This window comes from Symphodus melops, assembly GCF_947650265.1.
Source record: "Symphodus melops genome assembly, chromosome: 16".
In the NCBI taxonomy this organism is placed as follows: domain Eukaryota; kingdom Metazoa; phylum Chordata; class Actinopteri; order Labriformes; family Labridae; genus Symphodus; species Symphodus melops.
This window is the reverse complement of record NC_136706.1, coordinates 5,052,322-5,163,043: the sequence shown is the minus strand read 5'-3', so window position 1 is coordinate 5,163,043 and position 110,722 is coordinate 5,052,322. Positions and strand designations below refer to the sequence as shown.

Here is a 110,722-nt window from a genome sequence, read left to right as displayed (position 1 = left end):
ATCCGGGGGTGTATGCAAACGTAGTCTTTTAACCTCTTCATACTCTCACAAATGGGATGGGAACGAGAGAATCACAGGGAATGAGCACCCTTCTGTCAGAGCTCCTCTCCCTCAGTCTTCCTCTCTCTTCACAGTGCAGCACTGCAGTGCCGCTCTGCACATGCCCAGACAGACTGGGAGAGAGCCACCGCAAGTTTGAGCTCACTAGAAATATTAACAGGCTGCATCACTGACACTTTGATGTACTCCTGCAAGCTGTGTTTATATCAGGAACAATACACATATTTAACAGAACTGAAGATGAGTTCATCAGTGACATTTTTGAAATGTTAATCGCATCAACGCTGGCACTTTTGATGTCACGAGAATCAAACCTGTGACTTTCGCTTGACAGGGCTTTCTTTGTCTCAAGGTCACTTTGCCTCCCACTGCTGAGTCGGGAAAAAACAGTGCAGTTTAGATTTACAGCACCTCACTCCTCTTCAGTCAATAATGTCAGTTTTTTTTCATTACAGCCATTTTCCATTTATTGTCCAAAATTTCAGGCCATCACTCTATTTAACTCTTTATACAGATTCCTATTACTGTATTTACACATACACACAATTCTGGCAATTTCCTGCATTTTTCAGGTTGAGCTGCATGTGTGAAAATGGCCAAATTTTACACCCTGACTTTACCCAGACACTTTCCCCCAGTCTCGGAGTAAAATTCTCAAAAAAAAAAGTGTCTTTGATTTCAAATTATGGCTGACAAATCATGGCTTGATTTGTTCTAATATTCAATTTTGTTGACCATGCAAAATACTATCATTAATTTCTGCCCTTTTTCAATGGTCAGAACAAAAGTAGACCAATGCTATACTGAGATGATAAAAAAAGGGATTCATAATTCACCAAAGGGTAAATCAATGGCTGAATAAACAGGAGAACTATCACCAAATGACCTTTAACTGTAAAAAGGCAAAACTCAACGATACACAGGGGTGTGTTACTTTGGCTGGAAAATTGAAGGAAAAACAAGTTGGATATGTATCCTTTTTTTTTTTTGGTAAGCATTTTATACTGCTTCTGCTGCATTAGACAGACGCTGGGGAGACCAAGTGAAGGAGAAATAGTCTGAAAATGGTCTCAAAGGATAGATTCACATTTTTCTAAGTGAGTCTTGGAACAGCTGTTACTGATTGGTGTAAACGTTCCTCCTCTCCATTCAGACCGTGAAAAGAACTTTCAACCATATAATAACTAAATAAGAAAAGGGGAAAAACATCATCGATAGCAACACAATTTGGACAACATTGCAACCTTAAACATGTGTCATTATATGTAAAATCTGTATAAAAATGTCCAAGGAAGATCAAACTCGTACATGCACATTTTTTGATGAACAGGTTATTTTTTTAAAATTAGCTGCCTTTGTCATTGCTTGTTACTTGTTCAAGGTTGTCCTCCACACAATGTGTTCATGATCAACAGCAACCTCTATGAGGAAAGCAAAGCACAACAAGAGGAGCACAGTTATCATCTTCCTGCTTCTCTGTTACGGCAGCAGTCTAATATAGAGTTTACTTCCTGTCATCTTAGTGCGAACGGTGCTCCAACACGCGTCACTCTGACTCTCTCCCTCTCTTTCATTCTGCTCTTGCACCAGCTGTTGAAAGGTTCACTGGTGAGTCACATAAGGTGTAAAGAGATGTGACGTTTGAGGAAGTCTTGTTTTAGAGCTGCTGCAAACATGCCCATACTTATGCAGAAGAGATCTGGCATAAGCAAATACTTACACAGGGATCGCTATGATAATGTTCTTTGTCTTTAGCCACACGAGCATCTGCACAGAACCCTCAAGTCGGAAATGGTTTTATAAATATGAAAATACTGTTTTGTGTATTCATATTTGTTAGAACAAGCTAAATTGTACAGATTCCCCGCCAAAACAATAAAAATCTGGTTAAGCCGATTTGAAGCACGTGCTTCATGTTGATTGCGACACAGAAAAAACATGACAATTATCTGTAAGATTGGAATTTTCCTTCAGTACAGAGCATGTTACTGCACGTGTCCCTTCACCAGAGCTGCGATCAATAAATATAACCTCAGTGCAGTGTCCTTGGGATGGCCACAATTCACTGCCCATCCCTGCCATTATGGCTCTCCTCCTCCACTGGATCTCTGGCTTCATTGTTACCGCCCATAAACACACACATGCACACCATCCACTGCATCCCATTCCCTCCTTGGATGAATAACAACAAAAATAAACTTCCACATCTGTCGTCTAAGACGGCTGTTTTAAAGGAAGGAGATTCTGTGACACGTGAAAGGATTCTTATCAGATCCAGATACCAGCATGCATTCAGTAGTTCAAATGATGTTGTACTGCTATGTTCCAGCAATATAACTTTTAAAAATTGTGTACATTTAGTGTAAGACCATGTTGACTGGTTATGACCCAAACCTTAACCCTAATGTAACTGCTTGCATATTCACATAATTTCGGATTGTTAGCTAAGCTAGCAATTTAGTCCGGTCCTGAATCTGACTGACAATATAGTAAACAGGGTCAACGGCTGAGTGCACGTTGCAACAATTAAACCATAATGATTCAGCAGACACTGTTAAGCTTATGTGATTTACAACCTGGCATACCAGTGAGCCATAACAGCAGAACTTGATCGCTGTTGGAATTTGTTCAATACATAAGGTATGAATAAAAGAATAATTATATTATCTCATTGCCCTTTATGACAAAGTGTGTCGTTGAATAGAAATGAGAGGAAAACATTTATTCAGATAATAATTAAGGGAGAAAGAGAAGTTTAGTGGACATTTGCCTGACCTTCTACAAAAGAAAAATCACAGCTCCTGTATCTTATTGTTGGTTTAATTTAAAAGGACACAGAAAATGTGCTGCATATTTTGTGAGATGCACTGAAATACAGCAAAGGGAGCAGATGGTTGGACTGTGGCAAGCCATGCGACAAAAATGAGAATAAGATTGGGTTCTTTCTCTCCCAGACGGACCCTTTGATTATGTGACATTTAACTAATCTAAAACGAAATGTTTAAAGAATTTTCCAAAATACTATCTACATGAAAAAAAAAATGCTTTTCATGTAAAAGTATATCCAGACAAAGGTATAGCTTGTCTCTTCTCTTCCACTCTTGTATCTCTAGCAGATTTCCTCACCTAGCACAGGTCAGGTAAATTGCTCATCACCATTTAAATTAGTTCTGAAGCATTAGGCAGAATTGGCCCTGGGTATCAGTTAATTTATTGCCCAGTTGAGGCAACATGCACCACTACACAGAGCCATATTGTTGAGCTTAAGGGTTATTAGCTTTCCCGTTTGTTTCTCTCCACTTTCAGAGTTTGCAGCAGTGAGTTCAGTTCAGGTAGCTTTAATAAGAACTGATCTTAGAGTTTGTTTCGATTTGTCTAGAAGTGTGTGAATGTGGGTCCAAGGTCGACCCATGTGTACAATTCGGTGTAGATTGAGGCTCAGCTTTCATTCATACCGTGATCACTTTTGGCAAGCTGTAAACACAAAGGTGAGGATATCGCCTCTGGAAGGGTTAGCTTGTCTGTCTTTATCCGTCTCACTTTTACTGAACCAGACACCCCCAGCAGGAAAACACTGTTGTGTCATCCTAATTGTGTGCAACAAGTTTGGTCTATGGTATTTTTATATATTCTGTATGCTTCTGGGTTATATGGTTTGACCAAGCCGCTGGGATGTTCAGTATGTTTTTGACTGGTTATTTCACATCATTGCTTTTATAACCTCCTATCTGGACTTCTGTGATGGAGTCCTGTCTGGGATAACCAGCAAAGCTATGGACAGGCTCCAATACTTTCAAAACTCTGTTGCTCAGAGTCCTCACTTGCACCAATCCCTGGCAGCACACATCACACCAACCCTCATCCACCTCCACTGGCTTCCAATTCAAATTCATAATCAAATACAAAATACTCCATGCCCAAGCGCCTCAGTACCTCTCCAACCTCCTACACCCACACACCCCATCCCACAAACATCTGGGCCTCAGACACTGGTCTGCTGTCCATACTACACCCCAGACTTTGCACTTATGGATACAGGACCTTCAGTGCCACAGGCGCCACCCTCTGGAACACGATCCCCCCCAGACCCCCACAATGCCCTATCTTTGGACTCATTTAAAAAACATCTCAAATATCACCTGGCCAGGATTTAAATGTTGTTAGGTTTTCTCGAATATGCCAGCATTAATCTGCTGGAAAAAGTAATTATTTTAATAAACTAATAAAAACACAATCATTAAAATACAGCATGTTGGGAAAGGTGGCTGTACAAATTTGTATGAGCACGACTAACTTTATTTCCCCAGTGTTCTAGTAATTTCTCTCCTTCTCTTGAAGTTGGTGAGGCGTCAACCTTTTTGTCTTCAAGCTCACAGATGTTTTTAAAGATGCTAGCCAACTGGTTTTGCTGCCACATGTATCACCAAAAAAAAAAAAAAGACTTCTGTTGACCATTTTAGACTTGTGTTGCTTTGCTTCGCTGCTTTATAGCTGAGGTACTTTACAACATTTAGTAAACATTAAACATTTCCTTTTGGGTGCCTTTTCACCTGTTTTCATGAAATATTTTTCAGAGAAATTTAAATAAAAGCACAAAGACATCACTGGGCTGCTTCATACAGAGCTTAAAATCTTTGCTGTAAGGATGGTGCTACTGGCAGCTTTCATCAATAACACTTACAAACCCCTGATAATATAATTACTGCCAACACACTATGACAGGTTTTCACTCAACAGCTACTGAATCAGACTATCCCTCATCAATCTTTTTTTGAAACGCTCCTCTCATTTGGTCAAACAAAAATCCTCTTCAGTCCTGCAGCATATCCATGCTACACTGTTTGACCGATCTGTCTGAGAGGCCAACGCCTGATGATATCAGCTAATTGTATTTCCTGTGACTTTGCCAAGGTGTCAATCACTCAGCCAGTAATAGCTCTCAAATATTTCTTCCATTGATTGATTTACTCATCAGAAATGTCAATAATTGGTCATGCATTTTAAATGTCAGAATGTTGGTGGCAACATTTGGGAGAAAAGCAAACAAGTCGAGCTGGCTGCGTAGGTGATGGCCACTGCTCAGAATGATTGCGGATCTCACGCTGTGGGTTTGAGTCCAGCTGTGTCTCAGTCTTGAGTCGATCACAGTCTGTACTAACGCTGTGTAGATTCAGGTGTTAAAAATTCCCAAGAACAAACTGCAGGCTGTTTGATATTTTGTTAGTCCAGAGTTAAAAGTTGAAATGAAGATGGGTTGAAGATGTACGTGCTCTACTTACACTGTCCCATTATATACACACAAAAACACACACACACACACACACACACACACACACACACACACACACGTACACACACACTTTTGCTGTGACTTCCAGATATGCTTCCCCCATCAGCCAGCTGCAGCAACAGCACTCTCACTCCTGTGGGACAAAACATTTCCCTCCTTGAGGACACCTAAGCTGTGACTTATCTCTGGCATCTACATACAGCGATAACACATGGATATTGTACTTTATAGCAATCTGACCATGATTAGTTATGACATGTGGCCCCGATGCTCCTTTACACACTGCGTCACAATAGATAAGTAATGGAATTACCCCATAAGGCCAACTTGCTTCGAAATCATGCTTCTAATCTTGCATCCTTGTTCCCCACAGAATTGACTGATTCACAGGCCTCCTGTTGTATCCTAATTGTTGTATAATTCAATCATCAAGTCCTGATGGAAACAACAATAGGAGCAGTATCTGAGGTTGAGAACTAGAGGGTTGTTGGTTTGAGTACCAGTAAGAAACACATTATGGAAAGGAGAACTTGTTACTTGAGAGGTGCCAGTTCCCTTCCTCATCACTGCTGGCGAAGCATCCACAACTGCCTTGGCACTCTGTTGTGTGCAGCCCCTCACTCTGACATCTTTATATTATTGCATGTCCATAGGATCCTGTTTATGCATGAGCATGTACAGTATATTCCTGGCCTCTGTGCGTGTAGCATGTTCAATAACGAATTGAAGAGATGAAGAGATGATCGGAGATGAATACAATATGTCTTCTTATTCTTCTTCATCTCAAATAGGCAGAATGTCAAAGGTTACCGGCTTCATTTCCTGTTACAATCCCACAGCCGCCCTTTTGTGGGTCAAAAACCTTCGGACGCCTAATCTTCATTTTAGCTGACTGACAGTTTTAAGTAGGACTTCATGGAATTTATGAAGTAAGTAAGTATGGGTGTCGAAAAATGATAATGAGAGTATAGACAAAATAAGATAAACTTCTTCAAAGTCCTCATGTGCTCCGTTTAGAGTAGATATTTTAATCGAAGTCACACTTGAGCACCAGTCTCTCAAACCAAAACATGCAGTACCATCAGCCCTCCCCTTCCTTTCATTTCCCTCAGTGTTCCATCTGATCGGGCCGTTTCTATGACTGATCGGATATGCAGCCCAAAGTCGATTTGGTCCTTATTCCTATGAGGTATTTTCCTTTAGACCTATATTATTTTCTTTGGTTTGGAAAGTCTGTGTGGGTGTCCTTGAACTGCACTCTTGCAATGAAACTCTATTCTACGACAATATCTACAATACCTGCTCCTACTGCTCTACAATTAAAGTTCACCATTGCGTTAACTTATGTTTACTGTATGCATTGTGATTGATGGATGTCTCTTATTACACATTTAAAAAGTGAACCAGCTCTGTAATATCTTGTTCTTAAACTTTTGATTTACTGTATATCTCTTCTCTTATGTTATTGACATATTCTAAATGTAATAAACGAGGGTTTGTGGACACCTCTGGTCAACTCAAGTATCTCAATATGAATGCTCAACTCACACTGCATACATTCATAGTTTATCCTTCTTCCACCACCATGGACAACACTGCCATGTCACTTTACACTCCAGCTGCTAATGTGCAAATGTGTTGTTTGTACCGTGCAGACAACAAAAGTAATCACTACCTTCAAACTGTGATGTGTGGTGATGCATCGTGCTCATGAGCAGACCGAGAGAGGCACACAGCATGACACATGCTTAAGTAACTGGCCGCTGACTTGATGTGCATAAACATCATTTCGAAATCATTTTCACACTCCACACATGGCTCTTCATGGATACTTGTATTGTGGAGCTCTGTGCAGTACAGGCTGTTTATCACTAAGTGTTTTCACTGCCTCTTTACAGAATGAGCACCTTTGAAAGTACCAGTATTAACTAGGCAGCAAACATGCCTATAAATATACGAGTTTGCTGTTATGGCATCGACTATTAAACTCTTCTCACACTCCTGATATTGTTCGGAACACTTGAAGCCCTCAAGCCTCTTCAATAATGCATTAAAGAGTAACTTTCAGGTCAATGTGGGGAGGCGGCGGTGGTAAATACAGCATCAATATGGATAAGACTCATAGAGACGCAGGGCTGGATTCTTGGACTTTCTGCTCTGTCTCTCTCACCTCAGCCTTATGGTCATTTCTCTCTTTCTCTTTCAGACACACAGAAACAATTTCACACACACTCTACTGGAAGGGCATGATTGCATAACACTGACGCTCACAGCTGCTGGTTTATCATTTATTAATGCTTCTTTCAGAGGCATACTTTGCTGTGCTCTGTATAGGACAGTAATAATTTAGGTGATATGATGAGAAAAATGTGAGATGGGCCAGGAAATGGACCTAACAGAGTTTTTCTTTTTCTTTAGCAATGGGCTCATTTAACAATTCAAAGTCAGTCTTATAAAGCAAACCAGCCCCTCAAAGCAAAATACATAGATACTTAAAATTCAAACTAAACAAACACATGAAATATTGAATCAAAGGATACACTGCTGAGAAAATTCAATGTATGACTGGGAGATATGACAACAAAAAGGTTATCACAACAAAACTTTTCATTTTATTTTCCTTTCAGAATATAGAGAGGGCATCAGGATAAAAGAAATACAAGAGCATCAATACAAACAAAGATGTTCCCAATATGAGAACGTTTGCGCATTTTCCCAAGGGAGCTTGAGAAAAGCTTGATGAAACTGACCCCAGAGGAGAAATGGACAGAGAGCCAATGGAGGTTGTGAGCAGACGATGGGATACAAGGGAGACAGACGAGCACAGTTACAGAGGAGCACGAAAGGGAAGGAAAGGAGACAGAAAAAGCCGTTGATAGTCAGAGGAGACAGGCAGAAATCCGTCAGGGGGAGAGGAGGAGGAAAGGCGACACATGGACAAAAAACAGAGGAGAAAATGAAACAAGACCAAGTGAAGGATGAGAGGCTTCAGTGGCAGAGGTGATGATGGCGAGAAGGAGGCGTGTGCAGAGATGTCATCATCTGTATCTGTTCAACCATATATGTTTATATATATGTCTGTTTCAGTATCTTTACATAAACAAGATGTGGCTGTAACTTATACCTGAAGTTTTTTTTCCAGCTTTCTTGCTACAATCAGGCAATCATAGGGAGTGCAGATGGAAATTAACAATCTGGTACGAAGCATCTTTTCTTTTAAACTAATAAACTAAACATAAGAACACATATAATATTACAAATAACCATTACATTAAAGTAAGTCTTTTTTATCTGGCAATGACGTGTTGTGCCTTTAAAGTATCAAATTGATTTATTATAATAATTATGAAACATATTTATATCCCTGCATAGTGTTATTTAATCTGTTTCTCTCTTTTTCTTGAGTTTTTTTTTTAAGTTTCATTAACTGTCTGAACGCTAAGTCAAAATCCAATGAAACATATGATGGTTCAAGGCTTTTGTCTGCCAGTGCCTGCCTACAGTAGTTCCTCCTGTCCTCGCCTCCTTCCTACACTCATACTCATAGAGCTTTAGCTACATCCAGTTACTACTAGTCCAGTTTTCCTGAGTCAAAAAGACAAAGGCATACAGATCAAATTTAAGGATTAAGCTTAATTCTAATGTATAGTTTGGGGGGCTCTGAATAGCGCTGCCTGCCAGGCCCTGCTCATTTTCCTCACCATTATTTACAAAATACAAGTAAAGGTAGTCGTAACTGAGAAAGCCAATGAAAACCTGTGTGGTTATTTTCAGATACATACATACTTTTCTTTTTTTCTTTTTTTTTGATAGATTTTCTTCCACAACCTGCTACTAGATTTTTTTTTTTTGAGGCAATAGTAGAGAGAAGCAGTAAATCAACTGTTAAGAGATGAATGCATGAATGACTTTCATCAGGTCAGCTCTTTTCAACTGTTTATCAAAATCCCATTTGGCTTCTTAAGCTGACTTATGGCGTCGATGGACTAAGGGCACACACCGTCCTCATGGTATATGGATGACAGATGTTTGAACTACAGGCGTTTATGGTATACAACATTCAGCATATAGGGGAGGCTCAGTTAGGGTTGTTTTGTCTTCAATATGGTGGACATGGTTTTTCATTAATATAGAAGACGTGATCGTACATCAATAAAACAAAGGAAATATCATTATTTAATTCCAAAACAAAAATACACTCAAAACAGAGCATTTGAGAGCCAAAATGAAAACATTTGCTACAGAGAAAGTTTTTTAGGTGACTTTAAAATGCTGCTGTGCTCTGAGCTGTCAATGTTTTCTCTGAAATATTGCAGTATCATTACCAACTTGAATGTGGATTTAAGCTGTCAAATAGTGTGTAGTGTAAAATCTTTGCAGCTGCTCTGTATTCAGTCCCATCGCACCTGTGAAGCACCCACCTGACGATGCTTCTCAACCACTTACGGTTGATTTTCTCAAAATAGATCCTCATACCAGGATTCATTTACATGTATTCAAGTCAAGTCAAGTTTATAACGCAGTTCAGCAACAAAGCAATCCAAAGTGCTTTACCCACATCAATAAAACAGACGTTAAAAAAAAAAGATCACTACAAGAAAAACCATAAACAATCAAGAGAAGACAGTTAATGTTACTTAATTGGGTGATCATTGATGTACTGCTGAAATAATATGGATAAAAAGCATTACAAACACCATCACTTGACCAAAACACTGTCAGTGCTCTCCTGCTCTGCCGGAGGACACAAAAACAAAAGGAGCAAATATTCCTTCATCATACTGCTTCCCTGTGCTTTTTGCTTTTTTCATTCTGTCTGTTAAGATGACAAGAACAAACGGCAATCATTTTGTTCTGTGAGATGAGATGAGAGAGGATACTCTGCCGAGTGAGCCTCACATGAGCTAAAACAAGCTGCAGAAATCTGTGTGTGTGTGTGTGTGTGTGTGTGTGTGTGTGTGTGTGTGTTGCAGAAAATGAAAAACAGATGTCATTACAGGACTATGAGGACTTAAAAGTGTCAAGAGGATGAAAATGAAAATGAAGAATCTACTATTTAGTAACATTAATTCATTATTGGGTAGATGTGAGATGAGAATTTTTCTTTATTTCTGAAGGTGTTGGGCTATATGTAAAAAATGTTTGCAATTAATTCAAATGTTTAATGGATCCATCAAATAAAATACATCCTGACATTCTCTGTGGTTTGGTATTAGTATTACAACGTTTATTTGCATAACATCAATCAATAGGGAAACATTGTGAAGTTCAATCATTGGTAAGAAGTCTGATTAAGTCAGTTTATTGCACCGTCAGCTGAATAGCATCAAAGTAATTCCAGACTATCCTCCCTTTGAGGAATTAACACCCCCCTCCCCCCCTCCTCTCTGTTTAAAGATTACAGCTGTAAAGAAAATAAAGCCATTTCTGACATACGCCCAACCTTAAAGCTTTTTATATTTGTACTGTCATATATTCTCTTCATGTCTTACGGCAAAAAAGATTCCTCGTGTGGGACATGAACTGAGCTGAGAGTTTTACACCTGGTGTAGGATCCACTTTTTGAGAGAGAAAATCAAGAAAGGGACGAAGAAAGTGATTGTCATTGATTGAAGTGGTGTGCTCTGACATGTGCAGGGTTCAAACAAAGGTCAGTCTTCTGCAGAAGAACTTTAAAGCAAAACCAGACTGCAGTTTTTTTGTATGACTGGGATGATTTTATGAGGAAGACTGCCTATCCAAATTCTTAATATTGGGGCATAAAAAACCAAGCCACTAATGTAGTGCGACCCACTGGCTATTTGGGAGAATAACATCAATTTGTAAAGGCTTATGAAAAGGACGATTTTGACTTGCCTATTAATAATCCTTGATTTCCCCTTCATTGTGTTCAGGTCATCTGAGGTTTGGCCAGTGGTGTATGTCAAGTAACCCAACAGTTTCCCTCTCATCAATAAACCTCTGGGATGCTACATCAGAGTCACAAGCAAACACTGATCCAGAAATAGCTTTTCCTCCAATGTCAGGATGACAAAGAGAAACTTTCCACAGCAACATCAGAGCCCAGAATACATGCATACACACAGTACACACTCACACAACAGAGGCATAGATAGCTCACCTGGCTCTTTGTGATGCAAATCGATAGAATCAATATGACAAATGTACTGTAAAGGGGGGAAAATACAATGCTTTTTTCATCCCCACCCGCATTCATCCTCAACCACTGCTCTTATCGCCATTCCCAGCCATGAGCAGAGACCTGATTAATGGCTGCCACGTGTCAGATTCGTAAATTGTCAGGGCACGCTTGGGTGCATATGAATGGGCTGGGTGTGAAATAGAGGGCGCCACACAAAACCAAGGGCTCAGGGTCTCCACCTCTGAATCTACAGCAACTATTTCTGAGGATTTAGTTGCCTTCTAATTCAAAGAATGTCTAGCAAGTAAGCTGCCAGTTATAGAGAAAGGTTGGTTATGTATTTTTTTTTTAAATGAACATCATACTTAGCACCAATTTAAAACTAAAATAAAGGTTTGAATTTGTAAATTGAATGCGTTCATTGATTTTATTAATCCAGAGATACCATTTAAAGAGTGGGTGAAGCCTCTACAAAGTGCTAAGAATTGGTTGTTGAGTTCCATTCCCAAACTTTAAGTTTGGTACATTTGGAGCCAGAAATGATAACATGTCGACATGACGGTGAAGATGTAATGAAGCAAGCAGTTGACAAATGTTTTTTCACTGTTTCTCCTGTGGCTTATGCATTTGCTGGCTGATCAGGAAGATACAACAATGTTTCACACAAGAGTCTAGTAGCTGATTGAAGTTGTTCATATGTATGATTGAAAAAGCTAAGGGGGTTTGTAAAACGTATCAGCTGTTTGCTGGCTACCTGTGCAAAGCTCCACTTCTTATTCCCATGAACGGCTGGCCACAGGTAATCAAACTGTGTGAAAAACTAAACAAGCTTAAATTCCAGATATAAAAACAGACTTCATTACATTAATTTAAAACTTCCTTACAGGGCCCAGATGCAAAGTAACAGCATGATTTGGCAGAGCTTGCCTTCACTTTAATCCTCCATTGTTGCTGCTGCGGCTCAACCTACAGCCAAGTAAGTTCAGTTCAACTATTGTCAGCCGGCTTATATGCTAACAATTTCCGTGCTTGTATTGGTGTTCAGCGACTATGATGTTTACCACATTTAAAAAAAAAAGTGATTTAGACTTTACATCAAGCATGTGCTAATCAGCACCTATTTCATCCACCTATGGAAAAGTTGATTGAAGCTATCAAAATAACATGATGACAGCAAGCTGTGGAAACCCCTTTAGTTAAGAAATAGTGACCATCAGTAGCTTTATGCATTGTTGAATCCACCTCTGGGTTCAAATTGTGTAACCTTGCTGTTAGAGCTTGACTGCCCTCGTAACAACCACATGTCGGCCCCTCAGTGTGCCATTACCTCAGGCTGATCGTCAGCTTGAGGTTGCCTACTTTTTTACACCACATCTGTACATGTCCATATCCTCTGTGATGTAATACTTCCTCCTGATGACACACAGAGTAAACAATCTGATTATCACGTAGCTTCTGTTAGAGCATCGCGGGAATGTTCTGCAACATGAGGGAGTGGATTTTAAGGTCACACAGATGGCTTTTTTCCCCCCCTTTTCAGTGGACATATTCACATTTTTATATGCTTTATTTCACCCATAAAAGGATTTACTCTCCCCAGTGAGAGTCCACTCTTTTTCTGTTTAATATTCATGATTTTCACAAACATGACAAGATGCTTTTTGACGCCACAGTTTTCTGTGTCATTTCTCTTTTTGTCAAGATTGTAGTCTATTTAATTTTAGGAAGCATACAGGCAGAAAACGAATGAGTACATAAAAAGTCATAAGTATTGAGACTGTAAGACTTTAGCATCTCTTTGTTAAATTGAACTCATATATCCTTATTCGTATTGTGCCTTTCAAAATGTTGAATATTCAATAAGTGCATATATAATATTTTAATAATATAAAGCAGTTAATCTAGCTATTTCTAAAGCTTGAAATAAATAAAAGTAATGTTTATTGTCTTTTAAAAGTAGTTCAGTGTGTTTGATGGGAATCTGACGCAAATCTGAGAATCTAGGGCAAAAAAAGACAGATATCTAAGACAACTGTGCCGGCACACATTTAAAAAAAGAAAGAGAAAGACTTTACAAAGTCTCCATTGGTCAGACCTTAATGCCAGATTATATCGAGATTGCATGAAACATCTGTCATGCAAGGATCCGCGTAAACGGCACAATACGACTTTCAATGTCACAAAAAAAACAAAATTAATCTGTTGACCTTAGAAGTGGTACGTTTAAGATGCAGTGTTTGACATGCTACAATATAAGATATAACTTTATTGATCCCCAATGGGGAAATATGGGCGTCCAAAATAGTAACATAAATACAATTTGAAAAATAGTAGAACAGATTATTAATGTAGTGCTTTTGGAGGATTTGCTTCTCAAAGATGAAAGAAACTAAGATGAACAAAAAGACAGTTTCCCAAAGATGGATTGAACATTGCAAACAATATATTAAGGACACCACCTTTCATAAACCTTTGGGACAAATTATTTCCGTCTTGTTCTCATCTTTTAATTATCATTGACCTATAAATTGCCAGTTAAAGTTTGTGAGATCAGTGCATTCATAGGACTATTGTCTCACAGACAACAGTCAGTGCAGCATCACATGTGCCCCAAACATCCAATAATGTCATTATAACAAAGCACAAATAGTAGAGTTTCAAGTAAAAGCAGAACCAGGTGAGCTGGCATGATATAATTACATCCAATCCCTTTCATATTTTTATTGGATAAAAATAAATAAAATAAAGGCTTATGTGTCGTCCAACAGACGGTTAGGGCTTCCACTGCTTAGACGAAACAGGCTGCAGAGGTCACTCACTTCCCAATCCATCAAATTACTAAAACATGTTTTGTTGATCTCAATTTGCTGTGTGCCACGCTAGTTACCCTCTCTGCAGCTTTCCTTTATGGTGCATGGGGCGTCTGCCTGACTCGGCACTGCATGTGCCGTCCAAAAACACGCTAAACAGTCGTCTCACACCGCTGCCCTAATGTTACACAGCAGGCAAAAAGAGTAGGACAATCAAACTATCATCATTAATATGGTTATAGAAACAACAACAAAAAGTCAATTCATAAGGGATTTGTTTAATCTGGATGGGTTTAATGAAGGCAGGATTATTTACTGTTACGCAGGAGGCTTTGGTGTCACATGTCCACAGAGTCTAGGATAGGGAGAGCGCCCTGCACCACAGGGAAACCTCTTACATCCTTTTGCCCTCCAACTGACCAGATTATAGTTTACTTTAGTGATGAATAACTGAGTCTGAATGACCATGATTTCAGTCAGTACACATAGACTGACGTGTTTACTGCAGAATGCAATATTATTTAGACACTAAAATTGCCATGTTTTGAATTTCCATGTCCATATCTGGTAATATAATGGGAATACATCTGCATGGAAGTCACTCCTTTATATTCAAATTAAGGTCTGAGACTTTTTGTCAGTCATTTTTTTCAAAACCATTTGTATTATATGCAGTGTTTTATGCTGTTTCCAGCTGCCCTTGCATGTGAGATCTTCAGACAGGATTCAATTTATTCAACGCTCAAAAACCATGCAGAAGTCATTCCCTCAGATTGAATATAATCCCACCATATTACACTGTGAAAACAATTGTTGTTAGCAGTTCGCTGAAAAAAGAGGAGACTCATCCACGACTGACCTTAAGAACTGGCTGTTCCTTTCTTTTATAAACAGATGAGATCAAATAACGTCATGAACTGTGATGTGCTTATGTAACCACACATCATTTCCTTTCATTACATTAGAATTCAATAGTCACGCATGGTTGCATGCTTGGTAATAGATGGTAAACATCAGATTAGATGTGCTGCAGAGAAGTCGTTCTATTCCAGGCAATGAAAGCTTTATTAGTTATTGAGGATGCAAGCATGTGCCACTGTTAATGAAAAGTTAGCTGCATGTATCAATTATTTAAGTAATCAGGCTAACATTTCTAGAACTTGTTCTTCCTTTACATTTATGCTACCTAAACACGACTTCAATATAAAATGATAAACTTTGTTAAATAAATTGTTTTTTTTACTGTTCTATCAGTTTGACACTTGAAGTTTGTTTATATTGTATCAATGTATGAAATATATAAAGTCAGACTATGCCATGTAATAGATCATAGACGACCCAGCAGCAAATGGTGTTTTCAAAATGAGCCCTGCTTATAGCGGTGATTGTGACAGTGTCTGAATTAAGCACCTTTGAAAGGAATGTGCTAATTCAGGAGTCCAGTGTTATGCACAAAAGGCTGCAGTTATAAGGAGACACAAAAAAAGGAAGCGTAAAGATTGCTTCACCCCCCCACCCCCACCCCTCCGATTATACTTAACAAAGAGAAACATCATGAATAAACTAATATAACTGAACATACATGACCTCTGCATATTAAGGATTTTTTACATGGACTTCCTATTTCCCTCATTTGTTACAAACGGGGATTTACTTTTTCATCTCTCCCCCAGCTCGTCCCCTCCGGTTCGTTCCTCAACTTATCGCGTTTTTATTTGATATAAACTCCTGTATCTGCTCAGTGTTAGACTTATTCAGGTTCACTGAATTCACATTCTTGAACAATGCGAGTGGAGGTCTTGACCTTTTGGGAGGATGAGCAGGATATATTCCAGCTTCACTTTAACGTTGTCCTTCGGTATCAGTTGTTCACACTTTGTGCTGAACTTTCTACGAAAATATGAACCTGTCGTGTGCAGACAGATTGATGTGTGAAAGCAGGAGAGTAGCTCTGGTAAAGGGATATTGTATGTTGTCCTTGATGCAGTGACAAGATAATCTGGTGATGGAGAAGAGGACCCCTGCTGCACAAGTGTGAGGTCAAAGCTACCAGTCAATAAGAGGGAGGGAGTCAGATAATAGACGCAAGATATGGAGGGTCTCCAAGGTTTTTTATTCATCCACAGGGGAGTGTGTTGTGTGTTTGATGTCACATCAAATACAACACAAGACAAGAATCTTAGACTTGTTGAATTCATGGTGTTTATTACCCACAGTGACATTTTAAGCCTTTTTAGGAACCTGAGAGAAGAAAAAGGCTAAATCGCATTTGTGCATGCAAATAAAGATAAATGATTTTTGAAAAGGCTCAAATAACATTTTCAATAAATCCGATAACGCTTCCTACCCTCTGAATCTGATTCAATATCTCGCTCCCTACAGTTATTCAGCACTTTATACAACTCGTATCTCTGCACTGGGAGGTGCCGTTGGATTGAGGCATACCTGTCTGTGCCTTTTTAATCTTTTTAGTCCCCTCATGGATGCATACTAATGCTTGACTTTGTGCAGATGTTGACATGATTTTAATCTGGTTACCTATGACCTGTAGGTGGGCTTTTTGTGACACGTCCCTTTTAGCCTGTGTCCCTGTTTGTCAGCAGGATTATAGAAATATTACTGTAGTGTTTTTGTTACTAGGGGTTAAGCACAGGCAAAGGAAGAGTCAGTCACAAATTGGATTCAAATAGGATTAAACAAGCTGAAGTAACGGCCACATTTTAAGGCTAACGTGTAAATAATTGCAGATTAAACTCATGAACAATTGAAAATGTCTTCTTTTTCGGTGCACCGGGGATGTTGATGAACAAACCACGACTGATAAATCTTAGAAAATATTAAAACCATGATTTCAATCAGCAGTCCTACTGTCAACTTCTTCCATTTGAAAAAAATAAAAAAATAAATATGAATTTTCATATATTTAGCTTCCTTTTCAGCCACAGTTTGTTTTGAATGTGCATGAAGGACTGTCAGAGTCATCTGTTAATTCAAGTGTTCAAAGTGTTTTCACATACTGAAAAGTATTTGACAGCGTTTCCCTGTTTAACTTTGTATTGATTGTTTATGGAGTGACACTAGAAAAAAAATAAAAATAAATACTGCTGCTGCCGTTTTATCAGTAAGTGTTTGAGTGGAGTCAAGGCAGCATCAGTGATATGAAGGGCTTGAATAACAAAGAGTGAGGCCTCTAATTGAATAATACAGATTGAATTGACCTAATGTCAGTCTCATGCTGCAAGTTTGTCTTCGCTGAGGAGCGTGGGATATCGACAAAAATGAATATCTTTTTTTTTAAAGATATTTTAGATTTTGCAGATAGCAATCAAGGCATTATATTAAAACGTATATATTGCACACCCTACTTGACATAGCATCATCATACTTTTGCTGCTAACAGTGACTCTATTTTTGTGTTACACAGGTGCTCGGAGGGCTTTATGGTCAGGGACAAACAGAATATATGACTGTGTGTGTGTGGGTGTGTGTGTGTGTGTGTGTGTGTGTGTGTGTGTGTGTGTGTGTGTGTGTGTGAGCGAGGAAGAAGAAGAGAGTGTGTGAGATAACAGGAAGCTTGTAACCTCTTCCATGAGGTCAGCACAGACGTCCTGCAGTCATATCTGAGGTTAAATGCTATGTGAAGGCAAGGTGCTGTTGAAAGGTCAAAGTGACTCACAGCACATCTGGGTACCACACGCAAGAAACAAAAAAAAAAAAGAAAGAAGAAAGACAAAGAAAGCCAGCTATAGACTGTGGAAATGTCAATTGTCTTCAGCTTGAGCCCTGTGGGAGCGGAGAAGAGCTGCGGCACGCACGCATGCAACAGTTCATTTGAGCTTACCGAAAGGATCAATAGTTCAATCAACTGAATGTAAGTAATATACAAAAAACAAATAACCGATCATCAACTAATTACTTATCAATTTGTAGTTACTGAGCCCTTCTGAACAAAGGTTTGCATTGATTAGGGAAGTTTCCAACCTATTGTCCAAGTAATTAAGCTTTTTTTATTTTTCAGGAAAAGGAAACAGAGAAACGTATGTTTCTTCTATCCTGTTCAAATATCATGAAGTGAATCATTGAGCTGAGACTGAGCTGCCATTAAATAACAGCAGACAAAGATGAGTTGTCAAAACATAATTAATGATAGAAAAATCTAATTAATCAAATAGGTAAATACGCCAGTTTACTTTGTCTTCTGGTTTGTTTTCCTATTTGACTGATCGTCTTCTAAGCTCAGCACAAACGTCAGGATGATCAAGTAAAAATGTTTGCTCTGTCTGATTATAGCATCTTTATTATTGCAGCAATGTTTCATCTTTAGCCAGATATGAAACATCAAAAATCATCCATGTGCTGATTGGATGAAGGAGCTGGAGCTGAGCTCCTGGCTGGTCTGCAGGTATGGCCTCGTGCAACCAGTGGTAACAAGGACACGAGCAGAACACAAAACTAGAGATCGATTATCAAACTAGTAATCAATCAGGAAAGAAAAGGAAAGAGCAATTGTCTGTGGCCACCACTTTCAAAATCCTTCCCTTTATGAGTTGTTTTGCTTTGTTTCTGTATTGCACCTGTTGTCACTTTCATTTGCACCAAAGCAGGGGGAAATTATTCAAAATACACGTGCTTCCTAAATTTACATATTTAAATCCCTGAAGTTCATGTTACACTGTGCTGATTAATGTTGTGTTGATCAGTGTAGTAAGAAAAGCCTTTGTGTCCTTGACCTGCTAAAGTTCGACACTGAGGCTGTGCCAAACCAACCGCTGCTTGAGTTTATAATCATGTAAAGAGCTGAAGTACGTGCTGTCAGAGAGTATAGGCTGCATGCCCAGTGGTGCCAACACCTGTGTACCTTCATAGACCTCTGTAAGCATCTATTTATAAAAAAACAAGGCTAATCATCTTTTCTGGGCTGGATCCAAAGAACCAATACCCAAGTGCTATTTATGTTTGAGCGAGTGCCAGCTGCTGTAAGACGGCCAGAGCAAGGTGATCTGACGTACAGAGCCAAAGTGAAACTGGAGCGTCTGGGTTCTGTTCCTGACGTGAGGAAACATCATTCAATATCCCTTTGACATGTGTAGCATCACAGCAACACTCCCAAATGGTATTTTGTATTTCACAGCAGCTGCAGTGTGGACAGTCCCTCATTATAAAACAAAAGCCTTCCCTAAGAGCAAACTTCACATATTTAATCCTGATTGACTTTTGTGTTGTAGACATAAACTGTAAATCATTGTGGATGAAGCCTGAGTGAGGTCACCCATCAGTCACTGTGGGGGGCTTTGGAATATAGTCATGCTGTGTCGCTCACTGTTCGGACCGTCCAATAGGAAACAAGCTGATTTTGTCATTGAAGCTCGTTCAGGTTGCATGCTGTTAGGACAGGCTGTAAGATGTGGTACTACTTCATGAATTAAATAAAGGAGATTGTTTTATTTAAAATGCATGGTGTTGAAATCATTGAAATGTTGACAAGCTTGGTTCAAAGGGTTAAAAGGGTCATAAATCTGACCACAAATACAGGCAGGCTGGTGTGTGTGTGTGTGTATGTGTGTATATGTGTGTTTGTGATCTGTAGACAAATAGGGTGAGCAGACACAGACAGACAGACAAAGCAGGAGAGGAAGAGGCCAAACAGCATAGGACAGCTCTTGAATTCTAATCAGTCGCCTGTTTTCAGTCCCGCAAAGCTCTCAGCCAGTAGGCTGGGACATTGTGCATCTCATCAGTGCTTGCACAGATAATAAGTAAACACAAATACACACATTGACTGAGCAAAATTAATCTGACTTATGACAGTGGGGAAATATTGGATGGGAAAGAGCCTGCTGACTGTGGGACAGACAGAAAATGAGATGACCCCACTTAAATGGGTTCACGTTCTGGACTGTTGAAATCAAAGCTGCATACATTTGACTTAAACCCCCCAAATCTTATTTTGGATTACTGTGGTTGTGTCTCCTGTTAGGTGTGACCTTACATGAGCACCTTAGTGCAGTCACCCAGTTACTAAATGTCACAAATGTCTTGAGGATGATTGTCTGAAATGAAATGTGACCGAGGAAAGGAAGTCAAGCTGGCATTGATTGGACTGGCATGATGCATTGATCGACAGGGACAAAAAGGACACTTAATAAAGGGGCTGCCTTTATCTGCACTGCATTGTTTTAGACAAGAATAAAAGAAGAGCATTATGCAATATTTTGTTGTCACCTTAGATTAAATGGTGGGAAACTCTTTAAAAAACAAGAATAATATATCAAATAACCTCAAGTTTTTATCTTGTGATACACACTTTCTAACTTTCATTTAAGGGAAATTGTCTGAGCTGGAATGTGAAAGGTACAAATAGCATCGCCCATTGTTTTTAGAAATTGTGTTATGAAACCTCAAATGGTCTGTTGTCATCTTGGTTTTTTAATTGGTCCAAAACTTGCAAAAGACATACTTTGGGGAACAAGTTGGGACAGCAGAGTAGTAGACCAAATTCACAGCAACATCAGTTACAGAAGACTGTGATAGTTCCACTGTTGTAATGTTGTTATCCTTGTTTATCTGTGATGCTGCTGTGGCTTTCTGCAGCATGATTCATTTTCAGACTCCCACAGATCTGGTGTCATAGAGCACAGACGTGATTTTAAAACACAAAGGTACAACCAAACCTATTAAATCACTTGGTGTGCGGCAGAAGCTAATTAAGCCATTGATATATGGTGAAAATGTTGTAAGATAATTGATTTATATCATTTGATAAATGCGGATAAGGAAATAATGAACTTTCAAATCCATTATCTCTTATCGTGAAACTCTCCACAATCTTTGATTCCATCACTGGCTTTACATCTACCAACACTCCTCTATTGTCTTTACCATACACTGTAATATATTGTCCTTGGTACAACTTAACTTGCATGATTGTTGACCTCAGTGCAGCAGGATAAATAAAGTCTGTTCATATGCAATTTTAAATGATTGAATTTGTAGGACAACATTGTTCTAGAGGACAAGCAAATGTATTTGTAGGTCACGAGTATATCATGGTCAAACCAAGGTTAAACTGCATGTTCCTTCAGTTTAATAATTAAATAACAACAACACACAATTACTACACAGATGGGTATTTTGAAAGGACCTCTGCTTTACCTCACTGAATGTATTTTTGCTGTCGAATGATACAAAGGTCATGAAGTATTTATTGTAGGGCTGCCAGCATTAACAGGCTGATCGCCAGTTGATACTAACCTGTCAATCAGCAGTCCTACATACTACCAGATGCTAACCTGTAGAACAGGTCCGGCATTGCAAGTCAGAAGTAGCCTAGTATCTAAATTGGTTTATTGTTCAAAATCCACAATGCGAATCATAATGTAAATATTGCCTGTTGTCATGGTGATTCTGGTTTTAAGTGTGTCTGTATATTCAGGTTCGAGGGCATTTAGAAGTTCCAAAAACGGTGATCAGTTGGGGTGCCAACTAAAGTCGAAACGGTCACAGTTTTTAGTCTTGCTCTTGACTCTAGTATGCCCATTACACATGTGCATCACACCATGAGCTCCTAAATTGTTTCAGTTCACTTGCCACAAGTTTTACAGACCTTTTGCACTCCAGCTGTTGTGATTTCACCTCCTGTATTTACAGAACATTGTCCTCAAGACTGGCATTGTCACACATTCGTATTGATAATACAAATAATTAAAAAAAGATACTCATCCTAGGTTTTATTTTAAGGAGGCTTTGATTTTGGATGAGGTTTCTTTATTGTCACAGTTAATAATGTTGGCTGTGGTTCAATTTCCCATGTTTAAGTCTGCTAATCAGGCTGTTCATTCATCCTATTAAGTCTTGCTATCTCTGTAATTAAACAGAAGTTGAACAGTTTTACCAGCTGAATGGAAGATGAATGGATGGGCTTTGTTCCTGTAACTCCCAGAACAGTAACAGATTTAGAAAGGCCTGGCTTTAACCTACAGCAAATACATTACTGTCACACTATAGAGACAGTTATGTGTGGAACTGGTGTGTGATTGAAGGGACATGATTGACCAAAGTCTCTATGTCTCAAACTGTTTAAAAGGTAGACTCGATGTTAAAGGGACCAGTGGTCAGTAATTAATGAAAGACTGTTTTTTTTTATCTTCACACAGGCTTCAATAAGTTTTGAGTCACATCCAACAATAGATATTGAATTACATAAATTAAAAGACACATATTTATTAATATTCTTTATACAGGATACTCAAATTGTTGAGGAAGACAAAAAAACGTGGTTTAATTAGGACATGAGCATTTGCATTTTTGGGGCCGATATCTTTATTGGGGAGAAAAAAAATCAGATACCAATATGTCGGCTGATACTTCTATCTATGTTCAATCTGTAGAGATAGCTAGATATAGGTCAGGCTTGAAATAAATGTACTGCTACCAGTAATACATACTATTTCATTATTTTAATCTAAAAATAGAAAAAACAATAATTGTACAGTTTTGTCCTTGAAGTAAATGGGTATCAATATACTGTATTTTATGTGTTGTTTGTACAATGAATGTAAAGTTTCTCAGGTAACAAAGCTTCTTTAATGACGGCATAACAAACTCAATATCTTCAGTCACAACACACTACCACATCCTTAAAAAATGAATACCCCTGAATACAATTACTCACATTTAATGAGGCATTAAAGTCTAATTCAGGGCAGCGTCTCTGAGAATGGGAGAACCGTGGATCAGCTGAAGCGTGCGTCACCTCCATGTAACCCCTGTGAGTCTGGCTTTCAAAAGGTAACCGCAAACCACCTCTGCAATATGAGCTGTAAGTGCTCAACTTCTGGGAGGGAAAAAAAACAGCAACACAGCAGTGTAAAGAACTCAGAGCTGATGCTGTCGGAATCATAGGAAATGTTCCAATGTGCGTATTATTGACGATCTGAAGAGGATTGACGCTATTTGTTGTTTATGAATAATTTTGCCTGGTAAGTATTAGAATATTGGAAAAATGAGAAATGTCAAAGACAAATTCGACTTTCTTGTTCTGTCAAAATTAAACCTAAACATGGACAATCATGTACAGTTCACTTCATTTGCCCAAAGCTGGGTATCTGAATTTTTCTTTAAAAAAACAAAAACAAAAAAAACCAACTACAAAACATTTGTTCTATTGTCAGAAAAAAATGCCAATTAGTTAACTGTCTATCACATAATGTCGTTCCCAAATCCTACTTTTATTGAAAGTGGTTGCTTCTACTAGTTGGTGCATACAAACAATATAAAAGCAGCAGCTTTTATCACATAAAAATATAAATACAAAGACAAATCAGGTTACTATTGCAGCTGCATTGAACAACATTTTAGCTTCTATAGGAGCAACAGCCTTGCCTGCAGTTACTGCTATCAATAAAAGAGATCTTTTTTTTTTTTTTAATGATGACTTGGACTTCCTTGGTACCACATGGATGGATTTTTCACCCAGCCTGTATCAGCTGACAGACACTATTCCCGAACACGCTCTGCCCTCTTCATCACCGCTTCACCTCCCAAACCATTTCTCCAAAGGTCAACTCAACACACTTTCATAATAGAAACACACAAACTCACTTTAAGATGACAATATGTCGTTTATTTTCTATATTTTAAAGGTTTATTATTTACAAACAAAATAAACAAAAAAAAAATCAAAAAGATTTTTTGACAAACACTGTTTGTCTGCATATTGTTGTAAGAAAGTTTACATGTATCTTTCTTTCGTCTGTACCAAGTAACCAACTGAAAGTTCGTTTTGTCTAAGCCTTGGATAACATAAATGAGCTGAACAATGACGATGTGAGTGGGGTTAAAGAGGACCGAGCAGCTCCTAGTAGCTTCATTCCCCTCTCTCCACTACGCATATCATCAGTAAACATATGAAACTTGTGATCACTCAAACCAAATGAACATCTGGTTTGTCCACTCTGGGCATTATCCTCAGTTCTTTTTGCATCTCTTTTTTTTATTCTCAAACCAACAAAACAAACAAAAAAGAAATATACAAATATATGTGCTGGTTTGTTGAGTCGCTATACTGCTAATATGTAAGCTTGTAAGTTTGTGTTTTACACCATTAATGCCCATTCCGGTATGTCATTTGTGATTGGTAAAGTGAAAAAAGCACATAGTTGGGAAGCTCTCCCTCCAAAGGCATGTATCAAGAACAGCACAAACTAACAGTGCTGCTATCCATCTCAACTGTGTACTAGTTCCTATACACTATGGCATATTCACAATTAAGCGCTCTCAGTTGTAAATAGAACATCTCCCACCCTCATTAAGAACCTCATACAGGATCAGGGCAGCACAAACTCTCAGGGATGTTCACCATATTCACTATATATCCATTTTCTCCTTCATCACACTCAGCATGGGAAGCTAAAATACTGATGTAATGCTGCTCTATTGTATACCAGGTTTAATCAGTATTAATGTAGGATATCTGATAATTGCTTTCATTTCACCCATCAATGACCAAATCAATTAAAAACAAGAATTGATAATGAAAGATTTGGAAAGACATTAGGTCATATTTCAAGTAAAACAGCACATTTAACCTGTTTGCTACTCTCCAACAACAGATGACATTAGCATTCATGTACTAGCAAAGAACAAAACATGAGCCATGAAGTGGTTAAACCCAAGAAGTGCCAAAGATGATGACAGCGTTAAAATTGAACCTGGTCCACAGACTTGAAAGGCTATAGATTATGTACATGGGGCGCGATCTAACCGCCAGGCAACATACTTTTGCAATTTAGATGGTTTGATGGAGTTTTCCTGTAATTGATAAAGAGATAATAGCCCAGTGTTGGGTGACCTAGGACACTTTTTTTTTTTTTGCTGTGGTATTGAAACAGGTTTAAATATGCACAGATTTTTCCTATCCGCTTATTTTGTAGAAGTAAGAATTGTGGTATTAGGACAACTCTACTTTAGTCAAACTGTTGCAAATAATTAAGTGATGCTATCCTTGTTTGGCTGTGAATACCTTATCAGAATAAAATATTACTGACCCATGAGATACAGCTTACATTACCATTCATCAACTTCCTCGCTAATGTGATATTAGGCTCATTCCTAGCTAATGTTATGTGAGCTGGAATTAGGCTCCACTATTTTAACATGTAAGGAGACTGTAACATACCCCAACCGTAATATAAGCTAAACCGCATATATGCTATGATATATGCCCTCCTCTATATTTTTTGAGCATTTGAACAGCATACTTTTTACCTGTTGGTTATCATTAGAAATCAGTAAATGTTAGCATTTAACCACTTCATATCTAACTTTACATTTGCAAGCAAGTTTCTAACTAACATAAAAGTATCAATTATCGTGAATAGATGTTATTTCTAGACCACCACCAAGTGTTTTAAGATAGTGACTGGATGCTAACGTTGCAGCTAGGTTACAAATCATGCTGTTTTTGAAATATGGCTGTATTTTTAAATGGTCTTTTCAGTTGCTCATCCCTCAAGAAGTGTTGGAAGAACAATTTCCAGATACCCTAACTTTAAATGACCTGGAAGCTTGTATTATAACCTGGAATACAACAGTATTTATGGCATTATCACAACATTTGAGCTTCCCACTCTGAGCATGACATCAGAGGAAAACTTTGGGAATATGATCAATCTCTCCCTTACATACTCATTCAAAATCTAAGCTAGCTGCAAGAATCCACACCCTTTTTATTAGTAAATCAGAAAGTGCAATTTAAAACAAAGACAATGACTTAAAATGTTGCTTTGGCCAGTTTCCTTCCACACATCAATATTCAACCCAAACATCAGTCGCTATAGCTACAAAGAAAGGTATAAAGGTGCTCCGAATTTGTACAATGTCTCATCGAGCGTGATATGACTGCAAGTCTCAAGATTGCACTTTTGTTTTTTTAACTGTACACCACCTCATTAAATATTCTAGATAGCTTTACTGGCTGTATTAGAAAAAAAACCTGCCTCTAGGAGTTCACATTGTAAGTAAATATACCAATTGGATAAAGTGAGACATTTGGCCATCATCACTGCTTACTCCTCTCCTTTCTAAAACACTGAGACATAGAACACACAGAGTATAGTAAGAATGAATGCGCAGTTGTGTGCAGAAGTGTCCCCTGTACGCACCAAGCTCACACTCATAACAAAGGATGGAACATGGCTATAGTTTAGGCACAAATACTTAAGAAATGTCCATGTGAAGAGTCAATGCTTCTGTTCACGCACAGGTAACGTCTAGGCAGACAGACAATGAACAAAACAGAATCTAACATTACATTTAACGTCAACATTTTTGAGATAGTATCTTTTTAAGTATTTGTGACAGTGCATGCTTTCATGACATTGGTGGGTTGACTGCATTGGTACACTATCGACACAATCTGTAGCAAAGACTTATCTTTTTAAAACTGGAGCTCGAAAGGCTTAGACACTTTAAACTGACAGTACACTTGTTGCCATGACAACTATGACTCTATAGGAACAATTCTGCATTACTGACAGAAGTTTAAGTCCGCCTCGGAGGCCATAGACAATCTACTGTATGTGCTAGGATTTTTCCTTCAAGTTACAATGGCTGGCTTATTTCAGAGTCACCATCATTAGTTATTGTGAGATGAATATCTTCTGAACAGCTTTCTTTTATGATAGAGTCATTATAATGATAGAGTCATTATATTTAGGCTTTCCCAATACCCCCCCCCCCTTCCCAACAACAGTTTAGAGTACCTAAGCCGACATAATGGATTTACATGAGACAGAAACCTTAATGCAAACCAGCATTTCTTTTTCTGACACCCCAGGGTGTAAATGTCTGCACAACTGACGTCTTTGACCTCGAACATTTGTGTTGGAAAAAAATGTTGTGCCAGGATCTTCAGCTACAGTGATTGTGATAGGACCATGTACAGCACAATGTATTCATGAAGCAAACCCAACATTGAAATTGTAGTTCTAAAGTAAAAGGTGTCATGGTTAAAAGAAAACAAGATAATTTTTGTCCTTGAATGATGCATGACTAATGCGACAACAATTTCTTTTGATTTTTGGAAATGGAGAGAAAGACACATTTCTGTAAGATTGATTTGTATTGTAGATAAATACTGTACATGTTAACTTGATGTAAAATTAAAAACTACACCAGGACAAGGAGAAGTATATTATATTATATATATATATATAGAGAGAGAGAGATCCTTTAAAAGTCTTCCAATCAGGCATTTCTCAGCATCAAGTACAGCCAGCTATTGCATTAAGGTTTGTCCATCTCTTATGAAACATACTGTATGTATTTTGTTGCTTAACCTTTGTCGCATATAGATGATATCCAGGTTCCTGATAGAAGTAAGACATTGTTATGATAGAGAATGCACCACACAGTATCTGTAAATACTAGATCTACAAAACTATTTACAGCACACATATAGGTAATCTTTATGTCACAGTCTATTGCATAATGGTGATAATCTTTAGTTTATAAATATTATAAATATACACAGAAATTTAAGCAACATTACATAACATCTCAGCCATCTGAAATCAGAAATAGAAAACAATAGCATCCATCCATATCGGTCTCCACATGACACTCTGTTCAAAAAAACAAACAAAAAGGTAAGCAGCATTTCTATTATCTATTCCCTTTGGACCCATAACACTGTCATGGTTTGTATGTGAGCCGCTGTGGGGGCAGAGTGGCTCAGCAGACTGTATTTTCATTGCCAAGAGCAAAATAACACTTACAGTATCTGTGTTGAGTTCTGAAATGAGGATTCAGGAGATTCATTTTATGTGCATGTGCTTTTTGAGATTATTTTATCGTTTTGAGTCGCTTGCATTTATTATTCCACAGTGGTGCCTAAAGCTGCTTAATAGACAAGATAATTTTTCTCTTCCTTAATGGTAAAAAAAGGGAAAAGTCATTGTCAGAATCCACAACGCATTCCAGTTAAAAAAAAGCAAAAATAAAATAAAAATCCTCATACATCGTATATAATTCTTTATATTTCTCTGAAAGGAAGACTCGTGTTTTATACTACAGCTTTTAAATTGCCATTGCCAAATGTTCTAGTTTGATTTTACACACAGTCACATGCACACACCCATACATTCTCACATGCACACTCCCAAACACACAGCAGCATATATATCCACACACATATATAAATAAATGTGTGTATATATATCTTTATATATAGCGCAAAGAAAAGAGAGATGTATCTGTATAATATACATTCTTAAGTTGAGGGAGACAATGTGTCTAAAATATAATACAAGGGCTGTATGTACAGGATTTCTATGAGGTTATTTTAGAAGAAGATTGGAGAGAAACAAAAATGCAGAAGTTCCTCATTTTTATCTCTTTTGTTTGTATCTCCATTTTTAAAAATGAATTGAAAGATATATAGGTTTAAAAAATGAACCAGGGAAAAAAATGGGATCATAAATTAGATGCAAAACGCATCTTGTCTTGCTCAGTCTCCGTACTGCTCAGGACAGAATCTCTCCTAGATCCAGGGGATTCCCTGTGCTGGGTTGAGGATGATGTCGATGATACTGCCGCTGCTGCCGCCGCCGCCGCTGCAGCAGCGGCTGAGCGTACCGGAGGCAGTGCTCCCGACGACATCTGGCGGAATAGGTTGACCCGCTGGGGGACTGTGGTGCGGATGCCGCTCTGCAGACTCATACCTGGGATCGCTACCGCCGTGGGGGGCACAATGGAGACAAGAGAGTCTCCTGAGGCAGGGTGTGCTCGGGGCCCCAGAGATGTGTCATGTGGCAGTGATGGTTGGGAGGCTGATAAGTGTCTGACATCTCTGCTCAAGCTGCCTGACTGGAGAGCCTGTGTGCTCTTGTGGATGTCTCCACGCTGTGGTGATGGGACCTGTTGCTGTTGTTGCTGCTGCTGCTGCTGCTGAGGAGAAGCCTGCTGCTGCTGTGGTTGCTGTGTTGCTGATCCTGTGGCCACAGTTGACAGCGCAGCTTGCTGGGGAAGCTGCTGCTGTGTGGATAGAGACGGTTGGGGAATGGGCTGCTGGATGAGCGACAGCTGGGAGGCCGTGCGTGAGCCATACTGGAAGCTTCGGTTAGCCAAAGGGGTCTGCACTGGTGGACTACACATTGCAGCAGTGAAGGAGCAGGGCGACATGATGGCTCCCTGCTGCTGGAGCGGGGTCTGTGGATTGATGGAGGAAGAATGGGAAAGACTGGGCGCAGGGTAGACCCCTTGCGCTGCAGCAGCAGCAGCAGCGGCAGCGGCCGGCAGCATACGGGCAGCAGAAGCGTTAGCGATAGCTGAAGCGCTGAAGGTCATGGGCACTGAGGACTGCTGGAGCTGGTTAGTGCCGAAGGCGGTTGGGAAGGGCGGCTGGGCTGGTGAGTTAATGATGGAATTTCCTGACATTGGAGTTGAGTTCATCCCTGTGACCGACTGCTTGCGGTCCACCATCATCACCATCTCCCTGTCCTGACGAATAATCTGCTTCAATATCTCGTTCTCCTGCGTGTTGAACACGCCAGCGTTCAGATCCTTCTGGAACTTCTGCAGCAGCAAGGAGTTCTTCTTCCCTGTTGGAGTTCAGTCAGGAGAGGTGAGCACATAAAGAAGTGGCAAACTTTGGTTTCTCTACACCACAGGAAAGTAGCAGGAATCACAACAGTTGAGATGCAGCTTGTATGTCTTCATAGGACTATATTAGCTTTATTTTCATTTTATGCATCTTCAATAGATCTTCGTGTTCCCACTTAATTATAAGAATCCCCTCCATTACTGTCAACCCGTACAAGCTGCATCTTTTTACATCCACTATGTCATACTGTCATATTGAATACAGAGTGTGAAGGACATTGAGTGGTAATGACTATGGGAAGTATACAGTTTGAGAGGAGTGAAGGACACATAAGGAGACAGATTACTGAAGGTGTGACATGAGAGCGTGGACTATGAAGGTGCTTATGTGGACAATGAAACACAGAAGAATACTGACACCCACACATAACGCTACTGGACTTTTCTAAATTGTAGTGTACATTTTAAGACCCATTCTACTGTATTTAAATCACAACAACTCTGCAAAAAACATCACAAGGACAATAAGAGTGACGCTTTTTTATTTTATGGATAATAAACACAAGCATAGGAAGAAATAAAGATCTATTCCAAACACATCTGTATCGGGTAATGTCTATAATTGTTATTAAATATTAAACCAGTATGAAAAACTACATTTTACTCATCTTACCACAGAATGCGTAACAACTTAATATGGAAAAGTGCACTGAATTCAATGTTTATTTTCTTCGAAAAAAAGACAGCAAAGTAAATATGAATACAGTAGATGTAGCTTTTCCTACAGGAAACAAATTATTTTTTAAAGTGGTGTATTTTTGAACTGCAAAGGGAATTTGGAGCCCACAGGTCTGATAATCTTTCCTGGCTTGTCACAAGTCATGGGCTGTGAAAATAAAAGCCTGACAGATGGCCAACACTTATGTGGCTTTGGGAGTTTGGGAGCAAACTGTGGTAAAATGCTAAGTGGTTCTAAAAGCATGAAAGACGTCTTGATGCTGGTCTTAAATAGACAGAACTTCCTTGTTTGACTGTAATAATATTAAAGATCTGTTAAACGTGTTTACTCTGAATGACTGAGTCCAAATGTATTTAGAGGATGTGTTTCCTGTAATTACTGTTAACCTTGTGTATCGACAGGCTGTGAGACGTTAGTTGTCAGTAAAGAAGACAGAGTTGACTTTCAGTGTGCTGAAGGCTTTAGCCTCAGTCAATCAATCATTAAGCCTCGTCCTTGAGGGTCGAAGATTTCTGCACAGTTTACAGTTGAACAGAATTTGTTGGACCGATTTCTCTCCTCTCAAGGCTGCCAGTGAGCCGCGCGCTGAGACAGGACGCTCTCACAGCTGTAACTGCTGAACACGGATTGATTGCTTTGGTTGCACTTTCTCAGAATCAAGTTCTCCATTTTGACGTGGTTCATTTTGACTTAGACAATTGTTACAGGGTCAGGGAGTTAAAAACTAAACACGCACCCATTACACACACTACTGTAAACTTACAAGGCTGCCCTTATTGCACTTTTAAAGGTGACAGGGTTAAACTCTGTAGATTGGAAGGCAAAATACATGTTTATTATCTCTCCAAAAAGAACCTGTGAGGATGTGAATGTCGGCTTGGAGTTAAGAGGATGGGATACTGCTTGGGAAGTCCAAGGCAACGAGCATCAATATCAGCATTTTAAAAAGTCAATTACCACTGTGTTCAATGCATTGGTTGCAAACAATCGTCCGATCTGGCTGAACGCAAAACACTATGACTTGATTCTCACTGTTACTGTTCACGTTGCTTCTCTACATTCTTCTTTAACACTTTGTTAAAACATTTTTATTTCGTTGATCAGAAAAAGGTTCTTTTCAAAATCAACACGTTGTCATACCCTCACCATCAATGATGTCGTCTTGATTAGAGGCCCTATGCTTCAAAATACGATGATGATACCCACTTGGCATCATTTTCGCATGTAAATAACCCAACATTAATTATATCACATTATATATAATTATATCACATTATCAAACATTAGAATAAACACAAATAACTTAAGTACATTACATGACCTCTTCAAAAAGAAGCTAGCATTGACTGTTGGTTCCAAACAGTAGCTTGATGGTCCTAATTTGAAATGGTCCTCTGAACAAGCTGCTGTATTTATAAGACACAAGTTAAACAGGGCAGCAAAGGTTTAATCACTTTGAAGCTTTTAATAAAAAAAGACCTAACTAAATATCTCGTAGAGGGCTGCTGTTTCTAAGCTTAATCGTAGCTATAGCAACACAGGAACAATCGTGAGTGTTTCTGAGTCTGTTGTGTTATGAATAAAACTTCAAATAAAGCTTATGCAACTTATAGCATTCAATTTTCAGCCGCTGAAACAAAGCTTATTAGAGGCAGATAAAGAAAGTATATACACACCTACAGTAACATCTGTGCTCTGTGTTTCTCAGAGATACAGTACACTGGGCTGCTCTGATTGCTAAACTATATTTAACTTTCATCTTCTCTGTAAAATACAATGTACAGAGTACATTTCCACTGACAAGAGTCATGAATAAGAAAGGAAACAGACACTTTAAGCTTAAAGGGATTATTAAGAATTTCATGTTCTGCCTTTTCAATGAGTCCCAGAGATGAAAAGTAACGCATCTGCAAAGTTCAGCTCAAACCACACACTTTGGAAGACATTTTAACTTAAAAAAAATAATAAAGATAATAAAAAAAATACCACTTTAAAACTAAATGATAAACAAATACATTAACAAAACGTAAGCACCAATTGGAAAAAAAGTTGTTGTTTTTTCACACCAAATTATACATATTTACTAAAGACAAATGGATCGGATATGGGTTTAATTAACACATTGAAATTAAAACACTTTGATGGAGTCAAATATTCAAACGTTCAGTTGTACCCATATCTGAGCCCTAAACTTTTTTTTCTTTAAACAGTGTAAACGCCACCTGACAAACCAAACAAACATAAAAAAAACAAGCAAACTACACACCTTATAATGTAAACAAACATCAGAATTAATGAGAGCTACATAATACAAACAGTTTGGGATGCAATCAAAGCTTAACAGAGAAACTGTTCTTGTCAATATTTTATTAAATAAATTCCACTTCTATCTTAATGGTTTGTGAATCACTGAAGGCAAGTTTTCTTCAGTTCAGTCTTCGGGTTGTTAAGCACAACATTAAAGATGAACTTATTATAGAGTGGATAACTTGAGTTAATGGGTCAGAGAAAAGACTTCCTCATGGATTAAATGATTGTTTTCCCTCCACATGCATTCAAACATAACATTACTGCAGCTGCTTGAGACAAAATATGACATTGGCTCCTATTGATTATTATCTTCAGTAAAGTTTGAAGCGTCTCCTTGACTATTTAAACGAAGACAGAGTTCCTATTTAAAGTCAGACAATCAGAAACAAAACACTTTCTTCTACTGGTGAAAACATGAATAAAAAATGAAATGGGATTTCGGCATGTAACAGAAACTGTGTGTGGCATTGCATTAGTAAAGTCTTTACTAATCTGCAGACATGGGTTCATTTGTGAACACACTTTGAACAAGTATTCAAAGATTCCATAATAATAATGTCACAAAAAAAGCTGAGCATGTGTTCATAATCCAGTCGATTATTGTGTTAACAAAATAAACATGGCATGTGACACTGAATGGGAAATCTTTGTTTCTTTGATTGTCTTCGTTGTTGACATTTTGAATGTGTCAGTCAAAATATCTGCAGGACTGGTGTGGGTGACTTGAGTTATGTGTCACTGATGCAGGAATTAAACAGTTAATGTAATCTTCAGCAAGAGGTCAAACTCTTGGAGGATGAATCTGAGACCCGATCCATTTAGCAAACCTCTATAGGTCAATTTGTCCCTGTTCGAATATTGGAATTGGAATAAAGTGTTTACCTGATGCCTACTCGTCGGCCAGGACACTCTTGAAAACGAGATGTGCTCGTCTCAAGACGGACTCCTGGTCAAATAATTTTTAGATAGATAAAAGATAATGTCAAATGTGCAACAGGTTATTGGTTTCAAAGCATGGTTACTTGTATATTTCTTTCCTTTTTTTTGAGCAAGACAAGCATGTAACCAAATGCAGTTCATATATAGAAACGATACAACCAGCACGGATCATGACAAAGTATCTTCCCTTGTATGAGACAAAACCCCCTTCATGGTTAGTCTGAAAGGATGGATCGAATCTATGTCACTCTCAGATTTGGGCTGCTTATCATTTAGCTACCATGAAAGCCTAACTCAGCTGGTAAAGCTCAGAAAAAGGGCAAATGTAGATTTGGACTGTTGGGGGCATATACGGTATGGCAAAGATCCATACGCTTCACTTCAGGGCAAAATAAAGATTCATTTTTTGAGTTTATGCCAAAACATACAACCTTGTCTCCAGTGAATTACATTCATATGTAACTACTTCATTATTAGTTTCAATGTGAGAACAAGTAAGACATTTATATAGAAAAACATTGATAAAAAGTGGCATGCAAGTGGACAGATGTTTGAATCCAATAAAAAGGTAGCCAAAGTGAATTGGTCAAAGAAGAAGTTGAAGGCTGGATAACGTCAGACAGAGGTGAAAAAAAGTTAAAACATGCTAAGAGGTGAAACTCACCAAATTGCAGTGAACAAAAACATTAATCCGGCACTTTTCAGGATCGTTATGACTTTCTGTGATTCCTCGCCTTACTTTAATGACTACAGTCTTTCCTTCAACTCTGCCCAGCAGTTTAGTTTGCCTTATATCAACCATTCATGAGCACATATTGTAGGAATAAAAACCTGATAGTGTACATCAGAGGTGGGAAAAATAATCAAGATTCTCATCTTTGAAATTTGAAATAGATGCATAACTTCCACAAATTGACTTTTTTTTTTTGCTAATCAGTCACCCCCTGCTAATGCTCGCCCTCTAACTCAGTAGGATGCCAAATGGAGCTGCAAGAAATTCAGCCAGTCTCACAGATGACTGGAGTCGATCGTGAAGTATGCACTAATTCAAAAATAGACTTTGAATCGGGAATCCAGATTTGAATCGAAAATAGATTCTCAATCGAATCATGAAAATCATCCCTGTGAATCGAAATCAAAATATCAACTATTTGTGAGACTTCTAAAGATTCCCAGCCCGAGTGTACATATAACAGATTTTTTACTCCTGCAAACATGGCTTCTATGAATTTCGGTGGGACATGTGCTTTGTTTTGCATTTTATTTCCAATCAGCCTGCAATCATTATGTTTAAAACCTTGTTTCACATGAATGCAATTCTGAGGAGAAAAGGTTGTCTCAACAGTGACGCACATCTGTTAATCATAAGTTTCTGATTTAGCTCTTAATGGTTTGGCTCTGAATTTGTTGTTTGGTACTTGTCGCTAACACTGAAATAGTGCAGTTGTTGTAAATATATAATATATATAAATAGATAAATGTATACGTGCCTGTGTGGGGCAAAATAATACACAAATAGAAAGCCATGACAAAAAAAACAAAACAATAACAGAGAAAGTACAGACGGCAAGCTAAACCACTGATGTCAGAAAACCTTGGCACACTGTCTTTATGCAAAGTTGACTTTCATTTTTTTTTCAGATAATAAAGTTTGGTGGCAGCTACATTAGGGAAACAAATCCCCAAACGTTATCATCCGTAGTGTTTTATTATCAGGTTTTAAGGCTTGATGACTCGGAGGCAGCTTTAAGAGAAGGCCAGCAGCTATGCACTGAGATGGTTTGGCTGTTTTACGCCATAAAAGGCAACAATAACCATATCTCATAAGTAAAGTGGTTATTTAACTAATCCACTTCTTAAAGCAATGAATGGAATTACTCTAAAAACATTGTGTTGTGCATCCTGCAATTTAAACCTTTTGCAGATGTTATGGATATTCTTTCATATATATTAGAGAACAGTAGCTGCTGATTAATTCACCTGAACATGTTTCAAAAACGCTGTTCATCACATGGTTAACACCTATGAGGAGCTTCAACATGTTTTGATGTATCTGAACAGGTCCTGTCTAATAATTCACATAGCGGTCCTTTGAATGATTTCACCCTCAAGACGGGAAACTTAACCACTGTTGTAATGTTGAACTGCATTGTTCCAGGTTGTTAATAATCTAATAAATGTACAAAATCAGACAAACTAAGTATAATTTCACTGCCTCCCAATGATAATAAACATAAGACCATAAACTGTAAACATGGAAGATTTTAAGAAAAACTTAGATTTTAAAGCCCATTGGCTGCTGTAAGCTAACAGCTCATTAAGACGTTGATGACTTTCTGTCTTTTTTTCCAATTGTAGTGTAACAGTAACAAACAAAGAGTCTTTAGCCACTTCTAAACTAACAATATTAGCTAACACTTACCTGAATGTAAATTGATGCTGTTGTCTGACCGTAGCTAATACTATATTGTATGTGTTTCCCTGCTTTATTTTTTTTCATTTTTAATTTTATATACTTTATTAATCCCAGAGGGGAAATTCTGGTTACTGGTACTTTGACAAATCACCAGATATCCCTCCACCCCATCACCAGTTGCTGCTCAATGGAGAGGTGTTAAAATGGTTAGATATCCTCTAGTGATATGAACTTACAACTGGAAAACAGATGTGCAACATTATACCAGTAATGGTCCTTCCCTGACTAGAAATGACAGCAGAGGAATTTACTGTAGCAGCGTTGTACATTTGGTCAATGCCTCGTGTTTACAGCCTTTGCAGTGACTGATATGTTTTATGTTAAAAGTTTAGAATAACATTTGATTAAGTTATCTGTCCATAGGTTTAATTCTCCAGTGGTTAATCATAGCATTTCTCTGGCATATCACACAGCAACACACTGTTGAAGTTTTTCATTTTGATCACTCATTGTCTATTTTGCCACCTTACTCTGAGCGATTTGTTCATGAGTTTAACAAATATGTGAGTTTTTCAATAGTTGTCACTTGGTAACTCTTAACCCAAATATGTATTGCACAGCGTTGATAGGGTTACCACGTCCATAGTGGCACTGAGGAACAGTAAGTTGTTATCATTAGTTTCTGCTATAAGTCCTGATTGAAGGCAGTCATCAGATGTGCAACAAGAGAAAAAATATTGAACTATAACACAAAAGCTGTTCATTTGTGATCATACAGTATGGTGGTTTGCATGTAAACTTTCCTTTAGCAAGTGTATCTTAGCCAGTAATAAACAATATGAACATTAACGAAGTATCTGATAGATAAACACATGATCATAATTATCATCCTTGAACATACTCACTCTACACACTAACTTGTCATAGGAATGTAGATAGTGTGCCTCTCTATATGACATATCTCACTTATTCAAACATAAAAGGTTATTGAGGGAGAAGAGATACAAAAAACTAATGCAGCAAAACATAAGCTAAGACAAAGACAAACGATCTACGCCTGTCACTCAAAAATGATCCTTTTAGACAACACTTTCACATCGACTTAGTATCAGCTTCATGTTTTATTTATGAATTTGTCAGCCCCAATTAGTGTACTTGAGCAGACTGTTACAGAAGGGTTGGGAGAATATGCAACATACGGGTCAATTCAACCAATTATTGCCCTGTTTGTGTTACATACATGTGCCCCTTTTTTTAAATGGTTACAACCCTATGTGTGAGCACTGAGATTTCTTATTTGATCTCAGCTATAGCCTGTCATGGCCAAGTCGTTTAAAAAATATTGGATATAAGAAAGCATTGTTGATTGGGGAGGGTTTATGGCTTAATAGGAGCTGCCTTTTGGCAAACTGGGCTGGACCTGATGTATGAGGGACTGTTGGTGCCTGAAACGACTCCCTGTTGTGACCTGGCCCTTGTCTTTGTTTTCTTCTGACAGGGCCTGGTTGATTTGGAGATCTCTGATACGGGGCGGGGTGCTGCTCATACCCAGGAGTGCAGATGAGTGGAAAGAGGGCCGGACACACATGCATGTGAGGTTAGCTTCCATCCACTCGCTGACATCCAGCAGGGGGGTCAACACCAAACCAACAAGGGGGCGAACTGACTCCCTCCCGGACAGCGACATGCACTGCCTTCCAGTTAATCCAACCACAAAACACTACTTTGGTTCTTTAGAAGGATTAAAGCTGGTTACAACAGATTTTCTTTTTTTGTTATTTAGGACAAAGAGACGGAAGTAAAAAAAAAACATAAACAAAAAACAAAATAGCATACAGGTCATGCAGCACAAGATGGCAGACACAATGCTTTTATGATGAAAGAAGGCAAACAAATACTGATAAAGACAAGACAACAAGGCACGATGACAAGCAAGAGATTCAACCAAGAAGGACAGGACAAGAATAAGATGTATTAAGGTCTTACCAATGCGGTCCAATCGATCAATAGCAACTGTTTCGAAAGCACGTCGCATCATGGGGTACTCTTCTAGCACCTCATTGAAATGGTCGACAGAGAGGGAGAAGAGTCTGCAGTAGGTGTCTGCACGCACACTTGCTGTCCGTCTGCCCTTGGTGAGCAGACAGATCTCTGTATGGCAGGGAAGAGAGTGGGACAAAGGAAAAATTATTTTGACAGATGGAAAAAACAGTAACAGAAGAGGAGAGTGCACAGGGATATTAAGGAAATTATCCTGGTAATCACAATACAGATTACCATATAGATGAAACCGGAGAACAAAAGGTGCATCAGCAGAAGCTAATGGGAATGTAAATAAAATGAGCAGGTCGTCAGAGCTGCTGTCACTTGCATTACACTAAGATAATTCATTATCCAGCTGAGGCCTAATGGAGCCATAATATCATACAGTAGTCGGCTTTAAAAGAAAAGCCTGTCAGGCATTGCTGCATCAATGCATCAATGCTGTGCCTCAGTTCTTTAATGTAATGTACAACCAACCATGGGAATGGTTACATTGCATTTCCTGTACAATGCTCAGTCACTATGATATCTTATATGAAGAGATGTGAGCAAAACATACAGGACTTGGCACAGTGGTCGTCTAATAACTCTACAACAAACGATCGTAAACGTAGGGTTGTTAGCGTCACGTTGGGTGTCATTTTCCCTCTCATATGCAATATTGAAATAACTTTTCAAAAGTGAGTGGGACCTGACAGGTCCCCCACTCTGACCCAACACACAAAGCTCACTTAATCAAGAGGAAGTTGAATATGTCAGAAATGTTTCTTTAAGTAGAGTTAGTCATTGCCTATACTCCCTTTCAGAAAGTGCTTACATTTTCTGAACAGCATTCAAATGATAACAAATTGAACTTATGTCGAGAGGATATGCCCCTGCAACTGTAGATACTATACGACAGTTTATAGATGTAGAGAAATATACAGATACAATAGAATCACCAGAATTTAAAACTTAGATATGATACAAGTCAAAGTCAAATACTATTAATACCATTTCTATACAATGGCAACATAATAAGTAATTTCTGATTTTTAACTTGTAAAAATTACAAGCACACTCCCGAACACTGTCTAAATTGCATGAGTATATTTGCAACATGTTGGTACTGGACGTTGCTGATGTATTCGTGCAGTGCTCACTAAAATAGCTGAGATTGTATCGTTGTATCACAGTCTTAATCAGCCTGATAATATCTGCCATCTGATTTATCAGTCAGGCTGTAATCAAACCAATTTCCCCTCAGGGGAATTATAAAGTTGTTTGAACTGAATTAGATTGGGTTGAATGTAACACTTTATCGTAACCACGTCTGATTCATGCTTCAGGGATCAGTTACACAAGGAAGAAAGTGCACAGTCGACTGTACCTAGACCGTCATTCATATCACATCCTTGCTCTTCCCTTCCCTGTATCTATCCCTTCTTGTGTCCTTTGTTTCTTTCCATTCTTGTTCAACATCCAACATCGCCCAAGCTCCACTGACATGCTGTACTTCCATCCATTCTACATCTGCTACTTCCACCTTTATGAAATTCTTAAATGTTAACTTGTCGTGGTGTGATCTTTCTCAGCCATGCCATGAGCTGTCATTAAAATAGTGCACAGAGTGTGCAAGGTGTGAGAGCAACACCCTGAAGCTGTGGGTGTGAAGAAGGTGTCAGTGCTGTAATAATGGAAAAAACTCCCTTTTCCTCTGCCTAAGTGACATCTTTTTTATTGTGTAAACGAGAAAAGCCCTTCTCTGTTACTTCATGATGAAGCACTGGCTTCATTTGATTTCATACAGGAGACACATTTCTAATACAGATAGAAAAAGTACAATCCATTAATGTGACTAAGTATCTTTCATCGGGTTGTTCCAACCAGCTAACATGTACAGTAAGAAATCATGTTTACAGCAAAAGTGTTAGAACTGCAAAATAATCTTTTCAAAGGCATGTGTCGAAGTTATTGAAAATTAATGTTTCTTCCTATAGAATTTTTTTTTTTTAAGACTTCATTGCCTGAACATTAGGAAAAGGTAGAGACAGCAGCTGTTAGCTTAGCATAAAGATTCGTAACAGGACAAAAGAGCTAGCCCGGCCATTGCTAAAGGTATAAGTAGCTTTACACTCTGGTATAAGTAAACATTAAAGGTACTGTGGGTTATTGAAATGGCTGCTTTTGGATAGTTTTAGCCGCGATGTTGTCCTCAGCTTCACATGTTGATGCTAAGCGAACTCCTGCCAACTACTTCCTGGTTGAAGCTCCACATTTCATGGAAGTCAATGACAGACGCATCCATTTTGGCTTAGTGTAGCAAAGAGACGAGAACCAGCTGAAAAAGAGCTGCATCTGCTCTGTCTGAGGATGATATCTGACTTCATGAAGTTTTTAAAAGGCAGCTAATTAAAATATTTCCATTCTTCTCCTTTTTTTTTTTTTACATAAATTGAAGACTATTTGAAGTTGCCCTGCCTTCTCTGTATGGTAATAACTTAATTACAATAACAGAATAACCTTCAAAATGTTTCAGGCAAAGCTGAAAGAGATCATCCAAAAATCCCCGAGGAGCACTTGCTGTCTGACGAAAGTCATTTCCTGGAATTACAAATAAGGCCTCCTGAGGTCAGGTTTCAGGGGAGCACTTTGTTCAGACTCCTGCCAGTCGAGCACTTTAGTCACTATTGTTCAGATTAGGCAAACAATAGGAATATTAGTTTAGGTCGGCATTTACTGTATTCTCAAATAGGACAAAAAAAAAATCTTGTTTAACTAATAAAACCTGTTGTTGCAGCTTTGTGGGAAAATAATGATACTTAACTAAAATGTTAGCTATTAGAAAAGCTGTTTGCTAAATGTAAGAACTTTTTAACAGAATGCTCTTTTATAAGATTTGCCATGGAAATCCTGACCTAGTGGGTCAAAAAAAAGTCTTGCCAGCTTCCCACTCATGAATACAACCAAGATGTTACAATACCAGTAAAACAAATCACAGGCCTCTTTGCTGATGACAGAGCATTTGCATATTACCAGAAGCAGATTAATGGCAGTCGGATAAGAAACAGTCGGATGTAAAACTTTTTTTCTCTGGTTTTGCTCTCCTCTGTTGGAAAAGCAGTTTCAAACTGTGCTAATTCACTCTGACAGGCTACACTGAACTCCAGTGGTGAGTGATTGTTTGGGAACATGAAAGGATCACGCTGACAATGAGCTGACAGATGGATGACAAAGAGCAGGAAGGCTCTGTATTTTGGGGCTCTGCTTTTTGAACATTATATGCAGCACAGTATGTTGGGTAACATGTAAGGTGATGGTTAAAAACAGCCAGACTCTAATAATCAAGGTGTGACTCTTTAAGTAATTTACAACTTCGACTTCTCTTTTCACTTTCTGTGTTGCTTCACTGATTCTTGCAGCCGAAATGCTTCAGGCACAATTTAAGTGCAGAATTTACCCTCTGCTGTGACCGGCAGGTGTCAAAAATAAGGAATTACAGCACATCATTTTAAACCTCTTTGCCCTGTCATCTTAAAAGAAACGTGCACATCTGTACTCCAAGGAGTGTGTGAATGTGTGTGTGAGGCAAGGCCCTGTTAACGCACCCCGTAATACCGTTTGACACGTGTCAGTTGCCTCGCCACAGAGCGTCACCACTGACCCTGGGAGCATTGCTGATAATTTGCCATCACTTCATGTGTCACATACTCTCATGGCAACCAACCCCGCCTTTGTTGCCCTTCTCCCCTTATGACTGGGACTGAGGAGAGGAAGTCCCACATGACTCAGACTTTTAAGCCCAATAGGGATTTTCATCCACTGGCTGTCATTGTCCTAACATTACACTCTATTAGTCTCTTATTCTCAAAGTGACTTCACTGCAGAGCGATATGTAATCCCATCTACAGTGGCCCAGGGGTGATTACTATGATATCTTTTTAGCATGCAGGCGTAGTGTTGACCGTGGATGGAGGTGCTTTTTGACCCACTGTCCTCATAGATGTCCTACTCATTACTATGCTAATAGTTCTGTGTGGCCTGGCTCGGGTTGTGTTACCTGCTCTCTCTTCCTCTGTTTCTGTCTCTGTGATTTCTTATTCCGGCCACGTATTGGCCTGGTTGTAAGGCGAGTGGAAATCATAGGAGAAAAGGGGAGAAGAGTGAGGTGCAAACAGCTGCTCCCAACCCAGGGCTCATGGCTAATGCCAACAAACGGGGGGGGGGGAATACCAGCTGGGCAGAAGGAAACAGCAGGTGGCCTGTCACCAACAGAACACGGTAGAATGAGAAGTGCACCCTTTTTATTTGGACAGAGAGAACAGATCTTTTAATTAAAAGATTTAATGTTTGATTAAACTAGAACATCGAATGCGTAATATGGTTGTTGCTTTCCCTTTTGTTGATCAGATTTACATCTTCAGCTATTTTCCTAACTAATTGGACTTTTAGACCTCTATTGTATTCTGCTGAATCAAAATGGACAGAGCTATAATTTGGAGAAAGAGATCAAACCAGATAGCAAACTAAAAAAAGGAATAAATAATGATTTAGTTACAAAACAAGCCTAAGAATGTTTTATTCAAAGCTTAAAAAAAAAAAAAAAAAAAAAAAACATACAGAAATGCCTTAAAAGTGAAAACTGTCTAAATGCCTCAATGCATTTCCGAGATATATGAATCTCTCTCTCCAGAGGTCAGCTCTCAGGCGAGCAGTTTGTTTAGGTTGATGTTGGTACAGGTACAGGACTTTGGACACTGTTGTTCAAAACAGACAAAAACAGTAAATGTGCAGATTAGTCATTTTATGAAATGATTTAATGTTGACACCTAATCAAGTCCTCAAAGCTGTTATAAGCATTGACATACTGTCGTTTTAATTGATTTGGCAGACTTGTTCTTACTTATTTAACAACCATTTAAGTAGACGCATCATTTACTGATTATTTTGTATAAGACCAAACTTTCCCCTGTAAGTTCACTTTTTGGTCACCAAAAAGTACTGAGTAAAAGAAATCTCTCTATTTAGCTGCCCCAACATGGATTTGAGTTGTCACAAAACCAGGGTTTCAGAACTGAGATACGATACTATAAAGTCACCATATTCATCACCATGACAACAAAAAATAGAGCTTCCAGGCATGCGCAATACTGGGTAATTTCCTGTTCCTGTAATCACCACTCCATCACATTTGAATTAATCTGGTTAAATAACATTAACAGTTATGTGACTTTAAATTGAAAGAGACAGTAGTTGGAAAATGAAAGTATGCTATACATTATTAGATAGATAGATAGATAGATAGATAAATAGATAGATAGATAGATAGATAGATAGATAGATAGATAGATAGATAGATAGATAGATAGATAGATAGATAGATAGATAGATAGATAGATAGATAGATAGATAGATAGATAGATAGATAGATAGATAGATAGATAGATAGATAGATAGATACTTTATTGATCCCGAGGGATCAATAAATTATCAAACCAGGGGGAAATACAGAGAATGGTATGTTTTAGTCTTCTTTAATGCATATTCTTTCGCTCTCAGAGGAGTCCAAAACTCAGAGTGTCAGCTACCATTAATCTAGCTGTCCTCGAACTGAAAACAAAAGCATTCAAACTCCCTGATAAATGAAACCACATACACTGCCATTATGATCCATTTGTCAGAGCCTTATTTGCCGAAGGTTTTATCCTGACATTTCCGCTTAGTTTCTTCAACACGGTCGACTTGTTCTGCGCCACAATGGTTCTGTGGCATGACATCTCTCGAGCTGCAGTCCCACAGGATTAATTGATGGCACATAACTTCCTATGTGTCATGTCCACTCTATGTAGAATTCCAAATGTATCTTTCTTCCGGCAATCCCATCTTTTTAAGCCCTTAACTCCGACAGCAATTCTGTGCTTTGGACAAGAAGGAACAATCAAACGTTTTCTTTTTCAGTCCCTGCCTTCCTCAGCTCGCCTGTGAGACAAGCACTGCATGCAGCAGAGACACCAAAGCGAAGGTATTCTTAGACTCCTCAGCCTGCTTCCATAGTGGGGATGAACTCGTGAGATAAAATATGCAAGAACCTCTAAAAAAGGAAACTTTGCTTAGCTTTCACATTGACAAAATCTGCAGACAGACTACGTCATGTCGGGGTAAACAACTTGCAATTAGATTACATTTGACTTTTAAATCATTAATGCTGTCTGTAATGTTTTGGAGAGGTAATGGAACTTATTCTGAGAGAAAAAAAACCCAGAGCGTTGGGGAAGACAGAAAATGAAAGAGCAGAGAACAAAGTGAAGAACGGGCTTCTGATTTTTACAGGCAAAGAATGATATGCTGCTCTTTGTCAGCGCCAATAGGCAGCAGCAGGAACGTATGGATGGGGGGAGAAGAGTTCATGCATGTGTACCAGAGTGTGAGGGTGGGGGAGGAACCTCTGTGTGTCCTAAGGGATGCCTGATCCACGCCTTGGCCTACTCCAACAGCCAGATGAGTGGTTATGTAACTGCGGAAACTGACTAACGTCCAACACTGGTTAATGAGAATCTTCATCCACAGCAAGTTAACTTCAAAAAGCATCAAACACACGACCAGGGGCTAAAAATCACGTCTTGATATACAATCATGTGAGAAAACTGCAGGGATCCATGTGTGTCTGTTAGGGTAGTGTTCAAGCACGACAGCAGCAACATGTATTATTCACATTTGCAATTACATGCTAACAATGAACACAAGTAAATTCAGCTTAAATCCCCTCTAAAAAACATGTTTACAAACTGGCTATGCTGGAAATATTCCTTTAGTTTCCTTAATTTTCAGTCCTTTACATTTAGCCACCACCTGTTCATTTCCAGTTTCCTTCATGGCTTGTTTCAAGGAAAGCCCTTAGTAAACCATGTTTTCCAAAAATGTTTTGACATAAGGTTTACTTTGCCCATATCTTTTTACGTACATAGCAAATACAACCTTGAATATAAAACTACGTCTCCGTTTTTGTTCATACCTCCAAAGTAGGATCCATCCGTCAGTTTCATCTCCTTGTTGAACTTTGTGATGACACTTGCAACACCATGTTGAATGAAGTACATCTTCTTCCCGACCGTGCCTTCTCTGATGATGTAGTCGTTGGGTTGAAAGACCTCGAACTTCAACTTGCTTAGCATCCCCGTCACAAAGTTGGGGTCTGCGTTGGCAAACAAAGGCATGGTGGCCACGAGCTTCCGGCAATTAAAGTTGACAATTTCCTGTGGAAGATACAGGGAGAAGTTGGTCATAATTCAGCATTTTAAACGAAATAGGTTTTTTTTGTGGGGTTTTTTATGAAGTCAGACATAATACACCACAAATCCTTCATCTCTGCTGCTTTTATCTCTGGTTATAAATGAATTGGATGCATATTGCTGCTTTATCCCTAATACTTCTAAAGCACTTCCCATCGCCCCTGAGAAGAAACTTTCTGGCAAGGGTGCTACATCCTGATGAGTTTGCCCTGTGGTGCCGGCTGCAGGCCACGTCTCGGCTCTCATCCTGTCCCCTCAGACCCAGCAGGAGATTAGGAGCGTGTTGTCTGTTTACCCATACGTCTCTGTTGCTGTGCAGATGGAGCGCCGGGGCATTTGGAATCTCACTGTGGTGTGTTGTTGACCCCCTGTGACGGATAACTCTCCTCCAGTGACAACAGGACATTAACAGAGAGATAACCAATCTCGGGGATGCTTCCTAGCTAGAAATGTTATAGCACACTGGACTCAGATGCCGGTGTCAGCTAATGCCACGGGGCTTTGACCTCAATCATGCACCAGAACTAATGAATTAGAGAGTAAGCAGTTTTCATGCCCAGCCAGGAGGCCTCGTGGGGAAACAATCTTTGGCTTTGCCTATTTAAAGATTTGTCATATGGCAGGGAATAAATACGAAAAAGAGGAAAGAAAGGGGGGGGCAGCGAAACAGCTTGACAGTTATGTCACATGCTCGCCCATTAGTTTCCAGCTATACATAATGTCCAATTTCATTGCAGATGGCCACAACTCTCCACATTACACCTGCTGACCAGTCATATATAGCTACTGTCCTCCTGAGTGTCTTCCAGCTAAAAATCATGGGTGTCAACTTTTGACAACTTGTTGACACAAAATCTGATGTTATTGTCAGCAGCCACCCATCCAAAGGAATCCAATCACCTTGGAAAGCTAACACATTAGCCAAAAACCTTGCTGTGGTCTTTGATCAGGACTTGGATGTTAAGCATTAGGTGAAGAAGGTTTTACAGTCCTTTTTTATCAGATCTGGAGAAGCTCATGCTTTTATTTTCACTTGCCTCGACTACTGCAACTCGCTATACACCAGTCAAAAGTTAATCCGCCGCCTTAAGACAGTTCTGCTTCAATGCTGCAGCTCGCCTTTAACCAGGACCAGCAAATCATCCCAATCTCAGCATCCCGACTCTGGTTGCCTGCTGATTTTAGGATTGATTTTAAAATTGTCTTATTACATTTGAGGCCAAACATGGACTGGCCCCTTTCGACATTTCAGAACATTTCAGACCCTCTGAACCAGGGTACAGTCTGAGATTGACTGGTAGTGCTTTACTGGCTGTTTCAAGGTTCAGGCTAAAAAACAAATGTGCCAGTGCTTTAGCTGTCAGACTGCCAGAGGAGATCAGACTTACAGATTCAGTTCCTTGTTTTATTTCTCTACTTAAGACTCACTCGAGACTAGAAAAAGTCCTTAGCTTTCCTCTTTTCATCGTAACTCTATGTGTCTGGATGCTTTCATTTGGTGGCCTTTAATTATCTCTTTGGATTGTGTTTACTTTTATTCTCTTGTGAAGCTCGTTGTTACCTGCATTGATAAGTGCTTTACAAATAAAGTTGTATTATTGTTCTTATTCAACACACAGAATTCTTACTCTCAAAGACACAATATCCATCAAAGAGAGCAATGTCTTACATCATTCATTATTGTCCCGTGTCAGGAACCATAGAATTCATGAGCTGTACAATTCTGCTTTATGGTGACAAATGAAATCCATGAGAATAAGTTATTGCAGGTAAATGCGCTCTTTAAAGCAACACCAAGCATAGTTTTAAAGTGTTTTTCTCCACAATGGCAGTACTAAATCAAAACAGCTCAATTTGATGGATAACCTGACACAGCAAGTTTGAATTCACTGCATATTGATTTTTATGGTGACAACAAACCAACACAGGCTTATTTGAAAGAATTTGTAGACCCAGTGATGAAGTAAAATAAAGAAAGCTAAAACAACATCTCATGTCTCAGCTGATCCAATTTGAAATGAATTCTGCCATTTTCCATGGCTGCACAGAGGGATGATTAACTGAGGACCTTGCTGTAAGCTTCATTGACTTTAACCTTCCCAACCCCTACCAAACCCCAGAGCTGTTCCATCCACTGAAGCACAGTTGTTATATTCATAATTGCTTGAGCCAACAGTGGGCTGAATCAGGCACACCTGGCCCGTAGACTCATAGACGACTTGCCAAAATCATCTGAAGTATACTTGGACTGATTTCACAGCCCTTCTTCAGATCAAAACCAGTCTGCGGCTGCTGAGAGGAGCTGATTCTGATCCCACATTGACCGTTAAGTCTGCACCCCAAAAATGGTGCAGACAGAAAAAAAAAACACTTTCAACACTCAGCGGCAATAAGCCTCTGATACTGTCCCAGTGTGTCAAACAGGAATGGGCTGGCTTGAAGAGAATTATTGATTTCTGGAGCTAAATGGTGAGAGACTAGCACACAGCCTGTGGAAATACAAATACAATACTGCTCTTTGTAGCTCTCCAAACAAAAGTTATGGACACTTTACAAGAGGTCAAAGAGGCAGAACCTTGCATAACAGAGAGGATGCCATTAGCTGTGCCACGCTGACAAATCATGAGGTATCTAATTAAGTCAGCTTTAATTTATTCCTGGTTGTAAAGTGTGACAGTTGCTTTTAGTCTAAAACGATTCAAATGGCAAAAGCAAGGTCACCCAGGGAGGTGAAGTAGGCATATTGATGAAGGTTGGAATTGGTCTTTAAAAAATGATGCTCTGAGAACAAGAGAGAAGGATACACACACACACACACACACACACACACACACACACACACACACACACACACACACACACACACCCCTTTCAGGTAGCAATGGCACAATTAAAATGCACGACATGCACAATACCTGTTGGTAGTGTTTCCCATATGTCTCAAACTATTATATAAATTTTATTTTGAACTCTTTATTTTGTATTTTCAATGTATTTTATGTAAATAATGTGTTCAAAACATTGGCTGGACAGGTAACAAAAGCATTTCTCTACTCATTGTACTAGAATTGTGTATGGGACCAATAAATGTAAATTTGTATTTGAACTGTCATGTTGGTAAGTTGTTACAGTAGGTATACTGTACAGTAGGTAAAGTTCAAGCTTTCTTGTATTTTGTTAAAAAGTTTCTATTCCTTTGTTCTTGGGTTTCTACCAAATTGGATAATAACACATACTGCCAATAGAAAGATGATGGAAATATTACTGGATCAATACTCGAGGACATCGTTCTGTGATGTATGACTAGAAAAAAGACTCCGATGCATCTCATCTAGGAAGTATCACAGTTTAGCAGTTCCCCAAGCATTAAGACTATAAACCAGCCAAAAGTGTCTCTGTTGGCAGAACAAACTGTGTTCATATTTTGCATATCTTCCTGTGCAAAAAAACCCTGAGCCAACAATGTGAAACACAGCAGCTGAGCTGGTAAACATGCAGGAAAAGTATCCGATCCACGGGGACCTCATTTAGAACAGAGCAGGAAACTGCATTTTTCAATTGTAGCATTATTTAAGCCGGTTATTTCAAGTCTCTGGGATTTGATACAAAAAATACTTAACAGTGGTGTCGTATGTAGAAAAGGAGTCACAGAGTAGCTTCTGAATCAGTCAGCTTCTTCAGCTGTCTCTTGGAGGAACAGGCTGCTGAAGTTACACATACCTGACATTTCTTGAGAACAGTTATTCAGTAAAGCAGCAACCTAAGCTAGTTTGTGTGTCCTGTTTTTGCTCTGTCGAGACTCACTTTGTTTTTACCAGTCAGTACCAGAGGGCATACAGCCCCCTTTATGTGACGCTGTCTCTATGCAGATTTTTTAACTTTGCTTGCTCTGCACTGGCACCTAAGCCTGCAGGATTTTTCTGTGTAGGAAGCCGTACCTTTAAATCCCTGCACCTCCCTGAGAGTGTCTGGGATCTTGCAGCGACTCCCCCCTCGCCTCCCTGTTCCACTCTGCAAGGTGACTTAATGGGGCTACATGAGGGATGGTCACGAATCCTAAACTCATTCTGAATTTCACTCCTCCTGTCTCCCTTGTTCCCATGCATAATTACCCATATAATCTGCTGATGAAGGAGGTCAGCCAAGAACTCAAAAAATGGTCACTGACTCCACAAAAAACAAACAAATTACCAATTAGTCATTTTAGGAAATGATGTACAGTAAGTTGTATGTTTTTAACAGATGGCATAACCACAATTTATCTTCACACATCTGTTTTTTTATTGAATGTTCCAGCTAGATAGGTTCAGAGGTAAGGACACTTTTCAGTCTTCATTGTTTTTCTCTGACCTATTACGAGGAGCTGACATGAGCTGTCACATGTTTCTCTTTAGTAACTAAAGTCATTCATATTCCCAAACTTAAACCCACCCACATGCATTTTTTTAATTTATTTTTTCATTTGAGGTGTTTTTTCATTTTTTTTTTTTCATCTGTTCTAAAAATATAACCCCAGTCTTCAAATGGAAAAACCTCAAAGAGATTTATAAATGTCACCAAGTGAAAGATCCAGTGCTGGAATTCTAGTTTTAGAGAGAAACTGTCTCACCTCCTTTAGGGGGTCGTTGAGTTCACTAAGGATGTTGTCCTCATCGAAGATCTTGCCCTGGTAGCGATGTTCGTAGTAGTCGTGGATTTTCTGCCTCATGTCTGCTGGAAGCTTGTGGAAGGACATGTATTGCTCCACTTGTTTGTACTGGAAACACAGAAACAGAAAAGATCTCAGTTCCAAGCATACATCCTGGGGTTAGTACACATGAATATACAACAAAGCTCCTGGAAAATGCAGCCTTGACATAATCTGTCCTCATGTTTCTGTATTGAGGACAATCGGTGCTCTCACAGTGCCACGTCCCGGTTCTGTGTGTGGAGGCAGAGACAGAACAAGCGAGGCAGGTGGTGAACGAATGAGTACAAGCCCGGGGCTATGTCAGACCAAGGTAGCAGTTCTGATTATCTCGCCCATGCAGGAAGCATCCTCCTAATAGGAAAGTGAGCTATGATGTGAACTAGCAAGTTGACTTGATATCCTGGAGAGATTTTAGAGCTTGATGAAGTGATAATTATTTGCATGGTTTCATCTGAATATTTTATTGTGATACTTCTTTTTCCAGCACATGGGTGCAAAAACGTTTTTCGGGTGTTTGGAGAGGATGTCTCTATTTCTCACTTACTGAGCACAAAATCATACAGGCTTCCCTTAATGAATTGCATGTGTTATTATTACAGATTGTTTATTCAAAACTTCACATTTATTACACAAAAAATATCAAGCAAAATCACAGACATAAATGATTATAAACGTCCTCATATTGTTATAATATGACAAGATGAGGTCATAAAATGTACTCACAAATCCCTGTACAATTTATAACAATCACTGTCATTTTTAATGCAGCAGTGTCGACCATTTTTTGTGAAAATGATTGAAAATGATTTTTTGATGCTTATATGTTCTGCTTTGAAGCAGGAAAATAGTATCATGTTTACTTTACTTACTTAACAGGTAATTCCCAAAAAGCACAAGATACTATATAACCTTTGAATTGAAGGGTTTGTTTCCACCGAAGCTTGATTGAAAATACATACACAAATGCTTGTTTAGTACACAATTGTATGGAAATGGGGATGCTGAGAAAAGGAGGATTAGAGAGGGAAATACAAATGAAGAAAAGGATGAAGTATTGTTGGCCACACTATCAGAAAGCCAGATGGCCGGTGACTGTACTTTTTTTTTTCCCTTCTTTTTATGCATGGCTGGATGCTGGACCTTTCCGGTTGTGCAACACTGTCACTAATAAAGATGGGAGAACTATCCTGTATCTGGTAATTAATTGAATTTTTGGTTGGCTAAAAAAATCTGTCTATATTAACCTTTAAGGCAAGTGTAAGCCCTAAAGAGAGAGGAGAAAGAAAATACTTGCAGCTCTTCTACTTTGATTAGTTTCCTCACATGGTTTTTTTTTCCACAGACAGAGCTGTGAAAACAATCTTCCCAGACAGTCTGAGGTCCCTGACTCTTGAAAACAAACACTGTCTCTCACACTGTCTCTGGTAATCACAGTGGATCTGTAATGTAGGTGAGTGCCAACAGTGGCTAGAGGTTCGTTGCCAAGTCCAGGTTCAGGCTCTATGGATAGTTTGATGCTAGAATGACACCACAAACAATGTCTCAATCCATCACTTCAGCTTACCCAGTCACCATAGTAACAGTGTGTCTGTGGAACCATCTATAGAGTATGAAGCTACAATCCTGTTATAATATTAGACTGTTTTCCAGGTTTGCAAAATGTATGAGAGTAGGAATTCGACCAGTTGTTACAATTGGTCGCTTCTTAATGGGTCAGAAAATTAAGATTAAAATCTGATGGAAAAATATGCTATGCTAACAGCAAAGTCAGCAACTTTTTGTATTATTTCAAATATAAGCTTTTGGGACTCAGCAGTGAGTAAGATTTACGTATTTCCTGTCGTGCCCGAGGAAGATCTTGTATGTTTTGTTTCCATGTTTTAACAAAATTGCCCATTGGGCAGGTGTGCAGACCTTTTTCAGCTTTGCCATTTATATCAGCATGTATTCAACGGCGATGTAAGACAGGAACTGGTTGTCTTGAGATGAGATGAGATTCAACTATATTGTCATAACGCATATACAAGTATAGAGCAACGAAATGAGATTTGGCATCTCACCAGAGGTGCAATAAGCAGGAAGTGCAAGAATCTATGGATGTACAGAAGTAGTTACAGAATTTACGGAATAGATACAAAATGCTAATTATTGACTATATATGGATGAATGGGATGCTAGGTATAAAGAGGTCTAATAAATAAACAAATATATGCAGCAGATTATGATATACAGATTAAGGTGAACATGCTATATTAGATTGTAGCTATATACAGAACAGTAAGCAGTTGCCTATTGAAAGCTAATCAGTTATATCTTTTTTCCTTTTTTTTTTTTTTTTTTACTACTAATCAAAACGGATGCAGGGATTTGTCATATTCCCAAAATGTCTTTGAATTTCAACCTTGCAAAACTACATAACATGATGACATCACATGAGCTCCCCAGGCTAATTGTGACATCAGCACAAACGGTTGCCGTATTGATATGGTGAATGCCTCTCTTATTGATTTCTCTTCTGATTCTGTCATTGTGTTGGTGAAAAAGTTGCGACAAGGCCATTTTGACAGGCTGGTCAATGGTTACAGAGTCTGGCCGCTAGTTTATCAGCTTTTCATAATGATGACATAATTTCCCCTCCCACACAAATCGAATTTTGTTTTGGTTTATCATGAAGGATCAATGCTGACTCCTTTTTTAACCATTACCCTTCTATTTGTTTCTCTCATTCTGTCTGTCTGGAGATAGTCAGGCCTACATTCACCATGGGATGAAGAATCAGGTTTAAACCTGCTTCTGCATTCCTGTTCATATTTTACACCCCGAGGGGCACTTTATCTGCAGAAAATAGCATCCCTTGTAAAATAGTATGTTCTTATATAAGCCTTTGGCAGAATGGGTTACATTCCAATTAAATATAACAAGATGGGATGAAATGTGCAGACAGAACGAAAGACTGAAACATTATTGATGTAGTCTTTATATTTTGATTTCAACTCCTGCTTGTGTCGTCTAGAAACGAGCTGTTCTGATTAAAAAATAAGAAACCATTCAGATATTTTTTTAATCACTAAATGGAGAAGAATAATCGAGACTTATTTTGTTAGGAGGAAATTCACGATCATACTAAAATACTGATGAAAAGATTTATACAGCTCTTATGTTTGTAAGTTCAAACTACTGCCAGCAGACAGTAAGCTCAGATACTAGCTTATAGAGGCTAAAAAAGCAGGAAGCAGCTAGCTTGGGCTTCCCAAAGCGGATTTTAAAAAAGCTGAGGTTTATTAAGGAGATTGTTTGTTTCATTCTCTTTTCTCCACTGGTCCAATACCTACTGTTTTGTATTTATTCAGTTTTTGTTTAGATTCAGCAAACAACAACAAATTATCATTAGGCTAAGCTAAGATGAACATCTCCTTGCTTTAGCTTCATATTTGAAGTTGCCAATAATGCCAAACTCTTCTCTAAATGCATGACTGCTTGTCATTTTTTAAAGTACATCATTTTTTCCCCCCATTTAAATGGACGCATGAAGATTTAAGTCTTTAATTCACTTATTCTAACAAGATTGCTGTACATTCAATTTGCACAATTACAGACTAGTTTGCGATTCTTTATGTCCTTTAACATTTATTTTGACCATTTCTAAGACCAAATTTAGGCAGCACAGTAATCTATACAAGGTCAGAAAGGTAGTAAAGTCAGGTTTACATTACTGATTTAGTATTTGTATATAAGATCAGGCACAGTTCAACATCTGCTGGATGACACACAGCTGTATGCTGTTTTACAGTGATTCAGCACCAGGGCATCACAGCAGGCACGTCTAGAGATTATGCATGCTTTGCATCATCACTCCCTCCCGCCTGCTCCCACAAATCCCACGTTCCTTCTCTCTCTTCGTTTGTTTTCTTTCTTTCCATCTCTTAGTAATTATTTTTAAAGTGTTTGCATATGTGTTTACTTTTATATGATTCTGGACAAAGTGTATGTAATAAAAAAAGAAGAAGACGTAATAACGAGTCAACTAAGGGCATGGTTTTTGCTGTTGAAAGTAAGCCCTAGTGAAAAAGACAAGAATGATTGCTCCCATCATTCTTCCTCTTCAGTCCTCATCTTCTGTCCTTGCCATAAACATCTTCTGTCCTGAGCTAACCTCTAACCTTTCACCGGCATCCATCTCAGCATCTGTGTATCCAACCCCCGCAGCTGTGGCAGTGATAGATGTAATGACTGAGCACCCTGAACTCATCCCTGCTGCTCGTCAGCCTGCTCCGATGATATGCACAGCCACGCAGCAAATCAGCCCTCGCTGTATCTGGCTCCACACTGAGGCTCTGTTACCACGAGCATGGCATTCACAGCCTCAAAGCTGTCACTTCAATGTCTGCAGGGATGCTGAGGGGCCAGAGTGGGATGTAGATTAAGCAGATTTGCTGGGAAGCAGATGTACATACATACTGAGCACGACACATGTCACTAAAGCAAACTTAAAACGGCTGACTTGTTTGCTTTGGGCAACCTGCTGTCATTAATTTTCTTAAAGTGGAATCTGCTGTGACATTGTGAATCTTATCAATCAAAATCATTTTAGGTTATAGTAATTTAAATTCATGGAGAAATTATCATCTGCTGAGAATTAAATAACCATGCCACCGATTCCAGGAACATTTTGCAAAGTCAAGATTCCAGCAGAGAGGGGTCTTCACTGAGCAGGCTGTGTCCCACCACATCCACATCTTCTGCCCTGAAGCGTTGAGTCTTTCATCAGTGTCAATCAACATTCACGCTTTTCACAGGAAGATTTGGTGATTATTTGGTGGATGACATTTTCTTTGTCTTTCTTTTGATCTATCAAAGAGTGAAATCGTACGCTCATGTATTTTTTACTTCCATGGCATAATTTGACCAAGTTCAAGTTTTTCCGTTTATTCGCATTTCTCTCAAGTTCATAATAAGAAATGTGGCTGACTCTTTCCCTCATATTAAATTCTATTTGTATCTTTTAAAAGAAATCACAGATTGCTTTCCTGATGCTGATCTTTATGATTCAACGACAGGCTGCACGAAAGAGTGACGTCCGGGACCCCACAGCATCCGTGTTCCCCGTGTAGCATATTCACATTTGTTTTGTTCCATCTGATGACGCAAGCTGCACCCTATACTGTACTTATATGGTTCCCAACCTTATTTTGGAACGACTGGCCGTTAGAGAAAAAGCAGGTTTCAGACTTAACTTTTGAAAATGAGGCAACATTTACTACTTATCAGATTCTGTGATCACCACACTGCAACACTGTACCAAAAGCACACAGAAAGGTTGTTTCTCTGAAATGCTTTGGCCATGGAAACAGCTTGCAAGGTTAGGCCATCGTTTAAGAATGGATTGATAATGGTTAAATGCTTTTATGTGCATGTGTAAATTAATGAAGTGGTATTTTAGCATGGCCTGTTACAGTCATGGCCAAGGTGACTCTGCCACTTCCCTGATAAGAATTATGGCTACAACCTTCTGAAGGATAACTGAAGTGTGCTTTGTGTGTCAATCGCCTCCCTCAGTGTGTGCGCTGGTGTATGTGTAATGGCCCAAACATAAAATGCAAGGCTGTAACTAGTACACATATTTCTTGGCATTATTGAGTTTGTTAAAGAACTGAAAATCTTCAATTGATAGACTGTAAACTGTAGGCCGGATAAGCAATACAAAAAATAACAATACCATAGTGAAAATATGAAAATATTAATTTGGTCTATTTATTTCATGGCCCCCCCAAAAAAACAACACATCACAGCTTTCCATGATTATGCCACCAGATTTCTTTATTCTAAAAAGATTCTGCTTTAGGATTAAAAATGTACTATTGTTTGAAATCATGACATTAACTTAAATGATTATTTAATTATTTGCTTATGGACCAGCTGGAACTTTAAGTGTAGATATTTATTTATCAACTTGAAAACTAAATGAAATTAAACCTCACTTCTGTTTTATGTGAGTCATCCTCCTACAATGACCTTGAATAAAGTCATTTTTTTCATTTGCATCAGAACATTCCTATATTTATGTTGGATGGCTCCGTCTGTTGCAGCTTACATCATCTCTGTAATCACATAGGTTAGGGATCAGCTCTTCGTTTTAATCATAACTACAGTATTTCCTTAAGTAGATCAAAACATACCATAGAGAATTGTAATCCCCTGCACTACAATGCTGTTTGCACATGGAAATCTGCAATGTAAGCACAGGAACATTTTCGGGAATTCGAAATAAGGCACTTGCGTGCGAGCACACCGCATCAGTCATGGCCTTGTGTTCTGGGAATCGCCCAGGCCCCCCCTCAGTACAGATCACAGATGGTGGCTCGGCTGAAGCGCTGGATAATCACTCTCCATGCAACAAAAATAAAAGTGATGTAATGCGGCGGAATTGAAAGTAAAGAATAAAACGTGTTTACTGGCAACATTCAGACAACAAGGCGGCCTATGTTGAAGACCTTTTCACCCCTATGGTAATGTAAGATCTGCATGGGGACAGAAAATCCTCTTTCCTGGTCCTCACCGCAGATATTGTGATCTGTAAAGCTCCACGCCCTGGTCCACAGGGCCACAGCGAGATCACCTAATTTAAGTCGAGCTCCATGAGCAGGAAGTGTAGGCAGCTGTAAAGGGCAAACCCCTTAGAATAATACTTTAAGACCTTCCCAGTGGGTCTTACTTACCTTGACACATTAATGATCTGTAATTCATACCATTGTGTTCCCTTTATTCAAAACGTTTTACTTAATTGAAATTCTATACAGTATCATGTGAATCCTCAGGTGTCTCGTACAATAATGTCTGCCGTTTGGTTCTTACCTTCTCTTGGTATTGCCTTCGTGAAGAGTCCAGTGATTGGATTAGAGCTGTAGCGTGGCCGACGAACATGGCATAGCATGTGGCCCCAACAATCATACTCAGCATGGTTATCCACAGGTCGGACATGCTGACAGGCGCCCGGGCACCGTACCCGATGCACAGCATGTGGCTCATGGCTTTGAAGAGGGCGTAGGAGTACTGCTTACCCCAGGAAACATTCTGCAAGGATGCAAAGAAAGGGGAATGGAGAGACAGAAAGGGGTAGGGGGGAGTTACTGCATGGCAAATCGGATAAGGAAGGTTATTTAACATTGATTTAAAATTGCTGTTAAAATTTAAACTGCTGTGTTCCAGGTTGACCACTCCATTAGTCCATTAATATTTACACTAAAGCCTGTACTAGGCAGCTGAACTTTCTACCTGTCTTTTTTTCTTTTTTTTCTTTCAGAATCAAATGCAACATTCTCAAAATCCTCCCTGGACGACCCCCCGTCCCATGGTTGGAAAACAGCTCATATTTAAAGTGCTCAAAGTTGCATTATTTACAGACGTCTGAGGCCCTGCTTCCCTTAAAAACCCTCCTTCACAGCATGTGGCGCTGAGAAAGAAGGGGAGGGATGGCCTGGATTGTTCTGCCATCTCTCAGAGGTTCAGTTTTCACAAGTGTCGTAACAGAACTCAGAGGCAGAGGAGAGACAAACAGGGCTGAGAGGAAGGGAAGACAGAGCTGACAGTCTTGTAACGTATCTGCTTTAGCCTACAACAGGCTTTCTGTTGCACATAAAGTAAGTGTCACGAAGGACTCTTGAACAGCTCTCTGTTACAATCCGAGGACGTGATTTGTGCTGGCTGAGAGTCGTTCCCTTTTATCATTCACAACATGTGTTCTACCCGCAAAGTGACGTATCATGTTCCTTTAACTACACAATGACTGTGAGTTGAGTTCATGAGGCTGCTGTTATCTAATAATGTGTCCAGCTGGGTTTATGAGAAGCCATTTCATTGTTGTCTCGTCAGACCAAGTTGTTTGAAAAAGTCGCTGCAGACAAGGAAACAAGGATATATGCTGCCAGGCAGGAGTTTAATTCTGCCACTTAGGATCAGCCTTCATGTATATGAATAGCATAGTTATATAAGTCTAATGGACAATTTACTTTGTGAGATTATATACACACAGGACTTTAGTATTTGGAGGAATGGGTGGTTCCAGTGCCAAATAGATCCAACGACCACGTTTGGTAATCAAGTGACCACAAAGTTATAGTTTGCTGATTGGCCAAGTGGCTGGTAGGTAAGACATGTAGCAATTTGAGTTTACTTTATCTTCACACACATTTGTCCGTTCCAAACTTCAACCGTGACCACATATCGGTCAAACTATTTGATTTTAAGTGTACAACAACTTGAAGCAATTCTTTTAGACTTCCCAAGTCAAGTTTGACTTTTCCCCATACAATGTGAAATAACTCTGGATCTGCCTAAAGACGACCCCCGTCTTTTTCTGCACCCGAGCTCACAAGTAACTCATTTCTATAATCAACCTTTTCATCGTCATTTCTTTTTCTTCTCCTGCTGTTTGATGCCTACAGCCTCAGGAAAAGTCACGTCTCAGAGTCACAGCAGGGATTAGACTCTTTATTGATACAGTGGATGTCAATCTTGTACTTTAGGCCTGGAGACATGTAAAATCACCAATGAGCAGCTTAGCAGGTCCATCAAGGCTACATCTGTGAAACCGAGCGAGTTCCTTACTGAAGGCTAAAGTGACAGCTCTTTGGTACAGGTTGAAAAGCACAGCCGAGTGGATGACTCCTTGAACATTTTCTCCTCCTGATAGCAGGGAATGTTGAGAAAAACCCTTCATACACAACATCGAGCTCGCAACACAGATTATCTAATGAAAGAAGCAGAAAAACCTCCAATGAAAATAGGTAATCTGTCTTATTTCCCACTGGTTGACATAGTTCCTGTTACATGCTGCATTGTTATATATCACATCTCTTTAAGCCTCCTTTTGTCACGATGGTCTACATTGTGCTCGACTCCTCGCTGTTCATCATCTAGGATTTAGCAACTGACTAAATTTACAGCTTATCACGTGCGCTGGATGACTCATCGACTTATCTCCATACTGATTAGAAAACTGTGATAATTACACGTCAGCATTAATAAACAGAGTTCAGTGTGTTTGTTTTTCTCCAAAAGAGCAAACAAGATACTGTCTCCAGGGGCAGGACAAGCCATTTTTTAACAATTTAAACTAAGATAGAAACATTGAGAGAAGCGAGGTGATGAATTTATTCTTCTTAAGTTACGTTAAAACCAGTGATACTTTATGGATATTTTTGGTCAATAAGGATACATCTAGTAGCCAATCACACAGCAAAAATAAGAACAGTAGTATGTTTCCTTCTTGCGTCTTAAGTAGGGCTGAGTAATGATATCAATATAGGAACATACAGTATTTCTGACTCCTGTAATACAATTATCAAATCACCAGTAAAAATATGGATGATATATATTTTTTTTTTTTTAAAGATACAGCACCTTAAAAGGATTTTCCTACCAACTTGACTCTCTGCATCACTACTTTAATACCTTACCTCTTCCCTGGGCTGTTTCGTCAAATGATTGTGATGGTGATTCTTAAAAAGAACTGTGTAGCTCAGTAGTATACCCATTTAACTAAAACCAAAAAAATGAAGAGAGCCCTAAAGCAGGGTATAAGATTATTTTAGCACATGTTAAAAGAGAATATCTAAAAGTTGAACAAAACTTCCGGTTTCTTCCTTCATTAAACGGATGCCTCTCAAACTTGCATCTCATTAGTTTGCATATTGCCAAACATTGTTTGAATAGAAATTAATATCCATATCGTAGATTTTGCCATGTTGTCCAGGCCTATTTGAAAAAACTTTATGAGCAGTAATAAGTGGTATTTTACAGTCTAACACTACACACACTGAATAATCTTTTAACACACACAAAGATAACAAACCCACCCAAGCATGAAACTGGAACAAATAGCATTGGTGGGGTCATGGGCCTTAGGTGTCCTTTCACATGCGTACATTTAGTGTGCGTGCTTGAGATGGTTATTGAGCCACACTGCAGAATGCTTGTGTTGACATTTGTATGCATGGAAAAACAGAGAAGTGTGTTCTTGTCAGATGAAAACTGAAACGCTGAGCCGAGTCGCTGCATTTTTTTGTGTTTGTTATTTTGTACGTGTACACATTGGATGCACAGATAAACACATCCAGCAGGGAATAACTGCATCTGAAGAGACCGTCATATAATGTTATTGTTGTATTGGTGGTACATGGCATTGGAATTGGTGTCACATGTCATTGCGCCATAGGTTGTTTTTCTGATCATGTTTGTATAGAAAGAAGACAGGATGTGGCAGATACTACGGGGCCAATGTTGGTACTGGAGGGTAGCAGGTATACAGTATATATGTTGGTATATATCTATATATCCATATGTTGCTACAAATAATTAAATAAGACAGCAACAGCAAAAAAAATGCTGTTTCTAGTATTTATAAGATGTTGAAGTTTCTGCATGAAGTCTGGCCTATATATAAGAGTGGAAATGACTGAGAGTCTCAGAGCTGAGTGATTAGAGAAAACCAATCAATTGTCTTCTTATTCTAAACATTCATATAAGAGCGGCATTGACGTCCCCTAATGTTAATTCTGAACCTGTTCATGCTGTTAACAGATGTTCACTGCAGTTTCTTTATCTTAAGCAATTAATGTATATGAACAATTCTTCCCATAACAGAAATCTGTGATTCCACCAACTATTTGAATCGTATTATTTAAATGTGTGAATTTGATATGAAAGTGTTTTTATTATTCTCTTTACCCAGTGTTGGGCCGCTCATTGGTTCACTTAAAATGTAGTGTATGTCACTGTCCACTGAGCTGGAGATTGCCACTAAAAGAATAAATCTTTCTTCATATAACTAGATTCATATAACACTACGTCTGTAGGACTCATCATCTAATATATGAAGCATTCTTTAAGATCAGTTTTATAACAGATCGACTCAGACATTCACACAGAGGAGTAACTTTTTATGGAGAAAGCCTTCTGTTAAATTGTTACTCACATCTATCCAGCTTTTAGGATTAAAACGTGAAGTGCCTCCTTAAATGGCCATAAGTGGCTTTGCTCAGATTTTAAGCAGGTATTTCAGATGCTAATTTACGAGACAATTATCGAGCTGCAGATTTACAAAATGACAGCAAAGCAGCTTTCCTAAAAGTTGCACACTTGGAATATTGCTGCACACTTGGAATATTGCAAAATTGCAGATGTTTCCTTTAGGACCAACAAATATGGAGATAGAAAACAATAAAAAAGCATTCGAGCCAGTAGTTGGTGTACCATCTCAAAGATGCAGGTTCAACATTTCCATAAGATTCAAATTTTATAGTCCACAGTTATTCTGAGACTAAATTTACAGCATGAAGATTGCAGCAATAACATCTGCAGAAGTGCTGGTTTGATTCCATTGTGTATCTTTCCTGCCGTTAAGTGTCTCACAGCTCGTCTGGTGTCTTATTATTGTAGCAGTCAGCACACTCCCTGTTCGGTTCATCGATAGCAGTAATCAGCACAGACACAAACATGTATTTTCCTCAGAATGCGAACTTGTGTTAAGTGTGACAACCTGCAGGCTTCTCCGAGATTGACAGAGTTATTTTGCTGCTGTTTCTGGCTGTGAAGCCTTTATGTCCTCTGGGAAGAGTGACTCATTGCAGTGTTAACACATTCTCACCACAGAATGCAGTTTCTACTTTTTTTCCCCCACAATCCCCTTGATTTTAATAAATGTGGCTAACACAGCAGATGTATTCAGTTCCTCCACAGCTTCAAATATAATTAAGCTCTGGCTGCAGCAAAACAAGTGACATCAGTTGCTGCATATTCATTGCTCCAGCAGCTCGGTCTTTGTTTACAAGCCGAGCAGTAAAGTGAGTTCACAGGCTTCATTATACAGCTGGCGTTAATACCAATCTAACCCCACACAATTGTCAGACGATTCACAACAACAACTTAAAAGTTCTATAATTAGTCCTAGACCGTGCTTCAACAACTTGCCCGCATTTCTTTTCATTAGTCACAACATCCAGCCTCGAGATGACACAAGATGTTGCTGGTTATGTGACCAGAGAGCCAATCGATGATTCACCACCATTCCAGAAGTGAGTGGGACCCGGAGGTGTTGGTTGTTGCAAGATCAACAAAGAAGTATGAGAGCAAAGAGATGTAGCCCAAAGCTGAAAGGACAGGAGCAGACCCTTTCACTGGCAGACGGAGAAACAAGGTTTCTCATGTGTGATTCCAAAGACCAACACTGAGTCGGTCACTGTTTGATCAGTCCTGCTAGCTTCTTTTCTGATTTCTAATTTCAGGAAGTTGCTGGAAAGTAAATAATCCAAATTGGGGGAAAATGTGTTGAGTGTCAAGTAATGTCAGTGTCAGGAATAATGACAAATCTTGTATCCAAAGATATGAAGGACACAATAAACTTTCAGTTTGAGTCGATTTTGGCGCCCCCTGTGGACAAAGAATCTTTGCTGAGAAAAAAGGTAAATAAAGGCTGTTTCCACAGCACGCTGTAAAGCTGCAGCAGCACTTTCATAGATGGGGGAAAAAAAAAACTTTCTGGCGATAAATCTTTTTTCTGGTTATCTTGTTTTTATTTTTGTAGGTCAAACAGGCGACAGAATTAGTTTCAGTCTGTTTTATTGTCATCTAAAAACTCCTCATAGAGGAGGTGATTATTTTTGATTAACATGCTGAAGTAAAAGGCGATTATTCAGTTTTGCAGCAAATATGTGGTGACCAATTAAAATGGCAAGGTTTTGCAGAATGTACAGGGATTGTTTAAAGTTGCATTAATTGTTGCAACTGTTAAACCCCAACTTCCAGTAAGGATTGATTTCTTGTATAGTTTTGCTGTAGTTGAACTTATTAATAAAACAGGAAATAAGAATTGAGATATTTTTAACATTGTGTGTACCAAGAAGAATTTCTATTGAAATACATTTTGGATCCAAAAATTTTCCTTTTTTCATGATTTGTTCTACGTAAATACTCCTCTATCCCATTATAAGAGCCGTATTCAGTGACATTAAATTACTCACTCAAATAACTCTGAAATACAGCAAGCTGTCCAATGCATGAGGAAAATGTGATGCACAATATTCATTTTTCAATTATATAATCTCACTACAAGCTGTTCTCCCTGGGAGGGCACAGAAGGGCCCACATCAGCGAGGAAGCACAAGGGTCTGCGGGCAAGAACGCCAACAAAACTGTGAGCTGGCATCAGAAATGACTCCCAGCGGTGAGTCTCAGCGTGAGGGATATGCTTCTCTTTGTCTCTTTAGAATCAAGCTTGCATGAAGAATAGTTTAGTAGCTTGAGTTATTTAAGATTTTATATTTCTGATCCACTGATAAATGAATGAACTAATTGTTTGGGCTGTCGTATCATAAGAGAGCCAGGGGTAAGTTAAAGGCATCTTATGCTTGAAAATAGGGAGCCAAACTGAACATACAGTCACATAAACACAAAATCATTTATTTTCTGAAATATATTGAACAAAACGTGAATAAAATTTAACACCATTGTTTTATCCCTCCTTGTTATAAATACTTGCCTGCACTCTGAGAAGCGTCTACTTTTTCTTTTTCTATCCAATCATGTGCAATCAGGCATGCAGCAGCCACTTTCCCTGACGAGCTCTCCCTCAATCAGAGAGGTTAAACTAAGAAAGGAGTAAACCTGTGTTATGTTCCCTACTCAGAAACTTTCTGCACTCTCTAAAGGACAATAACCTCCACGTGTGTGTGTCAATGCCTTTTTGTCTTTATAGATGTGTGTCAATGCCTTTTTGTCTTTATGGATGTCTCTATATAGACGGTTGAAGAAAGAGAGAGAGAGAGAGGACATGAAGCAAAAGTGCCAAGGCCGGATTCTAACCCACAGCCGCTGCGGGGAGGACTATAGTATCAGTACATGATGCGCTCGACGTAACCGCCTGGCTATCGGCACTCCTGATAACGCCACATTTCTGAACACACAGAGACACTCCACGACAAGCGTGATCAACGTGACTGTTTCGTCAATTCAATTCATTTCATAAAGGGAAGACACGTTTTAGATTTACAGAACCAGTCATACATGGAGCAAAGTGCCTGAAAAAGAGAACACTAAGAACCTCATTAAGCTCAAATAAGATATTTAAATACAAAATGAAATCAAATTAAAGATCAATGGTTGTGGGAGTTGCCTATCAAAATTTCACAGAGCCTTCACGCCTTTTAATTATTTAATTGATCAAAGCCTTGGAAATATATTGTTCACTTTAAAAAACTCCAGTTCTTAAAATAAAAATATCTCCAACCCACATATTTTTATTAACCTTTTTGCTTGAATAAAAAGGATTTACTAAAACTATCTCTTCATCTATTAATTGTTGAGACTTAAGTCAACAGTAGTAAACTAACGAGTCCCAGGAGCTCAGTTCAGGGTGAAAAAGACCACTCCGTCTCTGAGAGAGAGAGAGAGAGAGAGAGAGCGAGAGAGAGAGAGAGTTTGATTAATTCATGACCTCTGGACGGGGCGCGTGTGTGAAGATGGAGAGATGCGGGTGATCAAGAGATAAAAGAGGTCTGGGAAGGGAGAATGAAGCTGGAGGGAGATGCTTAGCCAGGTCGGATTACCTACAGCACTATATATAACATATATACAGTATCTATTAGCACTCATTAATGCTCCTCACACGTACTGCTGACCGATATCTGACTATCTTAAAGGTTTAGACAACAACAAGTACAAGAGGAAGAGGACTTTTTTCTACTTTGCCATAATTATCTCATAGACCACACAAGATAGTGTTTGGCAGAAAAACCCGTATTTGAATTAGTCATTAGTATTTAGTTTCTACCTGAAAACCAATCCAACTATAAAGCTAGTTTTGGTCCAAAACATTTTTCCATTTGGAATAAAAAACAGTGAAGCAAACTAAAATCTGGAACTGAAATCAAAAATTATTTTCTTAATCTTTATCTTATTTTATTTTAGTTTGTATCTTGAATGTTGAAAAACATTAAAACTAGATTAAAGTGAGATCTAAATGTTAGAGTACACATAGATTTTCATTCATTTAAATTAATGAGATGCATTTTCATATTTAAAATACCTCAAGTTTCGCCTTTTCGCCTAATGACATGGGCTCCATTCTCCACGAACCCGAACAGGAGAAGCAGGACACATAGACAATGGATGGACCTCAAGTTTCAGATATAACGTTGTAGTCTTTACAGACTGGTTGTTTTCCCTTAATAACCTCTAACCATCTGTAAGTTTCATGATTTGAAGCCTGAAGAGAAGCATTTAGCACAAACACAAACAACATGCTCTTACACACATTGCTCAATCTTCTGCAGACAAAAGCAGCAGCAGCAGGTCACCCTCTGGCCCGGGCCAACAAAGTGACAGCAGCGCTATCTGGTCTGGTGATTAAGTAAAAGCAGCCTCTGAAGAGTAAGAAGCTACTCTCAGGCCATTAGTCAGGAAGATAACAGTGGTGCACCCGGCATGTACTGCAGCACTCAGCAGTATCTGCAGTCCTAGTCGGGCCCGCTCTTCTTCTTCTCACAGCATGAGACACAAAGTACAGAGCCAACAGACGACAGAGAATAAAATGTGACGCAACGTTAATTTAAAGCAGCCGAGAGACACACGCAACCTTCACCTGGGCAGCTCCCCTCTCGCCTCACATCATGCGTTTTCACCTGCAGTAACGTGGGGGGAAAAGGCTCATCAAGATGTTGAGCTCATGAGCGCTAACGTGTTGTGATGGTGTGAGAAGAGGAATCTCTCATGCAGGCAGGGCTTTTCACTTTGGATTTGGAAGGCCACAGTCAGCGCACAGGCCTCGAGTTCTGCGCAGATCCACAGGGAAGAGGTTTCACAAATTGCTCATTCCAGCACATCAAAGTCAGTAACACGATGTTTGATACTCATGAGCTCACTTCCTGGTGAAACAAACACAGGCGCAAAGATGTCGCCCCTTAGATGCCTCATTTACGGCTGAATCGGAGGTCCCTCAGTCATTAGAGCTGACAGAGATCAATAAAGGAAACACACGTATAAAGACTTTAGAGGTCCACAGGTGGCATAAAGTTCACATTTCTAAATGTAGAATAAGTAAAGGTGGGGGAAATTGTAGAATCTCCCTTTGTTTTTCTTTTTAAAAAACACTTTGTTTCATTTAGTTGTTTTTTTCTGTTACTTTCCATATTGTCCAACCAACAATGGAACAAACCTCAAAACTTCTATTTACATTAGTTTTTATTATAACGCGCGCTCTCTCTCTCTCTCTCTCTCTCTTTCTCTCTCTCTCTCTCTCTCTTTCTCTCTCTCTCTCTCTTTCTCTCTCTTTCTCTCTCTTGCCCTCATTGCTCTTTCCTTTTGTTCAGGTGTTATTGTGTCTTTGGCGTTGAATTGGATACTTTTTATACTCTTTGTATTATTTATGCATTTGCTTCATTATGTTTCAGTTTTGGGACATCAGGAGAGGTTTTCTTGAAATGTGTCTTATTGATTTGATACGGTGGAACCAGAGAATGTTCTTTCATTTTGATAGTCCGAGTGACTTATAAACATGATGAGGATAAACTATCAATAGATATAGGTATATTACTCTTCTATCAACATATTAATTCACAGCTTTATTCTTGCATCTGTCTGAAGACAGTGACTGAGTAAAACTGAACTGGAACGCTGAAATATGGAAATCTTAATCCATGAATGTACGTAACAGAAACTGCTGAGATGTGAAAGTGTTGTTGTGCCTTCATATTCCTGCACAGACGAACTCTGCGAGGTTCTATATTTAGGTGTGAGAGTCTGCAGCTGCAGTGTCACCACAATCCTTTCTATCTTATGTTGTCTCTACACACTGAACGCAAATCATTGCACAGCTTTGTCCCACTAAAGAGAGAGGATTGAGATTAATGAGTCGTCAGAGTCATTTGAAATCGCCTCTTCGACGGGAGCATTAGCTTTCTGCTTCAGAGGTCCACTTACAATGTGACGCTATGGCTATAGATTTCCACAGCGTGAATGATGCCGCCGCGCAGGGGGCAGCAAGTTAGCCGTTCACATGACTCCCATTTGGTATTGATTTGCATACGAGGGAGGGGATATATCTGATTTATACTGAGAAGGAAAGCAACACGTGGTAATAATTAAGCTGCAGAACAATGCACACAGAGGGAAGTTTGATAATTGTGTGCTTTGCTGCAGTAAATGAGGATGCGTTAGCTCTGTTTTGTACATACCCATTAGCGCGGATGAATTGTGACAGTTAAGTGGGAAATAATCTCACTGCACATTCATGTTGGTGCAAACAGAGATGGATTATGTCTGTTTGGATGAATAACACATGCTAGTTGGTATCGGGGCTCACTTGGGAAACTCATTGCCTCCAAGTAAATATGAGCCTGGGATACAGTTTGTGATGTTGAGGAAAGATGACATTTGCACCTCCAGCTTGATGCCTGTAAGGCGTCAGTGTTCATGTGGAGAGCGGAAATCGAAGTCTCGGAGTAAGAGAGAGAGAGAGAGAAAGAGAGAGAGATGAGCAGGCAGAGGAGCTCCTTGGGCAAGCATTTACAATCAGCATTACCAGGAGGGCCGTACACACTTCTACACTGTCACGTCGCTCGGAGAGCAGACCCCCGGTCAGAGAGAGAGAGGGAAGTGGAAATGCACAGAAAATAATGTACACATAACACGAAAACTTTCATCTGAGACAGTAGAGCAAATTCTTTAGCTTGTAAAAAATGCCAAAAAAAAAAGTCCAAATACTGCAGGGAGACCTCAACAGTCTACACAGTAGCATTTACTTGCATCTAAAAGAGTTGCAAGCTTCTGACTTAAAAGTATCGGACGCTTTTCAGAATGAGAGAAGTGTACAAAATGCAACACCTTGTCATGTTTTTTGAATGCTTCTGGCAACACTTGTAGATGAAGTGGTATTTACACCTGACAGCGGTAGAACAAGTGGTTCGGGGTCAGTTGAACAGCGCTCGTAAGAATTCAGCCCGATGGCCGCAAGCAGCAGAGCGGTGACCGAAAAAGGAAAGGGTGAAAAAGGGCGACGCCATGCATATTGTTACACTCCTCTTCCAGCACCTCTCGCTCTGTTCTATTGACAGTTGGGTCGACAGTTATATAATTGTGAGACACCAACAGGTTTTTAAAAGTAAAAGCTGTTGATCATCCAGTGAGCTTGTGTTTCTGTGTACAATGATGCAGCTGGAAAAGCCTCTGTTTCTCTCACAGCATGATGTGTTCTGAGGTTCGCCCTTCAAACTGCAGAGATCAAACACTAAGACATGCCACATTTTCATTGCATCAATCTGTTTCTGTTTTTTTTTTTATCATATTCTTGAATATCAGATTGAATTAAGTATTGCTACTTTTTATACATTTTTATAATTATTCCTCAATATTACGCCTTACCGTCGAGCAATGTCACTAAGTCTCCTGTGTTAAATTTATAAATTTATAAGGTTCACAGAGTTTGATTAAATGGTAAAATAACAAACAAAAGAGAAGAGAGGGTAATACTTACAACCATACCATTTAGCGACACCCAGCAGTCAGGAGGGAAGTCTTGGAGGAGCGGCACCAGATACTGGAGACAGCCATCCCAGTGACACAGGAGCAGCATCATCCCAATTAAATTAAATATTCTTACCACTGCACTGGCCAGGTCATAAGTCATATGGAAGATCTGCAGAAGAGAGACAACAGAGAGACCCGGTTAGAGCGCCTTCGTGTTTGTTTTCGTTGTGTGTAAATGCAGAGTCATGCAACTTCAAGAAAAAAAAGAAAAAAAGAAAAAAAAGACTATCTCTGAAACTTCACAGGGTTTGTTATTTTAGAGACATAAAACAATTTCTTTAAAGAAAAAGACACTTGAAGCATTCACACAAGTACAAAGTCACCTTTGAAGCGGATGGCATAGTGTGCATGTACGGCCATGGTTGCCACCAGTATGTGTGTGTGTGTGTGTGTGTGTGTGTGTGTGTGTGTGTGTGTGTGTGTGTGTGTGTGTGTGTGTGTGTGTGCGTGCGTGCGTGGGGGGGAGTTCTAAGTGTGTGTTTGTGTGCAAGTGTACATCTCACAGATGTTGAGCTGCATAATTCAACATGGCTGCTCTCCAAAACAAACTGACCAGCGGAGAGAAAATCCTCATCGAGCACTGCCGAGCGAGCTTATTGAAATACTGGACGATGAAGGTATGCAGACCTCGGGGGGGGGTTAATCAGGCAGTATGTGTGTATAAAACACCATGAGCTGAGGTGAGTGTTACTGCAGGTGTGACTATGTAATCAGAGCAGGAAGTTTCAGAATAGAAAGTCATCAGCTGGGTGAGTAAGCACATCCACACTGTGAAGCAGTTTCATTTACACGGGATCTGAGCGAGGAGAATTGACACATGCCTGGTTGGCTTTTACGCTTATTCGGAATTTCCCATTAGCATGAGAGTCTCATTTCTTCTTTCCAGGTTCGTTATTCGGTAATTACCCTCACCCTCTGAATCTCTGCTTAAAAAAGTCAAATATGGAAAAAAAACGATTGGTAACTGCTGATTGGTGAGTTTTGCAACATAAACTGGCCTCACCTGCCAATTGGTCAAGGAGATTTCAGGTCATTATCTATTTTTGAGTTAATGGCTTTTCATTGTCTGTTAACTACCTATTGCAGGGGATTGAGTGTAATAGAAATTTGATTGGGCCTCAGGGTTTGGTGCACCACACTGCAATTAAGTTAACAAATCACCCTGAATCACTTAGCAAGAATGTTACGTTTTTGGTCTTTCCTTTTCACTCGCTATGAAAGATTTAACAGAGTTTCAAAAATGTAAATTATGCTAATTTTAAAAAATAATTCCTGGAAATGATAAACACATTAAAAGGAGCGATAAAGAGGGTTCACACAGTACACAGCACGACCAGTTATCGATTGAACTAATAGTTTAATAGTTTCAACTCAAACACGGGACATTCCGAGCGCGTTACAAAGGCAGAGAAATGCCAAAAGTCTTTTATAGTCTGACCACACTTAAAGAATGAGTGAGAACAACAAAACCATTAAGACTAAAACGTGTAACACACGTAAAATGTAAATAAAATCTGTGACATCGAGTAAAATGACAGCAGTATGTCGTAAGCTGCCCCAAGTGGAACGAAGCTGTGCAGTAGAGAGAAGTATCGACAAAGTGCAAAGGAGAAAACAGAGATTTAAATAAGAACGAGGCGGTGGGCACATTTGATATTAGCTGGCTCCATTTTAAAGGGATACTTCACCCATTTGCATGAAGCTGTGTATCATTAGAAACATGGTAGTAGTGTTGAATGGTCATGAATTTAACCCTCATTTTGCCCTGAGATGAGAAAAATGTGTTTTTCTTTGCTTGAAAGTTTTCTTCATGTGATGCAAAAAGCGTCATATTGCATACAAAGCTTCATGCAAATGAGTGAAGTATCTCTTTAAGCTTAAAGCAGCTTCGATCTATTTGGTTCTGTGTTGGCTGACAGACAGTTGAGAGTGTTGTGTCTGTTTTCTGGATGCCTTGAATTCCGCCTCCACTCCGCCTGTTTCTAGATCGATATGAGTTGAGGTGGATAGCCTTTCCTTCATGGGAACAGCAGCCGTTGGACTTCACCACTGAAACTATTGTTTTAAACTGTATGGATTTAATGCTGGCGGTGTATTTTTCATTAATAATGGCCTAAGAATGCAACATAGACAGATTCCACATTATCGTCTTCATCAGTGGAAACAACATACACTAACCCTACCCCTGGCATATGACCTGAACTGACTGAGGCCTGTGCTGGACCACACTGAACATAATCATGCCCCAGGAAGAAGAACGCTGCTGTTGACAGTATCGAAGGCAGCACGGAGAAAAAAGCAATATAAAAAGGATGTTTTACCTCAATCTGAATGTAGACGACATCATTGTCAGTCCAGTCTCTGCCCTGATGTTATCTGAGGACGGGGTGAAATCTTTCCTAAAGCTTATTTCCATCTAAAATATTATTGAGTTAAACCAGAGCAATTTTCTCAAATCACTTTTTCCAATAAATAAAAGCATAGAGATAGGACTTTAGTTATGCAATATTGTACTGCTTTAAATTGCCGTTTTTTTTATCAAATAGGAGATTGTGTAATAGATAAAATCAGTGAAACTTTGCCATATTGAACATATCTATTTTCTGATTTTCTCTTTTACTCTATATATAACATCTAATAAAAAAAATGGTGATGTTATCTTTCTCTTATTTTCATCCTTTGTTCTATTTCTGCAGTTTCTGGCATTCTCCACCAAATTTGGAATAATAGTGACCACTCCTATCCAAATCACAAAGGCTTCTTACTTCCTCTTCTCAGAGAATGCAATCACTCCAGAAACCAAAGAGGGCTCGAGCATGGACCTCATTTTGTGCTGACATGTATTCTGATCCCTTTTTTTGCACACATGTAGGCAAAATCTGCTATACCCCAGGTGTTCGAAAAAGCTCTTTGAATCCACATCTCTCCTCCCCGGTCCATTGTGACTGTCCTGTAACCTTTCTGCACAAAGGACAGTGTCCACACGGCGAACAGATGAGAGAACAAGAGGCTGAGCTGATGCTCAGATCCCTCTATGGTTCAACTCATCCACAGGGAGATACAGTGCACTGCCCTGACAGGCTAAAATTAGCTACTAGCTTACTGGATGGCTGTCTCAATTCTGCTAGTATCTCTTCTGCTGCCTACATCTTTATTCTTAATATAGAAGAAGTCCCTGTCCCTATGTTGAGCGACTTTGTGTCTTTACATTCATCATAGTTTGATGACATCACTGTAGATAACAGGCGGACAGAAAGATGACTAAAAGAAGTAGACATTAGAGGTGGACGGCAACATGATGAGAACATAGAAAGTAGCACTTTGGTCCCTCTTTGACAATTACAAATGATTCACAGCAGGCAGAAATAGAAGAGGGTCGACTGCTTGTCAGGCCTTTCCTCTTTTAACAGACTCATAATAAAAAAATTAAAAAAAAACCTCAACAAGAGCAAACATATGGAGAGGGTCTTAAATTCCCAGGGATTATTCCCTTTGCGAAGAAGCCTCGACAACCTTTGGGTCACACTTCGGGCACAGAGGAAAGTTGTAAGAGCTCATTAACACAGCGTGGGATTTGTTTGGGTTTGTACTTCAGGGGCACAAGTCTACTGGTGGCAGCAGGTAGTCGAGCCGTAGCTGTCTAAAAATACAGCTCTTAATTCTAGAAGCTCCAGGTGTCGATCAGTGGGCATACAGGATCTCCTTTACTGTGACGTGAGGATGATGTTTCAGTTGTCGACGACAAGATGTGTCAATCGTTTCAATCACTTTTACAAGATGATTTGCAGTGACACAAAAACTATAATTTATTCATGAACCTCCTCCTGTTATTAAAGCTTGACATTGTAATCTCATGAATAATCGAACTATCCACTGAGGAAACTACATCATGAGGAACTTGTTTGACTGTGTGTTAAGGGGTGCGCAACATCCAGCCTTACAAAATGAGTCTGAAGGGGAAGTAAGAAAAACTGCAGTACCTTGAGCGTCCACTTGAGGCAGGCTGCAAAATCTGAGGAATCCCCAACAGACATGTTTACAGCTGGTTCATAAACACTTGAGTTTGAATCGCTCATTCGTGATTTTTCTGCCAGGTGAGTTGTTTTTTAACTCGTTTGTTTTGATTCATTGGCACTAGGTGTTATGAATGCGTTTGCTGAAATCTGGGCGTGACTGAGTCAACTTCCATGTGGGCGTGTTGCAGCTGTTCGCCAAGTTGGCTTTACGCCCACCGCAGCACGTTTTTTTTATACTGTTTTCGATGGTTTGAAAGTTAGGTGGAGATTGCATTTCAAATATGGCGCCTGCTTCGTAACCCCTTCTCAGAAACCAAAAGGTGTCTGCACTGAGACTACCTCCACGTTGTACACAGTCTATAGGATAGAGTGGGACTTACTCAAGGAGCTGAAGGCTTTGTATCGCAAAAACTAAAGATGCTAAACAATCCTCGATTCCACGACGAGCAAACACGCACACATTGTACCGGCCCTCAGGCTTCACCGAGCAAGAAAAAGCATGCCACTGTTGTGTCAAACACACAAAGTAAAAGAAGCCAGTCGTGAAGAGGAAAGCATGACAGCACTGACAATGTCTGAGTACACAAACTAACAACTGGCTCACGACTTGCTTTGCACCAGGTACCTGGAGTATGGTCACCGTGAGTGTGATAAAGCAGCATCGATAGTTACTCTAACACCTCTATCCCCTTAAGTCCCTGTACTCTACAGTTCTGGTGTCTGTTTGTTTTGATGTACTGTTCCCTCATGGATGTGGTGATTCATTTTGAGATACTCTGATTCATGGTTGCAGTGATCCTCTTCAGTAAACATGCAGAATGTGTCTGCGACTTAAAGATAAAAAGAGATCCTATTAACCATTTGCTCATGTCAAAGACAATAGTTGTCACTTAACAGGGATAATCAAACCCTTTTTCTGTACCCTGGCAACAGAAATAGAAGTCCTAGACACCATGAATCCATGGTGTAGCACTCCCTCCCTCTGGTGCTATAAGCTCTCATCAGCTGCATGCTTTCAGAGAGTAGGTAGCGCTGACTGAAAGCCAAACACACCACCAATACTCACATCTGGCATCGGAAAATATAGGCTTAAAATTAAGTGCATCAAGCTTAAATTTGACCGCAGACGAGGCTGAAGTTCAGCATAATCCTCTAATACAGGAGCGAAACACAGCCAAGATGTGATGTGATAGCGGCACAAGGTCACACGCTCGATGTGTCGAGCCAGCACGGTGCTCATTCAGATTTGGAACCATTCAACAGTGCAGAACAGGAGAGTAAATCTTCAGGTGTCGTTTATATTTGCAATGCAATACCTCTAAAACAACTACTGCAAACACCTAAAAGGTAAACAAGTCATATATATTTATATATTTGTAGTTGCTTTCAGTTGTTTTCAGTTGCATTACTTTTTAATAAAGTAAACATTTTATACAAATGAGATGTTTAATGTCACAGTCAAAATGAAGATCTGAGCTGACCACACTTGCAAGAGTCTAGACCAGCACAATGTGTCAGGTTGAAGTATGCACTGTGCGCGGATCTTATTGTGAAGATGATTACTCATCATGTGGATGCTCGGTGGAGCCTCCAACACACAATTACGTGGCGTTGGTTGTGCATCTTGAGACTTGAGTGACCTCTGTTTGAGGTTAGTGAGGATTAGCAAGGGACTAATTTGAGGGGATTAAATCCACCACTGGCTATTACATTGGAGGATGACACAACTGCTTTCAGGAAAATCTGGAATTCTCCTGCTTAAAATCAGTTTGTAAATCTCCTTTTTTGGATCGTGACTGTTTTTTTTTTCTTCTTTCGTCTTAATTGCAAAATTGCAGTTGAACTTGGAATTGAAAATCATACGATCACGTGCAGAGAATTCGCTGGAATTGAGTGAGTTGAATGTTCTTTTTTTCTTCTGTTTATGGCCATACGAAGAAAAAGAAGAAGAAAAAAAAAACTTCTAAAGACAATTAATGTCATAGCAGATAAAGCTGAATGTGAGTGCCATACATACAGTGGATGCAGTGCAGTGCTGGAAATAGACTTGCAGTATCCCCCAAAGAAAAGCATCTTGCTGGAAGTAATTACATTTCACATGACTGCAATGCCCTATGCGTAATCATGGTCTTACGTATATGTAGAGGTCAGCAATAAATAAACATAAATAGAGTTGGCATTATTTCAGTGCTTTGGGCTGCTGTACACTCTGCAAGCTCATCAGTCTACAAATCGGTCTGCAGGACAGACTGGGATAGAGAAGGCGACGCAGGAAGAGGAGAAATCTTATCTTCTTTGTGGAACTGGGTTGTTGCCAAGCCACGAGAAGTCTGTGTAAAAAAAACAACTGCAGACATGTTTCCTTGCATAAAAAGCTGTGGATCTTCAGCTCTGAGCAGCAGTACATTTAGGTAATGAGGCCCAACAGTAATTTGTAGCCAGAGACTTAATTAAAAGGCAGGTGGTGATCAATGGGGCCTTTACAGAGGCAGAAAACAAGTAGTGATCTATTAATGTAGCAGGGACGCACTTTAAAGCCGAGGTCATTATTTCTTCCCTGCATACACTCCTGCTCTGCATGCAAATACACAATTAATTCTGGGGTAAAAAGTACAATGCGTCCCTCTGAAATGATGTGGAATAGAATTATAAAGAAGAAACAAAAAACATCCTCAACACCTTGATAATTTGCTTAAAGCTCCTGTGAGGGACATGTGCTTTCTTTTTCTCTTTGCTGTGGATAATGAGGGAAAAAAGGCTGTTTCAGCGGAAAGCAGTTTAGCACTTTGTTTGACACCTACCCCCTGGCAGTGGTTTCAGGCATGAAAAACTACCTTGTACAATGAATCAATCTTGTGGTTGATGTTTTTTTTGTTTATTTTTTTTGCTTTTGTAGATCAAAAAGAGACATCAGTCTCTAAGACTCCTTAATAACAACCTTAAAAAAAACTCTTTTTCCTGTAGCTTTAAGAACAACTTCAGGATTGTGCTACGTTGTATCCCTGAATTTTAGACAAAAAAAAAATGATGAGGGGGGGGAATGATTTGAATTGAATAATGCTTGTACACATATCGGCTATACAATGTGTCATTTAAGTATAGGTTTAATTACCATTTCAAGTGGTTCAAACCTGATATCACTTTAATTCATAAACTCAACATTAACAACAAGTCCCTTTCATTCAAAGTTTTCCTTCAAAGACAATAAAAAATCAGCCGCACTGCTATCGCCAACCCTGATAAGCCACAAGGAGTAGAGATGTAGCTCTAACCAACACATTTAAACTCTTTGGGAATAACACATTGAAGTGTTACCCACACTTGGCTTTCTTTTTACGTCTGGCTTTCCTTCTTACAAAACAATAAAAATAGACTGGGGACGTTTATTTTTTTTACTGCTGAGGTCACAATTTTCTAATTTTTCAAACTGCCTTTGGCGGTTTCTTACAGTACAGATACATCAGAGATGAAATCAATTAATAGATAAAAGTATTGATGTCAATACTTGATGAAAGCCATCAGCCGAAACATATTTGTGATGATTAATTTCTATTCAAACGTCGAATCTGAACACGAGTGTGTCGGATAAAAATAGAGGCTATAGGCGTAGTGTTGTGGAGGATACGGTTCTTTACAGGATCAGCCCATTCTAACCATCAATCAGTGCGTTCATTTAACTGGAAAAGTCCTCCTTTGTAAATGTGCCAATCACGAGCTTAAATAAAAACTCTTTCTGCACATGTAGCTCTTTCCTGCGGGACTTCATCCGCTCTGTTTTCCATCATTTTCTCTGTCCGTCAGCAGTATTCTTCTTCTTCTCCTCGTTCCTGCTCTAAGCACATCACACTGTACTGCGAGTGGAGCTGCCTTGCCCGCTGTCTCACCCGCTCTGGGTCTATTTTGGTCGTGTGAGCGTGATAACCTCAACACTACAGTTCTGCCTTAATCTGCGCTCAACCATTCGGAGCGGCATTGGCAGGGGCAGCATTCTCTGGGGCAGACGCATGCACGGCTACGGGGATGGGATTCAGGATGTTTTCTGCATGGACTTGTGAAAATGTTTTTCCTTTTCTTTTTTTGCGCAAGATTGTAAATATCGAGTTGAAGAGTTGGACAAGCATCCCTTGCTTCCTCCTCTCACAGCACTTTTTAAATTCTTAACCATTAGGATGAGCCTTTTTTTACCGTAACATTTTCGACATTATTCTGAGAGTCTGCAGGGATTAATGTATGCAGCTAATTTATGCACATTGGTATAGAAATGCCAATTAAAGTCTCCTCTCTACAGATAAAGGCTTTGGCATCAGAGGAAGAGCTAAATGTATTTATGGCTGAGCAGGAGGTTTTATGTTCTATTGATTTGTACCTGAAACTTGAGCACGGTAACAAAATAACACCAGCTCCGCTCTACGAAAACATGTACACATGAATGACAACACCGAACACAAGTGGAATACGTGATAATGCCTCAGTGCAATGAGACTGTTGCAATATGTGCGGACATATTGCTCAGAAAGCACGCCAACCGACTCAACAACTGTTTTCCCACATGACCCATTTTCCCCTCCAATTGTCTGGTTATGCAAGTCTGTTTCAGGGCGACAGTTTGACAACATCATTTCAGGAATTAAATCAGTGTCCTCAGTCTGTCGGGCTGTGACAGAGGGTTGATGGAGGGAGCGAGGAAAGAGGCAAAGACAGTTGGCCGCCACAGAAAAGTAAACATATGAAGTCTGTAAAGTATTTAATGTTGTATATGTTCTGTAGGTAAAAAGAGGTTTGATTTATTTGTCCACAACTTGTGACTGTAACTTACCAAAAAAACTAAAGATACGTGTCTTGCAGGATAACACAGGCTATGAAAGAATAAACTTTACATGGCCCACGATGATATCACGATTCGGCGATTTTGTAATAAATAAATTGCGGGACACTTATCTCATGATTATTGGTGATTTCTGATCAACTGAAGAACACATACTGCCCTCTCAGTATAGCTTTAAAGCTGGATTAGTGTTCTTATTCGCAGCTTTTTTTGACGTCAGTTTCCTCTTTTATCATGCTTCATCTCTGCACTTCACTGCTTTTCCAACATTATCCTGCAGTCTTTGAGTAACTCCTCTTCTTAATACCCTCGTCCTTGTCTTAAGCGCCAACATTAGAGTCGTCTAGCGGTGACGCACTGACTGATATAAACGCAGGGCTCTTTTGAGAGCCCTGCGTTGTGTTTTTTTTTTTATTCTGACGCTCATATTTGGCACAAGTGAAACGATAATGGTATTATTTATATCACTTATCCCAACCCTAATTCTCATTTCTAACTCAGTGTAAGTTAATATTACACATTATATCTGACATTACTGATAAGACTAGTTGTGAACACGTCATTAAAATAGTTTCTCATTTACAAACACAGCTGTTTCCAGAAAAGATTCATGTTTCTAGTTGTGCTTTGAATTTACTCTAAGTCCATTTTCTTTTTAGCTCTCGTTTCTTCTTGGTCTTAACTTAATGCTGAGGGAAATATCAAAAAGATTTCCAGGTGCTAACTGTTCCCACATTAGCTATAGCTGATGTGTTGGCTTTTTGTTGCTGAGCAGTTATTTGTCTTCCTGCCAACAGCCCGATGCAAAGCATTGACATGCAGCTCTTTTGTGTCTGTGTCTTTAGGTTTGGGGCGGTGCCAGGATGCAAATAGCAAACTTTGGCTAAATAAAAACACACTAACTGACCTGAAGAGCTTACCTGGCTCTTTCCCAAGTTTAAAAATATGTCAAGCAACATCTCTGAAGTTGACAAAAAAAAAAAAGTAGTCCAATGTACAGCCACAGTTTCTTGTCTTGTTTATTGAACAGGCCCAAGGTCAAAACAGGCTAAAGCTGCTTTCCCCTGACACCAGTAGTTATGCTAAGCTAAGCTAATTGTTTCCTAATTCTGACTGTAGTGTTCACACATAAGCAGAGTGGAGTCAATCTTCTCATCTAAACTATCAATACAAAAAAGGAATTTGGCACTTTGGAGTTCAAGCTTCAAAATTAGACTTCTTGTATTTTTTGTGCAGGCATTTTTTTAAATCTAATGTGCGATTAACAACAAGGTGAATAAACACTGCAGGAAGGCAGGAAAGTAGAAGAAGCAAGATGCCGTTTCTGCAAGGGTCAGAGAAGGCTGAAAGAGAGGAAGGGCTAGAGTTGGAGCCTGAGTCGCGGTTATGCTAAGAAGGCAGTCGGGGAAGATTAGTGCACATGTGAGAGCAGGAGGGATTGGCCGGATTTCACAGGGTGACCCGCTGTGCTCATGTAAACATCCACATGAAGGACTTTTCTTTTTCCACAGTTTACAGCAAGGACGGCACAACGGATGGAAGGGTGGGGGCCATAATAGTCACCATGATGGTTCAAACTGTAGCCATGTTTCTACTCATCAAGATTTTGGTCAAAAGAAAAAGAACTCTCATAGTGATTTGGCATTGTGTAAAGAAAACATGGCAGATTGACTGAAGTGCAGTGTGTCCATAATGAATCTATAGGCAGTCATAATGAAGAGTAGAGCAGGGAAACAAAGCTCTGTTAGCTTTGGCATCATAACTAACAAGCCTCGATGAGCTACGTTATCTTATCAGTGTTGTAGTAACAAACGGCATCCATAATACTCTGTCTCCACGGTGTAAAAATAGTTCATCCCTATAGTGACACACCAACACAAACAACATAAAATAGTTGTGTTTAGTTTCTTATTAACAGCGAGGCCTGAATAGAAGATGAGCACAGCTGTCGTCGCAGCAGATGGATGGAGGGTGCTTCAGTAAATCCATCCTCTACCACATTAACTCTTGGGAAGTGAAAAAAGAAGAACCCTAAATGCTTGGCTGGTCACTAATTAATTATTTTGCACGAGGCATCATCATTACAGGATGTGTGCGATGAGTGGTGCTGCTACCCCTCTAAATACCACGAGGCATCATTACGAGCCTTAAGGGGAAGCAGTGGAGTATGGAGAGCTTTTTCCCAGGGATCACCCATGCATCGGCGTTCCCTGGTAGTGGGCTTACTGCACTGCGACCTCCAAACCCCCCCCCCCCCCATCCACATAACTCCCTCTGACAACAGGCCAGCGAGCAAAAATAACTGAGATTAGCCTAATCTCCACACTTATCACCTCAGCCCTCCCCTACTCCCCCCCACCCCCCCACCCCCAGGACTGTATCTGTCATCTGTCTGCTCACTGTACGCTGCACACCACGCTGAAGGAGGCTTGGGGATATCCCACAGGCATGGACACGAGGTCAAAGCTGCTTTCACTGACTGCTTTCTTGCTATGATGGGGTTAATACGATTTTAAAAAAAACAACATTCATATTGGAACTGAATATCAGAATAAAGCTCCAAAATAAGCAGCAGATGTCGGAAGTAGCAGCAGATGTTAGTTTTGTTGAACCCCTGCAGGCTCTGAAACAAAACATTGCACGTATCGCTTCTCTGATTCAGCGAGTTGTGTTGCATAAAACCTGCTTCTATTTGTCTTCCACGGCATTTTCAGGACTTAAAATCACAGTTTGTGCCTCCTGTCCAGTGAAAGCGTCCTCGTTGCTTCTCAGTGTCACCGCCTCTGTGTCTCTACTGCGCGGACATGTCTGCTGCTATCTGACGTCAAGTAAAGAAAAGGGCCGAGCGGAAAGACAGACCGACGGTGACGGTAAGAGACGAAAAAGGCAGAGACAGACATGGAGCCGGAGCGAGAGAGAAATGGAGGTACTCCCAGTGGAGGAGTATACAACGTTCTAAATGTCATACATCAGCTCGCAGTGACAGTGTGATACAAAGTGACCTATAAAGCCTGCTTACTAAAGGCTGACTTATGCGACTCCATGGATGTGATCTGTCAGCAGCTTGTTTTTATTTTTCAAATCATATACGACGGTTATACTCGCATTTCTAAGTTTAGATTTGATAAAAGACATAAAAACATACAATATCGGATTATTGTATTTGGATTTAAAAAAAAAAAAAAAAAGTCGAACTCCTGCACACTGCTTGAATTTACAAAAATATAAATGTTTGTGTAACCAGTATATGCTTTCTTCCTCCTTTGCTTTGGAAGCTTTAGGTGGAAAAATAAATGCAATTGACAATCTGTATGTATTTGAAATCTTCAATACATTTCAGTTCTATTTATTATTAAATAACAGATTATAACATTAAATGCATGGCATGCAAAGTGACTGAAGAATCCAATATTTTGACCAGCTTAATGCATACTTTGATTCACCAACTTGGCGACAGAACTTTCTCTCTTTCCAGAAACAAACAACTTTGAATCCTTTATTTGAATCACTCAGGAGCCTGGTGAGCAGAGTCTGGACACACATCCTGAAACCCTGTTGTGTAAATTTGAGTTTGTCGTCTTAACTGCAGCAGACCTCATAGCTTCCTTCTCCCCATTCACATGACATAGGACATGATAGTTTGACCTCTGTGATTCATGGAATCATGTTTTTGTGTTTCTCTTGCATTTTTTAAACTTATCTCTCAGTCCAGAATCTCAGAGGCTTGCTCATTATGGAGGCTGATTCTCAGAGAAAGCGATTTTAAATCCATCGGAAGAGCTAAATGTCGAAGTGAAAAAATGGATGACATGGTAACAATAAGTACGAATTGTTCAGTCTTTGAAAGCTCCTACTTTTGGTTCCACAAAGTCTAAACGTCAAGGACTCAAAATGCAAACCTCTTTGTTACAGTAAGAGTTATTCAGTTGTGATCATTTGCACCTGTTCCTCCTTCTCGTCTCCTATCATTGTTCATTTTTCGTGAACTATTGATAACACAGGCTTTGGTCCTGAGTGTGTATCATACGTTCAATCATTGATTGATCGTTTTCTGCACAATCCCTGAAATCCACATTTTTAAACATCTAACCTGAATAAAATTGTTTACTGGAGTTGCCATGCAGGCACAATAACATATTTATTTGATGACATGTGTTTGTAGCAGTATGGTGTTAAATGAATCCTTTTTCGTGTTTTATAAAACACAGACATGAAGCAGAGCTGTGCTTCTCATAATTTTTGCATTTAAAGCTCTATTTTCGAGGGTGTGACAATTAACCCCATATACTGGAAACCATATGGTCGAGCAATTAACACTTTCTACTGCGCTTAACAAGACCAACTAGCAACAGAAGGAGCGCCCTGCGACTTGGCGACGGAAAAAATGGGTTAAATCTACAGGAGCAGAAGAGGGAAAAAAAAAACACTCCCCTCTCTTTCAGGCATTAGAGGATGCTGGGATTTTCCACCCCGTGGGCCGAGAGTAAGCTTCCCCCCAGTGAGCCGAGCGAGAACATGATTCAAAGCACATTACGTTCATCGTCAAAGAGCAGCGTCTTAAAACAGAGAGGACAAGAAGACACAGGCAGCATGAGAGGGAAAAAGCATTGTCCTTCATTTTTGTTTACGGGACAAAATTGGACTGGAGGAGTCCATTAGGCTGTTACGTGTGACTTCACTGATGTGTGTGTGTGTGTGTGTGTGTGTGTGTGTGTGTGTGACAGGGAAAGAGGGAAATGGACGCAGAAGGAGAGAGAGATTTTGGAGAAAATCAATTAGACTAAATTTAGTACAAGAGAAGAATCAATGTGAGAAAGAGGATTCAGCGTAGTTTCATAAAAAATAATGTCCTCTCAAATCAAGTCAACACGTTACAAATACGAAGTTTAACATTTTAATAAGCCCATTTTCTATTTCATTGTATCTTTAATGCAAACAAATGAAAAACAACTCATCATTATTCGAGTGTACTTAACGTTGATGTTAGTGAGTACTGACGCTGCTGTTGCCTCTTAGTTTAACAGTCCCTCTCCTCACAACATGTCAAATGTGTGACAGGCAGATTGTCACACATAAAGACACGTGACAGAGCTCTTTAGCCCCCCCGCAGGCTGCAACTCCCTCAAACAAGACAACAAATGTCTGCTTCTCCTCCCGACAGCCTGCTCGGTCATGCTCTGCAGTACTGTTTGAAGGGCGGGGTTCCCAAAACAAAGGCTACAAGAAGCCTTTGAGCGTCTTCTGAATCAAAAAAAACAAACACATCCATGTATATCATCACTCAAGTCCTATCCATCGCGGGGGAAAAAAGATCTTCTTTGAATACAGAATAAAGACGATCACATGCTATTCTGTCAGAAAGCCTTGACAGGATAGCATGTGAAAGATGCTAAATCTGGTCTTTGCTAACATGAAAATGCTAATATGTCAGCATCTTTCCAGAAAGAAGGGGAGCTGCTGTTCTAAAGTTTGCTCAAGCAGACGCGATGAAACATTCACAAACACCACTCTGCAGCCGAACACTGATGAAAAATGCAAGAGAGAAGAAGAGGGAACGGTGAATTCGCTGCTCCAAAGCCAAGTGCTGCTGCACTGGACAGGAAATGTGCTTCTTGTCCCTTGCTTTAGTGACAAATGCAATCTGTCCAATTATGGATGTTTAGTATCCACACTGTTTAAATTATGGTCTGAAATGCTACCCACAGATCAAATATCCACCCCACCTCTTAATAAATGGGAATTAAGTTTGGTGTAAGTCAGCAAATATGTCAACTGTCTGCTCACTCTGAGCTAACAAGCAGCAGTTCAGTGTTGGAATTTGTCCGTCAGGCTCAGATGAACAGTCCACAATTCATCTGCACCTGCAAAAACATCAACATCTTTCACTAAAGAAATCATAGTTATGTTTTTTTTTTTTGCAATGCAATTTGATGCATAGCAGGTATAGACATTCTGATTAAATTAAATGGCTCAATGTGGACTAGCAAAAAACAAGCAGAGGCGAGGAGCCTGCATGACCGTCAGGCATTTTTCCACGATTTACGTCTCCTCCTATGATGCATTAAAAACAAAAGTTAACTTCACTCCTGACACAGTGGCTGCACATCAGATCACAAACTGCGCTTTTTAGGTTGCTGCCTCTCAGAAAGAACATAGGTGAAATCTGTCTGTGGTCAATTCATCAAAAGCAGATGAATGTTTTATTCTACATGATGTGTTCGTCTCCAGGCGACAGAAACGTCCTCTTTCAGTGTCCTCAACGTACCTCCAAGTCAAAGCAGACCTTTGTCAGCAAAGCAAGGTCCAATGTCCTCAGTTCTTCCTGGTGGGACTATAAATTTAAAACCAACCAGCTGTGCAGCCTCACCTCACCTTCATGTGCAGCAGCAGATATAGAATCTAGGCTATGAAACACCTGCTCGACAGTGGAAGTTGCTCGCTGCTTTTCCTCACAGAATTCCTTTAAGTTCAGCCAGCAATGTGATTTATTCTCTGTATGTTAAATTAGGGAGACCAATTTTGTTACGGCATTAGATTGCATTGACATACTTGAAATACATGAGACTGTGGCAATATCAGGGGAAAAAGCTGAACTTTAAACACACTTTTCTGTCTTTGTCATCATCATTTGTCTTTGCTGATTTCAAAAGATATTTGGTATTGGCGGGCTGGCTGGCTGATCTCTACAGACTATCTGGTTGCAGAAAAGGACATGCATCTTTGTGTATTCAATAAGCATTTAAACAGATGTGTTCCACCTTCAGGCTACTCAGTATGAAACATCCGGATGCACACACGCAAACACCTCAACATGACACATTCTCCTGACAATCCTGAGCCCCACACATCACATCACATCAGATCAAACCCAATCACGTAACAGGAAACAGTTGCATACAGTCATCAGCCCAGCTTCAGCTCAAACACGGCTCTGACGCGGACTCGAGTCCTGCAGCACGTCGCATTTCTTCTCTGCACTCCTGTACGTGTGTCCTATGACTGAAGGCCATTGGAGAGAACATGATAATGAGGCCAGGCTCCTTTAATTATCCTCCCATAAATGTCATTTGCTGTGTTCTCAATGATGAATGCATGTTAACTTTCTCTATAGGTTCACGTTGTCATCCTGATGAATTGCATGTAGGTGCAGCTTTAAGAGAGAGGTCGATTGCGTGTACTGAACTGCAAACATGCACGTAAAACACAACCGGGTCACATTTTAAAAACCTTTGTGCTCACTTTGGTTACAAGCTGCAATTACAGAGAGAAAAAGGGTCACCACAATAGAAAATCAATCAGGGTAACTTAGTACGGGAATTACTGTTGCTGCCGTGTGACGTGCACAAAGATAAAGTGGAACACACAGAGGCCCTTTTCCTTTTGTTTCTTCTCTTTCTATCTATTTCCATCAGTGTTTCTCCCTCCTGCTCAATCACACACATGATTCAGCACTTCATGATTCAGCACACCTTCTGTGTGTGTGTGTGTGTGTGTGTGTGTGTGTGTGTGTGTGTGTGTGTGCGTGCGCTCTCCTGTGCACCTGTGTCCCTGCATGCGACAGGGGCGGTGGCCTCAAGGCTCTGTTGACTTGGCATAGACTATTCTGACTCTATAAACCCAGGCCGACTAATCTCCTTTAGCAACAACCTGTCTGTTGCTGAGGTTGCAAATTACAGGACACAGTGACTTCATAGTGATCTCCTTTTCTCACCTTACATTGCCTGTGCCCTCGGTCAGTTCATTGACCTAACCACCACGGGAATATTTGCTTTCAACTAGGGCTAACAAAAAAATAATCATAATCTAATCTTTAAAGTACAGTGCAGTTGTTCTGATTCTGATGCAGGTTTCAGAAATGCCTCTGATTCTGCCAAAATTTACAGCAAATAATGCACAATATGTGACAAAACTCTATTAGCCCACCTTCAATTTGTGTAGTATGGCTTGCACTAGCAGCTACCTGTTCAAGGCTAGCAGGGAAAATGTGGGGGACTCTATCTGAGCTGCAGCTAACGTTACATTAGCTTAGCTTGTTTTTCAAATCTTTTTGTGATTAGATTCAGTGCACTGACCCAGATCATTAACAGATGTTAAAGGTAAACTATTACACCTCAACAGGTCAGTAGTGTCGCCTAAAGCTATGTTTTTTAATCTTCTAGTATTATTGAGGTACTCCTATTAGCCGACAGTAAAGTTGACAAAGTCAAGCACAATGGACAATCATTTCATGTTTTGAAGGACCTCATAGCATTTTGTTTTTTTCTGCACTTTAAAGAAATGTACATGGGTTCTGGAAAATATGAACGTGATTAACACACATTTCTTTATATTATGGCATCTCATTGTGAAATTATTTGAATTGTATACAGGTGTGTGCAACAGAGTAATACATGCTAACAGCTCTGTTTAGTTTTTTTGTCGAACACAAAAACCTGACAAGGTGTAAAGGGGCAGGTGAACATTCACACCTCCACAGTCAGTGTTGACATTCACTGTATAAAGATGGAGGAGTGAAAAACAGGTCTGTGGTCTCACTGTCACGAAACAGTGTGTGGGCTATCTCAATGGCAACCAGATTTAGCCAGTGTCATGTAGTTACTGTAAAGTCTCCTCTCATGCTCCCACGCACTGAACTGGATACTCAGGTCAGTTGGCTCACATTTTCCCCCTTTGAGATCAATTTACCAACCTAGACAGGAATCAACCGTCCACCTTTGCCACGGCCGAGGTCTCCCTGCAGACTCTATAATTAAACAGATCACCTGCATCACGCTCTGTCGTCTCCTGTGTCTCTTAAACAAAACAGGAAAACAGAGGGAGATTAAAAGACAAATCTAAAGTGTAATCAAATTAAACTAAATGTTATGAGAGGTGAACAGGTCACACACCTGCTCACATAGACGTGACTCAATCCGTTGCATTAGAGTTCACAGAGACAGGTTGTACTTTTGCACGACAGCCTCGTGATTCTGCCGCTGGCGAAGTGAAACTGCACACAGGGGTTTGTAGCTGCCACTTCCGACATCCAGCTGCTAAGTGCCTCACGCACATTCGGTTCATATGCCTATGAATATACTTCTAATTGCATGTGAGCATTCATGAAATGAATCACTGATTAAGGGAAGAACCCATCATGATATTAAAATGTGCTGAGCCTCTGATTGGCAGCCGCTCATGAAATCGACTCTTCGGGGCATATTTATACCACAACTCAATTCTGCTGATGACACAATGGCATGAGTTGACGATACAGTTTCATCACCATGCTTAAAGTGCGTCACACAAGAACCCAACTCTATGTTTCATAGACGAGGCTGTGCGAGGCTTCTAATGAAATGAGTGCTGTGTTGTATCTACAGTAGCCAGTATCACACAAGATTCAGACAAGTAACATTGCCTCATTTCCTGTGAGTGTAGTTTGTTTATACTGACAACAACAGGATGAGTGACGCGTTGTGTAACTCTCCAAGTGTGAGTATCCAATGTATCAAACGGTATCAAAGTACAGTTGACTAAGCAACATGACCAGACAGCATGTCCTGTGACACACTGCAGTATCTGTTTAATTAAAGATGAAAACAAGGCCTGAGCTGGACAGGCAATGTGTCAAAATACTTATTACATATTTATTCTTTGTACCGAGGAGTGTATTTGATAATGATTCACAGAAAGGGTGTGATGTCGTTAAAATGCAGTTAGAACATGCCTTTATGGAGAGTAAGACATGAAATGGGTTTAGTTGTGTCAGAAAACAAATGTGATGCTATAAAGATGCTAGTTTAAATGGTTTGTAGTATTTTAAATGGTACAGCGAAGGAGAAATTCTGCCCGGAGAGTTAGAAAGGGTACAGACACCCATGGGGGCTGGTACGCTGCCACAAGCCCAACCTGAGCCCTCGTCCTTGGGCTGGGATCTGGTGGGAGGTCTGGTGGCTGTGATGAGCCAGATGTGGCACTGGGAGCTGAGGGGATTCTTTACTGCAGTTGAAAACCTTGACTCCTTGTCTGCTTTTGCATTTATTATTAAAAACAATGAACCAAATTTAGCACTAGTATCTGAAAGCTTCTGCTGGTTACATGAAGATTTTGTCACTGTATCAACGTTACAGCAGAAGTTGGGACTGTAAGGTCACTGGGATAATTAGCTCTGTATCTGAGAGGACATGAAATAAAAAGACCAAAACATGAGGGAAGCAGGCTGAGAAAGGAATAGGGGCAGGGGGCAGTAATGTCCTTGAAAGATCTGAAAAGTCCTGTGACATTACAGATAAAAGGGCAAAAAAATGCCCCTGTTACTGTGCTCATTATTTCATTGAATTATTAAATAGCCATTAAATATGTTTCCCTGCAGGCTGATAAAGGATAAATGATAGGAACCCATGACTATGGTAAATTTTGAGCTACATTTGCAGGGATTTGTCTGTTTTTTGGGACTATGCAGGGCAGAGGAAAGCTGACACAAACAGAAACATTTCATCATAGTTGTGAACATAAAGGCAAACAGATGCTAGTCTACACATGGATTTAGCAATAAAAAGGAGAAACATTCACTTTTTTACTTATTCCTCGCCAGCTGATTAAAGTCCTAAGTCTCAAATCTATTCCCCTTTTTGCTCCTTTTAGGTTCCCACCAGTTCCTAAGGGAAATGTCCAAGACGATTGCTGTTTTTTAAGTTGTAAAATATTGGCATAAAGATGCAACACAGTCATTCATTAAACAGACAAAGAGCAACATTATCATTCATTTTAAACCCTTTTTTTGTCAATCTGATGAATATCCAAGATGAACTACTTTTTGCTCATGCTAGGTTTTCCTGAGCTCCTGAGAGAAATATTGTGTTTCAGATTCTTCTGTAAATTCTTGAGCACATTCACATGCTACCTATCGCTGTTTGTTGCTGATTGGATAGCACACAAAAAAAAAAAGAGCTGAAAGGTGCTGAAACCTCCATTCGCGAGTTTCGGTTAATATGAGAGTAAAGATGAGTTCAAACCAAGTGCACTAGATGTTTAAAACCATGTCAAAGAAGCAAAACAACATGCCCTTGAAAAAACCCGACCCGAGGCATGAGATGTAACTTAAGTCTGCATTTCTTACTGCCCTTTCTAAAGCACATTCAAGATGCCTCAAACACTTTATGTGCCCTGAAGAAAGGGTGCAGGTTACACAATATTGAGCCACAGATATTGCACAGTGGAAGCATGCTGATGTCATTTAGAATTATTTAAAGTGAAAGAGTAAAGAGAAATCAAGTCACTTCCAGACGCGCAAACAGTGAACCCGCCTCTGTTTGTTTGGTGCCTAAATTGTGGTGTTTGAGCATTAAGCGTATTTGCTACTCTGCATGACCTTCACACTGAATGCTGCAATTTCCCTAAGCAATGTGCAATGCAATAATTATGTGTGAGCAAACAAATGAATGCATGATTGAACAAACAGAGAAACAGGCATGCAGATAGGAATAGTCGCCTGTAGAAGTAAAAATACGCTAAATTCAGACCCTGCAGGATCATACTTTTAGAGATAGTACTCTCATTCAGACTTCGACACAGACGTCATTATTTCTCTGACTAATTGGCAGAACCAGATGGAGTCATCTACTTCTCCTTCTCTAATGAGTGACATTCAAGTGAGATGCTTACATTAAATGTAGCAGTTCCTCTGTGGCCACTAATGCTGTGTACACGCAGCTATTTTATTTAGACTCCAACAACCAGACCAGGCAACCAGTCACCTTTCAGAGGTCCAAGATTCCTCTTTTTGGTACAAGCACTTTAAAAAGGAGAGCTGGTTGTTGACTGACAAACAGCAGACCCAAAATAAGAAGACGTGTGAGACTGAGATACCTTTTTTGCTTTCCTCTTCTGCTACCTCGATTCAAGAACTCGGCAAACACCCAGTTTTCCTCTGATAAGAGTGCGATAAAAAAAAACATGGCATTAAAAAAGCCTCTTTATGTTAAGTTTTGTAATGTTTTTCATATTTTGACATGAAAATAAAACATAATACAACCTTAAAATGTCTAACTACAAGAAACTTATGTACTAGCGAACGTATTGCTAGCTTGGTTTAGCTAGCACTCTCCGCTAGTTTGTCCTAGCTTCTTTAACACAGTAGTTACTAATTGCAGCTTTAGAATATGTTATTGCTCTTGAGGTTGTTTTTTCTGTTTGGAGAAGAAGAAACTTGATTTTTATAAAACTTAAAATATGGTATTGTTTTGTTACATTGGCTGCCATTCTTGCTACATTGTAGGCAGTATGGGATGCTTTTTTGAGACTTGTAATGAAACAACACTGATGTTGACGCAGATAAAACTAACTCTTAAAAAAAATTTTTTGAAACAGTGCATCCAGATTAGATCTGAAAATGTCTTCTCCTGTGGGATAAGAATTGAGCCTGTTGCGGTGTCAGGCCTGGGAGATGAAGCTTTTTTTTTCTGCAGACCTTTGACGTGTCTGACATTTAGAAATATGGAGACAGTGTTGATGAATCAACAAATCTGACTTCGCAAGGTTCTGACTGTCCAGCCTGCGCTGATATATATAATAACTGTAGACGGAGGGAAGAGATGGTGACAAAGTGAAAGATGTTGGAGGGGCACGGAGCGCACCACAGATGAAGGAGTGATGGATACACAGGCTGGAGGATGATTTATAGTCCAAACTCTGATTAACTAATAGAGTCCATCCCAAAGCTAATGTAATGATGCTGCGCTGCTCGAAACCCATTATGATAGCAGGAGACTGAATTTGTCCATCCATTACAGCGCTAATCCAGCATCGTACACCTAACATGTTAGGACAGCTTGGAATTTTTCCACCCAATGCCTTTTCTTTTCTCTCGAGTCTCCCGTAGATGTGTCTGATTCACTGTTGTATTATTATTCAGTTTATGTGGCCACACCAAAATAACAGTGAAGAAGTTTCCAGTTTCTATACTGCATTTTTTGAGGATACTGGAGTCAGAAGCAACAACATCCAGAGATGGGCTAAAGTAGAGCATTACGACATGCTGTGAGAGTGAGAACAGGCACGCGAGGAGCAGAGCCAGAGAGGGAGAAACAGGCCGAGTTTGATAAGCAGAACGGAGACAAAGAGGGATGACGGAGCGTGAGGGAGACGAGCTGAGAGTGCAGGGCTGTAAAGCTCTGCTCTCATAGCCGAGCATTTCTGACACATCTCCACATACTGCACTGCCTGCCGCCCTGCATGCTCCCTGCAGAATCACATTAACCTTGAGGCACGGTCTATTTGTGTTTCTAACCTGGTCCATACCATCTCATCCTCCCACTGTGCAAACTAAACAGCTGCATTATATACTGGAATTCATCATCAACATCCCACATGTTGTGCATGTGTAAGATAAGCGCTCTTTCAGAATTGGGTTCACATGTGTCTGTGAATCCAAATGAATCCACATTTGTGTTTTATTTCTGAAAAGTCAGGTTTGAGAAATAACGAACAGGGCTCAGTCAAAAACACGTTTGTCTAAAAGACACCTCCTTATATTTTTCTTACAGGAAGTTAACATGATTACAACAAGGTACACATGTCTTTGCTTTAACATCAACTTAATACTTATTTGACCTCTGACTTAGTTCTATAAAAATAAAGCCTTTATTGATTAACAAGAACTCCTTTAGGAATGAAGAGTTATATCCTTCTATAGTACATCTGGGAATCTGGGATTATTTTTTCCTCTTTCTCCTAAAAATATTCTCCTTTTTAAAATACTTAAGCAAAGCTTGAATCCGGCTTTGCTAAAGCATGGATAATACTTTTTGTTTTCTAAATGCCACATTATGCCACAGGGTAATACAGCACACTTTAAAAACACACACTAACAATAAAATATAAGCCAACATAAACACTGTTAAAGTCTGCTGCCTCACAGGTACTTGAGCACAAAGACGATCTCGTCTCGCTCCATAATGTTCACTGATCCATAACAGGGGGAATTGGACAAGCTCCACGATTTTAATATTTAGAGTGTAATAAGTTTTAGGGCAGAAAATGTTCACCTGTGTAGCTTTCAGTTTGCTTGAGAATGCTTATATGCTTATATTTTAATTTGCAAAATGCTTATTTTTACAATCAATTCATACAGTTTTTAAGAAAACCACGTGTTAGTGTTTAGGCCCCTTTTCTAAAGCTCTACACAACTTGTATTAGGGATGGAGTATTCGAGCACCCAAGTACCAAAGTACTCGGGTTGTTGCTGATGTTTTTGACTGAAAAGAGTAGCGTTTGATTACGATGTCTAACCGAGCTCTCTCGGTTTGCCGAACTGAAATCACTGAGAACAACATAGTAGATAGATAGATACTTTATTGATCCCGAGGGAAATTCAATAGTAAACGGTTAAACAGAGGTGTAACCTCTTCAAACAGGGCTTCAGATTTATTTAACATACACGCAGCTGGTGCAGCACGGTGCAGCAAGTCAGCTAACTGCTTTACAGGAGCGACAGTAACTCTATAGGAACACATTACTCCAAAGAGGAAAGTACATTTAAAAAAAAATAAACATATAAAGTACAGTGAAATATGAGGGGTGTTAAACTTGTAGTTTGGATGTTTCACCAAATAAACCACATGATGATACCATAGCGGAGAACATGAGCCGTATGTACAGACATACTGGAGTGGAGATATGGACCCATTAAGATTTTTGGCAGTAGAAGACTTTTGCGAGCTGATGGCGTTTGTCGAGCCGGAGCGCAGGTCACCATAACGGCTAACAACAGCGACAGCAGGAGAGAGGGAAGAGAGCAGCAGAACTGTGCAAAGCAGTGTGTCCGTTATTACAGTCTCTGGGAGAACTCTCTCCACAGAGTCGTATCTTACCATCACTTCTCATTTCATTCAGAACTGGGATTTAAAGGCTGCTGTCCTAAAGATATACACAGTCAGCGTCAAACTTTGTGGTAAAAAAATGATAAAGCCATGGAGTATCCGAGGACTCGTTCATAATGCAAGAAGTCGAGCATTTACATTACTATAAATACCCATCCCTAGACTGTTTATTAATTCTGTCTTTTATGATTGCACTTGTAGTCCTACTTTTTTGTTTTTTTCTGAAAACTGAACAGAATGTTTAAACTTTCATTATTAGAGCGACATCTTCAAACAACACACAACAGCTTGGTTAACAGCCCTTATAACAACAGGCACAGTCAGGCAGCAAGGGACAAACAGGGCGCTGTGGGGCAAGGACGCTCAGGACGAGGTGTGTCACAGAGCCGGTAGCTCATTAAAAAATAAGGGCTTTATGGTCAGAAATTTACATTTTGATCTCTGCTACATTACAACATATGATAAGATGTTCTCCTGCTTTGGTCACGATGTGCTAAAATGTATCCCTCTGCCGGAGTGATTCGGTCACGATACAGAGAAGCACAATCGTTCTATCAATCAGCGTGTAATGAAATTGTTTCCAGGAGAAGGAGGAGAGCAGAGCTTTGTTAAATAGTCTGAGTCAGGGAGAGCAATGACTCAATGGAGAGTAATAACAGATCACTCTCAGTTAGGTCCGGTGGGGTTTGACCTTGTGGATGTTTGCACCAACTGCTTTCACCAGCAGATCACTGAGAGAGCAGATAATGTACCCTTTTATATGCCTTATTGGATACCTCTTCACATGAAGGTAGACTACACAAACGTATGCCTGATTCCACGCAAGCCACTATACAGTTAGAACCGAAGCATCTCAGTTTAAAAAATGGAGGAATGAATTAATTTCACCGATCAATGAGCTGAAACTGGCATTACCAGTTGTTATCCACAGATAAGCCCCGACTAGTGATGATTGACAGCACCTATTAGTTTTATACGTACACAGTCATACCCTGTGCAGTAACCTTTCAAGGTTGTTACCATGCTGCTGGGGAAAGCACCCAAACAGAGAAATACAAAAAAAAAAAAAACCTTCCGCAGCATCTCTTTCCTGATTTCAAATCCATACTCTCTATTATATTCACAAAGACAAACATACGCACCTCCTCCCACTGATGAATGTATCTGATGAGTCGGGACAGTCTCAACAGACGGAGAAGACTGAGGATCTTGGTGAAGCGGACGATTCGCAGGGCGCGGGCTGTTTTATAAACCTCTGAGTCAAAGCCTTTCTCTACTATTAAAAAGATATAATCCACTGGAATGGAGGAGAGGAAGTCCACGACGAACCAGCTCTTCAGGTAATTCATCTTGATGACCTTGGGGTCGAGGATGATCTCAGAGCTCTCCTCGTTGACGATCCCCGTCCTGAAGTTCATGACCAGGTCCACCAGGAAGATGGTGTCCGAGGCCACATTGAAGACCAGCCAGGTGGTGGTGGTCTGCTCTGAGAAGAAGGTTATTCCCACAGGAATGATGATTAGATTCCCCATCATCATGATGAGCATTATCAAGTCCCAGTAGAACCTGCGGAGCGAGACATTAATTAGTAATGCAGGAGAGAAAACATTGTGGAAAATAGAGTAAAACAATACTTGAAGCAGCAAAGCAGTTTTACTTTCTTCCGCAACTTAGCTTAGCCTCTAACCCCTCTTTGAACATTCATTTTGATTCTGACGTATTGTTGGTTTCCCATTCGGTTGAATGCACATTGCATTTAGGCGTTGCAGACGAATTCTTTTGTTAGCATGGTCAAAATGACCAAACAGCTTTTAAACTATTTGCTAACCTTGAATTTTGGCTAAAATAACCCTCCAGATGTTCAGCGTTCACTCTCGTTTCAGTTGCTTCTCAATCAAGCAGCAGCGACAAGATCAACTTGCCGACACCTCTTTGCAGAACAACAAAGACGACAACACTATGATTTACATTATAACAGCAGTAGGGTTAGTTTTGACGTCAGAGGAAATGGTGGCAGTGTGATTATGGTGATTGTGTCTAAACAAATAATAAACATTAGAAAGGAAAAATGTTCAAGACTGAGGTGTGTGGATAAGCAGAGGATTAGGATTGTCTCACATGCTATCCAACAATTGGTGTCATATGATGAGTGATAGATTCAGCTATGACGGCTGCATGGTATTGTGTTCTTATCAAATCTCTTTTTACTTTGTCAGATAAAGCACAAAGTTGACTATGATTCAAGCACATGGGGAAACGTCCTGCTAGGCTAGCACTTAGTGTAAGTATTAAGGGCCTTCTTAGAAGGAGACCCTCGCTGACTGTGTTCATGTCTCTGGTCTCTGTCCTGTGATGACCAGGATTCTTCAGTACCCTGCTCTCTTCTTTTCACCACGTGTCCCGGGCCTCGATAAAGGCAGAGCAGCCATGAATGAAAATAGATGCTTTCAGGAATCCTATCTCATACTAAAAACTCTCCGCTGACGCCGTCCCTCGCTGCCTGTTTCTGCTCTACCTTGCTGCCTGTGCACCGCTGATCTTCAGGATGAAAATGGACTTGCTGGCTGGTTGGCAGGCTGCCTGTCTGGCAGACCGTCCATGCAGTAATGGATCTGTTTGAATGAGTTAAGATGGGGCCTTGGCTTTATAAATATCCACAGATCATGTGTCCGATAATTGTCTTCGCTTCAGTCACACAGCAGCCATCTAGGTGGTTCAGAATATCCACTATAGGTATTTTTACACCAGCAGGCATTGAACTGGGGCCTACTGAGTGGCCTCTTTAAATGGAGATTGACTTAACACCCTGAGTGGGACATCAAAGCGCCGAACAGCTTTGATTTTTGTGTGCCAGCTATTCCTCTTAAGTTTGGATGGTAGCCGATCACTTTTGCATCAATAGAACGAGCCTGAACTTTTGTCAGGCTTTCAGTCTGATGATGCCTGTTTGTCAGACACGTCAGAAACAAATTGGCTTTTTATGTTATTGATACCTGAATGCTTGAAACGAGGCTGCAGTAAAGACAGCTGCAATGATTTATCCTTTAATTTGCTTCACAATGAAACGAGATTTAGTAGAAGTATTCCATATTTGAAGGAAAGAAAAGATGAGGATGAAATGGTGATTAAAGGGGCAGTATTGGGACCTTTTTAACTTCCATAAAATATGAGTCACGTTAGGTTTCTACTTTCAAAATCAGGCTTGACTTTCCTACAGTTGCAGAGCATCATTGTGACAACAGGAGAAATAAACTGGAAGCATGTAAGGACAAAGCCCCCCCCCCAAAAAAAAAATAATAATTGATGATCTGGTGTGTTAAGTTATGCATCACAAAAGTTTGCTGAAACAACTTCTTTTCTCAAAACTTCTATTCAATAAACAATAAAACTGTTTTGTAGGAAACTTAAGACTTGTTTTTATAATATATTTATATGAATACAAACAAAAGCTTTGGTTGAAATTGAGAGCCCATAAAGTGCCCACATTTCCAAGACATTTCTATTCCTCTGATGGCTTGAGTAGGTGGTATTTATACTGTGCATGACCTCTCAGACACCCACTCATCTAATGAATAAAACATTCTTTCACTACTAGATTTAGAAACTAGAAAATGGTAGACTTGCAAGCCAGGCTGTATGAGACAGACAATGTTTACCCAGTTCAAAGTTTTGTCTCAGAGGAATGAAGGTTTTTTTTTCCAGAGGATTCTGCTTTTAATGCATTTTACCCTTTTTTATGAACAGCAAGCCACAAAGTGGGCCAATGCAGTCTGCTCCAACCACAGCTCTAAAACTGAAACCACACATTTCAACACCAATTTGTATTCAACTCTTACTTTAAAGGTCCAGCTCTTAGAAGGAACCAAGCTGCTGTTAAACCTGTAGCTGAACATAGATTATCCAGCTGCTGCATTTCCTCCTCAACTAAAGCCCTCAGTCACCTGCATCCTTGAACCTACCTACAGCAGGAGGGGTAAAACCTCCAAACAAGACAAGACCTACTGGTCGTACTTTAGCGCCCTTGTAATGGATCAGAGAACCAGCTCAGGCTCAGGTAGAAGAATCCTTATTGGACAAAATGATCTCTAAATCAAGCCAGTTTCAAAATTATCAAATCCAGAGCTCTCCTGACAAGAGTATAACACTCGATCGAACTCAGTCTGACCCTGTCCAATGTGGAAAGTGAAGAGTGCTTCAAACTTTTATCTACTTAATGGATGTTCACAGTGAGAGAATGTGGATTTGCGGAAGCCTTAACATCCTCTTTCTATTATAAGGCTTATCTTAACGCAGAATTAAACATCTAAAAATCCTTATATCTGCACTGTAAGTATGATTACATTTAAGGTGCCCAACAACCGAAATCTAACATTTAGGACTGTCATTTATAAGAATAAAAAGGTACGATGTGACCTAGAGGCTAAAGGAAATGTTATATTCCTTATGTTCTGCACAATACCCTTTAAGTGGCAGGGCGCTTTGAAAGGACGGGAAAAGTGATTGGGTGGCCATATTAACAGCTACGGTAATAAGATGTTACTTTGTAATGGCTCAGAGCACAGCCATGTGTCCACTCTGAAAGAAAACATCACAGAGAGTCTTTCAGAGTACGACAAAGGCCTCTCCTTAGTATAAGCAGAGGTGGATGAGGCCATGCATGAGACCTCTCGAAAATCTATGAATAATGAAAATTACTAACCTGCCATTAAACTTTAAGTAGGCACTGTGTACAAAGAATATGTCGCATATTGAGTTTCAAACACTCACACAAAGCGATATAAAGCCCATGTGAATGGTGGTGTCATTCAGGGACTGTTCTTACGTAAGAATTTTCATTAACGCACCATGCAGTGTGTTTTGTTTTTGGTTTTGGGGTATGCATGGATCTGCCACACTAAATGTTTAATATATGATATGACAATAAGGAGTTCCTAGTGATAAAGTCCTGCAGCGACAACAAAAAAACTAAATAATTAGGTTGTGAAGTTGATCCCTAAAGTAGAGGAACAGATTACCTTCTAAGCCTCAGTACAAGGGGAGCTGCTAGACAAAGTGTACTCTTCACCTCCATCATTTATGAACCAGCAGGAGAGGCAGCTTGAAGCAAAGGGATGTAACTTCACAGCTCCGTGGCACTTTCAAGCCAGGAGGCAATTTCTCTGGTATGAAGGGACTGTGTCTCTAAAGCGGCTCGAGGACAAGGACTGCCTCTGAAAAACCACCCTTTGGAAAATGTCATGTGGAAAGAACCCGAGGGGGGCTGCAACCGCTAAAACAGTTTGCAATACAGCAGAAATAAATCAAAGTGGGCATCAAAACATGCCCACTTACGACTATATTTGTCTCCTTTGTTTCAATAATCTGGTGGTGCTTGAAGTCATACAGTGACTTAATCCATCATTTCCCATGAGTAGCTTTTTATTCCTGTGCTTCCCCCCCCAAAATTGTACACCCATATTAAAAATACAGCACACACACCGTGGAGATATCTTCTGAAATGAAAATACTTATTTATCCAATTCTTTTTATGTCATCCAAAACTGAGAAAAAGAAAGTCGCTGCTGTCAAAAAATAAATAAATTGGAAACAAAAATGAGCACTTTAAGATATGGCCACTCGTTCATTTCACAAAGCAAAAATGTTGACTCCTTAGTACATACGATTCTTTTACTAAGGTTGCAGATGGGATTTTGTATGCTTCTACGACTTTTCATACAGCTTTAGATTTTTTCATACAAGTTATCTACCACAAGCACAAACATGTTTTTATATCACCTCCATGTTTCAATGTTTTGTCTGAACTGCTCAGCTCCTGCCCTCTAGTCATTTTTCAGAGGGGGGCAATCTCCTTACATAATTGTTTTCATAGACTGTTAAGCCCATTGACTGTTGTTTTGGGCTTTTAATCCATGCCCACTGTCATTGTACATCTGTGTGTGCAGATGGGCGTGTGCATATGCCTGCGTCTTTGTTTGGGTGGGTTCAGGACATCCTGGCGAGGATTAATTATATGAGTGCAGTTCAGAACTGTGGCCTATGTTATCATAACATCAAATGGATTTTACTTAAATATTTGTTTATAAATAACAGCAAGGCAGAGCTTTATAGTTACACAGGTCAGAGGAAGAGGACCAGTTAGTTTAACATTCAGCTTACAGTCTGTGAAACTGAGCCCTGCACATACTGAGGCCTGCTGTGAGTTCAGCACCACGGACAGCTCCATGTTCAAAGGCAGAGGCCAGTTCAACATGCCCCGACACGTTACATGAGGCTTCAGTGGAAAACAGTGATGATTGTCACCATCAAGCTGTGTCAGGGGACACTGGTGCACAGACTGGGCCAGAAGAGATGCTTAATTGGTTTGAGTGGTGAACTGTAAACATGCAGCTTGTGGAGAACCAGCTTGGGCTCTACCTGATCTCATTTGTTTTGCTGTTTGGAGTCAACGTGGCGGAAATGGGACACAAATGAGGAGCAGTTTGTCTAAAGTCAAACCGACTGGCCTCATGTGCAACACACATGGTTGCATATTCCAGCAGGCTGTTTTAAAAACAGTTTACCTTTAGATTTTTAAACGTTCAATGCACTGATCTGGGATTCAAAAATGAACACCTGCTGTGATTCACGGTTCACAACTTTTTACTGGGAATTTTCTGTCATTTACTTGAAGCAGCTTTGCCTAAGGAGTGACTGTTCTTTCTAACTAGTTTTACAGATGAATAATAGAAAATGAAGCATAGATTATTGCTGATTCTTGTCTAGTCATGTTAAAATGTTTTTGAATGTGCAGTATGTATACTGTGTTTAGTGAACATGAACGCATGTTACTAACTGTGGCATTTAGATAAAGCCAACAGAGGAAGTGTTGCATGATGCTCCTGCAGCTTCTCTCAAACACATTCCATCACTTTTCCTCTCCAACACTCATGCATTAATGCTGCTGATTGTTTGTGTGTGCATCTCTAACATGATATTGCAATGCCAATTTCAGCTAATTAATGCAAAACACGCACATTTTTCCTCTTTAATCGTCCCCTGCACGTTTTTTTCCCCGCATGCTGTGCATATATTTCGGTGTGCAGGCCCGTCGCTGTCTCTCGACCGCGCACAATGAAATGTTTACACCCGTGATGGTGCATTGGCACTGTCACGTTGTGTCCAGGTACACAGGGAGATGTCGCAATGAGGACCTGGCTCTGTGTGTGTGTACGTACGTGTGTTGTTGTGGTTCCAGACAGAAAAACGTGCGCCTTGCTTGTGAGTGAGTGTGTGTGTGGGTTTAAAATGATGACATTCAGCACGCTTTTCCAAGGACATCTCCTCGATACACCTTTACAGAATTAACGCTTCCCGTGTTATGTTAGAATAAAAATACCGCAATGAGACACACTCAGACGGAGCGTGTTGTGGATCCTTAAAGCCAGAACACAGAGGTAGATTAGAGCTTCTGGGCTGTGTGTGCCGATGACAGAGCGTTATGTGTGAACGGGTATATGTTGCAGACCCTAGGGTGACGGGGGACGGGGGGGGGTTAAGGTGTCTTTTCCAGCCCTTACCTAAAATCGCTATATGGATGAATGATCCAGTATCCAGCCGTTTGTACCCTCTCCTGCTCTTTTTCCACCGCTTTCTGACTGCCGAACATGCGTAAGGAGAACTTATTGACTCCGGGCTGCATCATGGCCCCAAATTGCCTCTGCATAAACCCGTGTTGCCTGGCCGCCGCCTCCAGATCGTCAAAGCCGACCATGGCCTCTTCTCGCTCCCCCTTGAAGCCCACGGAGTTGCCATGGTCCTTCTGGCTGCCCGTGTTATTTTTCTGTATCGAGTCTTGTCTCTGAAAAACATTATTCCCGTCCGCCTTCTCCTCCTTGCTGCTGGAGAACGAATTCGATTTCTCTTCCATGGTGTTTGGACTTTTCCCGTTTTTCTCTTCTTCGTCTTTGCGGCAAAAAAAGCGTTCCGGCTCCGGGCTCGCGAGGGCTGCGCGCGCTAAACTCGAGAGGACCCGCCGTGAGATCTCTCTCTCTCTCCTTCTCTCCCTCTCTCTCTCTCCCTCTGCCTGTTTCTCTCTCTCTCTCTCTCTCTCTCTCTCTAACTCTCCTGTGTGTGTGTGTTTTTTTAATGTCCTTCAAAAGTGTTCAGCTCCTCTGCCTTCAGTGTGAGTGCTGCAAACTGAGACAGGGAGCCCGAGAAGCCGCTGGATCAGGTTTCTTGGGTTACCGCCATCTACCGACGGCCCCGTCTCCTGCCGTCCAAAGCCTCCTGTTCTTCCTCGCGCTCCGCACGGCACTGCGGTTTAACTGGCACATGCCCCTGCACCTTATTTACATAATGTGGATCATGATAGCCCCCCCTCCCTAACCAGTCCTCCTCCTCTGTCATCACTTTCACACATGACAGGAGGAAACCAATATCACAGGAGCACAGTGAATTCAATTCACTGTTAAATGGAGTTAATAAAAAACATTTTTTTAAATCAATTGCAGCAGCAGCAAGAGTGTGTTTTCGTGTGAGAGCTGCCTGTGGCACTCTTCTGGCTGCAGGTTTGTTTCCCACTGAGCAGTGATAATAGAAGACAACACGGTGAAACAGATTGTAATGTCGGTGTGATCAGTGTGGTCATATGAGAAAACTAGTGGAACATCTTGTGGAAATCACACCTTGTAAGGTGTTGCAGATATGATCCAACATTTACAGTTTGAGTGCTCTCGCTGGACTCTTTTTTCTGTATTTGCATGCTGGAAGCACTAGTTTGCGTGAGCCACGCCGGCCCCATAATGCATTGCAACTCCTATATGCTCTAAATCAAATCATATATGGTGCATTTTTAATCTCTAAGTGTATGTCTGCAGAATGCATCATGGGTAAATTCGGGGAAGACAAGCTGCTCCTGCATATCTTCAAATATTTTTAATAGTCATCTTCAAGCTCTGTTATCGACATATTTACTTTAAGGGGCCACACATTAATTTGGCTGGGTTGTTACAATAGAACAATAACTGGCTTTGATAAAGCTTGATCCCTAACTTAATAATATCATCCTGAAAACTAGATCATTTATTATAAGGGTTGCACAATGAATCACAATGGAATTATTATCACAATATTAGTTCTTCCATTCAACACACCGCAAAGTTCTGGATTCATCACATTACATTAAAAAAAAACTTATTTAAAGAAAAACATTTCTCACTCAGTATGTGCACATGTACTTGTTTGGATGGGGGGGGGGGGGGGGGGGGGGAGGTCATGACCATGCTTCAAAAACATTAATGGCAACCTTTTCAGTAGATAGATGTTGCAAGCACAATTCTTGTATAAAACATGAAGAACAGCAGATCTGGACAAAAACAAAGTTGTAGATGACATGTACTCAAACATTTGTTTAGTTACCACACTTAATTGTCTGGTTCTGTTATTTGGTCTAACACAACAAAAATGAATTTGAATAGACTGCAAGAAGCACAAAACAAAGCAGCTTGCAAGCTGCTCATCAAGAACACGAGTAAGTTCAATGAATCATTGTTTGGCTTGCTTAAGTGTGAAAAGTAGATTTCATTTTTCATTCGAGAGTTTTATAAGAAATATTTTAACAAACAAAACTTTGGATTTCCATGTTTGATTTAGTAGTTTAATCAGCTGTGAGAGATGTTCTACCAACTAAAAGAAGTGATATATGTTAAGTATTAAAATGTTCGAGGGAAAAAAAATTCAATATTGTTGTCAGTAAATCTCCTATCGGTTTTAACACTGGCACTGTAGACAAAATCTGTAAACAATTTTGACTTATTTCGTAAAATTAGAATAACAATTAGACTAAGTGCATTATTGGTCAATACTTTTCAGAATGTCACTTATAAGTATTGATATTACATTAAGGAGCTCAAATAAATAACAGTTTAAAAAAAATACATTTGAGTAAAACCTTTAATGCATTTTTTTTCTATTAAAGTCTGCTCCTTTTTAAGTTGGGTGTTCTCGATGGCTCATATCATCTATATACTTCCTGGATTTGTTGTGTTTGTCAAGCCAGAGAGCAGCATTGACTACACAATGTGGTGTTGAAAAAACCCACCCTGAACCCGCGTGCTCGTAATTTCATGGCCACACAAAACCACAGCTGGCTGTGTCCACCACTAAAGAGAACATTAGCTCAGATATTTTGCATGTTTAGTGGTGGATTATTACGTAACGATCCAAATGTTATCCTAATTGAAACAGACATCCCTTGATTTTTGTGGGTTTTTTTCTCTCGGCTGGGCTTGGATTAGGTGGCATGCCAACTGTTTCCCCTCAACAGCGCTTGTGTAACTGTAGTCCCACAGTTTGTGGGGCAGGGAGGGGTACTGATGGAGAAAAAAAAATGTTGCATAAGATTTCTGGCTTAAAGTAATACTGATATTGAACAAAGTGCAAACCCCAGATGGCCCCTTCACATGTCAGAGGATAAATACAATGAGAACATACATATATACCAGGCGGTGAACATTCATCCATGAGGGAAACTATTTCTAGGTTCGTAGAAATATCAGCAATAATTTTAAACGTCATCATGCATTTAAATCTGCATATTATTGGCTCTAATAAAAAGGAAAAAGAGTGATCAGCTGTCGAAGAAGTGAACTCTGTGAAAACTTTAAAAGAAACAAAAAAACATATATTTCTTAATCTTTTGTTGCTAATTACAGAAAATTGCCACTTCTGATCCCAAAGGTCATCTTGCATCTGATCATACATCGTACAGTAACTGATAAAAGGCAAGTGAACTATCAGTGAGTACTCAAAGTTAAAGTTTCAAAACAAATATTCACACAATTTGTACATATTTGACTCCATGTTTCGTCAAGTATAAATCCTAGGGTTGTACTTACACTAGCTGTGACCAAGACATAACCAAGACCAAAGACCGAGACATTAAGGGATTGATACTGAGTCAAGACCAAGACCAAGTCCGGGCAAGAGAGGGATGTTTTTCTTCTAATGGTGGTGGTCTTGAACTTTATTTAAAGTTTCCTGCAGGATGAAACGTGTTCCTGGTTTTTCAGTTGGTCTCATTGGCTCTGCAGAAATTGTGTGGTGTCTCTAAGATTACATCCAGTCATCTCTGCTTCCAGTCAATATCTCATCTAGACATGAAACATAACATAGCTCTGCACTGGCAGCTATCGCTTGTGCCACAAATAGCATCACAATTGCAGCATTATGTTACTATGCCCCCCATGGATGCTTTTCATTTTCTGCAAGTCATTCAATGCATGGACACTTTGTGCTCCCCACAGTTTGCAGTCATGTCTTTATTTAAACCAAACTGAAGTAAAGTAATTAGACTTAGGTGGGAAGACAGGAGGCCTTACATTTTCCAACATATATCCATACAGTTAAACATGTATAATATATAATCATATTTGCTACACTGATACTGCACACACACCTTTACAGTTTGTGTAGACAGCTTCTCTAATCTTTAAAGTTAAGAAGACCTTCATACAGTGATGCAAAACAATGAATTAACGGGGAACTGAAGAGTGTAAGAAAACACAAAGAGGCACAGGGAGAAGACATTACAAAATAAAACTGGAAACACTGAAGACTAAACAAGTAAACACTCGACTAGGAACCTTAAAACACAAGTAACACATGAAACAAACTTACAGACAACATAAGGATACAGGGAAACTTACTAGGGAAAAAATGAGATGAAAAACAGAACTAAACCATGACCATAAGACTCAAAGAGTTAAAGACAGCCAAAGCTTGGAGCAATGAATTATTAACTGATCAGGGAACTAACTTTAAGTCTACTTCGCTTAACCAGGTGTACCAGTTACTTGTTATCAGGAGACTCAGGATCCCACCAGATCATCCTTCAACAGATAGGCTAACGTATTTTCCTCCACTAGTTTATTTCCATTTGTATGGACATGAAGTTTGGGGCCCATTTGTACTGTTGAGAGAGATCTGGGAGGAATCTGTTAACATTGTATCCTATGTCATCCAGATGAGAGAGCGGCTGGAGAAAATGGGTGAGCTGGCCCAATCAGACGTGGCGGACGCCCAGCAGCAACAAGTCCTGTTACAAGTCAGCCAGGCAGAGAACCTTCGACCCAGAACAGAAAGTGCTGGGGCTCCTATCTAGTGATAGAAGTGATGCTAATACGAAGTGTGCTGGATGAAGAAGTGGATAAGCAATACTTACCTCTATCAGATCTATCTGTAATTCAGAAGTTTTCCAGGAGAATCCTGAAGAACAAATATTGTTGAACATGACAGTGTTGTGAGAGAAGGTGCAAAGATTAAGTTGGTCTTGAATTGTTGCTCTGCATGGGTTTGTTGCTGTGACGTAATGGTAATGCATGTTACTTTAGGTCAACACAGATATGGACCATTATATTGAATTAGTTCAAAGTGAGGATAGGAATATTTAGATTTTTTCAGATTTATGTCCCGATATATATCTTACACATATCTAGTAAAAGAACCGTCAACTTTTATATTGTATTGAGGAATGTTCATCCTTTCCCCATATTTGTCACTTTTGGTTCGACAGACCTTTTTTGGCCTTTTTTTTTTACATATAGTAGCCATGACAAGACACATGTATGATATGTTTGTTGATGGAAAATAAATTTGGCATGCATCATCGATGAGAGGAATTTGTTTTTAAACCTGATTCGTGCTTCTTGCGGTGGGCACGGTGCATGTCTGCTGCCATCTCTTTACTGTTATTTTACAGGAAAATTATTTACAGTGTAACTACTAATTCACTAGTGCTTTTTGGTCTCTGGTCCCATGACTGACATCTTTAATTAAAGCATGATTGGGGCTGGGAAGATGGTAGTGTTGTAATAGGATTGTGAGCTTTGGTCCGAGTCCAGCTGTGACTATCAGGGTATCATGGACCTCAGGGATGACGCAGCGGCTCTGGACAGAGATCAGCTGAGGCCATGGCTGACTTAATCTGGGAGAAACAAATGAGAGCTTTATCAAGCTCAGGTACGATGATTACAATAAAAGGATAGGCATCCAAAATAAATTTAATTTAATTGATAAACATTTCTGCTTCTGGGTTGCCAAAAACATTTTGATTTTTCATTTGAGTCACTCACAGATGAACACCAAAATGTACAATAGTTTTGTCTTTTGCTCATGATGACTCTGCCTTCCACCATGTTTAAAGCAGTTCAGGACTGAAGTTTCTCAAACTGACAAACTAACAAAATAACAGCAAACAAAACGTTGCCTCCTTGGCTGAGATAAAAAAAAAAACCCTTGAGCTTGTGCAGAGGTGGCAAAAATCACATTATTCTTAAGTAAGGTAAATGCTGGTAAAACATTTTCAAACAGTTGAATTTACGTTCATGTCTGAAGACATACTCAAAAAGAAGAGCCAGTAAAGGACATCAATGCAGGCTATTTGTGTGCATGACGTCACGTCACATTCAGGAGACTAATAAACCAAATCATTCTTCCTAAAAAAAATCCTCTAAAAGGATAAAAAAGAGACCTTTTCTCCAACATGCCTCCTGCTCTGAAATCATCTGCATTCACTTTCACTGATGTTGCTCCAAGTTCTCCTTGTTGGCATCACCTTAATTTCTTTTTATCAAGAGGTGAAACTCTCCTTGCTCTTGCCTTGTTTTCAGGAGGATGGACCCAGTGTTTTCTTTTTTTTTTTAAACAGTGAAAGAACCACAAAATAATTTTCACTGTTCAATTACCCTATTTTTTCCTTGTACTCTCGTCATGTAAATTGTTCACATTTAATAGAAAAATAAATACATCTGACACAGAACCACTTCCTGGCATTTTCATCCTGATTTCTTGTCCTCAAACAGAAACACCTGTAACAAGCTGTGCACTAAAATAATCCCATGGAGTAGACTTGAGTCACAGCCAAAGTTAGCTCCTGAAGCTGGACAACAATGGGCCGCCTGCCCAACCTGGATTCCCAGAGTGACCCAACACCTGAACTTGATTTGCGTGGAGTACAAACAATTGCTGGCTGCTTCAAATACATCTCTTCAGGTCAATTAGGTGCATTAATTGACTGTGTATACAGGAAAGAAAAAAAATTAACCCTTTACAGTATTATTAAAACAATGTACCGGTAATACTAATATGCCAACAAATCTTGCATAAATAAAGTAAAACAACTGCACACTATCACTGCCTACTATATCCAAAATAACACTTCATTTACACAGTTATTTTTATAGGATCTTACTGGTCATACATACCTGTTGTACCATGTACATGTTTAATTCTACTATATTTCTAATAGTGGCACGGAATATTTAAAGCCTTTAAGCCTTTATTTCCTCCCCCAAAAATAATCTTCCACTTCCCTTTAACCTTTTTCATGAGAGTTTACAAAGTTCAGTGTAACATGAAGTGCAGGTCATTTCAAGTATCGCACTGTCAGCCACCTTTGCCCTGGGAACAAACACATAGTGGATCAGGTGCTGAAGTGCCATTGACAGCCTTTCAGCGCCTAATTCCAGCTTTGTGGCACACACAGCGTCCACTTGCTATGCGTAGTAATCCCAAAGGATTGGCAAGTATTTTTAGTAATGGATTTACTGGCGTCCGTTGATCCCTTGATGGGTGGCGTCTTTCAGAACAGTCATAGAGGTGTGGGCCAGCCTTTGCTGTGTGGAGTACTTATAAGTATGCACGTGTGTGTGTGGCGGTGTATGTGTGTCTGTGTGTCTTTTTGCATGGCTGTGGATAATGGAGTTGACCCAATAGAGAAATTCAATCAGGTTTCCTCCATTCTTACTTAGAGATAGGACATTTTTCTGACTGCTGTCTCGTCTTATCTGAAACTCACTTTAAAAACGAACAAAATGTGATGAAGATCTATTTAAGGTCCCCTCATGATATTCCTCTGTCTGCAATGTTGGCTTGTAGTTAAAGAGACAGTAGCTGAAATGAACTGTTTCAACAGAGGCTGAAATCAGGGATTTTACTGACACTAGTATAAGATCAGTAAGGAGGTTTTTGAGGTATAGATCTTCAACTTTGCCATATTTCTGTTTTGTTTTTGTTTTTTTCATTTATGATGCAGAGCATTTTCCTTTTTGGCTACAGTTTTTAACACTGATCCTTCTCCAAAAATGTCAAGTCAGTATCAGAATCCAGATGATTTTAGACTGTGTTTGTGAGTTGCTACATTAAAGCTCTGGCCGTACTGAACTGAAAGAAGAGAACTTGAGGGAATCACAATTTAGAAAACACTCATTTGACACACACATTAAAATGTTTACAAGATAACAATGTTCCCACCTTCATTGAATTCCAAAACCGTTCTTAAACATAACCTGCACTGACCCACACAGATTGTTCTGTTTCAAGAAACCTGTCTTCAGAGTGCACAGGATAATGCACCGGTAATTGCTTGGGCTCTTACCATTTCACCCACTTTTGTGTTTCCATCTGAAGAATCAGAATGAAAACGGAGTGTTTATCACCTCTCCAAAACAATTTTGTCCTGAAATTACTGAAGCAGAAATGAGAAAACTGCATTTCAGTTTTCACTATTATTTGAGCAACAGCAGATCTGTGCAGTTCAAGTCTTTTCTTTACTCTGAACAAAATATTATAAAACAAACTTTGGGGAGTTCAGGTTTTTGGACGGCCTTTCTGCCTGTTTTCTTTATTGCTATCAATATCTGATAATTGTGTGTTTTTTTGGTGTGTGACTGTCTGTCTTTGTTTAATACATGCAAACTGCATGTGTGAACCCTTCTTAGACACAAGCCGGGGTCTGATCAGCTTTCCCTGGGTCTCCCGAATTAAGGAGTCTGATGTTTTGAGACATGAAACCTCCTTTGACCCCGGGATATTTTCCTGATGTAGGAGCGTGCATCGTTAGATGTGTGTTGCACAACTACATAATCTGGCCACACCAGGGACATCCAGGAACAGACTGGATAATGTCCCACCAACAGAGTGGTAACGGCTGGAGAAACCGTGGGTAACACAGAGAGACAGCACGTGATACATGAAGGGCGAGCAACCCTTTCTGCATCCCTCCTGGGAGCTCCTGAGCTCTCTTAGGTTCCTCTGGACTGTTGGTGAGGATGGCCTGCCCAAACAACCAATCCCCCCATTTCCTAACCTATCCTATCCTATCGTGTCCCATGTCCCCCTGTTCCATTTTCAAGCCCAGCACAGTTTAGCAGACGGCTGTTCTGTCACGCGGTCTGCAGAAGATTTCTGCCTGTTAAAGGGGAGTTTTTTTCTTGTCATACTATTAAGCTGCTTCATTTTTTCACAGTTGGTTGTCTTTTAAAGTTGTTGATTAACCACAAAGTTGTGTAATGATAAAGACTTGTCTGATCCGAATATATATTTATGACAGTCCACATAATAACACAGCAGTAAAACAGTATTTTAGCTTACACCGCTCAGGTGGATATTACAGAAAAATGGTCACAGTGACCAGTCACTGAAATTGTCTATAGCATATTCCTTTTGACAGAAAACAAACGGTTCCAGTTCTTGCAAAGAAGATACACACTGTGTTGATTGCAGTCAGAAGGGGCGGTCATGGCTCAAGGCGATTCAGTCATCTCTCAACCAGAAGGTCAGAGGCCCGATCCCTAGATCCTCCAGCCACATGTCCATGTATTCTTGGGCAACACGCTTAACCCAAAGTTTATTCCGCTGCTTTGTCTTGTTTTTCTTTTTCTTTTTTTTGTTTTGTTTTAGGAACATTTTTGAGGAACTGCTGGTTGTTAATTAAAAAAGGCTGTTTTTTTTGTTTTTTTTATTCCCCCGCCCCCTAATGCCTAGAGTCAACATGTACGCAGGTTGTTATGTCGAGGACACGGAAGCTTCAGTGTAACAACAACTCTGCTCCACTTCAAAACATCTTAAGAATATGTAGTTATAGCAAATGTCTGTCTGTGAAGTTGCGTATACATGTCTGTGGGGACATGAGGAAGTTGAAACCCCGGATAAAGGATTGACCACGTTACAGCTGGCAAAGTATGATTGGAATCTAATCGTTAATTATGGCTCCGAAAAGTCAAATCTCCCAAAGGTTGAAAGCCAGAGATTTTAGATGCCGCTTGGAAAATCCCAAAGTAATCCACTGTGATCTGCAGTGGTCCAGATCCCAGACAGCACAGACAGACATACACATACCAGCCACACACACAATTTGCACATATGTCTGTCTGTCTTCAGGGCAGGGAAGGAGAAGAGGGAATTACTTTAGATGAATTTACAACGTTTTAGGGTAAGAGGATACGATGCGTTCCTGGTCCAAGGCTGAGGAAATTAAGTGAAGGATGCTCTTCAGACCTCAGAGAAAATACGTAACCTGTGACGTCAAACTTGAACACTTTTTCCTGTCCAAGCCTCCCTGCCTACGACTGCTCTTACATATATTTTTAGTTATGACGTTCCACCCTCTCCTCTTCAAACCCTTTCTATCCTCATTACCTCGTAACTCGTCATCTGTCCTCCTTAAAACCCCAACATTGTTTCCCCCGTTCTGCAATGGTGGGAAGGCTTCCTGTTGTTTTTCTCTGCTGCCTCAGCAGCACAGCAAGGTTAAAGCTCCCAAAAGAAAGAGGTTCCCTGCAGCTACTCATTACCATGCAGAGGCCTCACCTTGGAATAGAAAGAGTGTTCAGGCTTGATTATACGTTTCACTTACACAAAGGTGACACATTCAAAATATTTAGTGTGTGGGGTGTGAAAAATGTCCTCCATATGCAATCCAGGCAGGCAGAGTAATAAAGGTGAAGTTGTCAAGGAGAAGTCAAGGTTGATGTTACAGCGACAAAGTCTTAAGGTCTTAATCTCTGATATTTCTTGCCTTGAAATCAGCCCTTCAAGCAGATTTAATCCCAAGCGGCTCCAACACGCTCCACCAGTCCAATGATTATGTTTAGGGTCTGCAAATCCTCATGAAGAAGCCAGGATTTCTCAAGTGTTATCTCAGCCGCTCAACTCGTGACAAGAAAGTCCCTGATGATGGACCAGGATGACCTCAGTGAAGGCTTTTCAGTTTTTTCATTTGATTTCTTTGCAATGATGAAAAAAAGCTTCTTCTTTTTTTTTTTCGAAAACATAATTTTAAATATATATATATATCCTTTGACCTTTTCATGCCATTATTTTGA

At 39.7% G+C, this 110,722-nt stretch overlaps 1 protein-coding gene across 1 annotated transcript; it reads right to left on the bottom strand.

Moving 5' to 3' along the window:
- Positions 1–23,902: 23,902 nt before the first annotated feature.
- On the bottom strand, positions 23,903–100,867 carry hcn1 (hyperpolarization activated cyclic nucleotide-gated potassium channel 1). The gene is made up of 8 exons (XM_079365292.1): positions 100,139–100,867; positions 93,725–94,148; positions 68,831–68,992; positions 57,160–57,378; positions 50,227–50,373; positions 45,341–45,581; positions 38,293–38,457; positions 23,903–29,901 (listed from the first exon to the last, which is right to left on the bottom strand). Exons 1-8 carry the CDS (start codon positions 100,486–100,488, stop codon positions 28,775–28,777), a joined length of 2,835 nt encoding a protein of 944 aa, XP_079221418.1. The 5' UTR covers positions 100,489–100,867; the 3' UTR covers positions 23,903–28,774.
- Between the last annotated feature and the right edge of the window lie 9,855 nt (positions 100,868–110,722).

Excerpts from the sequence above, each read along its gene's own strand:
- hcn1 (XM_079365292.1), bottom strand. The coding sequence starts at position 100,488 with ATGGAAGAGAAATCGAATTCGTTCTCCAGCAGCAAGGAGGAGAAGGCG. Across the intron at positions 68,993-93,724 it reads ACATTCATCAGTGGGAGGAG|ATCTTCCATATGACTTATGA; the intron begins GTGCGTATGTTT and ends TCTCTTCTGCAG. Across the intron at positions 29,902-38,292 it reads TGATCGATTGGACCGCATTG|GGAAGAAGAACTCCTTGCTG; the intron begins GTAAGACCTTAA and ends GAACTCCAACAG.